Source organism: Schistocerca piceifrons, chromosome 3 (assembly GCF_021461385.2).
Source record: "Schistocerca piceifrons isolate TAMUIC-IGC-003096 chromosome 3, iqSchPice1.1, whole genome shotgun sequence".
In the NCBI taxonomy this organism is placed as follows: Eukaryota; Metazoa; Arthropoda; class Insecta; order Orthoptera; family Acrididae; genus Schistocerca; species Schistocerca piceifrons.
In genome coordinates this window covers 161,081,998-161,226,176 of record NC_060140.1, presented here as the reverse complement: position 1 = coordinate 161,226,176, position 144,179 = coordinate 161,081,998, and positions in this window count along the sequence as shown.

Genomic DNA, 144,179 nt, shown 5'->3' with positions numbered 1-144,179 from the left:
ACTAGCGATGATATAACCAAATACATAATGATTTCAGCGTCAGCTCCACTGCACTCCCTGTAAAGGAATCTTAATACTAACTAAATTTAGTGGAAGGGGTTCAAGGCTTTCCTATTTCCAGTTAGCTGGTAAAATAACGTCGAAAAAGCAGTTAAGTTTACCATTGGAAATTTTATTCTACTCACAAAACATTGTTTATAAATTGCACTAATGATAAAGGGAATAGTTTTAATACAGGATGATAAAAACCAACTGCGTTCAAAATAAATGATAACGAATATTCCCTGAATGGGTTTCCAAGTTCTATAATGGATCGAAGGATGACCCATGCCATATCACATCTATAATCTAGCTTTAAAATAAGTTTCACAAAAGAGAAAACTATCAAAATGGTCTACAGTGACCCTCAATTATCTTTAATTACTCATCTAACTTGTCGTATATTACAGTGGCTGATGTGGCTTTTCAATAATTATATAACAGAAAAATCATCGCGTTTCTGATTTTAACTTACGTAGCAAATGTGAATACCATGAGCTTCAATTGACGATCGACACTAGTATTACGTAAAAAGGGGATGAAGCAGATGAGACTTCTGCAGTTCTGAGTGAAGCCTTATGCACTCAAAAATGCGGCATCGCGTGCATTCATTTACCTTGTCGGTGTTCGTCAGAGGGTGGCGGCTGACGCAGCTCCATAATGCTCGCCGTCTCGGAAGCAGCTCTCGCCTAACTTCTCCTTACTACAGTTTACCGAAGTTGGTTTAAAAAAACACTATCTGGCTGTGTTTTCATCTGACCAGTCAGGGCCTCAATGTTAACCTTAAGCTCCTCCTTCAAAAATTCTGTCTATTCAGTGAGAAACGTTATACTTTTCGTGGTGGGGCAATGTTTTTAATGTTTGCAACGTAACAGAGACACGTAAACGGCCTACGCTAAAACTTGCGGCTGGTGTGGCCCTTTTAGTGTTATCGTAAGATCTATACTGTTCTTCTGGAGGGCTCTATCTTTGGGTTGGGGGTGGTCCTGGCGGTAACTTTTCGTTGTGGGGCAATGTTTTTAACGTTTGCAATGTAATAGACACGCGAAAAAGTCTCACGCTAAAACTTGCGGCTGGTGTGGCCCTTTTAGTGTTATCGTAAGATCGATACTGTTCTTCTGGAGGGCTCTAGATTTTAACATGGGCTGGGGGGTGGTCCCGGTGGTTAGCTGGCGACGTGGATGTCCGTCCCTTATCGTAGGGCCTTCTAGCTTAACACGGTTCTGATCTCGGCTTCTGTTCTCGTTTCTCCCCTCGGAACTGCGTTTGTCTCACGGTGGGGAGGTATGACACGCATTTAGGCTTTCTTGTGTTAGTCTGTTGTATTGCATTTGCTCACTCGTTACTCATATTACTTTGGTTAATTCAATGTCACGATTTATTCGAAGCTATGTGAGATACTACTGGATTTGCTTATCGTGTCAGGGTTTTCATGGAAGGTGTTGGATTAGCCTGACACCTTAAACCTTAGAGTTTTCACTTATGGAGAATTCTGGACGTTATTCCATTGCGTTGGCCTCTGACTCTCAGCCTCCGTCATTCTCATCTCAGTGCTATGTAAAGCTAGAATTAGGGAAGGATTTATTCCGTATCCGTTTTGCAGCAGTTGTCATGCTATTTGCCTTAAGTGGTTGCAGTAAGCAAAAAAACTGTTAATCAGGGTGCGAGATACAGAATTTAGCGCCACACTTTCCGAACACGTTTCCATTGGTTTTGCGCCTGTACTACATCACTCAGTTACGATGTTCTGCATTTTGCGTTAGAGAGCGATTTATTATGGTACTACACGTAGCAATGCAACATAGGAAGTTGAGGTAGCAGCTTAAATATAAATAAAATATTGTTTAAAGAACTTACTACTCTGAACTTTAACTATGTAAGGAGACACTGACACCACCGTTAGAGCTGCGATTGTTGGAGTTCAGGAGACTACGGCAGCTGTGGTTCAGTGTAAGAAACAATTGGGAGAAAAAGAAAAATGTGAAGAAATAACAGTTGTTTGAAAATTAAAAGAAAACTTTTTGTTGACTCATGTGAAACATCGTCTTCTGTCATTAATCTGCATAGTGATTTTCTTGTAGAACATAATTTAAATATTGACAGATATTAAACAGAAAGATACTGCTAAGGAATATATATAATGTCTCACGCTGTCTTGACTGTGTAACCTTATGTGAACGTAATGACCGTACTGCCATTCCTCTTACTCAGTGGTTCCCAACAGGTGGTACGCGGACCCCCAGGGGTCAACGAGCTATGCCAGAGGGGTCCGCAAGATGCTGCCAGAATAAATAATATATTAAATATATTTTGTATGATAACAGAATCTTTTCCGCTCAATATTTTTTCACTAATGAATATGTAAAAGTTTTTTCTAAGTACCAAACATAGAAAACGTATAAAAAGACTCTTAATTTGACTTTTTTAGCTACTTCATACTGTGACATGACAAGGTACCAATCATGCTCGATGAAGGGTCCTCGAGAAAATTTTGTTGGGAACCCCTGTTCTAGCTGGTGCAGTCTATGCTGCCTTCTCCGTGTTATCCTCAACTCTACAACCACCCTGATGTACAACTGCTAGCTTGTCAGCACGATACACCCCCTGCTGCCAAGCATCTACCTAGCTCCGTCACCTCCAAAGTGCTTCCCACGTCTCGAACTCGCTCCGCTGTTCTCCACAAAACAATCCTCGGTCGCTCTGGCCGCAGACTTGGCGGACATCGGCGGTGCTGGCTGCCTCCCCTTAGCAGTCTTCGGCGCTCTCTCGCCCACAGCGAGACAACTGACTCCCAACTATTGCTCCACCTGCTGAATGGGACAGGATCTCCACAGTGCCGCGATTATCACGGCACGTCACGTTCACAGTCGTCGAATTCAAAGATTACTGAATCGGCTTAATGTTGTGACCTTTACTCTTTGAGAGCGTCTTTCAGAGTTATTGTTTCTCATTCTTTTGATACTCCTTCACATTCGATGTGATCCACTTTGTGTTTCTTTATACCTCGGAAACAATACTTTTCTCCATTTATTCTTGCTTATTTCTCAGACTTACCCGTCCTGCAAGCCTTATACCTTTACTATTGGCGTGCAGTGGTACATGAAGTAACTCCGCTGCTAATTTAGAATGCTTTTTAACTTCCGCATTAATCATATCCGTTGGATTGCTTACCTTCGACCATACGCTTTGGTACTCTAATAAACTAGCTTAGCTGTTTAACACTTTCCACCAATTCTTATTTAGTTCAGCTTTCCCATTGCCACCATTGCCTGCACCCCTATATATATTTTGCTTCTCAAAGTAAGCCTATTGAATTTGTAATAGACATTATACGTAAACTTTCTTTGTAAATCAGCATGTTACTTATCAACTTCCCTTTTTGAAACTGTGGACTTGTACTACGTCGCCACTTTCAGACCAATTCCGTATCCTTTTTGATCTGTAACATCTTGTCTAGCATTGGAAGGTCCTTGTTCTTAACCACGTCGACCTTGATGGATCTAACGGCATTGTATATTGAATTCCCCGATACTTCGGGTAATTATTCTGCTAAATTAGAATGCTGTAATTGCCCCAATAATGATTTCCAGAGTGTTGTTTACCTTGGAACATTCGCCCTGGTACTTTGAAAAACTAATTTTGCTGCTTACTTTTTTTGACTAATGCTTATTTAGCTCAGCCTTCCCATTGCGACCATCATCTTCATCACTATACCTATTTTGTTCCTCTGAGTAAACCTACTACTTTAGTAATACACACTATATCTAAACTTCCTTCCAAATCATTGTCAATATAAATGAAATATTTCAATTACACCGCTTTGGCGAATTTCATTGATATTGACAAGGACGTGACCAACTGATGTCCCCTGCTAAAAATGGGTCAACAGAGATCCTATAAAATCAAGCTGTTACTCAGTAATTTCCCTTTTTAAAACTGCGTGCTTTTACTTCGTACCCACTTTTCCCCACTTTCAGTTCTATTGTCTCCCTTCTTTTTGTAACCTCTAATACCTTCTCCAGTTTTGCAGTGTTCTTGGTACTACCCAAGTCGCCATAGACGAATCTACGTTCTTAGTATGTTACTGATGGTTCTATTCTTGTGTTTCACCACAGTCATATTCACTGTCATCCTCAGACTGCTTATTGTTTTATCCTCGACGTCTCTAACGACGTGGAAATCCTCACTCTTAAGATTAGGATTCTCTTGCTCTGTTGGCACATACAATGTTTCCCTTTGCTTCGTCACGAAACCCATGTAACATAGTTTTGGAAAGTTAAGCGCATTTCATGTATGTAGTATCGTAGCTTAACATTTAGCTCTACCAACAAACAATCAGTGTACATAGACACAAATACGTGTCGGGACTCTGTTTATAGCTAGCCACGGCTGCCACAAGTTGTTAACAGTGTAGCATTTCTTCACTCACAATTTCAGTAAACTACATTTATTTAAATTGCACTTGTGCCAAATAGCCTTTTTCTTGCCTGTCCTGATTCCTATAGCGACGGATCCTTCGACCACCGTCCACCTATTTATTATTAGCAGCAATGACGTAACATTTGGCTTGTCCTAATATAACGTGTACGGACTCAAATCTTAACAATATGTATACCGCCACTGCTCTGCTCAGCAGCACTGAAATTCTCATTGTAGCTACCTTTCGACACTTCACATTTTTTTCAACGTCGTCCTTCTGGAAGAACATTGATATTAGTGCCTGCTGGCGGAGCTTCAACACGGTTCACCAGTCCACCACTTAAACCTAACTAACAAAAGGACATCACACACATCCATGCCCGAGGCAGGATTCGAACCTGCGACCGTAGCAGCAGCGCGGTTCCGGACTGAAGCGCCAAGAACCGCTCGGCCACAGCGGCCAGCCTGCTGACATAGCAACTCTGACCATCCACCTCCACTCCCTAACCAATTTTGTGTGCGTTTGTACTAATTCACTAGTATACCATAAGTTTTCTGATTGAATATGTGTACCGTTTGGTGCGAATTTTATTATTTAAGAAGACTTTGCTGGTCTGTTACTAGTAAATGTCTTTGCTCCAGTGTTTTGAAGGACCAGCCATTATGAATTAAATTTAACTATCACTTAAATAGTGCTATATTAAATTTTAATTACGACAATAGTTGTTACAAAGGTTTCTTGAAAATTACTGCAACCAGTAGCCTTTTGTTTTGTTCTTCAACTTTTTTATTATTCAATTATCGGTTCCGAACTGCCCAGCGATTCATCATCAGTTGGTATATATTTATTAATTGTCTGGAGCAGTGTGCGACTCATGTAGAATAATGAGTATTCGTTAGTTGGATGTTGGTGTACATAATGTTCTAGAAAACATAATGAATGTGTACGCAACATCCAACCAATGCATACTAATAATTCTACACGACTTCTACATTGCTGCAGACAATTAATAAATATGTACAATCTGATGATGAATCGCCAGGCGTTTCGAAACCGGTAATGGAAATAATAAAAGATTAAAGAACAAAACATAAGGCTATTGGTTGCAGAAATTTTCAATAAACCTTTATTCGTCACAGCCTCATCAATGATCGATATAAATTTTATTAGTTTTTTATGACTCTTTGGTACGCATGCTGCTTAAATTTGTGCTACATTTAATTCAAGTGAGCATTTGGTTTTCTTAAGACTCTGTATTAAATGTTGTTGTCAATGCTTGCTCAAAATTGTCGAGCCAATTTCTCTTTATCTTAAGTCACAATTATAAATACTGATGGTGTTGATGCCTGCTGCTTATATCATCAATCTGTTTGTATTAAAACTGCTGAGTGTTGCCTTCATAAAATCGCAAGCGTGTATTATGCTATGTATCAATTTCCATAAATTCTGCCATCAGTCACAATTTGTTAAAACCTCATCAATAAATTCTGGTGGTAGGTGCTGTTCTTATCTGAGGATTTCTTAATCTTGTGTCATAGTCTGTTGTGTGTGAAATCTTTTTTTCCTGTTTAAATATAGTAATTTGTTTATGTTTTCGTGAACTTATTCTGTCCCTGTACCTTACCACTCCACACCAGTTCCCTACCACTTTCTGTTACTTTCCTCTATGGATCTTATCAAAACTTTACCATTTTACGACTCTCCAACAGAGAAACGAGTATTTATTGACTGCAGTGAGAATACTTATGAGTTTAAATCACACAAATTTTCTTATTGGCGTAATTGTGAGTAAGTTTTATACATATGAATCATGATGTATAGCGATCTGAGATACATACAAGTAACTCTGTGGAATTTCCATCCTACTTACGGTTTTAAATTGAAAATGCTTCCAGTAGAGAGGTTAATATCAGCATGCACGTGCCCATTATATTCGTATTATCGGTGTAACAATGACTACCATCGATCTGAAATAACGCACTTGATCGCATGACATGTTGGAGTCGATATTTCACGCTCCGCAGTGTAGAGGAACGTGGAATTCCGTGCTGTGACGTCAGCAACTTCTTGTTCACTTGCGTTTCCACGTCCCGTGAGAGGTCGTTCACTGGAAATCTCAGAGTTCCATCTTGATCCTACTGCTCTGTGCAATCATGGTGTTACTCACTTGCTTGCAACGTATTTGCATCTTCTGATTGTTCGGTCTTCCTGATCCCCCCCCTCCCAAAACAGTTTACTGGTTACTTTGAAGTGCTTCTAATGATGTCGGATTAAAACAAGAAGGCAATGAGATCTTCCAACGTTTCCTTAAGTCATGGCAGTCAAGTGGTGAACATCTGGCGGGAGGTTACAGAGAATCAATGCTACGAGTCGGGCCGACATAGGGACGTGGCAGAATGGAGCTATCTTGTTTCGGCATATCCATGATCACCATAAAGGGAGTTTTCAGATCTGAGGCTGAAACAGAACCGACCACCCTGCCCACAATACGAATAATGAGACTAGAATGATCTCTAACCGAAGGGGACCGCAGAACAGTGTAACAGGTCAACGTCAAAATCAGGAAATGCTAGAGTCATTGGATGCAGGTCGTTCTCCAACAGTCTGCGATCAGACATTACGAAGGCAACAACATGTGACAGACTTATGAAGTTGAGTACTACGAAAACGGCCGTTGCTCACATTGACGTGTGAAGTTCCACGTCTTCCTTCTGTCAAACAACACACGATACTAGGCTGAAGGTCACTCGAGGCACATAGTGTAGTATCAGACTCGAGGCGCATAGTGTGGTGAGAAGAGTCGCTATATAACTCTTTTAAAATGATGCAGGGTGTGTAATGCGCAGACGGCTCGACGAGACTTTCAATCTGCCGTGCGTAGCCGGTGTAGTTAACTCTAGAAGCAGTTTAGTTACGTGTTTAGGTTGGTATCCGGGCAATGCCTTGGGTTCACCCGTTCAACAAATAATCGAGAAGTGTGGCGCAGGCACTGGACTCGATTTTGCAAGACCTCGATTTATTATGCATCCGGATATCAAGACTGAGGATTTCCGAGATTTCCAAAAATCATTGAGGAAAATTTCAGAATTGTTCCTTTCAATAACGCACGTCCGATTTAGTTCGCCATTGTTGTTGTGGTCTTCAGTCCGAAGACTGGTTTGATGCAGCTTTCCATGCTACTCTATATTGTGCCAGCCTCTTCTTCACCGAGTAACTACTGCTGTTTACATCTTTCCGAATATGCTTACTGGATTCATCTCTTGGTCTCCCTCCAGAATTTTGACCCCCTATGCTCCCATCCAGTACTAAATTGGTGACCCCTTAATGTCTCAGAACATGTCCAACCAACCGATCTCTACTTCTAGTCAGTTTGTGGCACAAATCTGTTTTCTCCCCAATTATGTGTAGTACCTCCTCATTAGTTAAGTGACTGACCCATCTAATCTTCCAATCTGTCTCCTTTATTTCCCATCAATTCAAGCTTTCTCTCCGCCACTAATAAACACGATGTCGACGAGATCTTAAACTCTCGTCATCCCTCGCTTTCGTTCATTCAGTTTAAAGTAAATATGAACCAGAAAGCTTATTTCAACAAGTGTTGCCTTTTCTTCTACATCTTACTTATGAGTATACTGTGCTCACTCCTATCTTGGCAAATGAGATCAGCCGTGTTCAAAGTGCAGCTCATACACACTACTGGTTAGACGAGCACTCAGACGCCAGTTGACTGTCTGGTTAAATCACCCGATAGGAAACCCTAGGAAAAGGCTCGGCTAGTTAAAAGTGTGACTGAAGCATAGAACTTAATATCTACGTCGTTTGCTATCCATACGACGATATATATCAGAAGAAACTTGTGGGCACTACTCCTTGCCGAAGTGAAGCCATTAAAACGCTAGAGGTGGTGTATCACAGTATTTGCATCCTCAGAGGAATAAATTTTTTCTAGTTTCTTATTTCTCATAATTAATAGATATCAGATTCCCAGAGAGGGAAGGAAGTGCTGACACTAGATATCTGTACAAACAAGTGGTCTGAAGTAGTAGCAAGAGTTCATACTATATGATACCATCACAAACAGTATTTCCCAAGACAGTATCCCTCTTTCTCAACCATGCTAATCACGCAGGGATGAATGAGTTATCATCAGAAAAGTTTGTTAACCAGCTTCTTACGCTGCATACCAGTAATGCGACAAATGAACTATTTTCGGAAACTTTTAATGTAAAAGAGACTTTTAACTATTATGGGCAAGAGCGGATCATGGATGCCCAGCTTCGTAACTAAATTTTATGAAGCTATAACATTAATCATGAATGCTAAACTCCCTTTTCATGTTATCTTATTACAAATCCCGTTTTAACTGCATAATTTATACGCAGTACAGTAATAGATAATAACCGTAAACACTGCGGTAGCCCAGCGTTCAAGTTGACGTTTACAAATGAATATATTTTCTGAATGGAAAAACATTCAATAGGGATCTTACATTCATTAAATCCTAGAGGATTACCGCCGTATTAACGTAAACTAAACTAAAATATTATTCTCATGTTGATAAGAATCCTGACGCTAAATAGAACTTGGTCAACGGAGCATGCATGTTTGTAACAAAACTCAATGCATGTATAATTACTGCTCAGCTGATTGATACAGGTGAAACTGTTGGAATACCACGGATACAATCAATAACATCTAATTCAAGGACGTAATTTCAGCTGACAAGAAGACAATTGTCTATTAAAATTACATTTATGATCGCTATAAGCAAGTACAGAGTCAAACGGTTCAAAGAAAAGGGTTTTATTTACGAAATTCGGAGTTTACGCACGGACAACTATATGTAGCATTTTCAAGGGTGATTAGCAAACATTATTTGTTCAATAAGGACATTCAAACACGAAAAGTTCACTAAAATTACAGTTTTATATCAAATACCGTAAATACTATTATTGAAAGTTGTGTGCATATAAATGTATATTGAAGGATCTACCATATATTCATGATTATTATTTCACATCTTTAGGTTCGATTTTGAAGAAGTTTTCTCTTCACTTACTCAAGAGCTCTTATCCCAACGACTAAACTTCTTGCAAATAATGTCATTATTTATTTAACAAGTATCTAAAATAATAACGTGTTGTGTAAATGAAATAGTTGTCAATCTGTTGCAGTTTCTATGTCTGTGAGCACTTGAGGATGTGCTTGTGAAACATACCAGTGTGAACAGTGCAGATGCATTACATTATCTTCGAGCATGCGAATTCCGCATTTAGAGATTCCGCTGAGCATGCAGCTCCCTTGCTCTTTACCGCCAACAGTTCTGCAGCACTACAGTTTTCTCTGCACAAATAAAATACACCACATACAGCAATACATAGCACGTTCCAACAGTCTTCGAACAGTCGTTACCACTTCGTAACTACTCTGACGGGAAAAAATCGAAACATCAAGAAGAATAGTTCCTGCAAGTTAGCATGAGCAAAGGTCATTCTTGGCAACCGGAGTAAAACTATAAATGGACCCTTTTAGCGTCCTCTCAGTTCAGGTGATACAATTGCTGAAAGATTCAAAGAAAATTTCAGTTCAATTTGAAATACTTACCTGGCTCATACAACTATAGTTCGTGCAGATTTTGATTTGCCCTCGATATGTTGGCGAAAACACATTTTTAAATCCACAGGTACGCATAAATCATCATCGGGAACTGTGCTAAACGCATTATTTCAAAATTATTTCGAGAAGTTAGTTAATGAGTCATCGCGAATCGTAAACGATTGTGAAAACATACTTCACTTCCTTAGAACAAATATTCCTAAGCTAATAACGATCATCAAAACCGTTGCAGGAATTAGTGAACACAGGGCTGTCGTAGCGAGACTGAATACCGTAAGTACCAAATCCACCAAAGATAAATGAGATATATAGTTATCCAAAAACGCTGATTAAAATTCATTTGGTGCCTCCCTCAGAGACAACCTCCACTCCTTTCAAGTTGACTACGTAAGTGTAGACCAGATGTGATTTAAATTCGAAAAAGTTGTATGGAGAGCAATTGACAGATTTACGTCAAATAAACTAACAAACGACGGAGCTCATCACCGTGGTACACAGAGCGGGTCAGAAACAACAACAAAAGTATACCAAGTGCAAATGAACGCAGAAGCTCCAATAATGTCCATCTTTTACAGAAGCTCGCAGTTTAACGCCGTCTACGCGCCACCTTCCTGCATGTATCTGCAAGAAACTACTTCAATCTGGATCATGGACCGCCATACAGAGGACAAGGCAGGAAAACTGCAACTGGCGAGGTACATAAAGTGGGCGTTCTAGCGTTGGCGCATACTGTTTCGTCGCGACGTATCGCCTCAGAATGTGGTATAAGTCAGAGAGGTGTTCTAAGCATATTACATAGGCATAGATTTTACCCGTTTCACGTCTCGTTACATCAAGCACTCTCCGGTGTGGATTTCCAATGGTGCCAGGAATTTTGTCGGTTTGCTCTGCAGCGCCCAAAAGATGATCCAACGTTTTCTCAACGGGTGCCTTTTACTGACGAGGCGAATTTAACCAACCACGGTAATGTGAATTTGTATAATATGCATTACTTGTCAATAGAGCTCCCTCATTGGCTTTAGCATGTACAGCATCAGCAACCGTGGAGTCTTAACGTTCGGTGCGTCATCATTGGAAACGTCATTCTTTCTGGGTACACTAAATGGCATTAACTGTTCACAGTTCCTGCGAAACTTTCCGCCCATTTTCCTGGAAGAGGTACCACTAGCTACGGGTCAGTGCATGACGTTTCAACATGAAAGCTGTACTACTCACTCATCCCGTATGGCTACAGAGCTGTTAAATAAAAGTTCCCCGAGTATTGGACAGGACGACGTGCTGAAGTGAAGTGGCCAGCCCGGGCTCCTGATAGCCTCCTCTTCATTTTTTTCTGTGGGGAGAAATCAAACATAAAGTTAATGCTCGGATACCGTCCACGCCAGATAATATGAAGCGACGTATCATAGAAGCTTGCGATGATATCTCACGTGACACCCTCGCAGCAGTTCAAAATCATTCGAACGGCGACTGCAAATGTGGATTGCAGCAGAGGGGAAGCATTGATGTGTACCATGTACAGTATGTATCTTGCATCTTTGTGTGTATTTGCTTCGTATCGTGATCAATAGCAAATATTTACGAATAAAAAGCAAATACGTACGAAATATTTGTGACCAACAGCGGCCTATTCATTTACACTTGTATTTGTGTTACTTAAAATGTATTAACATCTTGTTGTATTTTAAAGCTGTATGTGGTATCACAGCTGTCAAATAAGTGAATAATATTTCCGCGATATGATGAGTTAATTTTTGTGCAAAATACCGCAGTAGGTATTACCATTGTCGAGTAAAAGGGCGTGTTTGTGATAGGACGGACTGGTGACGTTTACCATATAATCAACACAACGGGAAAAGTCGCATTGGACAATGCCGCTTCGAAGGACAAACACAACAAGACAATACATCTGTGTCTCAAAAACATTTCGCCTATAAATTATGATATACACATACTTGAAACCTTCTTTTTATGCCCATCATGTCACGCTAAAATTTAACATAGGGTTCATTTTAAAAAAAAAACCTAAGACGGATTCATATCTCTTTAATAAAAAATAGCACACACATGCTACCTCGCCCTATATATACAGGGTGTTACAAAAGGGTACGGCCAAACTTTCAGGAAACATTCCTCACATACAAAGAAAGAAAAAATGTTATGTGGACATGTGTTCGGAAACGCTTACTTTCCATGTTGGAGCTCATGTTATTACTTCTCTTCAAATCACATTAATCATGGAATGGAACACACAGCAACAGAACGTACCAGCGGGACTTCAAACACTTTGTTACAGGAAATGTTCAAAATGTCCTCCGTTAGCGGGGATACATGCATTCACCCTCCGTCGCGTGAAATCCCTGATTCGCTGATGCAGCCCTGGAGAATGGCGTATTGTATCACAGCCGTCCACAATAAGAGTACGAAGAGTCTCTACATTTGGTACCGGGGTTCCGTAGACAAGAGCTTTCAAATGCCCCCATAAATGAAAGTCAAGAGGGTCGACGTCAGGAGAGCGTGGACGTCATGAAATTGGTCCGCCTCTACCAATCCATCGGTCACCGTATCTGTTGTTGAGAAGCGTACGAACACTTCGACTGAAATGTGCAGGAGCTCCATCGTGCAGGAACCACATGTTGTGTCGTACTTGTAAAGGCACATGTCCTATCAGCACAGGTAGAGTATTCCGAATGAAATCATGGCGGTGAATCGAGGAAGTACAGTACATACTGACGAAACTAAAATGAGCTCTAGCATGGAATATAAGCGTTTCCGGAAACACGTCCACATAACATCTTTTCTTTATTTGTGTGTGAGGAATGTTTCCTGAAAGTTTGGCCATACCTTTTTGTAACCCCAATATATATATATATATATATATATATATATATATATATATATATATATATATATATATATTTGCGTGTGTGTGTGTGTGTACCCCCAGGCATTCATGTGAAACGTTTTCCAACGTGGTTATGGCCCCATGACTGGAATTAACAGATCTGAACGACAAATGGTAGATGTAGCTAGACGCATGGGACATTCCATGTCGGATATCGTTACAGAATACAATAGTCCGAAAACCGCAGTGTCATGAGTATGGCGAGCATAACAAGTTCTAGGTTTTACCCCTCACCATGGACAACGCAGTGGCTGAAGACCTTCACTTAACAACCGAGAGCAGCAGGGTTTGTATAGAATTTTCAGTGCCAACAGACGGGCAACTCTGAGTGAAATGGCCTCCGAAGTCAATGTGGGACGTACGACGAACGTATGCGTTAGAACAGTGCGGCGAAATGTGGCGTCAATGTACTAAGGCAGCAGACGACCGACGCGAGTGCCTTTGCTAACAGCGCGACATCGCCAACAATGCCTCTCCTGGGCTCGTGACCACCTCGGTTGGACGCTAGACGAATGGAATACCGTGGCCTTGTCAGACGAGTCCCTCCTTCAGTAGGTAAGAGCTAACGATAAGGTTCGAGAAACCAAGGACACAAGTTGTGAACAAGACACTGTACAAGCTGGCGGTGGCTCCATAAAAGTGTGGGCTGTGCTGGCTTAGAACGAACTGGGGTTTTCTGGTCCGATAGAACCGATAACTGAATGTAAATGGTTATGTTCGGTTACTTGGAGACCATCAGCAGCCATTCATGGACGTCATCTCCCCAAACAACAATGAAATTGACGCAAAGCACAATTGTTTGCTGTCGGTTTGAATTACATTCTGGACAATTCGAGCGAATTATTTGGCCTTCCAGATCACCCAACATGAATCCCATCGGAAATTTACGGGATATAATCAAGAAGTGAAAACGCGTACAAAATTCAGCACCTCCGAAACATCCGAAATTAACAGCGGCTATAGAAGAAGCGTGGCTGCATATTTCTGCAGGGGACTTTCAACGACTTGTTGAGTCCACGCCATGTCGAGCTGTTGCATTATGCCGATCAAAAGTAGGTTATTAGGTGTCCCATGAATTTTATCACCCCAGTGTAAATTTGCCTTTTTTCAGCCTGTCCTCTACAAGAATTCTTAGTTTGTATTGTCTCAGGTGTTCAAACATTCCTCGGGTCCTCAAACTGCTCATCCACCAGGACACCTTCCATCAGCCTATTGCTCCTCACGTAGTTTGTGGTAGTGAAATGCAGTTATAACATTTTCGAGCAACTTTTTGGATATTATTTACGTCTAACAGTTTCTGACTTCTGTGGTATTTGGGATTATCAAATCGTTTTTAAAGTTAGAAAGTATGTACCTTAAGCTAGTGGTTCTTTCATGGTAGTATGTCTGCAGAGCAGGAGTGGGCAGATAGCGGCCCGCGGGCCGTATGTGGCCGCGGAGGGGCTCTGTGTGGCCCGCCAAGACATTTACAAAAATCATAGGAAAAACAAAATTTACCTACCCCGCGCGACCTAAAACATCCGCGAGCGTCTGCGCTACTTGGTAGTGCGTACTACCGACAGATGTCTCTACAGTCACGCAGTCAGTGTGGGTGCGGTGGATTACGGGACCACTACCAGCAGCCGCCACGGGCACGGAAAAAAGAAAGCACTGTGCATCCTGCTAATGGCGCAAATTTACGTTCCAAGCGGTATCTGATGGTAGCGCTGTATTTGTCCCGCGCCGAGTGAATAGTACGACGTTCAGAGCAATTTTCTTCATTTTCGTGTGGTTTGCTTGTGTTTAGTCTGTGTAGCAGTACAACGTAATATATATATACTTCAGTGCAATCATGACTCCTAAGGAGAAGCCTAAAGTAGGTGATAAATGCCGTTTGATTAATGAAGACTGGACGAGGAAATATTTCTTTATTGATGCAGGATATAAAGCCGCATTTTTATTATGCCATGACACAGTTGCCGTATTCAAGGAGTACAATCTGAAACGACATCACGAAACAAAACACAGTGACATTAAATGCAAACTTTCAGACGAAGAACGAAAAATAAAAGCAGCATAGTTCGTGAAACGCTTGAAGAAGCAACAAGCGTTATTTACGAAGCAAACACCGCTTCAAAATAGAGCTACAGAAGCAAGTGTCAAGGTCGCCTATAATTTTGCTAAACGAAACTAACCTTTATCGGATGGCAAGTTTATTAAACAATTCATGGTAGTGTGCAAGTGTAGTGTGTCCTGAGGTTAAAACCAAATTGGACAGCGTTTAGTTGTCAAGGAGGTCTATAGCGTTGTGGATTGATTTAATTAGTGACCAACTTGCAGACCAGCTAAAGACTGTGAGCGAAGAAATTGTTTGGTTTCACTGGCAATGGACGAGAGCACAGATATTGAAGACACTGCACAAGTAGTCATCTTTATCCGTGGAATTAAAGAACATTTCGTCATCACCGAGGAATAACTTGTTATAGTATCCATGAAAGATAGAACCACTGGTCAGGACTTGTTAGAATTTGTTGTTAGTTGTGTGGAAACAAGTGGTTATCCTGGAACAAAATGGTAAGCATTACAATAGATGGAGCCAGAGCTTTCTGTGGGACAAATATAATTATGGTGGAACTTTTGAAAAACAAGTTAAAAGTCGAAGACACAGACAATGATGTTTTGGATTTTCATTGTACTTTACATCAGGAAAGCCTCTGCAAGACTGCATTAGAGTTAAAGCATGTGGTAGATCCTGTTGTTGGTGTTGTGAACACAATCAGAGCAAGGACACTCCATCAAAGACACTTCAAATCTCTTCTTGAGGAGGTGGGGGCTGATCATGAAGATGTAATTTACCATAACAGTGGGAGGTGGTTGAGCTTGTGCAAAGTATGAAAAAGAGTCTGGGCATTACACAATGGAATTATTTTATTTCTGAAAACTAAGGAGATATCTCATGATTTTGTTGCAAAAAAAGGATGTGAAGAGTGGACATATGAGATGATGTTTGCAGCTGATATTTTTGAAAAAGTGAATAAGTTGAATGTGACATTGTAGGGAAAGGGGTTGTTTGCTCATGAAATGTGGACACATGTCAAAGCATTTAAAACAAAACTAGGTCCGTTTGCAAGGCAAGTAATGAAAGGCTAATTTTGTCATTTCCCATTACTAGGGAAACAGAAAGTACCCGCAAGTGTTTCAGCTAAGATTAGGGATTATCTGCAAGAGTTTAGAGGCTGAGTTGACTACAAGATTTCACGATTTTAAGAAAATTGAGCCTCAGTTAAATGTTTTATCGTATCCTACCACTGCTGATATTGACACTGCGCCACAGGAACTGCAACTTCAACTAACTGGCTGGTTCAAATGGCTCTGAGCACTATGGGACTTAACTGCTGTTGTCATCAGTCCCCTAGAACTTAGAACTATTTAAACTTAACTAATCTTAGGACATCACACACATCCATGCCCGAGGCAGGATTCGAACGTGCGACCGTAGAGGTCGCACGGTTCCAGACTGTAGCGCTTAGAACCGCTTGGCCACCCCGGCCGGCGAACTGATTGACATGCAGGCAGATCACGCAGTGAAAGAAATGTTTAGTGCTGTTACTTTAGTTGACTTTTATAAATCTTTGTCAGCTGAAAAATTTCCATGTATCAAGAAATTTGCAGGCAAAATGTTCTCCACATTCGGATCGACGTATATCTGTGAACAAAGTTTTCCTTGCTTGAAAATCAACAAGAGCAAAAACCGAAGCTGTTTAACAGATAGTAATTTGTAGGCTGTGCTGAGAATATCAACTTGCAGTCTGACTCCTGATTTCAAATAAATTGTCCAAAAACTCTGATAGGATACATTTGTCCCATTAAACTTGTTTTAAAATTTAATGTACTTGGAGATGATATTAAAGTAGCAAAATTAATGAAATTGTACACAACTATCTTATTTGAGGATGTCAGAAGGAAAGAGGTAGAAGTGACTTTAGTCTTATCAAAATTATAAGAAGTATACTTATACCCCTTTGCTTCTGACTCTTTCATTTATATCTATTGACTTTAATGATACCTTTTACGAAATGTAAAGCTAACTAATCAATGCAATTTAACGCTTTCACTGCTCTGGGCCTATAATGTGGCCCCTGAGTCAAAACAATTGCCCACCCCTGCTGTAGAATATTTATATTGCATCAAAGTTGTGCTATTTTGATGGCGTCAACCAATAGCAGAGTACAGTAAATCGGTGCGTGAATGAGATTCAAAATTCCCTAACCCGAAAGAGAGGTCAGTATATACATGAAAGAAAAAAATACCTCTCATCGTTAAGTTGCCTGATGTCAATGAAACTTCTTTACCACACTGACTTACGTCTATAGTTAGATAGTAGCGTTGCTTACAATGAAGTCTGCAAAACATGTTTGGCAGTAATATAGTCTTGGAACATTTTCCACTCTGTTATGTGAAATTTTGAACTTTGTCGGTAGTTAGTAAGAACACTGTATCAAAATAACATAGTCCAACATCGCGTTAAAAACTGGATAAACTACAACATACGAGTTCAGCGAATTTTTGTTCCACCCCACTTACCATAGTCTCTCTGTCTCTCAGGTATTTCTGACTGCCATTGAAAAGAGAAACGCAAGAAAACCAATTAAAGGTGACTATTTTGAAAATACCGTTTGGTGGTACTTTTACTTGTCAGAACCTGCTATCTTTGATGTTACGAGTATGTCGTTAGCGGCATATATGGACTGAGGAGAGGTAGAGATACTGCAATGAAAGGAGTGATTAAAGCACTGGAAGCTGTGAGGACCGTGTAACCTAATTCATTAGGAAAGCACGTAAGAGTGGATCGCAGAGATACAGGTGTTGTATGTTGTTCACATTATTTGGAATAATGTAGACATTAATTCTAATTGAACTTTTGTCAATTGATCTCATATCACTTTTAATACTAGATATTACCATACCGTGCATTTACCAAATTTTTCATTACCTCTCTGTTCATTGGAAGTAAGCAATGATACCGAAGTGTTTATTTATGGCGTGTTGGGTGATTCATTTTCCAGAAACACCCAGGATTTGTAAATCCTTTCCGTGGCTAATTTTCAGCGCGTAGCTGCTAACGAAGCATAGCTTATACTGTGGCCTATAAACGCTACAAACAGTGGTTTGTCTGTCCTTTATTTGAATTAACTATATAAGTACTATATTACATATAATTAGTACTCGATTTCATAGATATAAAAAGTGCCTATTTTCTATTCGGAGTAACCTTTCAATATTTTTCGTTAAATTCTTGTGCTCCGTTTTTATTATTTATCAGTTTTATTGTTATTGGAGTGTATTTCGAGCACGGCACGTATACCGTAAGTAATTAATGCTTTAAGAGGCAGTAATATTTTTTTTATTAATTTTGGGAACCCAAGGAATCTCTAACACCCCTGCTACAACTTTTGGGACTTCCCAGACAATTCGATCTTTACTTTGCTTCACGCTGAGGGGGAGTTCTTACGGAGTTTGTTACGTGTATAAGTGTTATCTTTCCACAAACATTTTATTCTACATTAGAAACTAATATAAAGCTTGGAAACATCATTGTACCACAGTTCAGAATACTGGTTAAAATTTTATTTGTTCCTGGTTTACTACGTAATTTTCATTTCTCTTGCCAGGTATTCGTTGTCTTAGTGTTATTATTAATTCGTCTACTACAATTATTAGATCGAATTCGTAGGTTACTAGTAGTTCTCGAAGTACCATTATTTGTTTGAGAACAATTACTGAAGTTATATGTATTGTAACTACTATAAGTCAAACTATGCATACTTAGTCCTGAAGGTGTTGTAGACTCCTTATTACACAAAAAAAATGCACTACAGGTTGTTGGTATATATAAACTCTTAATCTTATGTAACAGACGACTTGAAGGAAGTAGATTTGTGGTGTCAGTATACATCATGAATGCAATAGCTCAACTCTCTAAATCCCTTTAATTAGCAGACTGCCGTGGATAGCAGGAACTGAACTCAGGCGAGGGCAGGTTAATCGGTTTAGCAGCTTATTTCTTGGGGCAATGCTGTGGAAACGCTGTGGCGGCTGATGTGAAATATCTCCGTTGTGAGTGTGGGTACCCCAACTCGCTTTCCATTTCTGAAATAGAGTGTTTATGTCGGAAAAGTAACTGTCCGAGACCGTTCACCTACATCTGTATCTATAATCCGCAAACATAATTCTCGATGGAGCTTCGTATAACATCTGATATCTGGCTTTCTCTTCGTGCCCAATTCGCGAGGCTTATGTTGGGACAAAGTAAGTTGTTGAAGGACCCTGTTTGGAACGAACGAAGTAGAATATTCAGCGGCAAACCTTTCTATGATGTACTGAGTCTCTTGTTCCAGGGTCCGTCACTGGAAATTGTTGAGCATCTCGGTAACTCTCTCGCAACGAGGGAACAATCCCATATCGATATGGTTTTTATCTTATTTATTCGTTTTCTTTTTCATTTTACACGTCTGGTTCAGTAGGACAGGACTGAGGAGCAGATCTACAAGGTCATGAAACGTGTCAGTACATGAAATTACAACATAAAAATAATAACATATAAAATGTTTATGAATCCAAAAAAGACTAGTCATAAGTTTCAGTAAACGCAATCAACATACGAATCAGCATAGTTTTTCAAGGAACCCCTCGACAGAATAGAAGGAGCGACCCATGAGGAAAATCTTCAGTTTCGAATTTAAAGCGAGTGGATTAGTGCTAAGATGTTTGAATTCTTGTGATAGTTTACAGAAAATGGACGCAGCAGTATGGAGCACACCTTCATGTAGAAGAGACACAGAAGTGCGATCCAGATGCAGATTGGATTTCTGCCTAGTATTAACTGGGTGAAAGCTGCTTATTCTTGGGAATAAGCTGACTTGTTAACAATAAATACCATAAAGAATAAATATATTGAGGGACTAATGTCAGAAGACCCAGATTAACGAACAGGGGTCGCCAAGAGGTTCACGAACTTACATCACTTATAGCCCAAATTGCGCATTTATGAGCCAAAAATAACATTTGAGAAATGAAGACCTAACCCAAAATAAAATACTAAGCGACATAAGCGAATGAAAATAAGCAAAGTAGACTATTTTTCATGTCAAACGATCACTTACTTCAGATACATTTCGAATAGTAAAAATGGCAGCGTTACGTCTTTGAACAAGATACCGAACAATGGCTTTTCACAACAGTTTACAATCTGAACACCTTGAAATTTGAGCTGTTGAGATTGACTAATCGTTTGCCCATTCTGTGAAATTAAAACGTCGGTTTTTGTTGTATTGTCTGTTAGAAAATATAAAAACTGAGTCTTTCTGCGTTTTAGCGTTAGTTTACTGCCTATAAGCCATGAACGTATGTCATCAAATGCGCTTTTTGAAACAGAGACAATATTGCACACAACATCCTTTACTCCCAAGCTAGCGCCATCAGTAAACAGAAATATTTTAGTACCACCTGTAATACTAGAGGACACATCAGTTATTTAAATAAGGAACAGTTGTCGACCCTGCACTGATCCCTGGGACTTCCGCCATTTGACTGTGCCCCACTCAGATCCCACATCACAGCCATTCTCAACATTGTGAATAATGACCTTTTGCTGTCTGTTGTTAAAGTAAGTGGTGAACCAATGGTGAGCTGCTCCACGAATTCCATAATTATCGAACTTCTGCAGTAGCTTTTTCTGATCAATACAATCGAACGCCTTAGCTAAATAAAAAAAAACGCGTAGCGGCGGAACTTTTTGTTTAATCCGTCCAGTGCCTCACAGAGAAAAGAGAATACCTCATTTTCATTTGTTTAACCACTTCTAAACCCGAACTGTACACTTGATAGCAAATTATGTTATAAAAAATAATCAATTATCATTACATAAACAGCCATTCCAATAACTTTAGCAAATACTGATGGCATAGAAATAGATCGAAAACTGACTACATTATACTTTTCTCCCTTTTTATAAAGCGGCTTTACTACTGAGTATTTTAATCTTTCATAAAATGACCATTCTTAAAGGAAAAAGTACAAAAAATGCTATCTACAGGGGTAACAAGTGCAGCACAATACTTTAATATTGTGCTAGGAACTCCATCATACCCACGAGAGTCCTTGGTGTTCAGTGACTTAATTGCTGACTTAATATCTCCCTAGTCAGCATCACAGAGGATTATTTCAGACACCAATCTCAGAAAGGCATTTTCAAAGAGATTTATATCTTTCCCTCTAGTAATTAAGTTTTTATTTAACTCACCAGTAATGTTTATAAGATGATAGTAAAAGAACTACTTTTACGACTAACTGACTGTATGTCGTCGATCTTGTACTGCTGACCAGACACTTCGTTCACAACAGACCATCTGACCATACTGTTTTAATTTAATTTTGTTTATTACCTATTCTATTTGCGCACCACATACTCTTTCCCTTCCTAATAACATTTTTAAACAGCTTACGATTCTGTTGTAATGGGCTGCTGTAGTTTGGTTGTTCCCACTTCTAACATTAGGATATAATTCCTACTTTGTTCTACATGAAATCCGTATCACACTAGTCAGGTATACAGACTGCCTTTTACTGCTAGTGCCTGTTTAAGGCTTTCTAATGGAAAGCAACTCCAAAAGAGCATGAGAAAAGTTTTAAGGAAAGCATTGTATTTGTCATCTGTGTTATCAGCACTATAAATATTCTGCCACTCTTGTACCTTAACGAGGTTGAAGAAACACTCTATTGCCGATGGATTAGCTATTCTACACAGCTTGTAATTATGTATAGCATTTTTTTGAGTACAAAATCGTTTTAGAGTTAAAATTTTGGCGTCATGGTCTGATAGTTCATTCGCCCTTTTATTAAGAGAATGCATATTTAGTAGTGAAGATTGAATAAAAATATTGTGTATGACTGTACCACTGTTTCCCTGCATCCTAGATGGAAAAAACACAGACTGCTTAAGTTCATATGAATTTAGGAGATCTACCAACATCCTTTTTCTTCCACAATCATATACAAAATTAATAGTGATCCACTACACATAACTTATTTTTCGTACTGTCTATAAAGTGAACCTAGAACCCTCAGTAGGTTGAGCAGAAATGGTCTGAAGTCAGAGTTAGCGAACCTATATATAACAACTATTAGTGGTTTAGTTTCACTAAATTCAACTACCTCTGCACAACATTCAAATACCTGTTTAGTGCAGACTCAAAGGGAATACTGCTTTTTGTTTGCACAGCCACTCCCCACTCAGGATGGAACTTCTTGAATAAACAGCCAGCTAATCTGTACCCTGATAAATGATTATTTAAGTGGTGGTCCGATATGCCAGTTATGTCAGAGTCAACAACAATAAGCAGTTCACTAATTTTATCTCTACAACCTTTCATATTTTAATGAAATAAGCTAATTCCTTCTCTACTTGGGTACTTGACCTTCTCTAAGGCTGAGTCCTGTGTTAGCGCGACTTCCTTTAAGCAGGTTTACCTATCAGCTGATTTCAGTCTAAAAAAGGTGCATTTCTGACACCAACAACTAAGGGGATTTTTCATGAGTGATTTCACTACCACCAACTACATTGTCACGTATAAACTCTGCCAGCGTCGCCTTCACATACCTACTGAGGTGCTAGCCATGCCTTGTGAAACCCGATCTAGTGAGACTCAGCTGGCTCCACTGCAATGCGAGGCATGCCCTCCGCCATCTTTGCCTTCTGAGGACCCATGTTAACATGCCTAAGAGCAGCATTTAGATGAGACCGATCATGACGATAAAACATTTGCACGAAGTGCGTATTAGTGCCACTGGTTGGAGTAGCTATCTTCACCAGGTCACCACCTCCATCATATTCCCCGACCCTGTGAAGACTATTCCCTGCTCCACCCACAATCACTTCCTGATCCTCCTTCGTAAAACTCCTACATAATTCAACTATGCTGTCAGCCACCTGCACCAACCCAACAGTAGGCTTCACAATGCTGGTGACTTGTTACTGATTCCCAAACTCTTGCTACAACTGCTGACCCTCACCTATACCACGCGAACTTCCTTACAGCAAAACATTTTTTCTTTCTGTCAGAATTTGCAACTGACTTAAATTTCCCTACTCCTTAGGACTGCTCCATGTTTACTACATTTACAGCTACAAGACGCTCCTCTCCACTTAATTCTGACAGCTAATACGCAAAATACAACAGTCTCAATATCTCCTCCTCCTAGCTGCCTTCTTACCGACAACCTGTTCCTATTCCACTGCACTCTTTACTCTCCTAAGCGCATCTAGTTCCTCCTTAACATCTTGTAACTGCACTTGAAAGCCATAGATCTTCCGCTCCTGCTCCTCTATCAACTTATTTCTGCTACAAATTCAGCATATCTAAGAGGGGATCTCGCTAGAATGCCCACTGGCTTCCCCACTGCATTCCTCCCCAATGAAAATACTTGGAACAAATGCCATACCCTAACCCACCACCCACAAACCAGTGACAAAGCCCACACTTCCCACTCATGATAATATATTAATAGTTACTGAAAAACCTAAACGTCTGTGATAATGAAATTCAGTTACAACAAAGGAACTATTTAAAGAGTAGTGCTCCCCAAATTCTCTCTCTACTAAGAAAGCAACAACTTTTATTAGTACTACTAAGCCGCAACTAATTCCAATAACACCAAAACTTACAAAATAGATTAGCTAAAACCAAAAACTGAAGCGGTCATTGGAACAGTCAAGGAAATTAAAACCGTTAATGAATATTTTACGGAAATATTTCACTAGAACAATAAGAAATGACATCTTAAAACTGCTGCACGAAATTTACTAAACGGCTTTATTGCAAAAGCAGCTCTAACAAACACAGACGGTGAAAGTTTAAGAAAGTTTATTAAACCGTTATATCGTCAGAAACAGCACGAGACACCGCTGAAAACTACTGAAGTTATTAATTGTAAAACAGGGGGCAAACATCTTTGTCACTGCTTAGCTGTAGAACCGCTGCAGCTACAACCACAAGTCACGAAATGTAAACACACTGCTGAAGCCCGAGACTTGGATGAACGACTTAAGCACACACAGTAATAACAGGCCATTCGAATCAATAACTCAGAAAGAGAAACTGAAGTGAATAAAAACCCAGTAATAAGTTAAGTCTACAGCAAATATTAACAGAAATAAAATTTTTAATAAGTATCGGAGATCCAAAATTTTGTACAATATTAGCGAGCAATTTGAAAGACAGTCCAGCACACCTGACGTCTCACCAAAGATATGTCGACGAACGATCATCTCCTTCTCTTTTAGTAATCCGCCTCAATACAGGTACAAGTCCGATGAAAAATGCTCAAAATTTTGTCGAGCGAGTGTTTTGTAAGGCACTTCTTTCGGAGATAGATTACATTTCCTTAAGACACGGGAGGGATTCAGGCATCAAAAGTCAATCCCGCTCTACCAAGGCCTTCTGAATGAGGGCTGAGAAGGAAACAGACGTTCAGGGCACTCTATCAGCGACGAACAACAGCGTGTCGATGCAGAGTGCAATGGAAACCACGTATTAAAGACATATATTGTCCATCCACAGCTTTTGCAATGGAAAAAACGTCTTGATCTCCCCATTGATAAAATATTCCGTATAAGTGCACCATTCGTATATCTTGGAGGGGATTACCAAAGGGGAGATGACCGTAAGAAAATATGGAATAGCTACCGAAGGATACAAATTTCTGCTAGCTAATAATAAACTGAACGTAGATCTGGAGTAAATAATGTTAAAAAGTACTGGAGGAGTGCGTATACTATATACTTCCGAAATGGATGTGGCTGACGACAGAAAGTGTAAGTTACAGATGTTAGACAACCAGATTATCCAAGCAGCAACTGCCGGAATGTGTTTCGCTGTGTTCACCGGAATGGGGTATACTAATGTGATTTAGTCGAGCGTAGGTAAAGATAAGTGTTAATGAAATGGGCCATTTTAATCTCTCAAAATGCCTCAGCATTCGAAAGTCTGCATTTTATTCATCCAGGTCTTTTTTAACATAATCTGGCCTTTGGCTGAGATATATAAACAGAGTTTCTTACGCAGCGTGACATTTGGAAGACAGCACAATAGATGTTTTACTTCTTAACAACCCACATGTAGCAGGGTTGATTTTCGCCTTCTGATGGTGGACAGCTACCATATTCATATTCTTGTGCGAGTTGTTACGTGAGACGAAGATCTGCTTGGCCAAAAAGATAACACTGATGTCTTCTACATGTGCTTGAACTTCATATTTATGTCTGAGTAATGTGCGGCCCTGGTTGCTGGAATGGGTGCATCGCGGTCATGGGTCAATGGCTAGCCGCACAGCATGCTTATCTCAGATCCCGGTGGAAAGTGACGTAAGATATGTGGGACTGATAGAGCCTTATTCTGATTCTGGCGTGCAAGATGCATCCCATTATAGTCTGAACGAAGTTGGGCCCGAAGGCGTGAGTCAGTAGCCCCTGCCTAAGGAAGGAATACACGATGCGTTTGTAGGCATTTTAATGCATGAAAACGCGAACAGCATGGAACTGGTAGCACGCCACGTCATTGACACAACATGTCTATATAATCAAGATTTTCTCGCATAGATCTACCACACTAGTAGTTTGTTACAGGGGTGACCGTCCGCATTCGTGCTTGGGAGCCCGCATATAAAACTGAAGTCAGAATAAAGCTACGTGATGGGTCAATAATGTTGTGACATTGTCGATTCGGCTTGCTTACCTTTAAGGTCAGTGATTACGTAGGTGGATATCTTCGGTAGTAGAATACCATTTCAAACTACGCTAGAGACCTGCCGAAGTAGTGGTGTCAGCAAGTGCCAAAACCTCTCATAAAGGCCCGGACCGATACTGTTCACTCCAGGAGCCTTATTTAATTGGAGACCAGTATAATATTTGCGTTAGTTCTTCGCTATCATGATGTTGAGAAAGTTTGGTCTTTGAGTCCTTCATCTTCTGGATATGTTCAGTGGTTCGAGCGAGCAATGTAGGTACTTGGATGGCTGGGGCAACTGCGCTGGCGTAGAGTTCTTAATTACGCTGGGTTATTAAATTTTTAGTGGACTTTTGTGCATTATGATCTTGGACCTGTGGATCCATGAAGGCGGGGAGAGCTGTTTTTATTTTCCATGTGGATATGGTTTTATTTAACTCTGACGCTGTATACCAGAACATAATTGCACCTACTTTTGTAGCTGTGCTAATAATTTGGTGAGACTTAGCCATGTATTACATGGTACGAGATAGGATCAATTAGATGGTAGAATTATCACATGATATTATGATTGTTGTAAAACAATGATCTTCAGTTCATCGTTGCTTCTGACCTTTTGTCCAAGTATAATGCTTTAAGAACTGAGTGGTTTTCGTCTTAGCACAACCACAACTGACTCACTTCTCAATTTCGCTTCTGTGCCTAGGACGGAGAGAAACGAATTTGTCCCCAAATGCTACTTTCTCGGCGGGGCTGCTTGTGTTTTGTAGCTATAAGCTGCCGGATGTGTAAATAAGTTGATGCTTGTGGCATTACAAAGTGACAGGCAATGTGGAGCGACAAATTAAAACATGTGATCAAAAGTATCCAGGCACCACAAAAAGCATTAGTTTTTCATATTAGGTGCATTGTGCTGCCACGTACTGCCAGGTACTCCATATCAGTGACCTCAGTAGTCATTACAAATTGTGAGAGAGCTCAATGGGGCGTTCCGTGGAACTCACGGACGTCGAACGTGGTCAGGTGACTGGGTATCACATCTTTCATACGTCTGTATGCGAGATTTCCACACTCCTAAACATCCCTAGGTCCACTGTTTACGATGTGATAGTGAAGTGGAAATGTGAAGGGTGCGTACAGCACAAAAGCGTTCAGGCTGATCTCGTATGTTGACTGACAAAGACCGCCGACAGTTGAAGAGGACCGTGACGTGTAATAGGCAGACATGTATCCAAACCATCACACAAGAATTCCAAACTGCATCAGGATCCACTGCAAGTACTATACAAGTTAGGCGGGAGGTGAGAAAACTTTGATTTCATGGTCGAGCCGTTGCTCATAAGCCACACATCACGCCGGTAAATACCATACGACGCCTCGCTCGGCCTACGGAGCGTAAACATTGGACTGTTGAAAAGTGAGAAAACGTTGGATGGAGTGACGAGTCACGGTTTACAATGTGACAAACTGATTCCAAGGGATGGGTACGGCGACTGCCCGGTGAACGACATCTGCCAGCGTGTGTAGTGCCAAAGTAAAATTCGGAGGCGGTGGTTTTATGGTGTGGTCGTGCTTTCCACGGATGGGTCTTCCAACGCTTGTGGTTTTGCATGGGACAACCACAGCACTGGCCTACACTGATGTTTAAAGTACCTTCTTGCTCCAAACTGTTGAAGAGCGATTCGGGGATGGCGATTGCGTCTTTCAACACAATCGAGCATCGGTCTATACTGCATGGCCTGTGGCAGAGCGGCTACACAACAGTAACATCCCTCTAATGGACTTGCCTGCACAGAATCCTGACTTGACTCCTATAGAACACCTTTGGGATGTTTTGGAAAGCTGACTTCGCGCCAGGCCTCACCGACCGACGTCGATACCTCTCCTCAGTGCAGCATTCCGTCAAGTATGGGCTGCCATTTCCCAATAAACATTCCAGCACCTGAGTGAACGAATGTCGAACAGAGTGGAAGCTGTAATCAAGGCTAACGGTGGGCCAATACCATATTGAATTATAGCATTACCGATGAAGGGCGCCACGAACTTGTAAGTCATTTTCGTACAGATTTCCGGATACTTTTCTTCACATAGTGTGAATGTGTGTATGCTGTAGTTCACAGTGTGCTATACCCGCCACCATTTGCATCTGAGCGTATGTTCTATCAAGATTGCTAACCCCTGTAACTGTGACGCAAATAAAAGCTGAGTTTAAGAGTTTCCATTGGCACCACACATCCACCAACAGCACTTCGGCCATAATTCCTTCCAGTTCGGCACAAAAGCTAAAATTAGGACTCGTCCAGTTAAAATCACTCACTACAATCGTATGCGCACCGAAATTTGTAACAAGCTGCGTTTGATGCACCTTAAGGAATATTTTTCTCTCGCCTCTAGCTCCTGACCATGACGGGACATAAAATAATATTTGTTCAAAGAGTAGGCATTTGTTGCCTCTACCATATGGGAGACAAGTTGGAAGTGCGCAGGATATTCCTTGCCTTGACATGAGTCCAATCCGGTGGCGTTTGCAGCGTCAGGAGAGCATACTTCCTGTAAACATGTGACATCGACTTCTGTTTCCCGTAAATGGTTCCACAACTGAAGGGCTTTTGGCAAGAACATGGTACCCAGAAGGAAATCAAGATCCATGATAACTCAGCTTTCTTCGTCGTGAAATGTACCTTACATATTGTAAGCTGGAAAATTGAGAGTAACGACAGTTAAATATAGAGAAGCATTTTATTAAATTAGAATAATGTCTTTAACATTTTCTAACTATTTTGTGTGGCTTATCATGTTTTCCATGCGAAAATTCATCTGAAATGTCGGTTACCATGTTTTTTAATATTAATAATTATGTTATTTCAGTGTAAAGGCTCATTTATATATATTATTTAATTCTGGAGAAAAATGTATTCTGTCACACTGAGTAACACATAACTGTCTTACCTTCTTAATATGAAAAGTTGTTTGTAATAATGTGGACCCATTTGATCATTATTGCATAAACATCAACTGAGGATAAAATTATCTCTACAAACGGAGACACGTATAAAAGTAATCTTAATAACAGGGATATTACTGTAAGTTTAACGTCACGTAATTCTTAAGGAATGAGTGTTAAGTAATATCTGTAGAAAATATTACACCATAACACAAAATTAATGAATTTCACAATATCTTAATAATGGTGTAAAAGATAAACTTAATATTTAAGTGTGTATGTATTTTTCTCTTCTAAGAAATTATTGATATGACAAGAACCTTAATTAATACTAATAAACAAATTCAGTCTCTAAATATTTCATAAATTTGGGTTCTGTAACATATCCTGGCATTTTTTTCACACCCATTTACTTTGAGAAATAAGACAGATATAGTGAACATTGATACTGCAATATATATGAATTGACTCTATTTATGTTTCTTTAGTTATTATTGAAGGACAGTTCTCTTCACCTAACTCTCCTTCTGGTCTGTGACCTATCTTCATTTTATTGTAATATTGTTATAAGGAGATGTTTGGAATCTTATCTTCCAGGGATAAAATGTCTGTCATTTTTAACGGATCTAAATTTTCTTTGATCATTGTACGACTTTTTCTAGTGTTCCACCTTGACCCCTTGGACATAGATTTATAGTTTCATCCATCACATTATATTGGTACTTTATGTTAAACTTCACTGGATCATCCATGAAAAGGCAACTGCATATTTCAATTGAGTAGGTTCCTTTTGTTCAGCCTTTCTCCAGATCTACGAAATACATCTGCATCATTCTTGTTACTATCAACTTCTTTCCTTGAGAAGATTATTCTATAATTTCTGCCCAGTGTTGTGAAATGTACGGAAGCTGTGCATTTCTTCTTACATAGTATTCTACATGGCAAAAATCTTGGTCTGAAGGAAGCATTGTATTTCCTGAAATGGGGAAATTTAGCTACTTGATACATGATAATAAAGCTACTATAAACAGATTCTTCTTGTAGACATCACAGTTATCACTTATCCAAACAATTTTCTTTCCTCTCACATTAACTTTCACGACATGCTTCTTTAAAAGCAGTTCGTTCATCCCAAATACAGAAGTAACCTAGCCCAGACTAGCAATCATGTGCCCAAAAATTTTAGCACCACGATTTCCTGGAATAAAACACCATACCAGTACTCAGTTTATGAGGAGGTAGTGCTTGATGAAGGTCGGGTGTGAACGTATAAGTATATTCTTCAGCTTTGGCTATATCTAGATTTTCTTTAATTTTTGTAAATCGAGCTTGTGCCCTCCTACAGTGCGATTCTTGCTAAACTTCTAACTCATTCGGTTCCTTAGTGTCACTTTTTAATTTGCAGTCTTTAATTATCCGGGAAAGTGTGTCACCTGTTTTTCACATGTCTCCCTTTGGTTGCTTCAAATATGTATTCAGTGTTCTGAAGATTTTTCTGTACTGGTCGTACGAAAATGGCTCTACTCCATTTTCTTTTGCAGACATGAGTGACATAATCATCATAAATACTTCTAATTGATTGTTCAACCCCAATATAAACCATGGGGTTATCTATCCAGGTGAAATGACTTCCGTATTTCGGAATCTTGTTAATATTACATACTTTCTCTGATCGTCACTAAAAGCATTATTCCTAGTTTTAAAAGGGCCTGTCTGGTTCAAAGGAGGGGTGTCCCGACCTAGAGCTGGTTTCTTAACAATAATGTCAACCCTTCCCCTTGATGTTTGAAGTCCCTGTAAGTTTACAAATGCTACTTTACAAAATATCACTTCCACAGAATCCTTCAAAACCGTATGTACCACACTAATAAATAATCTACTTCTGTCGCCCTTCTCAGTATATCTACGTTTAACTGGAACGCCTTTGAATCACCCACACGAATTCTGAAGATCACGGTTTTTCATGCCACAGTATTCTGAAAATAATTTTCCCCCTTTAAGTTCTTCTGTAATCTTGAAAAAACACTGTTTCTTGCGCTCAGACTCATGACCAATTTCTCGTTTTCCTCCAATTATTCCTTTGTTAACCGTTGTATGCTCAAGGCCACTACACTCTTATACTTCTTTCCCTTCCTATGGTTAATTTCAAATTTTTTTACAGGAATATTTTCATTACCACCCTCTGTGTTCTGTTACTGCATCTCAAATGGTTCTGTAATGATTAGTGTACTTTTAAGATTCATCTGTGTTTTCCTTCATTTTCCAATGAACTGTGATTGGCGCACTACCTTCGGAATTGTAGCCCTCCTCAAGTGTTCATTTCACAAGTGCAAAACATGGTAAGTCAAAGAAATACGCTTAGAAGATTACAGAAAGTAATTCAACGGTTTATAATGCATAAGAGGTAGTTTAATAGTGTTTTAAATTACACTTTTTAATATTAGAATTCACCAAAGCACGTGTCTAGTTTTCTAAGATCAAAACATGTTAACCACCATATCCTAAATGTGTACTGAGCCAAGTACTTACATTGCTGGTATTATGGTTCAAATGGCTCTGACCACTATAGGGCATCAAAGCTGAGGTCATCAGTCCCCTAGAACGTTGAACTACTTAAACCTAACAAACCTATGGACATCACACACATCCATGCCCAAGGTAGGATTCGAACCTGTGACCGTAGTGGTCGCGCGGTTCCAGACTGTAGCGCCTAGAACTGCTCGGCCACTCCCGCTAGCTGGTATTATGATCTTCTTCGCTTTCTTCATCACTAAACGGATTATACTGAGATCCAGATTCCTCAAAAAATATAACACTATCATTTAGAACTTTAAACTTCAATTGCATTCTCGGTTCCCTTTGCTTATTAGAGAAACAGCTCCCACTCGAGCCTGCCATTGCGTCTTTCCAAGCTTTTGCTCCCAGCCCTTCAAATCAAGCATCTTGGTCGCAGAATATATGCTGTTTATATCTGTTGTATCTAAGGGATATGTATGTGCACTCATGATTGTCACCTAAAGAGACATGTGTTCATACCAGAGGATTTTTGGACCATAGCGCAAGTCCGAGAGTGGAGTTTTATTTTTCGGGTATGGTTCACGTAGTGTGCTTGTTCACAGCTGCATTCGCTTTTGTACCATTTTTAACTGACATCGAAAGATCTCAAGTCAACGTTTTATTTTATTTCCTAATTCTCGTTTCTTTCGTGTCCTATTCTTTGGAAGAAAACTCTTGTCATGATGTCTGTGCTCGTGGAGATCGCTACTGTCTCTGCTGTGTTTCCGGTTGAGAGAAAGATGTACGATTATACAGATTGTCCGATGATTTCATGTATTGATGCGAGAGGACCATTTATAGTTTCAGTACTTATTGTGGATTCCTGTTCGTGAGTCTATGAGAACCATGTCTACGTCGCGAAAGTCAGTATCTTCCGTCCTTTGCCGAAAACTCGCCGGCTGTGATTGAGGTTGCAAATGGAATGAAGGTTTTTGTATCAGTGGCGCGTTCACCTGTACACTAAGTGGTTCGACAGTGGGTGTGACTGATAGTTTTAAACATCCTTCACGGTTGCAAATGGAAAGAAGGATCCTGTATCAGTGGCGCTTTCAGCTGTACACAAAGTGGTTCGACAGTGAGTGAGACTGTTAGTTTTAAACATCCTTCTCAGTTGCAAATGGAACTAAGGATCCTGTATCAGTGACGCTTTCGGCTGTGCACTAAGTGGTTCGACAGTGAGTGTGACTGTTAGTTTTGAACATCCTTCACTTCACTTGCCCCTCCTTGATATTCGTCTTTGGGCTATTGATCTAGTATGTTGCTAGACAGGGTCACTAGGCTGACTGAATTATTAGTCACAGCAGCACAAGCTGTTTCCGTTACCATGTTGCGATTGCCCTTCACGCTCCGATTTGATGGCAGTTGCTGCAGCCTACGAACACAAGTTGGGTGTAAGTGACCAACTTGCCCATATACAGCGAAGGATTCCGTTGACTTTCATTTGTGACCACGGCATGAAATCCTTTCATATTAACTATAGAGACCTAGAGGAAAATGTTACGTTGCTTGTAAATCACCGAAAATTGCATTACACCCAGTTCATGCAAAGGAAGTCATATTTCTAGGTTATGCGCTAATTGACTGGAAGTATTACATCTCTAATGATATGCTGCGTACCAAATTAGGTAAAAAAATTTAGTTCTTTATACTCTACTGCTATGGTACATTGTACGAGGCTGTACTAATCTAGAGTTAGTGAAAGACGACACATGTGTCTCTTAATTAGAGCGGAGCACTCGAACAGCATAAAAAGCACTGAAGTGGGTGTTCATCGTCTATCTCATTTGTTTGATGTCGAGAACCATGCAAAAAAATTTCAGTACCAACAGAATGTTCCATTTCCAATGGAATTTTATCCATAGTAACGCTTCGTAATCGCAATCCAGCTGCTGATATTGATGTCTTGATAATGTTGCCCGGGAGAGTCACAAAATCTGCCTCTCTTGTAGTTTTGCCCATGAGTCTTTTATATCATAGTTCCGAGTTTAACAAAAACTGCACTATTATTTAAGCAAAACCGAAACCGATGAATATATCCTGCTGGTAAATCTATCCTCACAATATGCGAATCGTGACTCTCGATTGTTCGTGGTTTGATGCAACCATGTAGGAAGGTACATCTGACAGTATTCTTCCTTAATGCTTCCATGTTTACTGTTTACTCAATATGCGTTTACTTACAGTTGCTGCCTTCGAACGACGTAGTCTCAGTACTCTTCTGCGATTTGTCTGTCTCACCCCACCGCCGCTTGGCCGCCTGGACGTGAGCTCGTGACCTTCTCGCACAACGTCCGCCGGAGGCAGGCTCCGGCATCCATGTGTGTTAGCCGCAGAAGACTCTGACTGCCTCTCGAATATGTCAGCGAAACAATGTTCATATTTTGCGCATATACACCTGCCCTCTGTGTCATTTGTCTTGTCTGGAGCAGTAGAAAACATTATCTGGCGTCATTGTGGAAGATACTTTTAATTTTGTCACTCAGTTCTGATGCGATATCAAGGTAACACATACTATTTTCAAAGAATTTTGTTTACCGATGAAGCTACCTTCACATATTATGGACAGGAGAATGTACGAAGAACAGATTCTCGGGCCACTGAGGTCCAGCTCTGTCCATGCTGAACGTCAGTCGCAGTGCAGTGTGAACGCTCCGTGGGGTAATAAGACTACGTGATTGGTTATGTTTGAACCGCATAAATCTTGACGGATGAATGATACACACAGTTACTTACCGAAGTGCACTGATGGAGGAAGCACAATTGAGAGCGTATGCGGTACCAGCATGACGAGTTCCCGAATCGCAACTGACTTGAGGACAGGAAAGCGTTGCAGCAATATGCCCTAGTACCTGTAGAGAAAGTGAGGGCAAACGGCTTACCCTAGGCGTTCGCCTCGTTAGCTGCGCGGTCAGCGCGACTGATTGGCTACCGAAGGGGCCTGGGTGCGATTCCGGTTGGGTCGAAACCTGTCACCGCTCAGAGACTGACTGCTGTTTTGTCCGTGCCTTCGTTCATCGTAACTGATATTCCACTGTTGAGCTGGCTCAGTGGGTAGTTCCAGACAGCCAATGATTTAAAAATCAAGATAGTGTTGGCTTACACGCCCGCCTGATTTGAAGCTAGTGAAATTTTTCCGTTGGGTAAACTTAATACCTTAATAAGTTTAGACGACGCAGGAAGATTGAACCATCCCAGTGTTGCAGCGTGTTGCATTGACGTCGCAAGGGTTTCTTTGGTCTGTCAAGACGTTGTTGCAGGACTGCAAATGAGAGTTTCCAACATTCATCAACATAAAGGAATTTTTTCATGACATTCCCTTTTTGTAGTTTGCCTTTTGCAGCTTTTACTGTTGTTGTTTTTCAATGTAATTGTTCATCTTCTTATTAGACTTACTATGTAACAATTTTTAACCTCGATTGCCTGTTTCCAAATCTGTTCAATTTTCTACATGGAATTAAGATTGAATAAAAAATACACTCTTATGGTTCTATTGACTGTCGCTTATTTCAAACTAGTTTTCATCTTATTAGGCCAACTTCAATAACCAATTGACTAGCGTCCAAAAGGGACTGTGGTCCTTAGGTATCCAAGCATTAGATGCACAAATACAATCACTAGCATAGATTGATCTCCATCAAATTTGTTTTTTAAAGTTGAAAATATACATTACACATTGTACAACGTTAACCACAATAAATAATGAAACTGCGCAATATTACTGATTAAATCATTACAATGCTAAATTTTCTGATGTCTTGACATTGGCTTAAAAATTATTAAAGTAAGTGCTCTTCATTTATGTTGTACAACAAACGTGCCCTTTATTACAGTATTACGCACAACCATTAAAATACAGAATCTTACAGCATTACAGGTTATATGGTGAATGGTGCAAGAAAGATATTTTACTCTTTAAATAACATTTTAATGTAGTCAGCAATATGAAAAACGGTACATGGTTACAATTAACAATATTAAACTGTTACAAGTTATATGGCTGAAATTTGTTGGGTGAGCAAGGTAAGGGACAGGAAATTCCATTGTGTTTTAATTTTGTGTAGCAGTATGTGTCATTGTGCCAGCTTGTGCGAATGTGGCTGATCGGTTCCATCTTCCGAATCTTAAAAATGGCGATTGCTCAGCTGTAGATGATCATTTAGAACCAGTTATTGATTTTGAGCTAACTGCCTGCTTAACTGAAGTGCTTCTGACAGGCTTAGTTTAGTTTCTCTGTTGGTTACATGTTGTACATTTGTGTTGACTTGGTCTTATGTTATATCCAGATGCGTTCTTGTTGAGTCGGCCAAGTTGTTATGGCCCTAATTAATATACAGTTCGTTGCAGTCATTGGACGTGATTTTGTGCGCACGCTTGTTACTTAATACGTCTGTTGCATAGGATATGAGCTGTAGCACCTCTTAAGTTCTGTAATTGCGTGATTTAAGGTTTTTGAATAATTTGTCGGATAGTTTCTCTAAATGTACACAATAGACATCGTTTGATGCAATCCATGTAATTGTATCTAATTGCCTATTACAAAAAAAAAAAAAAATACTTTGATTCCGAATCATATTTGTTGTACAAGTTACTAGTGTTTAGTTATACGTTTTTCAACCAACTTTGCGACCTCACAATATATGGCATCTTAACCATGTAATTAGTTCTACTGTAACATTAGTATTTGAATTGTTATGTATTTACACTGTGCATTGCCTAAAGTTTAGTTTAAAATGATTACAAACCCATTAATTACACAACATAAATGAATAGTGCTTAGTTTAGAGTTTCTCAACCAATGTAAAGAACTGGCAAAATTTATCATTAGACCATCTTACTTTCAATATTGCAATCTCTAATTTTTTATTGTGTTCTACAATTTCTATTGTTTAAAGTGTAATTTCGACGTTAAGGACCAAGCACGACGCTTAATACTCTATTCAACTGATAATATCCTTACCAATATTGTTTGGTTACTTAAAAACTATTATGCCTTACAGATGCTAGACTATTATTCCGTGAAGAAGTCTTAATAAGCTGAAAACAGTTTCAAATAAACAAAAATCAGAAAGACAAAACTGCGTACTTGTTATTCGACTTTAAATATCGAATTGTTTCACCAAGAAGTAACGGAAGAATCCGTAAGTAAGATTTCTACATGAACCTTGGTTTCTAACAGGAACAAGGGCTCTACTTTTACCGCAGTTTAATTCTGATTAAGGCCTCCTCAGATACCACGAATTTTCCTGCCATTGGTCAGTCACTGCAGCCACAAGTAGCCAACAGTGATCAGTGACAGTTTTCATTTAAAGATTTTTCACTATTCATCTTTGGTAAGGAGGCTATATAGTTGGATCAAAATGCAGTACCACACCAACTTGATGCGACAGTTCTCTGTAACAACACGAATATCACTTTAAGATAGCAATCGTTTTCATGTACAAAATGAAAAGTTATAACTTCTAAATATTTTAATATCTCGTAAAATAGTAGTCGTTTTCCTAGAGTGAAACGCCGCTGAACTTATACTGGAAGCAATTGTTACTACTAGAAGAAGAAATTACTGTTACTTCGTGTCATACCGATATCTCAGTAATTAATGTAGTCTGACAAGATAGTTCAAGCAATTTAGCGGGTACATTTTGTAAATTTCATTTAGGTGGAAACAGAATTACATCAGAAACGTTTCCTGACGTGAACAATTTTACTGAAACATACTCTACATGTAATAACTGTAAACATATTTTGATAACTAAAATCGACGCTACACACAAAAGTATTTTATTATGAAAGCTGTATTCCCCATGGTATGTAAACATAAAGGGGAATTTTAACTGAAGGCATATATTTAACAAAGTAACGATGACTGTTAAAAGTCGGAAAGTTCCTGTTACATGCAGCTGATTTAGATTTCTAACGTCAAATAAGTCAGAATAATAGGTAGTGTATAGCGCCCGATTGGAAGTTACAAGAAAATCGACTTGACTACAGCGCTGAGCACTGAACAAACTGGGTGACGAATATACCGTGTACTGTATCGTCGGGAGGAAACAAAAGAAAAGCGTCCAACAGGCAACACCGACAGGTCTGCTTCCTAGCAACGAATAGCTATCAGTCGCGCTGCTAGAGAATCGCAACAGAAAGATGTGCTCTGCAATGAATTTGTTCGCGAAGGTTCCTCTCTGCGCTGGTGCGGTGCGTTTGGCTTTGGGCAGTACCTGGCAGACTCCAGGAATCGCAGTGGCTAATTTCCTCCCCTACACCCGCTTCCACACTGGATTTACCTCAAGTGTTTGCTCTGGAGTGCTGAATGTGAAGTCAAGGATGGAAGAATCGAAGAACACCGTGAAGTCAATGTGGGGAAATAAGCAGTCGACTATGAGCAAAGATGAGTTTCGTAAGCGCCTGAATGTACTCACCAGCAGCACACCAAAGACTGCAGAGGGGAATAAAATTCCTAACAACGTAGCATTTTGGGGACGCAAGCCATCAACAATGAGCAAAGAGGAATTCCGTAAATGTCTGAGAGTGCTCATTGACAAACCGACAGGCAGTTCGACTAAGACTGCTGATGGCGGCGCGAATAAAGGTAATGTTTGGGAATCTGAGTTCGGTGTTTTGCCCAAGACTCTGAAGAAGAGCGATTTCCGTAAGCGTCTGCACTTGTGGCGAGAAGGTCAAGCGCCGCCCACAGAAAGAGGTAGCAAGATCACAGAGAGAAAGCCGAAAGCAAAGAAAGCAACTCAACAGGCAACTACCTCTGACACGTCTCTCAGTAATAAAGAAGAGGTAAAGGCACCAAACACTCACAAAGTTGAACAGCAGCGTGAAGATAGCAGCTTAAATGATCTTTCGGAGACGCCTTAGGGGCTTCTCCCGATAAAGAAGGAAACACCATCTCAAGGTATGACATACATTTTGTATCTTGCTTGTTTATAGAATCAGTAGCCATGGCTAATTTTTAAAGTTTATAATTTGTTTCATCTAAACGTAATATTTGTAGTAAATGTTTAGAAGCAGAGCCATTAGAGTTATTGTTAGATTGGGTTATGTTCGCTATCGGCCGTGTTAGTGTAGGGGCAGTGACATGCAAATATCAATCGTTGGTCCCCGTTAACTTTGTATTCGCTGCGCGTAAGTGACCTGAATGGAATTAATGGGCTAGTGGTATCAATATAAGTTTCACCAATGAAAGATCTGTGGACTGAAAAGTTTTCCAAACTGTGGTATAAATTGGTGTGACGAATGTGATACCTGTAATGCTTAAAACATGAATGAACGACGTTACATTCTTTGTTTACTAAACGTGGTTGTTGATCGAGCTATCCTCTTATTGACTGTGGCTCAAATAAGATCATCAGTTATTCGTCTTCAGCGATTTAGATTTCTCAGTCTCAACCACGAAAAAGCAAATTTCATAACAGATACGTATTCGAGTATATCCGGCCTTTCTAGCGCATTCTTCATCTTGTAAAATGACATTTTTTGGTGGTGCTTTAGAACTGTATCGCATGTGTTACCACGTGTCAAGGTTACCGTTTGTAGACGTTTGTACAATGTCACTGAATGAAGCAGCCGTGACAACCCATTTTTGTCAGTGCTGTCAACCTTTCTAGGTCGTATGGGGGAACACGGCGTTGTTAATAATGTACCTCTTAACTGTTTGATTCCATAGGACGACTAACAGCATATCTGCTGCAAAAGAGTGATGTGGTTAAACTGCATTTTTCTGATACTAACTTCTAGATCTCAGTCATTATTGATTTAGTGCAATGACAAGCAAGGGTAATCTGTAGCTAGTTTTAGAATCTATAGTTTCCTTAAATTAAATCCGACATTAACACTCGATAAACGTAGTGTGTTTCCTATGATACTTTTACACGGAACGACCCATAATATAAAATTCTGGAAGCACTATTTACATAATAATGTTTTCTACTATTTTGCAATGAGAATACTGTCCAGTAGCTTAAATTATATAATTATCCTCAAGGCTATAACTAACTAATTAATCAAGGATCATCATTTCCGTTGATTGCTTCATTCTCAATTGCAAGATGTTGGTATTGTGGCTTAACTAATAGCTGATGTTGTATGCACAGGTGCTCCAGAAAAGACAACATCTGACAACGGAGCATCTTCTGCAGCCGAGATGACGTCAAGGCTGAGACCGTCGGCTGTGGAAGTCTAACTGTTCGTGCGTCCTCTCAAATCTTGCAGCCGCTGGGAAGACTCAGTCCGTCTCATCGCCATGGAGAGACAGAGAACTGTATAATACGGTATGGAGTGACTCTGTGCTGTCATCCTGGACAGCCTGTTGTTACAAATTTCAGTTGCAAACTTGTGCTCCGGTTTATTGCCGTGGACAGGTAGCTTCCAAACCTGTTCGAAGAGCTAATAAGACATATTTCAGTTTGTGAACATTTTAAAGAAGTGTGTAGATTGGACATTGTGCTACAAATTTCTGTTTTAAACTAATGCTCCGGTTTCACACTGTGGACAGGCATATCTCAGACCTGTTCCAAGAGCCAGGAGGACTCAGTCGCTCTCATCGTTATGAAGAGGCAGCGAACTGCATAATCCGATAAAAGTGAATCTGTATCAACAGTCTGGAATCCATTTTGCTCCAAACTTCAGTTGTAAACTTGTGCTCCGGTTTATTGCCGTGGACAGGTTGCTTCCAAACCTGTTCGAAGAGCTAGTAAGACATTTTTCAGTTTGTGAACATTTTAAAGAAGTGTGTAGATTGGACATTGTGCTACAAATTTCAGTTTTAAACTAATGCTCCGGTTTCACACCGTGGACAGGCATATCTCAGACCTGTTCCAAGAGCCAGGAGGACTCAGTCGCTCTCATCGTTATGAAGAGGCAGCGAACTGCATAATCCGATAAAAGTGAATCTGTAACATCAGTCTGAAATCCATTTTGCTCCAAACTTCAGTTGTAAACTTGTGCTCCGGTTTATTGCCGTGGACAGGTAGCTTCCAAACCTGTTCGAAGAGCTAATAAGACATTTTTCAGTTTGTGAACATTTTAAAGAAGTGTGTAGATTGGACATTGTGCTACAAATCTCAGTTTTAAACTAATGCTCCGGTTTCACACCGTGGACAGGCATATCTCAGACCTGTTGCAAGAGCCAGGAGGACTCAGTCGCTCTCTTCGTTATGAAGAGGCAGCGAACTGCATAATCCGATAAAAGTGAATCTGTATCAACAGTCTGGAATCCATTTTGCTCCAAACTTCAGTTGCAAACTTGTGCTCCGGTTTATTGCCGTGGACAGGTAGCTTCCAAACCTGTTCGAAGAGCTAATAAGACATTTTTCAGTTTGTGAACATTTTAAAGAAGTGTGTAGATTGGACATTGTGCTACAAATTTCAGTTTTAAACTAATGCTCCGGTTTCACACCGTGGACAGGCATATCTCAGACCTGTACCAAGAGCCAGGAGGACTCAGTCGCTCTCATCGTTATGAAGAGGCAGCGACCTGCATAATCCGATAAAAGTGAATCTGTATCAACAGTCTGGATTCCATTTTGCTCCAAACTTCAGTTGTAAACTTGTGCTCCGGTTTATTGCCGTGGACAGGTTGCTTCCAAACCTGTTCGAAGAGCTAATAAGTCATTTTTCAGTTTGTGAACATTTTAAAGAAGTGTGTAGATTGGACATTGTGCTACAAATTTCTGTTTTGAGCTAATGCTCCGGTTTCACACCGTGGACAGGCATATCTCAGACCTGTTGCAAGAGCCAGGAGGACTCAGTCGCTCTCATCGTTATGAAGAGGCAGCGAACTGCATAATCCGATATAAGTGAATCTGTATCATCAGTCTGGAATCCATTTTGCTCCAAACTTCAGTTGTAAACTTATGCTCCGGTTTATTGCCGTGGACAGGTTGCTTCCAAACATGTTCGAAGAGCTAATAAGACATTTTTCAGTTTGTGAACATTTTAAAGAAGTGTGTAGATTGGACATTGTGCTACAAATTTCTGTTTTAAACTAATGCTCCGGTTTCACACTGTGGACAGGCATATCTCAGACCTGTTCCAAGAGCCAGGAGGACTCAGTCGCTCTCATCGTTATGAAGAGGCAGCGAACTGCATAATCCGATAAAAGTGAATCTGTATCAACAGTCTGGAATCCATTTTGCTCCAAACTTCAGTTGTAAACTTGTGCTCCGGTTTATTGCCGTGGACAGGTTGCTTCCAAACCTGTTCGAAGAGCTAGTAAGACATTTTTCAGTTTGTGAACATTTTAAAGAAGTGTGTAGATTGGACATTGTGCTACAAATTTCAGTTTTAAACTAATGCTCCGGTTTCACACCGTGGACAGGCATATCTCAGACCTGTTCCAAGAGCCAGGAGGACTCAGTCGCTCTCATCGTTATGAAGAGGCAGCGAACTGCATAATCCGATAAAAGTGAATCTGTAACATCAGTCTGAAATCCATTTTGCTCCAAACTTCAGTTGTAAACTTGTGCTCCGGTTTATTGCCGTGGACAGGTAGCTTCCAAACCTGTTCGAAGAGCTAATAAGACATTTTTCAGTTTGTGAACATTTTAAAGAAGTGTGTAGATTGGACACTGTGCTACAAATCTCTGTTTTAAACTAATGCTCCGGTTTCACACCGTGGACAGGCATATCTCAGACCTGTTGCAAGAGCCAGGAGGACTCAGTGGCTCTCATCGTTATGAAGAGGCAGCGAACTGCATAATCCGATAAAAGTGAATCTGTATCAACAGTCTGGAATCCATTTTGCTCCAAACTTCAGTTGCAAACTTGTGCTCCGGTTTATTGCCGTGGACAGGTAGCTTCCAAACCTGTTCGAAGAGCTAATAAGACATTTTTTATTTTGTGAACCATTTAAAGTTGTGTGTAGATTGGACATTGAGCTACAAGTTACAGTTTTAAACTAATGCTCCGGGTTCATACCGTGGACAGGAATCTCTCCGACCTGTTCCAAGAGCCAGGAGGACTCAGTCGCTCTCATCGTTATGTAGAAGCGGCGAACTGCATACTCCGATATAAAGTGAATGTGTATCAACAGTCTGGATACTTTTTTGCTCCAAACTTCAGTTCATACTTGTGCTCCGGTTTATTGCCGTGGACAGGTAGCTTACAAACCTGTTCGAAGAGCTAATAAGACATTTCTTTATTTTGTCAGCTTTTAAAAGAAGTGTGTAGATTGGACATTGTGCTACAAATTACAGTTTTAAACTAATGCTCCGGTTTCATACGGTGGACAGGAATCTCTCCGACCTGTTCCAAGAGCCAGGAGGACTCAGTCGCTCTCATCGTATGAAGAGGCAACGAACTGCATACTCCGATAAAAGTGAATCTGTGTCAACAGTCTGGAACCCATTTTGCTCCAAACTTCAGTTGTAAACTTGTGCTCCGGTTTATTGCCGTGGACAGGTAGCTTCCAAACCTGTTCGAAGAGCTAATAAGACATTTTTTATTTTGTGAACCTTTTAAAGATGTGTGTAGATTGGACATTGTGCTACAAATTACAGTTTTCAACTAATGCTCCGGTTTCATACCGTGGACAGGAATCTCTCCGACCTGTTCCAAGAGCTGGAAGGACTTTGTCGTTCTCATCTTTATGAAGAGATGATGAACTGCATAGTCTGATATAAAGTGAATGTGTATCAACAGTCTGGATACTTTTTTGCTCCAAACTTCAGTTCAAACTTGTGCTTTGGTTTATTGCCATGGACAGGTAGCTTACAAACCTGTTCGAAGAGCTAATAAGTCATTTTTCAGTTTGTAAACATTTTAAAAATGTGTATAGATTGGACATTGTGCTACAAATTACTGTTTTGAACTAATGCTCCGGTATCATACCTTGCTTTCATGTTTTACATTTCTTGGTGTTTACTTAACGTCAAATATGAAGAATGATATATATTGGGAAACCACGCAGGACAAAATGCCACCATTGGAAGCACCTGTTGTTTGTAAATTTCCATAAATTCTTGTTTTATCCCTCATGTGACTTTCATTACATGTTTTTAAAGACAAGTCACTTAATTATTGTATTATTTGTTTGGAATTTGTCCTTGTGCAATAAAAATTAAAATTTTAAAACTATAAAATTTGTCTCATGTTGGTATTCACTTATTTTTATCTCGTTATTATATTGCAGTTTGTGTTATAACTTTAGCTTTCGGAAATAACTTTTAACTTCAACTTACTGAAATAGATGGAGGAAAGGGTTCTGGCCTCAGTTCCTAGGAAAAGTGATTGCGTACTGAAATTTCATTCGTAATCCTTTGACTGGCTGTCTTTTGACCATAACTTTCGTGGATCTGTCACATGACCAATAAGAGCTGCATACAACTAGGATGAAGTGAAACTGAAATACGTTCATATATCTCTTCGCACAGTCAATGTGAGAGAAATGCGTAACTACCTTCTATACAAATATTCTCCACTTTTGACATTAAAAAATCGGTGCAATCGTATTGCAATGTGGATGATAATGGATTTCGAAGACAGTAGTATGTAAACAATTACTTTCAGTCACACCTTTTAGTTCTTACCGTAGTGTACAACGATTCTGCATCTCAGAAAACGTTTTTTCAGCATTCCGGCTTGACTGTAACGTGGCTGGCTGCATTTGGTTCGAGCAATTGTTCTGTTACATACAGTCAGATTTGTTTGATGATGTAATTATGACTAAACGAAAGGGTTCCGCGAATATTTCTTAGTGTTTGTAATATCAATAACATTACTAGGGGTTCTGTTAATTTCCATTCTAAGGCACAGATTATGTAAACTACATGGGTCTTCATACAAGCCTTAGCGTTTTAAATACAGAGTGTTTACGAATCAGTACTAATAATGAATAGTTCTTGTGAAGCGTAGGCATTATGAGAACACCAGAACAGCTGAGATTCTGGACAGAATTTAATTGATATTGGTAAGAACAAATCCAAATATAATTATATTACATAACAATTTCTCTGTTCTATTTAAATAAAGAGACTGCATAAGAACAACGCTGTTAACTCGGTGATGTAACTTTCCTTGGGTTTTTTGCTAGATGTGTCATAGATAATTTTGAGTTAAGAAGCAGGTAACGTTCTAACTATATTATGGACAAACTAACTATGTCAGAAAAATTATATAAAAATTTTCAGCATTTTGAGGTAAAGTTATGGAAACTAAAAAAAAAGTCAGGTAAAAACAGAGATGTACTCGCATGTAAGAAACTTGTTTTTGAAGTATTATTTTCAGAATATGACGTAAAAAGAAATAGTTAAATCATTGTCTGAATGATTGTTAATGCCCTGTTACGATGTATACTTGCATATGGTTATACATTATTCAGAACAGTGGTGTTCCGAAGCAAGAAATATTGATTAAATAGGAATTTTTTCGGAACGAAATCTAATTTGTAATCAATAATACTGTTAATGAGTTGCAACTTCTCAGCGTTGCACGGAACATCTCCCTGGCAGCTGTTAGCCATTTATAAAGGAGTCTCATTTGTCAGACAAGTATACAGAACACTTAAAAACCTGATATTTAAAGTGAAATTGGTCACCTGCAACAACAATGAAGAAACACATTGAAGGCCAAAGCCATTTAAGGACACTACTCATATCAGTATTCTGAAAATCCAAGAGGGCCTAGAATTGTCCCAACTACGATATAGCATATTTAGTGGTGTATATAGTCCACGTATATAACGTCATTCAGTAGGTACAAATACTCGTTGTAATTAACTACTCGTTAGAATCTCTGAGACTGGAGACTTACCTTCACATATTCGGAAAAAATATCAACCACAGTACAGCAGAAGAGGATAAATGCGAGAACTAATGCACTGTCAGTTTAATAGATCATGTATCCAAGTTCCTAACAAAAATAATTCGCCGAAGATTGGACAAGAAAACTGAGGAAGTGTTGGATGACAATAAGTTCGGCTTCTGGAAACATAAAAAGCACCAGAGAGGCGGTTATGACGTTGTAGTTGGTAATAGAAACAAGCCTTAAGGAAAATCAGAGTTAAACATAAATAGAGAAGTAGAAAATGTAAAATTTTTGCGAGATATGAGGATATCTGACAGGAATAGGAGTACCCTCCTGCGAAAGAGCGGTAATATAACAGTACACACGACCCAAAAGGGAACAATAAGAATGGATCACCGAGAGCGAGGTGCTTGCATTAGAAAGTGTGTAAGACACGGATGTAGTGTTTTTGTCTTGCTGTTCAATCTATACACCGATGAAGCAATAACGTAAGTAAAAGGAATTATCAACAGGGCGATTAAGAGTTTAGGAAGAAGAGATTCTAGTAATGAGCTCCTCTTATGATTTCTCCATGCTTAATGAAAGTGAGGAAGAAGTGCTGTACCTGTTAAATTGAATGAAAAACTGAATTAAGATTGAGGGAAAACCGAAACATTATGATCGCGTAGAAGAGTATGTGAGGAAATTCTGCTACCTTGGAAGCGAAGTAAGACCTGCCGGACGCAGCAGGGAGCACTCAAAGGCAAACGAACCTGCACGGGGCGCTTTCCTGGTCATAAGATTTTCTACTGGTATCCAACCTTAGCCTTAATTTTAGGAAGAAGCTATTGCGAATCTGCGTTTAGAGCATGCATGGGAACCATGGCAGAGGGAGAGTGGGAGAGAAAATAATCGAGGTTTCTGAGTTGTATTGATGTAGAAGGATGCTGAAAACTAGATTGTTGGATACGATAAGAAACGATGAGGACCTTGCTTAACCGGCGAAGAGAACAAGTGTTAAACATTGACAAGGAGAAGGAAAAAGGCGATACAACACGTATTAAGACATGAAGGAAAGAACATCCATGATACAGTAGGGTGATCACTACAAGGTAGAAACTTGTTGAAATACGCCCAAAAAATAACTGAGGATTCAGAGTGCAAGTGCTTTTCAGGAATGAAGAGGTGTGCACAAGATAAAACAACATGGTGGGGTGAAGCAAACCAGTCAGGCGAGAGCTGACGAAAAGATGGAGACCTGTATAAATAAAGGAAATACGTACCGTGGACCATTACAGATCGTTTTCCTTACTAGGAGTGTTCTGAGGAGACAGCTTGTAATGCAGTATGTAAATAATTAAATAATAAATATATAATTGTATTTAAATATGATTATTTATATTATTTTAATTTATGTTGAACTGAATTGAGATAGATGGAAATATATAAAAAGTCAGTGAATAAACCATGATAAGGTGGAATCGGACATATACCGTGAGTATTTCGTCGCCGTAAGAAGGTGGCTCGTGGGCCACGATATTTCTGAGCCAAAGTGAGATAAATACAGAAAGTAGAGTTTACATATTATGTTGAAATTTGAGGATCATGGATTAAACAAATAATGAAATCACAATTAATCATCAGTATAATTACTGAAGTGCACTATGCTACTTACATTGAGGCTACAATATTAATCACTAGTGATATGTTGATTGTCCGCTAGTCGGTATCTCCTCCGTGCAAAGTGGAAATTTCCTTATATAATTACTAGTATGCGCCAGTATGCACCCTGCAGTACGCAGTGACTTTTTATAAAACTAAAGACCTTAAATTAGAGCGGCCAGTCTAATGCGCGAGGCTCTACCTCGACTCCATTCCCGAGAAGATAACTGAAGAAGTGATTAACAAAAGACTAGATATCCTTTCAGTGTCTCACCAGCGATCACATGCGACCTCGCACTTACATTGGCTTTCATGCTTTATTAAGCAGGGTTCTCTGATTAAAAAAATAGATTTACATGCTATGGTTAAAAATGTGCCTTTAAAAGCAGAAGGTGCAGCAGGGTAGCGCTTTGGTAGCCCAGTCGGTAGATTACTTGCCAGCGACATCAAAGGTCTCAAGTTCGAGTCCGGTCAGGCACACGTTTTCAGTCTGCCACAAAATTTCGTGAGCACAGATGTTTCCATATTTGAGCTGGTGGGGTTTGTAAACATGTCCTTCATTATCCTAGTGCACTGTATACGCACAACAGATAAAATTTTGATTAGCAATCCTACCGATACTTGAAGTTTGAGTTGCCACAGTACCACGTATTTGCCTATCATTGCGTTCCGATTTAATAGCAGCGCAAATTAACTGACGACGGAAGAAGGAATGCTGGAGACAGCTTTAAGTGAACCAGGTTTTAACGTTTCTTTCACGGAAGGCCATACATTTTATGTCTTCAGTGGAGCTTAATGCCAACTGATTACGTTTGAGCTGGGTTCGGAATTATATTATGGCGTAAAATGATGATTTACATTGAAGATAGGTCGTATTTAACACACCAGAGATTCTTTAGTATCAGTGTCCAAATAAACGAATTCATGACTGGACCTTTTCAGTGGATGAAGTTACATTAAGTTGAATGCGGACTTACAGCCCTCTCCAGCGAATAATGAATACCCTTTCTAACATTCTGCATGGTGTATGTTGTTCTATGTCGTGTATCCCTACCACTTTCGCGCAACGACGCTCTGAGCGTGTTTTTTAAGGAATTGACTAGTTTGAACATGGGACCTGTTGCTGGTTAGGAGACGCCAGACCACACATGACATGTAGAGTTCAGAAGAGTTCAGTGAGACTAGCGATGATATAACCAAATACTTAATGATTTCAGCGTCAGCTCCACTGCACTCCCTGTAAAGGAATCTTAATACTAACTAAATTTAGTGGAAGGGGTTCAAGGCTTTCCTATTTCTAGTTAGCTGGTAAAATAACGTCGAAAAAGCAGTTAAGTTCACCATTGGAAATTTTATTCTACTCACAAAACATTGTTTATAAATTGCACTAATGATAAAGGGAATAGTTTTAATACAGGATGATAAAAACCAACTGCGTTCAAAATAAATGATAACGAATATTCCCTGAATGGGTTTCCAAGTTCCATAATGCATCGAAGGATGACCCATGCCATATCACATCTATAATCTAGCTTTAAATTAAGTTTCACAAAAGAGAAAACTATCAAAATGGTCTACAGTGACCCTCAATTATCTTTAATTACTCATCTAACTTGTCGTATATTACAGTGGCTGATGTGGCTTTTCAATAATTATATAACAGAAAAATCATCGCGTTTCTGATTTTAACTTACGTAGCAAATGTGAATACCATGAGCTTTAATTGACGATCGACACTAGTATTACGTAAAAAGGGGATGAAGCAGATGAGACTTCTGCAGTTCTGAGTGAAGCCTTATGCACTCAAAAATGCGGCATCGCGTGCATTCATTTACCTTGTCGGTGTTCGTCAGAGGGTGGCGGCTGGCGCAGCTCCATAATGCTCGCCGTCTCGGAAGCAGCTCTCGCCTAACTTCTCCTTACTACAGTTTACCGAAGTTGGTTTAAAAAAAACACTATCTGGCTGTGTTTACATCTGACCAGTCAGGGCCTCAATGTTAACCTTAAGCTCCTCCTTCAAAAATTCTGTCTATTCAGTGAGAAACGTTATACTTTTCGTGGTGGGGCAATGTTTTTAATGTTTGCAACGTAACAGAGACACGTAAAAGGCCTACGCTAAAACTTGCGGCTGGTGTGGCCCTTTTAGTGTAATCGTAAGATCTATACTGTTCTTCTGGAGGGCTCTATCTTTGGGTTGGGGGTGGTCCTGGCGGTAACTTTTCGTTGTGGGGCAATGTTCTTAACGTTTGCAATGTAATAGACACGCGAAAAAGTCTCACGCTAAAACTTGCGGCTGGTGTGGCCCTTTTAGTGTTATCATAAGATCGATACTGTTCTTCTGGAGGGCTCTAGATTTTAACATGGGCTGGGTGGTGGTCCCGGTGGTTAGCTGGCGACGTGGATGTCCGTCCCTTATCGTAGGGCCTTCTAGCTTAACACGGTTCTGATCTCGGCTTCTGTTCTCGTTTCTCCCCTCGGAACTGCGTTTGTCTCACGGTGGGAAGGTATGACATGCATTTAGGCTTTCTTGTGTTAGTCTGTTGTATTGCATTTGCTCACTCGTTACTCATATTACTTTGGTTAATTCAATGTCACGATTTATTCGAAGCTGTGTGACATACTACTGGATTTGCTTATCGTGTCAGGGTTTTCATGGAAGGTGTTGGATTAGCCTGACACCTTAAAACTTAGAGTTTTCACTTATGGAGAATTCTGGACGTTATTCCATTGCGTTGGCCTCTGACTTTCAGCCTCCGTCATTCTCATCTCAGTGCTATGTAAAGCTAGAATTAGGGAAGGATGTATTCCGTATCCGTTTTGCAGCACTTGTCATGCTATTTGCCTTAAGCGGTTGCAGTAAGCAAAAAAACTGTTAATCAGGGTGCGAGATACAGAATTTAGCGCCACACTTTCCGAACACGTTTCCATTGGTTTTGCGCCTGTACTACATCACTCAGTTACGATGTTCTGCATTTTGCGTTAGAGAGCGATTTATTATGGTACTACACGTAGCAATGCAACATAGGAAGTTGAGGTAGCAGCTTAATTATAAATAAAATATTGTTTAAAGAACTTACTACTCTGAACTTTAACTATGTAAGGAGACATTGACACCACCGTTAGAGCTGCGATTGTTGGAGTTCAGGAGACTACGGCAGCTGTGGTTCAGTGTAAGAAACAATTGGGAGAAAAAGAAAAATGTGAAGAAATAACAGTTGTTTGAAAATTAAAAGAAAACTTTTTGTTGACTCATGTGAAACATCGTCTTCTGTCATTAATCTGCATAGTGATTTTCTTGTAGAACATAATTTAAATATTGACAGATATTAAACAGAAAGATACTGCTAAGGAATATATATAATGTCTCACGCTGTCTTGACTGTGTAACCTTATGTGAACGTAATGACCGTACTGCCATTCCTCTTACTCAGTGGTTCCCAACAGGTGGTACGCGGACCCCCAGGGGTCAACGAGCTATGCCAGAGGGGTCCGCAAGATGCTGTTAGAATAAATAATATATTAAATATATTTTGTATGATAACAGAATCTTTTCCGCTCAATATTTTTTCACTAATGAATATGTAAATGTTTTTTCTAAGTACCAAACATAGAAAACGTATAAAAAGACTCTTAATTTGACTTTTTTAGCTACTTCATACTGTGACATGACAAGGTACCAATCATGCTCGATGAAGGGTCCTCGAGAAAATTTTGTTGGGAACCCCTGTTCTAGCTGGTGCAGTCTATGCTGCCTTCTCCGTGTTATCCTCAACTCTACAACCACCCTGATGTACAACTGCTAGCTTGTCAGCACGATACACCCCCTGCTGCCAAGCATCTACCTAGCTCCGTCGCCTCCAAAGTGCTTCCCACGTCTCGAACTCGCTCCGCTGTTCTCCACAAAACAATCCTCGGTCGCTCTGGCCGCAGACTTGGCGGACACCGGCGGTGCTGGCTGCCTCCCCTTAGCAGTCTTCGGCGCTCTCTCGCCCACAGCGAGACAACTGACTCCCAACTTTTGCTCCACCTGCTGAATGGGACAGGATCTCCACAGTGCCGCGATTATCACGGCACGTCACGTTCACAGTCGTCGAATTCAAAGATTACTGAATCGGCTTAATGTTGTGACCTTTACTCTTTGAGAGCGTCTTTCAGAGTTATTGTTTCTCATTCTGTTGATACTCCTTCACATTCGATGTGATCCACTTTGTGTTTCTTTATACCTCGGAAACAATACTTTTCTCCATTTATTCTTGCTTATTTCTCAGACTTACCCATCCTGCAAGCCTTATACCTTTACTATTGGCGTGCAGTGGTACATGAAGTAACTCCGCTGCTAATTTAGAATGCTTTTTAACTTCCGCATTAATCATATCCGTTGGATTGCTTACCTTCGACCATACGCTTTGGTACTCTAATAAACTAGCTTAGCTGTTTAACACTTTCCACCAATTCTTATTTAGTTCAGCTTTCCCATTGCCACCATTGCCTGCACCCCTATATATATTTTGCTTCTCAAAGTAAGCCTATTGAATTTGTAATAGACATTATACGTAAACTTTCTTTGTAAATCAGCATGTTACTTATCAACTTCCCTTTTTGAAACTGTGGACTTGTACTACGTCGCCACTTTCAGACCAATTTCGTATCCTTTTTGACCTGTAACATCTTGTCCAGCATTGGAAGGTCCTTGTTCTTAACCACGTCGACCTTGATGGCTCTAACGGCATTGTATATTGAATTCCCCGATACTTCGGGTAATTATTCTGCTAAATTAGAATGCTGTAATTGCCCCAATAATGATTTCCAGAGTGTTGTTTACCTTGGAACATTTGCCCTGGTACTTTGAAAAACTAATTTTGCTGCTTACTTTTTTTGACTAATGCTTATTTAGCTCAGCCTTCCAATTCCCACCATCATCTTCATCACTATACCTATTTTGTTCCTCTGAGTAAACCTACAACTTTAGTAATACACACTATATCTAAACTTCCTTCCAAATCATTGTCAATATAAATGAAATATTTCAATTACACCGCTGTTGGCGAATTTCATTGATATTGACAAGGACGTGACCAACTGATGTCCCCTGCTAAAAATGGGTCAACAGAGATCCTATAAAATCAAGCTGTTACTCAGTAATTTCCCTTTTTAAAACTGCGTGCTTTTACTTCGTACCCACTTTTCCCCACTTTCAGTTCTATTGTCTCCCTTCTTTTTGTAACCTCTAATACCTTCTCCAGTTCTGCAGTGTTCTTGGTACTACCCAAGTCGCCATAGACGAATCTACGTTCTTAGTATGTTACTGATGGTTCTATTCTTGTGTTTCACCACAGTCATATTCACTGTCATCCTCAGACTGCTTATTGTTTTATCCTCGACGTCTCTAACGACGTGGAAATCCTCACTCTTAAGACTAGGAATCTCTTGCTCTGTTGGCACATACAATGTTTCCCTTTGCTTGGTCACGAAACCCATGTAACATAGTTTTGGAAAGTTAAGCGCATTTCATGTATGCAGTATTGTAGCTTAACATTTAGCTCTACCGACAAACAATCAGTGTACATAGACACAAACACGTGTCGTGACTCTGCTTATAGCTAGCCACGGCTGCCACAAGTTGTTAACAGTGTAGCATTTCTTCACTCACAATTTCAGTAAACTACATTTATTTAAATTGCACTTGTGCCAAATAGCCTTTTTCTTGCCTGTCCTGATTCCTATAGCGACGGATCCTTCGACCACCGTCCACCTATTTATTATTAGCAGCAATGACGTAACATTTGGCTTGTCCTAACATAACGTGTACGGACTCAAATCTTAACAATATGTATACCGCCACTGCTCTGCTCAGCAGCACTGAAATTCTCATTGTAGCTACCTTTCGACACTTCACATTTTTTTCAACGTCGTCCTTCTGGAAGAACATTAATATTAGTGCCTGCTGGCGGAGCTTCAACACGGTTCACCAGTCCACCACTTAAACCTAACTAACAAAAGGACATCACAAACATCCATGCCCGAGGCAGGATTCGAACCTGCGACCGTAGCAGCAGCGCGGTTCCGGACTGAAGCGCCAAGAACCGCTCGGCCACAGCGGCCAGCCTGCTGACATAGCAACTCTGACCATCCACCTCCACTCCCTAACCAATCTTGTGAGCGTTTGTACTAATTCACTAGTATACCATAAGTTTTCTGATTGAATATGTGTACCGTTTGGTGCGAATTTTATTATTTAAGAAGACTTTGCTGGTCTGTTACTAGTAAATGTCTTTGCTCCAGTGTTTTGATGGACCAGCCATTATGAATTAAATTTAACTATCACTTAAATAGTGCTATATTAAATTTTAATTACGACAATAGTTGTTACAAAGGTTTCTTGAAAATTACTGCAACCAGTAGCCTTTTGTTTTGTTCTTCAACTTTTTTATTATTCAATTATCGGTTCCGAACTGCCCAGCGATTCATCCTCAGTTGGTATATATTTATTAATTGTCTGGAGCAGTGTGCGACTCATGTAGAATAATGAGTATTCGTTAGTTGGATGTTGGTGTACATAATGTTCTAGAAAACATAATGAATGTGTACGCAACATCCAACCAATGCATACTAATAATTCTACACGACTTCTACATTGCTGCAGACAATTAATAAATATGTACAATCTGATGATGAATCGCCAGGCGTTTCGAAACCGGTAATGGAAATAATAAAAGATTAAAGAACAAAACATAAGGCTATTGGTTGCAGAAATTTTCAATAAACCTTTATTCGTCACAGCCTCATCAATGATCGATATAAATTTTATTAGTTTTTTATGACTCTTTGGTACGCATGCTGCTTAAATTTGTGCTACATTTAATTCAAGTGAGCATTTGGTTTTCTTAAGACTCTGTATTAAATGTTGTTGTCAATGCTTGCTCAAAATTGTCGAGCCAATTTCTCTTTATCTTAAGTCACAATTATAAATACTGATGGTGTTGATGCCTGCTGCTTATATCATCAATCTGTTTGTATTAAAACTGCTGAGTGTTGCCTTCATAAAATCGCAAGCGTGTATTATGCTATGTATCAATTTCCATAAATTCTGCCATCAGTCACAATTTGTTAAAACCTCATCAATAAATTCTGGTGGTAAGTGCTGTTCTTATCTGAGGATTTCTTAATCTTGTGTCATAGTCTGTTGTGTGTGAAATCTTTTTTTCCTGTTTAAATATAGTAATTTGTTTATGTTTTCGTGAACTTATTCTGTCCCTGTACCTTACCACTCCACACCAGTTCCCTACCACTTTCTGTTACTTTCCTCTATGGATCTTATCAAAACTTTACCATTTTACGACTCTCCAACAGAGAAACGAGTATTTATTGACTGCAGTGAGAATACTTATGAGTTTAAATCACACAAATTTTCTTATTGGCGTAATTGTGAGTAAGTTTTATACATATGAATCATGATGTATAGCGATCTGAGATACATACAAGTAACTCTGTGGAATTTCCATCCTACTTACGGTTTTAAATTGAAAATGCTTCCAGTAGAGAGGTTAATATCAGCATGCACGTGCCCATTATATTCGTATTATCGGTGTAACAATGACTACCATCGATCTGAAATAACGCACTTGATCGCATGACATGTTGGAGTCGATATTTCACGCTCCGCAGTGTAGAGGAACGTGGAATTCCGTGCTGTGACGTCAGCAACTTCTTGTTCACTTGCGTTTCCACGTCCCGTGAGAGGTCGTTCACTGGAAATCTCAGAGTTCCATCTTGATCCTACTGCTCTGTGCAATCATGGTGTTACTCACTTGCTTGCAACGTATTTGCGTCTTCTGATTGTTCGGTCTTCCTGATCCCCCCCCTCCCAAAACAGTTTACTGGTTACTTTGAAGTGCTTCTAATGATGTCGGATTAAAACAAGAAGGCAATGAGATCTTCCAACGTTTCCTTAAGTCATGGCAGTCAAGTGGTGAACATCTGGCGGGAGGTTACAGAGAATCAATGCTACGAGTCGGGCCGACATAGGGACGTGGCAGAATGGAGCTATCTTGTTTCGGCATATCCATGATCACCATAAAGGGAGTTTTCAGATCTGAGGCTGAAACAGAACCGACCACCCTGCCCACAATACGAATAATGAGACTAGAATGATCTCTAACCGAAGGGGACCGCAGAACAGTGTAACAGGTCAACGTCAAAATCAGGAAATGCTAGAGTCATTGGATGCAGGTCGTTCTCCAACAGTCTGCGATCAGACATTACGAAGGCAACAACATGTGACAGACTTATGAAGTTGAGTACTACGAAAACGGCCGTTGCTCACATTGACGTGTGAAGTTCCACGTCTTCCTTCTGTCAAACAACACACGATACTAGGCTGAAGGTCACTCGAGGCACATAGTGTAGTATCTGACTCGAGGCGCATAGTGTGGTGAGAAGAGTCGCTATATAACTCTTTTAAAATGATGCAGGGTGTGTAATGCGCAGACGGCTCGACGAGACTTTTAATCTGCCGTGCGTAGCCGGTGTAGTTAATTCTAGAAGCAGTTTAGTTACGTGTTTAGGTTGGTATCCGGGCAATGCCTTGGGTTCACCCGTTCAATAAATAATCGAGAGGAGTGGCGCAGGCACTGGACTCGATTTTGCAAGACCTCGATTTATTATGCATCCGGATATCAAGACTGAGGATTTCCGAGATTTCCAAAAATCATTGAGGAAAATTTCAGAATTGTTCCTTTCAATAACGCACGTCCGATTTAGTTCGCCATTGTTGTTGTGGTCTTCAGTCCGAAGACTGGTTTGATGCAGCTTTCCATGCTACTCTATATTGTGCCAGCCTCTTCTTCACCGAGTAACTACTGCTGTTTACATCTTTCCGAATATGCTTACTGGATTCATCTCTTGGTCTCCCTCCAGAATTTTGACCCCCTATGCTCCCATCCAGTACTAAATTGGTGACCCCTTAATGTCTCAGAACATGTCCAACCAACCGATCTCTACTTCTAGTCAGTTTGTGGCACAAATCTGTTTTCTCCCCAATTATGTGTAGTACCTCCTCATTAGTTAAGTGACTGACCCATCTAATCTTCCAATCTGTCTCCTTTATTTCCCATCAATTCAAGCTTTCTCTCCGCCACTAATAAACACGATGTCGACGAGATCTTAAACTCTCGTCATCCCTCGCTTTCGTTCATTCAGTTTAAAGTAAATATGAACCAGAAAGCTTATTTCAACAAGTGTTGCCTTTTCTTCTACATCTTACTTATGAGTATACTGTGCTCACTCCTATCTTGGCAAATGAGATCAGCCGTGTTCAAAGTGCAGCTCATACACACTACTGGTTAGACGAGCACTCAGACGCCAGTTGACTGTCTGGTTAAATCACCCGATAGGAAACCCTAGGAAAAGGCTCGGCTAGTTAAAAGTGTGACTGAAGCATAGAACTTAATATCTACGTCGTTTGCTATCCATACGACGATATATATCAGAAGAAACTTGTGGGCACTACTCCTTGCCGAAGTGAAGCCATTAAAACGCTAGAGGTGGTGTATCACAGTATTTGCATCCTCAGAGGAATAAATTTTTTCTAGTTTCTTATTTCTCTTAATTAATAGATATCAGATTCCCAGAGAGGGAAGGTAGTGCTGACACTAGATATCTGTACAAACAAGTGGTCTGGAGTAGTAGCAAGAGTTCATACTATATGATACCATCACAAACAGTATTTCCCAAGACAGTATCCCTCTTTCTCAACCATGCTAATCATGCAGGGATGAATGAGTTATCATCAGAAAAGTTTGTTAACAAGCTTCTTACGCTGCATACCAATAATGCGACAAATGAACTATTTTCGGAAACTTTTAATGTAAAAGAGACTTTTAACTATTATGGGCAAGAGCGGATCATGGATGCCCAGCTTCGTAACTAAATTTTAAGAAGCTATAACATTAATCATGAATGCTAAACTCCCTTTTCATGTTATCTTTTTACAAATCCCGTTTTAACTGCATAATTTATACGCAGTACAGTAATAGATAATAACCGTAAACACTGCGGTAGCCCAGCGTTCAAGTTGACGTTTACAAATGAATATATTTTCTGAATGGAAAAACATTCGATAGGGATCTTACATTCATTAAATCCTAGAGGATTACCGCCGCATTAACGTAAACTAAACTAAAATATTATTCTCATGTTGATAAGAATCCTGACGCTAAATAGAACTTGGTCAACGGAGCATGCATGTTTGTAACAAAACTCAATGCATGTATAATTACTGCTCAGCTGATTGATACAGGTGAAACTGTTGGAATACCACAGATACAATCAATAACATCTAATTCAAGGACGTATTTTCAGCTGACAAGAAGACAATTGTCTATTAAAATTACATTTATGATCGCTATAAGCAAGTACAGAGTCAAACGGTTCAAAGAAAAGGGTTTTATTTACGAAATTCGGAGTTTACGCACGGACAACTATATGTAGCATTTTCAAGGGTGATTAGCAAACATTATTTGTTCAATAAGGACATTCAAACACGAAAAGTTCACTAAAATTACAGTTTTATATCAAATACCGTAAATACTATTATTGAAAGTTGTGTGCATAGAAATGTATATTGAAGGATCTACCATATATTCATGATTATTATTTCACATCTTTAGGTTCGATTTTGAAGAAGTTTTCTCTTCAGTTACTCAAGGGCTCTTATCCCAACGACTAAACTTCTTGCAAATAATGTCATTATTTATTTAACAAGTATCTAAAATAATAACGTGTTGTGTAAATGAAATAGTTGTCAATCTGTTGCAGTTTCTATGTCTGTGAGCACTTGAGGATGTGCTTGTGAAACATACCAGAGTGAACAGTGCAGATGCATTACATTATCTTCGAGCATGCGAATTCCGCATTTAGAGATTCCGCTGAGCATGCAGCTCCCTTGCTCTTTACCGCCAACAGTTCTGCAGCACTACAGTTTTCTCTGCACAAATAAAATACACCACATACAGCAATACATAGCACGTTCCAACAGTCTTCGAACAGTCGTTACCACTTCGTAAGTACTCTGACGGGAAAAAATCGAAACATCAAGAAGAATAGTTCCTGCAAGTTAGTATGAGCAAAGGTCATTCTTGGCAACCGGAGTAAAACTATTAATGGACCCTTTTAGCGTCCTCTCAGTTCAGGTGATACAATTGCTGAAAGGTTCAAAGAAAACTTCAGTTCAATTTGAAACACTTACCTGGCTCATACAATTATAGTTCGTGCTGACTTTGATTTGCCCTCGATATGATGGCGAAAACACATTTTTAAATCCACAGGTACGCATAAATCATCATCGGGAACTGTGCTAAACGCATTATTTCAAAATTATTTCGAGTAGTTAGTTAATGAGTCATCGCGAATCGTAAACGATTGTGAAAACATACTTCACTTCCTCAGAACAAATATTCCTAAGCTAATAACGATCATCAAAACCGTTGCAGGAATTAGTGAACACAGGGCTGTCGTAGCGCGACTGAATACCGTAAGTACCAAATCCACCAAAGATAAATGAGATATATAGTTATCTAAAAACGCTGATTAAAATTCATTTGGTGCCTCCCTCAGAGACAACCTCCACTCCTTTCAAGTTGACTACGTAAGTGTAGACCAGGTGTGATTTAAATTCGAAAAAGTTGTATGGAGAGCAATTGACAGATTTACGTCAAATAAACTAACAAACGACGGAGCTCATCACCGTGGTACACAGAGCGGGTCAGAAACAACAACAAAAGTATACCAAGTGCAAATGAACGCAGAAGCTCCAATAATGTCCATCTTTTACAGAAGCTCGCAGTTTAACGCCGTCTACGCGCCACCTTCCTGCATGTATCTGCAAGAAACTACTTCAATCTGGATCATGGACCGCCATACAGAGGACAAGGCAGGAAAACTGCAACTGGCGAGGTACATAAAGTGGGCGTTCTAGCGTTGGCGCATACTGTTTCGTCGCGACGTATCGCCTCAGAATGTGGTATAAGTCAGAGAGGTGTTCTAAGCATATTACATAGGCATAGATTTTACCCGTTTCACGTCTCGTTACATCAAGCACTCTCCGGTGTGGATTTCCAATGGTGCCAGGAATTTTGTCGGTTTGCTCTGCAGCGCCCAAAAGATGATCCAACGTTTTCTCAACGGGTGCCTTTTACTGACGAGGCGAATTTAACCAACCACGGTAATGTGAATTTGTATAATATGCATTACTTGTCAATAGAGCTCCCTCATTGGCTTTAGCATGTACAGCATCAGCAACCGTGGAGTCTTAACGTTCGGTGCGTCATCATTGGAAACGTCATTCTATCTGGGTACACTAAATGGCATTAACTATTCACAGTTCCTGCGAAACTTTCCGCCCATTTTCCTGGAAGAGGTACCACTAGCTACGGGTCAGTGCATGACGTTTCAACATGAAAGCTGTACTACTCACTCATCCCGTATGGCTACAGAGCTGTTAAATAAAAGTTCCCCGAGTATTGGACAGGACGACGTGCTGAAGTGAAGTGGCCAGCCCGGGCTCCTGATAGCCTCCTCTTCATTTTTTTCTGTGGGGAGAAATCAAACATAAAGTTTATGCTCGGATACCGTCCACGCCAGATAATATGAAGCGACGTATCATAGAAGCTTGCGATGATATCTCACGTGACACCCTCGCAGCAGTTCAAAATCATTCGAACGGCGACTGCAAATGTGGATTGCAGCAGAGGGGAAGCATTGATTTGTACCATGTACTGTATGTATCTTGCATCTTTGTGTGTATTTGCTTCGTATCGTGATCAATAGCAAATATTTACGAATAAAAAGCAAATACGTACGAAATATTTGTGACCAACAGCGGCCTATTCATTTACACTTGTATTTGTGTTACTTAAAATGTATTAACATCTTGTTGTATTTTAAAGCTGTATGTGGTATCACAGCTGTCAAATAAGTGAATAATATTTCCGCGATATGATGAGTTAATTTTTGTGCAAAATACCGCAGTAGGTATTACCATTGTCGAGTAAATGGGCGTGTTTGTGATAGGACGGACTGGTGACGTTTACCATATAATCAACACAACGGGAAAAGTCGCATTGCACAATGCCGCTTCGAAGGACAAACACAACAAGACAATACATCTGTGTCTCAAAAACATTTCGCCTATAAATTATGATATACACATACTTGAAACCTTCTTTTTATGCCCATCATGTCACGCTAAAATTTAACATAGGGTTCATTTAAAAAAAAAAACCTAAGACGGATTCATATCTCTTTAATAAAAAATAGCACACACATGCTACCTCGCCCTATATATACAGGGTGTTACAAAAGGGTACGGCCAAACTTTCAGGAAACATTCCTCACATACAAAGAAAGAAAAAATGTTATGTGGACATGTGTTCGGAAACGCTTACTTTCCATGTTGGAGCTCATTTTATTACTTCTCTTCAAATCACATTAATCATGGAATGGAACACACAGCAATAGAACGTACCAGCGGGACTTCAAACACTTTGTTACAGGAAATGTTCAAAATGTCCTCCGTTATCGAGGATACATGCATCCACTCTCCGTCGCGTGAAATCCCTGATTCGCTGATGCAGCCCTGGAGAATGGCGTATTGTATCACAGCCGTCCACAATAAGAGTACGAAAAGTCTCTACATTTGGTACCGGGGTTCCGTAGACAAGAGCTTTCAAATGCCCCCATAAATGAAAGTCAAGAGGGTTGACGTCAGGAGAGCGTGGACGTCATGAAATTGGTCCGCCTCTACCAATCCATTGGTCACCGTATCTGTTGTTGAGAAGCGTACGAACACTTCGACTGAAATGTGCAGGAGCTCCATCGTGCAGGAACCACACGTTGTGTCGTACTTGTAAAGGCACATGTCCTAGCAGCACAGGTAGAGTATTCCGAATGAAATCATGGCGGTGAATCGAGGAAGTACAGTACATACTGACGAAACTAAAATGAGCTCTAGCATGGAATATAAGCGTTTCCGGAAACACGTCCACATAACATCTTTTCTTTATTTGTGTGTGAGGAATGTTTCCTGAAAGTTTGGCCATACCTTTTTGTAACACCCAATCTATATATATATATATATATATATATATATATATATATATATATATATATATATATATATATATATTTGTGTGTGTGTGTGTGTGTGTGTGTGTGTGTACCCCCAGGCATTCATGTGAAACGTTTTCCAACGTGGTTATGGCCCCATGACTGGAATTAACAGATCTGAACGACAAATGGTAGATGTAGCTAGACGCATGGGACATTCCATGTCGGATATCGTTACAGAATACAATAGTCCGAAAACCGCAGTGTCATGAGTATGGCGAGCATAACAAGTTCTAGGTTTTACCCCTCACCATGGACAACGCAGTGGCTGAAGACCTTCACTTAACAACCGAGAGCAGCAGGGTTTGTATAGAATTTTCAGTGCCAACAGACGGGCAACTCTGAGTGAAATGGCCTCCGAAGTCAATGTGGGACGTACGACGAACGTATGCGTTAGAACAGTGCGGCGAAATGTGGCGTCAATGTACTAAGGCAGCAGACGACCGACGCGAGTGCCTTTGCTAACAGCGCGACATCGCCAACAATGCCTCTCCTGGGCTCGTGACCACCTCGGTTGGACGCTAGACGAATGGAATACCGTGGCCTTGTCAGACGAGTCCCTCCTTCAGTAGGTAAGAGCTAACGATAAGGTTCGAGAAACCAAGGACACAAGTTGTGAACAAGACACTGTACAAGCTGGCGGTGGCTCCATAAAAGTGTGGGCTGTGCTGGCTTAGAACGAACTGGGGTTTTCTGGTCCGATAGAACCGATAACTGAATGTAAATGGTTATGTTCGGTTACTTGGAGACCATCAGCAGCCATTCATGGACGTCATCTCCCCAAACAACAATGAAATTGACGCAAAGCACAATTGTTTGCTGTCGGTTTGAATTACATTCTGGACAATTCGAGCGAATTATTTGGCCTTCCAGATCACCCAACATGAATCCCATCGGAAATTTACGGGATATAATCAAGAAGTGAAATCGCGTACAAAATTCAGCACCTCCGAAACATCCGAAATTAACAGCGGCTATAGAAGAAGCGTGGCTGCATATTTCTGCAGGGGACTTTCAACGACTTGTTGAGTCCACGCCATGTCGAGCTGTTGCATTATGCCGATCAAAAGTAGGTTATTAGGTGTCCCATGAATTTTATCACCCCAGTGTAAATTTGCCTTTTTTCAGCCTGTCCTCTACAAGAATTCTTAGTTTGTATTGTCTCAGGTGTTCAAACATTCCTCGGGTCCTCAAACTGCTCATCCACCAGGACACCTTCCATCAGCCTATTGCTCCTCACGTAGTTTGTGGTAGTGAAATGCAGTTATAACATTTTCGAGCAACTTTTTGGATATTATTTACGTCTAACAGTTTCTGACTTCTGTGGTATTTGGGATTATCAAATCGTTTTTAAAGTTAGAAAGTATGTACCTTAAGCTAGTGGTTCTTTCATGGTAGTATGTCTGCAGAGCAGGAGTGGGCAGATAGCGGCCCGCGGGCCGTATGTGGCCGCGGAGGGGCTCTGTGTGGCCCGCCAAGACATTTACAAAAATCATAGGAAAAACAAAATTTACCTACCCCGCGCGACCTAAAACATCCGCGAGCGTCTGCGCTACTTGGTAGTGCGTACTACCGACAGATGTCTCTACAGTCACGCAGTCAGTGTGGGTGCGGTGGATTACGGGACCACTACCAGCAGCCGCCACGGGCACGGAAAAAAGAAAGCACTGTGCATCCTGCTAATGGCGCAAATTTACGTTCCAAGCGGTATCTGATGGTAGCGCTGTATTTGTCCCGCGCCGAGTGAATAGTACGACGTTCAGAGCAATTTTCTTCATTTTCGTGTGGTTTGCTTGTGTTTAGTCTGTGTAGCAGTACAACGTAATATATATATACCTCAGTGCAATCATGACTCCTAAGGAGAAGCCTAAAGTAGGTGATAAATGCCGTTTGATTAATGAAGACTGGACGAGGAAATATTTCTTTATTGATGCAGGATATAAAGCCGCATTTTTATTATGCCATGACACAGTTGCCGTATTCAAGGAGTACAATCTGAAACGACATCACGAAACAAAACACAGTGACATTAAATGCAAACTTTCAGACGAAGAACGAAAAATAAAAGCAGCATAGTTCGTGAAACGCTTGAAGAAGCAACAAGCGTTATTTACGAAGCAAACACCGCTTCAAAATAGACCTACAGAAGCAAGTGTCAAGGTCGCCTATAATTTTGCTAAACGAAACTAACCTTTATCGAATGGCAAGTTTATTAAACAATTCATGGTAGTGTGCAAGTGTAGTGTGTCCTGAGGTTAAAACCAAATTGGACAGCGTTTAGTTGTCAAGGAGGTCTATAGCGTTGTGGATTGATTTAATTAGTGACCAACTTGCAGACCAGCTAAAGACTGTGAGCGAAGAAATTGTTTGGTTTCACTGGCAATGGACGAGAGCACAGATATTGAAGACACTGCACAAGTAGTCATCTTTATCCGTGGAATTAAAGAACATTTCGTCATCACCGAGGGATAACTTGTTATAGTATCCATGAAAGATAGAACCACTGGTCAGGACTTGTTAGAATTTGTTGTTAGTTGTGTGGAAACAAGTGGTTATCCTGGAACAAAATGGTAAGCATTACAATAGATGGAGCCAGAGCTTTCTGTGGGACAAATATAATTATGGTGGAACTTTTGAAAAACAAGTTAAAAGTCGAAGACACAGACAATGATGTTTTGGATTTTCATTGTACTTTACATCAGGAAAGCCTCTGCAAGACTGCATTAGAGTTAAAGCATGTGGTAGATCCTGTTGTTGGTGTTGTGAACACAATCAGAGCAAGGACACTCCATCAAAGACACTTCAAATCTCTTCTTGAGGAGGTGGGGGCAGATCATGAAGATGTAATTTACCATAACAGTGGGAGGTGGTTGAGCTTGTGCAAAGTATGAAAAAGAGTCTGGGCATTACACAATGGAATTATTTTATTTCTGAAAACTAAGGAGATATCTCATGATTTTGTTGCAAAAAAAGGATGTGAAGAGTGGACATATGAGATGATGTTTGCAGCTGATATTTTTGAAAAAGTGAATAAGTTGAATGTGACATTGTAGGGAAAGGGGTTGTTTGCTCATGAAATGTGGACACATGTCAAAGCATTTAAAACAAAACTAGGTCCGTTTGCAAGGCAAGTAAAGAAAGGCTAATTTTGTCATTTCCCATTACTAGGGAAACAGAAAGTACCCGCAAGTGTTTCAGCTAAGATTAGGGATTATCTGCAAGAGTTTAGAGGCTGAGTTGACTACAAGATTTCACGATTTTAAGAAAATTGAGCCTCAGTTAAATGTTTTATCGTATCCTACCACTGCTGATATTGACACTGCGCCACAGGAACTGCAACTTCAACTAACTGGCTGGTTCAAATGGCTCTGAGCACTATGGGACTTAACTGCTGTTGTCATCAGTCCCCTAGAACTTAGAACTATTTAAACTTAACTAATCTTAGGACATCACACACATCCATGCCCGAGGCAGGATTCGAACGTGCGACCGTAGAGGTCGCACGGTTCCAGACTGTAGCGCTTAGAACCGCTTGGCCACCCCGGCCGGCGAACTGATTGACATGCAGGCAGATCACGCAGTGAAAGAAATGTTTAGTGCTGTTACTTTAGTTGACTTTTATAAATCTTTGTCAGCTGAAAAATTTCCATGTATCAAGAAATTTGCAGGCAAAATGTTCTCCACATTCGGATCGACGTATATCTGTGAACAAAGTTTTCCTTGCTTGAAAATCAACAAGAGCAAAAACCGAAGCTGTTTAACAGATAGTAATTTGTAGGCTGTGCTGAGAATATCAACTTGCAGTCTGACTCCTGATTTCAAATAAATTGTCCAAAAACTCTGATAGGATACATTTGTCCCATTAAACTTGTTTTAAAATTTAATGTACTTGGAGATGATATTAAAGTAGCAAAATTAATGAAATTGTACACAACTATCTTATTTGAGGATGTCAGAAGGAAAGAGGTAGAAGTGACTTTAGTCTTATCAAAATTATAAGAAGTATACTTATACCCCTTTGCTTCTGACTCTTTCATTTATATCTATTGACTTTAATGATACCTTTTACGAAATGTAAAGCTAACTAATCAATGCAATTTAACGCTTTCACTGCTCTGGGCCTATAATGTGGCCCCTGAGTCAAAACAATTGCCCACCCCTGCTGTAGAATATTTATATTGCATCAAAGTTGTGCTATTTTGATGGCGTCAACCAATAGCAGAGTACAGTAAATCGGTGCGTGAATGAGATTCAAAATTCCCTAACCCGAAAGAGAGGTCAGTATATACATGAAAGAAAAAAATACCTCTCATCGTTAAGTTGCCTGATGTCAATGAAACTTCTTTACCACACTGACTTACGTCTATAGTTAGATAGTAGCGTTGCTTACAATGAAGTCTGCAAAACATGTTTGGCAGTAATATAGTCTTGGAACATTTTCCACTCTGTTATGTGAAATTTTGAACTTTGTCGGTAGTTAGTAAGAACACTGTATCAAAATAACATAGTCCAACATCGCGTTAAAAACTGGATAAACTACAACATACGAGTTCAGCGAGTTTTTGTTCCACCCCACTTACCATAGTCTCTCTGTCTCTCAGGTATTTCTGACTGCCATTGAAAAGAGAAACGCAAGAAAACCAATTAAAGGTGACTATTTTGAAAATACCGTTTGGTGGTACTTTTACTTGTCAGAACCTGCTATCTTTGATGTTACGAGTATGTCGTTAGCGGCATATATGGACTGAGGAGAGGTAGAGATACTGCAATGAAAGGAGTGATTAAAGCACTGGAAGCTGTGAGGACCGTGTAACCTAATTCATTAGGAAAGCACGTAAGAGTGGATCGCAGAGATACAGGTGTTGTATGTTGTTCACATTATTTGGAATAATGTAGACATTAATTCTAATTGAACTTTTGTCAATTGATCTCATATCACTTTTAATACTAGATATTACCATACCGTGCATTTACCAAATTTTTCATTACCTCTCTGTTCATTGGAAGTAAGCAATGATACCGAAGTGTTTATTTATGGCGTGTTGGGTGATTCATTTTCCAGAAACACCCAGGATTTGTAAATCCTTTCCGTGGCTAATTTTCAGCGCGTAGCTGCTAACGAAGCATAGCTTATACTGTGGCCTATAAACGCTACAAACAGTGGTTTGTCTGTCCTTTATTTGAATTAACTATATAAGTACTATATTACATATAATTAGTACTCGATTTCATAGATATAAAAAGTGCCTATTTTCTATTCGGAGTAACCTTTCAATATTTTTCGTTAAATTCTTGTGCTCCGTTTTTATTATTTATCAGTTTTATTGTTATTGGAGTGTATTTCGAGCACGGCACGTATACCGTAAGTAATTAATGCTTTAAGAGGCAGTAATATTTTTTTTATTAATTTTGGGAACCCAAGGAATCTCTAACACCCCTGCTACAACTTTTGGGACTTCCCAGACAATTCGATCTTTACTTTGCTTCACGCTGAGGGGGAGTTCTTACGGAGTTTGTTACGTGTATAAGTGTTATCTTTCCACAAACATTTTATTCTACATTAGAAACTAATATAAAGCTTGGAAACATCATTGTACCACAGTTCAGAATACTGGTTAAAATTTTATTTGTTCCTGGTTTACTACGTAATTTTCATTTCTCTTGCCAGGTATTCGTTGTCTTAGTGTTATTATTAATTCGTCTACTACAATTATTAGATCGAATTCGTAGGTTACTAGTAGTTCTCGAAGTACCATTATTTGTTTGAGAACAATTACTGAAGTTATATGTATTGTAACTACTATAAGTCAAACTATGCATACTTAGTCCTGAAGGTGTTGTAGACTCCTTATTACACAAAAAAAATGCGCTACAGGTTGTTGGTATATATAAACTCTTAATCTTATGTAACAGACGACTTGAAGGAAGTAGATTTGTGGTGTCAGTATACATCATGAATGCAATAGCTCAACTCTCTAAATCCCTTTAATTAGCAGACTGCCGTGGATAGCAGGAACTGAACTCAGGCGAGGGCAGGTTAATCGGTTTAGCAGCTTATTTCTTGGGGCAATGCTGTGGAAACGCTGTGGCGGCTGATGTGAAATATCTCCGTTGTGAGTGTGGGTACCCCAACTCGCTTTCCATTTCTGAAATAGAGTGTTTATGTCGGAAAAGTAACTGTCCGAGACCGTTCACCTACATCTGTATCTATAATCCGCAAACATAATTCTCGATGGAGCTTCGTATAACATCTGATATCTGGCTTTCTCTTCGTGCCCAATTCGCGAGGCTTATGTTGGGACAAAGTAAGTTGTTGAAGGACCCTGTTTGGAACGAACGAAGTAGAATATTCAGCGGCAAACCTTTCTATGATGTACTGAGTCTCTTGTTCCAGGGTCCGTCACTGGAAATTGTTGAGCATCTCGGTAACTCTCTCGCAACGAGGGAACAATCCCATATCGATATGGTTTTTATCTTATTTATTCGTTTTCTTTTTCATTTTACACGTCTGGTTCAGTAGGACAGGACTGAGGAGCAGATCTACAAGGTCATGAAACGTGTCAGTACATGAAATTACAACATAAAAATAATAACATATAAAATGTTTATGAATCCAAAAAAGACTAGTCATAAGTGTCAGTAAACGCAATCAACATACGAATCAGCATAATTTTTCAAGGAACCCCTCGACAGAATAGAAGGAGCGACCCATGAGGAAAATCTTCAGTTTCGAATTTAAAGCGAGTGGATTAGTGCTAAGATGTTTGAATTCTTGTGATAGTTTACTGAAAATGGACGCAGCAGTATGGAGCACACCTTCATGTAGAAGAGACACAGAAGTGCGATCCAGATGCAGATTGGATTTCTGCCTAGTATTAACTGGGTGAAAGCTGCTTATTCTTGGGAATAAGCTGACTTGTTAACAATAAATACCGTAAAGAATAAATATATTGAGGGACTAATGTCAGAAGACCCAGATTAACGAACAGGGGTCGCCAAGAGGTTCACGAACTTACATCACTTATAGCCCAAATTGCGCATTTATGAGCCAAAAATAACATTTGAGAAATGAAGACCTAACCCAAAATAAAATACTAAGCGACATAAGCGAATGAAAATAAGCAAAGTAGACTATTTTTCATGTCAAACGATCACTTACTTCAGATACATTTCGAATAGTAAAAATGGCAGCGTTACGTCTTTGAACAAGATACCGAACAATGGCTTTTCACAACAGTTTACAATCTGAACACCTTGAAATTTGAGCTGTTGAGATTGACTAATCGTTTGCCCATTCTGTGAAATTAAAACGTCGGTTTTTGTTGTATTGTCTGTTAGAAAATATAAAAACTGAGTCTTTCTGCGTTTTAGCGTTAGTTTACTGCCTATAAGCCATGAACGTATGTCATCAAATGCGCTTTTTGAAACAGAGACAATATTGCACACAACATCCTTTACTCCCAAGCTAGCGCCATCAGTAAACAGAAATATTTTAGTACCACCTGTAATACTAGAGGACACATCAGTTATATAAATAAGGAACAGTTGTCGACCCTGCACTGATCCCTGGGACTTCCGCCATTTGACTGTGCCCCACTCAGATCCCACATCACAGCCATTCTCAACATTGTGAATAATGACCTTTTGCTGTCTGTTGTTAAAGTAAGTGGTGAACCAATGGTGAGCTGCTCCACGAATTCCATAATTATCGAACTTCTGCAGTAGCTTTTTCTGATCAATACAATCGAACGCCTTAGCTAAATAAAAAAAAACGCGTAGCGGCGGAACTTTTTGTTTAATCCGTCCAGTGCCTCACAGAGAAAAGAGAATACCTCATTTTCATTTGTTTAACCACTTCTAAACCCGAACTGTACACTTGATAGCAAATTATGTTATAAAAAATAATCAATTATCATTACAGAAACAGCCATTCCAATAACTTTAGCAAATACTGATGGCATGGAAATAGGTCGAAAACTGACTACATTATACTTTTCTCCCTTTTTATAAAGCGGCTTTACTACTGAGTATTTTAATCTTTCATAAAATGACCATTCTTAAAGGAAAAAGTACAAAAAATGCTATCTACAGGGGTAACAAGTGCAGCACAATACTTTAATATTCTGCTAGGAACTCCATCATACCCACGAGAGTCCTTGGTGTTCAGTGACTTAATTGCTGACTTAATATCTCCCTAGTCAGCATCACAGAGGATTATTTCAGACACCAATCTCAGAAAGGCATTTTCAAAGAGATTTATATCTTTCCCTCTAGTAATTAAGTTTTTATTTAACTCACCAGTAATGTTTATAAGATGATAGTAAAAGAACTACTTTTACGACTAACTGACTGTATGTCGTCGATCTTGTACTGCTGACCAGACACTTCGTTCACAACAGACCATCTGACCATGCTGTTTTAATTTAATTTTGTTTATTACCTATTCTATTTGCGCACCACATACTCTTTCCCTTCCTAATAACATTTTTAAACAGCTTACGATTCTGTTGTAATGGGCTGCTGTAGTTTGGTTGTGCCCACTTCTAACATTAGGATATAATTCCTACTTTGTTCTACATGAAATCCGTATCATACTAGTCAGGTATACAGACTGCCTTTTACTGCTAGTGCCTGTTTAAGGCTTTCTAATGGAAAGCAACTCCAAAAGAGCATGAGAAAAGTTTTAAGGAAAGCATTGTATTTGTCATCTGTGTTATCGGCACTATAAATATTCTGCCACTCTTGTACCTTAACGAGGTTGAAGAAACACTCTATTGCCGATGGATTAGCTATTCTACACAGCTTGTAATTATGTATAGCATTTTTTTGAGTACAAAATCGTTTTAGAGTTAAAATTTTGGCGTCATGGTCTGATAGTTCATTCGCCCTTTTATTAAGAGAATGCATATTTAGTAGTGAAGATTGAATAAAAATATTGTGTATGACTGTACCACTGTTTCCCTGCATCCTAGATGGAAAAAACACAGACTGCTTAAGTTCATATGAATTTAGGAGATCTACCAACATCCTTTTTCTTCCACAATCATATACAAAATTAATAGTGATTCACTACACATAACTTATTTTTCGTACTGTCTATAAAGTGAACCTAGAACCCTCAGTAGGCTGAGCAGAAATGGTCTGAAGTCAGAGTTAGCGAACCTATATATAACAACTATTAGTGGTTTAGTTTCACTAAATTCAACTACCTCTGCACAACATTCAAATACCTGTTTAGTGCAGACTCAAAGGGAATACTGCTTTTTGTTTGCACAGCCACTCCCCACTCAGGATGGAACTTCTTGAATAAACAGCCAGCTAATCTGTACCCTGATAAATGATTATTTAAGTGGTGGTCCGATATGCCAGTTATGTCAGAGTCAACAACAATAAGCAGTTCACTAATTTTATCTCTACAACCTTTCATATTTTAATGAAATAAGCTAATTCCTTCTCTACTTGGGTACTTGACCTTCTCTAAGGCTGAGTCCTGTGTTAGCGCGACTTCCTTTAAGCAGGTTTACCTATCAGCTGATTTCAGTCTAAAAAAGGTGCATTTCTGACACCAACAACTAAGGGGATTTTTCATGAGTGATTTCACTACCACCAACTACATTGTCACGTATAAACTCTGCCAGCGTCGCCTTCACATACCTACTGAGGTGCTAGCCATGCCTTGTGAAACCCGATCTAGTGAGACTCAGCTGGCTCCACTGCAATGCGAGACATGCCCTCCGCCATCTTTGCCTTCTGAGGACCCATGTTAACATGCCTAAGAGCAGCATTTAGATGAGACCGATCATGACGATAAAACATTTGCACGAAGTGCGTATTAGTGCCACTGGTTGGAGTAGGTATCTTTACCAGGTCACCACCTACATCATATTCCCCGACCCTGTGAAGACTATTCCCTGCTCCACCCACAATCACTTCCTGATCCTCCTTCGTAAAACTCCTACATAATTCAACTATGCTGTCAGCCACCTGCACCAACCCAACAGTAGGCTTCACAATGCTGGTGACTTGTTACTGATTCCCAAACTCTTGCTACAACTGCTGACCCACACCTATACCACCCGAACTTCCTTACAGCAAAACATTTTTTCTTTCTGTCAGAATTTGCAACTGACTTAAATTTCCTAACTCCTTAGGACTGCTCCATGTTTACTACATTTACAGCTACAAGACGCTCCTCTCCACTTAATTCTGACAGCTAATACGCAAAATACAACAGTCTCAATATCTCCTCCTCCTAGCTGCCTTCTTACCGACAACCTGTTCCTATTCCGCAGCACTCTTTACTCTCCTAAGCGCATCTAGTTCCTCCTTAACATCTTGTAACTGCACTTGAAAGCCATAGATCTTCCGCTCCTGCTCCTCTATCAACTTATTTCTGCTACAAATTCAGCATATCTAAGAGGGGATCTCGCTAGAATGCCCACTGGCTTCCCCACTGCATTCCTCCCCAATGAAAATACTTGGAACAAATGCCATACCCTAACCCACTACCCACAAACCAGTGACAAAGCCCACACTTCCCTCTCATGATAAAATATTAATAGTTACTGAAAAACCTAAACGTCTATGATAATGAAATTCAGTTACAACAAAGGAACTATTTAAAGAGTAGTGCTCCCCAAATTCTCTCTCTACTAAGAAAGCAACAACTTTTATTGGTACTACTAAGCCGCAACTAATTCCAATAACACCAAAACTTACAAAATAGATTAGCTAAAACCAAAAACTGAAGCGGTCATTGGAACAGTCAACGAAATTAAAACCGTAAATGATTATGTTACGGAAATATTTCACTAGAACAATAAGAAATGACATCTTAAAACTGCTGCACGAAATTTACTAAACGGCTTTAATGCACAAGCAGCTCTAACAAACACAGATGGTGAAAGTTTAAGAAAGTTTATTAAACCGTTATATCGTCAGAAACAGCACGAGACACCGCTGAAAACTACTGAAGTTAGTAATTGTAAAACAGGGGGCAAACACCTTTGTCACTGCTTAGCTGTAGAACCGCTACAGCTGCAACCACAGGCCACGAGCTCTAAACACACTGTTGAAGCCCGAGACTTGGATGAACGACTTAAGCACACTCACAAATAACAGGCCATTCGAATCAATAACTCAGAAAGAGAAACTAAGGTGAATAGAAAACCCAGTAATAAGTTAAGTTTAGAGCAAATATTAACAGAAATAAATCTGAAAATAAGTATCGGAGATCCAAAACTTAGTACAATATTAGCAAGCAATTTGAAAGACAGTCCAGCACACCTGACGTCACACCAAAGATATGTCTACGAACGATCATCTCCTTCTCCTTTAGTAATCCGCCACAATACAGGTACAAGTCCGACGAAATACACTCAAAATTTTTCGAGCGAGTGTTTGGTATGGCACTTCTTTCGGAGATAGATTACATTTCCTTAAGACACAAGAGGGATTCAGGCATCAAATGTCATTCGCGCTCTCCCAAGGCCTTCTGAATGACGGCTGAGAAGGTAACAGACTTGCAGGGCACTCTATCAGCGACGAACAACGGCGTGTCGATGCAGAGTGCAATGGAAACCACGTATTAAAGACATATAATATGCATCCACACCACTTGCAATGGAAAAAATGTCTTGATCTCCCCATTGATAAAATATTCCGTATAAGTGCACCATTCGGATATCTTGGAGGGGTTTACCAAAGGGGAGATGACCGTAAGAAAAATATGGATTAGCTACCGAAGGAGACAAATTTCTGGTAGCTAATAATAAACTGAACGTAGATCTGGAGTAAAAAATATTGGAGGAGTGCGTATACTATATGCTTCCGAAATGGATGTGGCTGATGACAGAGAGGGTAAGTTACAGATGCTAGACAACCAGATTATCCAAGCAGCAACTGCCGGAATGTGTTTCGCTATGTTCACCTGAATGGGGTATACTAATGTGATTTAGTCGAGCGTAGGTAAAGCTAGGTGTTAATGAAATGGGCCATTTTAATCTCTCAAAATGCCTCTGCATTCGAAAGTCTGCATTTTATTCATCCAGGTCTTATTTAACATAATCTGGCCTTTGGCTGAGATATATAAACAGAGTTTCTTACGCAGCGTGACATTTGGAAGCCAGCACAATAGATGTTTGACTTCTTTACAAACCACTTGTAGCAGGGTTGATTTCCGCCTTCTGAAGGTGGACAGCTACCATATTCATATTCCTGTGTGAGTTGTTACGTGAGACGAAGATGTGCTTGGCCAAAAATGTTAACGCTGACGTCTTCTGCGAGTGCTTGAACTTCATAATTATGTCTGAGTAATGTGCGGCCCTGGTTGCTGGAATGGGTGCATCGCGGTCATGGGTCAATGGCTAACCGCACAGTATGCTTATCTCAGACCCCGGTGGAAAGTGGCGTAAGATATGTCGGACTGATAGAGCCTTATTCCGATTCTGGCATGCAAGATGCATCCCATTATAGTCTGAACGAAGTTTGGCCCAAAGGCGTGAGTCAGTAGCCACTGTCTAAGGTAGGAATAGCTTGCCACGTCATTGACACAACATGTCTATATAGTCAAGATTTTCTCGCGTAGATCTACCACACTAGTAGATTGTTACAGGGGTGACCGTCCGCATTCGTGCTTGAGTGCCCGCATATAAAACTGAAGTCAGAATAAAGCTACGTGATGGGTCAATAATGTTGTGACATTGTCGATTCGGCTTGCTTGCCTTTAAGCTCAGTGATTACCTAGGTGGAAGTCTTCGGTAATAGTATACCATTTCAAAGTACGTTAGAGACCTGCCGGAGTAGTGGTGACAGCAAGTGCCAAAACCTCTCATAAAGGCTCGGATCGATAGTGTTCACTCCAGGCGCCTTATTTAATTGGGTGCCGGTATAAGATTTGCGTTAGTTCTTCGCTATCATGATGATGAGAAAGTTTGGCCTTTGTGTCGTTCATCTTCTGCATATGTTCAGCGGTTCGAGCAAGCCATGGATGGCTGGGGCAACTGCGCTGGCGTAGGGTTCTTAACATTGCTGGGTTATTTTGATTTTAGTGGCGTTTTTTGCATTATGATCTTGGACCTGCGGATCCATGAAGGAGGGGAGAGCTGTTTTTATTTTCCATGTGGATATGGTTTTATTTAACTCTGACGCTGTATACCAGAGCATAATTGCGCCTCCTTTTGTAGCTGTGCTAGTAATTTGGTGAGACTTAGCCATGTATTACATGGTACGAAATAGGACCAATTAGATGGTAGAATTTTCACATTATATTATGATTGTTGTAAAACAATGATCTTCAGTTGATCGTAGCTTCTGACCTTTTGTCCAAATATAATGCTTTAAAAACTTAGTGGTTTTCGTCTTAGCACAACCACAACTGACTCACTTCTCAATTTCGCTTCTGTGCCCAGAGCAGAGAGAAACGAATCTGTCCCCAAATGCTACTTTCTCGGCGAGGCTGCTTGTGTTTTGTAGCCATAAGCTGCCGGATGTGTAAATAAGTTGATGCTTGTGGCACTACAAAGTGACAGGCAATGTGCAGCGACAAATTAAAACATGTGATCAAAAGTATCCAGGCACCACAAAAAGCATTAATTTTTCATTAGGTGCATTGCGCTGCCAGGTACTGCCGGGTACTCCATATCAGTGACCTCAGTAGTCAATACAAATAGTGAGAGAGCTGAATGGGGCGTTCCGCGGATCTCACGGACGTCGAACGTGGTCAGGTGACTGGGTATCACTTCTTTCGTACGTCTGTATGCGAGATTTCCACACTCCTAAACATCCCTAGGTCCATTTTTTACGATGTGAGAGTGAAGTGCAAATGTGAAGGGATGCGTACAGCACAAAAGCGTTCAGGCCGATCTCGTCTGTTGACTAACACAGACCGCCGACAGTTGAAGAGGACCGTGATGTGTAATAGGCAGACATCTATCCAAACCATCACACAAGAATTCCAAACTGCATCAGGATCCACTGCAAGTACTATACAGGTTAGGCGGGAGGTGAGGAAACTTTGATTTCTTGGTCGAGCGGTTGATCATAAGCCACACATCACGCCGGTAAATACCAAACGACGCCTCGCTTGGCGTGCGGAGCGTAAACATTGGACTGTTGAACAGTGAGAAAACGTTGGATGGAGTGGTGAGTCACGGTTTACAATGTGACAATCCGATTCCAGGGGATGGATATAGCGACTGCCCGGTGAACGTCATCTGCCAGCGTGTGTAGTGTCAAAGTAAAATTCGGAGGCGGTGGTTTAATGGTGTGGTCGTGTTTTCCATGGATGGGGCTTCCAACGCTTGTTGTTTTGCATGGCACAATCCCAGCACAGGCCTACACTGATGTTTCCGTCATGTATGGGCTGCAATTTCCCAATAAACATTCCAGCACCTGACTGAACGAATGCCGAACAGAGTGGAAGCTGTCATCAAGGCTAACGGTGGGCCAACACCATATTGAATTATAGCATTACCGATGAAGGGCGCCACGAACTTGTAAGTCATTTTCATCCCGATTTCCGGATACTTTTCATCACATAGTGTGTATGTGTGAATGCTGTAGTTCACAGTCTGCTATACCCGCCCCCATTTGCATCTGAGCATATGTTCTATCAAGATTCCTAACCCCTGTAACTGTGACGCAAATAAAGGCTGAGTTTAAGAGTTTCCATTGGCACCACACATCGACCAACAGTACTTTGGCCGTAGTTCCTTCCAGTTCGGCACAAAAGTAAAAATTAGGACTTGTCCAGTTAAAATCGCTCACTATAATCGTATGCGCTCCGAAAGTTGTAACAAGCTGCGTTTGATGCACCTTAAGGAATTTTTTTCTCTCGCCTCAAGCTCCTGACCATGATGGGACATAAAATAATATTTGTTCAAAGAGTAGGCATTTGTTGCCTCTACCATATGGGAGACAAGTTGCAAGTGTGCAGGATAATCCTTTCCTTGACATGAGTCCAATCCGGTGGCGTTTGCAGCGTCAGGAGATAATACTACCTGTATATATGTGACATCGACTTCTGTTTCCCGTAAATGGTTCCACAACTGAAGGGCTTTGGGCAAGAACATGGTATCCCAAAGGAAACCAAGATCCATGATAACTCAGCTTTCCTCGTCCTGAAATGTACATTACATATTGTAAGCTGGAAAATTGAGAGTAATGACAGTTAAATACAGAGAAGCAGTTTATTAAATTAGAATAATGTCTTTAATATTTTCTAACTATTTTGTGTGGCTTATCATGTTTTTCATGCGAAAATTCATCTGAAATGTCGGTTACCATGTTTTTTAATATTAATAATTATGTTATTTCAGTGTAAAGGCTCATTTATATATATTATTTAATTCAGGAGAAAAATGTATTCTGTCACACTGAGGAACACATAACTGTCTTATCTTCTTAACATGAAAAGTTGTTTGTAATAATGTGGACCCATTTGATCATTATTGTGTAAACATCAACTGAGGATAAAATTATCTCTACAAACGGAGATACGTATAAAAGTAATCTTAATAACAGGGAAATTACTGTAAGTTTAATGTCACATAATTCTTAAGGAATGAGTGTTAAGTAATATCTGTTGAAAATATTACACCATAACACAAAATTTATGAATTTCACAATGTCTTAATAATGGTGTAAAGGATATACTTAATATTTAAGTGTGTATGTATTTTTCTCTTCTAAGAGATTATTGATATGACATGAACCTTAATTAATACTAATTAACATATTCAGTCTATAGCTATTTCATAAATTTTTGGTTCTGTAACACATCCTGGCATTTTTTTCACACCCGTTTACTTTGAGAAATAAGACCGATACAGTGAACATTGATACTGCAATATATATGAATTGAGCCTATTTATGTTTCTTTAGTTATTATTGAAGGACAGTTCTCTTCACTGAAGTCTTCTTCTGGTCTGTGACCTATCTTCATTTTATTGTAATATTGTTATAAGAAGATGTTCTTGTGTAATCGTAACAATACACTGTTTCTTGCGCTCAGAGTCATGACCTATTTCTCGTTTCCCCCAATTATTCCTTTGTTAGCCGTTGTGTGCTCAAGGCCACTCCACTCTTATGCTTCTTTCCCTTCCTATTGTTAATTAAAAATTTTTTTACAGGCATATTTTCATTACCACCCTCTGTGTTCTGTTACTGCATCTCAAATGATTCTATCATGATTTGTGTACTTTTAAGATTCATCTGTGTTTTCCCTCTTTTTCCAGGGAACTGTGATTAGCGTACTACCTTCGGAACTGTAGCCCTCTTCAAGTGTTCATTTCACAAGTGCAAAACATGGTAAGTCAAATAAATACGCTTAGAAGATTAAATAAAGTAATTCAACGGTTTATAATGCATAAGAGATAGTTTAATAGTATTTTTAATTACACTTTTTAATCTTAGAATTCACCAAAGCACGTGACTAGTTTTCTAAGATCAAAACATGTTAACCACAACAACCTAAATGTATACTGAGCCAAGTACTTACATTGCTGGTATTATGTTTCAAATGGCTATGAGCACTATAGGACTTAACTGCTGAGGTCATCAGTGCCCTAGAACTTGGAACTACTCAAACCGAACTAACCTAAAGACATCACACACATCCATACCCAAGGCAGGATTCGAACCTGCGGCCGTAGCGGTCGCGCGATTCCTGACTGTAGCGCCTAGAACCGCTCGGTCACTCCGGATGGCTGGTATTATGATCTTCTTCGCTTTCTTCATCACTAGACGGATTATACTGAGATCCATAATCCTAAAAAATTATTACACTATCATTACGATCTTTAAAATTCAATTGCATTTTCGGTTTCCTTTGCCTATTAGAGAAACAGATCCCACTCGAGCCAGCCATTGCGTCTTTCCACGGTTTTGCTCCCAGCCCTTCAATTCAAGCATCTAGGTCGCAGAATATATGCTGTTTACATGTACTGTATCTAATGGATATGTCCGTGCATTCATGATTGTCACCTAAAGAGACATGTGTTCATACCAGAGGATTTTTGGGTCATAGCGCCAGTCCGAGAGTGGAGTTTTATTTTTCGGTTATGGTTCACGTAGTGTACTTGTTCACAGCTGCATTCGCTTTTGTACCATTTTTAACTGACATCGGAGGATCTCAAGTCAACGTTTTATTTTATTTCCTGATTCTCGTTTCTTTCGTGTCCTATTCTTTGGAAGCAAACTCTTGTCGTGATGTCAGTGCTCGTGGAGACCGCTACTGTCTCTGCTGTGTTTCCGGTTGAGAGAAAGATGTACGATTATACAGATTGTCCGATGATTTGTAGTATTGATGCGAGAGGACCATTTAGAGTTTCAGTACTTATTGGGGATTCCTGTTCGTGAGTCTATGAGAACCATGTCTACATCGCGAAAGTCAGTATCTTCCGTCTTTTGCCGAAAACTCGCCGGCTGTGATTGAGGTTGCAAATGGAATGAAGGATCCTGTATCAGTGGCGCTTTCAGCTTTACACTAAGTCGTTCGGCAGTGAGTGAGACTGTTAGTTTTAAACATCCTTCACGGTTGCAAATGGAACGAAGGATCGAGTATCAGTGACGCTTTCGGCTGTACACTAAGTGGTTCGACAGTGCGTATGACTGGTAGTTTTGAACATCCTTCACTTCACTTGCCCCTCCTTGATATTCGTCTTTGGGCTATTGATCTAGTATGTTGCTAGACAGGTTCACTAGGCTGACTGAATTATTAGTCACAGCAGTTCTCCGTTTCCGTTATCATGTTGTGATTGCGCTTCACGCTCCGATCTGATGGTAGTTGCTGGAGCCTACGAACACAAGTTGGGCGTAAGTGACCAACTTGCCCATATACAGCAAAGGTTTCCGTAGACTCTCAATTGTGGCCACGGCATGAAATCCTTTCATATTAACTATAGAGACCTAGAGGAAAATGTTACGTTGTTTGTAAATCAGCGAAAATTGCATTACACCCAGATTATGCAAAGGAAGTCATATTTCTACGCTATGCGAAAATTGACTGGAAGTATTACATCTCCTATGGTATGCTGCGTGCCAAATTAGGTAAAAAGTTTTAGTGCTTTATACTCTACTGCTATGGTACATTCTACGAGGCTGTGCTAGTATAGGGTTAATGAAAGACGACACATATTTCTCTTAATTAGAGCGGAGTACTCGAACAGCATAAAAAGCAGTGAAGTTGGTGTTCGTCGCCTATTTCATTTGTTTCACATCGAGAACCATGACAAAAAATGTCAGTACCAACAGAATGTGTTGGTCCGGCATTTCAAATGGAATTTTATCCACAATAACGCTTCGTAATCGCAGTCCAGCTGCTGATATTGATATCTTGATAATTTTGCCTGGGAGAGTCACAAAATCTGCCTCACCTATAGTTTTGTCCATAAATCTTCTATATCATAGTTCCGAAATTAACAAAAACTGCACTGTTAATTAAGCCAAACTGAAATCGATAAATATATCCTGCTGGTATATCTATCCTCACAATAAGCCTATAATGATTCTCGATTCTACGTGGTTTGATGGAACCATGTGGGAAGCTATTTCGGACTATATTCTTCCGTAATTCTTACTATATGCTCAATAAGCTTTTACTTAAAGTTACTTCCGTCGAGCGACGTAGTCTCAGTACTCTTCTGCGATTAGTCTGTCTCACCCTACCGCCGCTGGGCCACCTGGACGTGAACACTTTATCTTCTCGCACAACGACCGCCGTAGGCAGATTCTGGCATCCAGGTGGGTTAGCCGCAGAAAACTGCGACTGCCTCTCGAATATGTCAGCCAAGTGTTGTTCACATTTTTGCGAGTAAACACCTTCCATGTGTGTCACTTGTTTTATCTATAGCAGTAGAGTACATTATCTGTCGTCATTGTGGACGATGAATTTAATTCTCTCACTCAGTTCTGATGCGATATCATAGTAACAGATTCTCTTTAGAAAGAATTTTCTTCACCCGTGAAGCTACGCTTACTTATAATGGAGACCGGAATGCACGAAGAACAGATTCTCGGGGGACTGAGATCCACCTCTGTCGAAGCTAAGCGTCAGACGCGGTGGGGTGTAAAAGCTCTGCGGGGTAATACGACTACGCCATTGGACCTGTTTCAAATGCTTAAATCTTGACGGATGAAAGATACACGCAGTTGCTTACTGAAGTGCTGCCGGCACTGATGGAGAAAGCACAATTGAGAACATATTCGGTACCAGCAAGACGAGTTTCCGGATCACGACCGGCTTGAGGTCAGGAAAGCGTTGAAGCAGTATGCCCTAGTACCTGTAGACAAAGTAAGGGGAAACGGCGTACCCTAGGCGTTCGCCTCGTTAGCCCCACGGTCAGCGTGACGGATTGGCAACGGAAGGGGCCTGGGTTCGATTCCATTTGGGTCGGAACCTTTCACCGCTCAGGGACTGGCTGTTGTTTTGTCCGTACGTTCGTTCATCGTAACTGATATTCCACTGTTGAGCTGGCTCAGTGGGCAGTTCCAGACAGCCAATGATTTAAAAATCAAAAAAGTGTTGGCTTACACGTCCGCCTGATTTGAAGCTAGTGGACTTTTTCCTTTGGATAAACTCAATACCTCAATAAGTTTATACGACGCAGGAAGATTGAACCATCCCACTGTTGCAACATGGTACAATGACGTCGGAAGGGTTTCTTTAGTCTGTCAAGACGTTGTTGCAGGACTGAAAATGAGCGTTTCTAACATTCAACAACATAAAGGAATTTTTTCATGACATTCCCTTTTTGTAGTTTGCCTTTTGCAGCTTTTACTTATGAAATGAACTTACTATTTAACAATACTTAACCTCGATTCCCTGGTTTCAAAATCTGTTCAATTTTGTACATGGAATAAAGGTTGAATAAAAAATACACTGTTATTGTTCTTCAGATTGTCGATTATTTCAAACTAGTTTTCTACTTATTAGGCCAACTTCAATAACCAATTGACTAGCGTCTAAAAGGGATTCTGGTCCTTAGGTATCCAAGCATTAAATGCACAAGTACAATCACTTGCATTGATTGACTTTCATCAAACTTATTTCTTAATGTTACCCACAATAAATAATGAATCTGCGCAATATTACTGATTAAGTGACTACATTGCTAAATTTCGTTATGTCTTGACATTAGCTGAAAAAATATTAAACTAAGCGCTCTTCATTTACGTTGTGCAACAAACGTGCTTTTTATTACAGTATTACACACAACATGAAAATACACAATCTTACAGCATTACACGTTATACGGTATATGCTGCAAGAAAGATATTTTACACTTTAAATAACCTTTTAACGCAGTCAGCAATGTGAAGAACGGTACATGGTTAAAACAAACAATATTAAACTGTTAAAAGTTATATGATTGAAATTTGTTGGGTGAGCAAGGTAAGGGACAGGAAGTTGCATAGTGTTTTAATTTTGGGTACCAGTGTGTCATTGTGCCAGCTTGTGCGTATGTGGCTGGCTGGTTCCGTCTTGCGAAGCTTAAAAATGGCGATTGCTCAGCTCTAGTTTATTATTTAGAACCAGCTATTTATTTTGAGCTAACTGCCTGTTTAACTTAAGTGCTTCTGACCGGCTTAGCTTTCTTCTCTGTTGGCTACATGTAGTACTTTTGTGTTGACTTGGTATCTGTGTACCGCTTTCAGAAAATGTCTAGCAAATATGGAGTCTGTCTTATATTATACGACTGTTGCATATGATATGAGCTATAGCGCCTATTACATAAAATGAAGGTCTGTAATTGCGGGATTTAACGGTTTTGAAAAATTTGTCAGATAGTTTTTCTAAATGTGGTAGAGTACACAATAGACATCGTTTGTTGCAATCATTGTAATGGTATCTAATGCTGTCTGGATATTCTTTTTCGTCATCAGTATGGATGTAAGACGAAGTAGAATGCAATAGAGGGCCACATGTCTGTGTGATTCATATTGCCAATTACCAAAAAAAAAAAACCTAACTTTCATTTTAAATCATATTGGTTGTACAACTCAGGTACTAGCGTTCAGTTATATATTTCTCAACCAACTTTGCAACCTCACAATATATGGCATCTTAACCATGTAACCAGTTATACTGTAAGATTAGAATTTTAATTATTATGTATTTACACTATCCATTGCCTAAAGTTTAGTTTAAACGTTTAAAAACTCATTACTTGCACAACATAAATGAAGAGTGCTTAGTTTACAGTTTCGCAACCAATGTAAAGAACTGACAAAATTTAGATTTTGCATTAAACCATTTAATCTTAAATATTGCAATATTTAATTTTTTATTGTGTTCTACTGTTTCTATTATTTAACGTGAAATTTCGACGTTAAGTACCAAGTATGATACTTAATACACAATTCAAGTGATAGTATCTTTACCTATATTGTTTTGTTACTTAAAACTATTATGCCTTTCAGACGCTCTAGACAATTATTCTGTGAAGATGTCTTAATAAGCTGAAAACAGTTTGAAATAAACAAAAATCAGAAGGACAAAGCAGCGTACTTGTTTTTCTACCTTAAATATCGAATTGTTTCACCAAGAAGTAAGGGAACAATCCGTAAGTAAGGTTTCTACATGGACCTTGCTTTCGACCAGGAACAAGGGCTCAAGTTTTATCGCAGTTTAGTGCTCGTTAGGCCTCCTCAGATACCACGAATTTTCCTTCCATTGGTGAGTCACTGCAGCCACAAGTAGCCAACTGTGATCAGTGACAGTTTTCATTTAAAGATTTATCACTATTCATCTTTGGTAAGGATGCAATATAGCTGGATCAAAATGCAGTCCCATACCAACTTGATGAGACAGTTCTCTGTAACAACACGAATATCACTATAAGATAGCAACCGGTTTCATGTACAAAACGAAGAGTTATAACTTCTTAATATTTTAATATCTTGTAAAATAGCACTCCTGTTCTTCGAGTGAAACGCCCCTGAACTGATACTAAAGTAGAAGTTACTGTAACTTCGTTTCATACCGATATCTCAGTAATTAATGTAGACTGACAAGAAAGTTCACGTAATTTAGCGGGTACGCTTTATACATTTCATTTAGGTGGAAACAGAATTACATCAGAAACGCTTCCTGACGTAAACAATTTTGCTGAAACACACTCCACATGTAATAAATGAAAACATATTTTGACGACGCTACACACAATAGTGTTTTATTATGAAAGCTGTATTCCCCATGGTATGTAAACATAAAGGGGAATTTTAACTGTAGGCATATATTTAACAAAGTAACGATGACTGTTGAAAGTCATAAAGTTCCTGTTACATGGAGCTGATTTCGATTTCTAAAATCAAATAAGTGTGAATAATAGGTAGTGTATACCGTCCGATTGGAACTTATAAGAAAATCGATTTGACTACAACGCTGAGCACTGAACAAACTGGGTGACGAATATACCGTGTACTGTATCGTCGGGAGGAAACAAAAGAAAAGCGTCCAACACCCAACACAGACAGGTCTGCTTCCTAGCAACGAATAGCTATCAGTCACGCTGCTAGAGAATCGCAACAGAAAGATGTGCTCTGCAATGAATTTGTTCGCGAAGGTTCCTCTCTGCGCTGGTGCGGTGCGTTTGGCTGTGGGCAGTTCCTGGCAGACCCGAGGAAACGCCGTGGCTAATTTCTTCCCGTACTCCCGCTTCCACACTGGATCTACCTCAAGTGTTTGCCCTGTAGTGCTGAATGTGAAGTCACGGATGGAAGAATCGAAGAACACCGTAAAGTCAATGTGGGGAAATAAGCAGTCGACTATGAGCAAAGATGAGTTTCGTAAACGCCTGAATTTACTCACCAGCAGCACACCAAAGACTGCAGAGGGGAATAAAATTCCTAACAACGTAGCATTTTGGGGACGCAAGCCATCAACAATGAGCAAAGAGGAATTCCGTAAATGTCTGAGAGTGCTCATTGACAAACCGACAGGCAGTTCAACTAAGACGGCAGAGGGCGGCGCGAGTAGAGGTAATGTTTGGGAATCTGAGTTCGGTGTTTTGCCCAAGACTATGAAGAAGAGCGATTTCCGTAAGCGTCTGCACTTGTGGCGAGAAGGTCAAGCGCCGCCCACAGAAAGAGGTAGCAAGATCACAGAGAGGAAGCCGAAAGCAAAGAAAGCAACTCAAGAGGCAACTACCTCTGACACGTCTCTCAGTAATAAAGAAGAGGTAAAGGCACCAAACACCCACAAAAGCGAACAGCAGCGTGAAGCTAGCATCTTAAATGATCTTCGGAGACGCTTTAGGGGCTTCTCCCGATAAAGAAGGAAACACCATCTCACGGTATGACATACATTTTGTATCTTGCTTGTTGTTAGAATCGGTAGCCGTTGCTAATTTTTAAAGTTTATAATTTGTATCATCTAGACGTAATATTTGTAGTAAATGTTTAGAAGCTGAGACATTAGAGTCATTGTTAGATTGGATTATGTTCGCTATTGGCCGAGCTAGCGTAGGGGCAGTGACATGCAAATGTTGTTCGTTGTTCCCCGTTAACATTGTTTGTATTCGCTGCACGTAAGCTACCTGAGTCGAATTAATAGGCTTATGGTGTCTACATAAGTTTCACCAATGAAATATCTGTGGACTGAAAAGTTTTCCAAACTTTGGTGTAAATTGTTGTGACGAATGTGATACCTGTAATGCTTAAAACATGAATGGACAACGTTACATTCTGTGATTAATAAACTTAGTGTTGATCGAGCTATCCATTTCTTGAATGTGGCTCAAATAAGACCTTCAGTTATTCCTCTGCAGCGTTGTAGATTTCTCAGTCCCAAACCACGAAAAAGCAGCTAACATAACAGATACGTATTCGAGTATATCCGGCTTTTATAGTGCATTATACATCTTGTAAAATGACTTTTTTTTTGTGGTGCTTTAGAACTGTATCGCATGTGTTATCACGTGTCAAGGTGAGAGTTTGTAGACTTTTGTACTATGTCACTGAATGAAGCAGCCGTGACAACCCATTATTGTCAGTAAGGGCAACCTTTCTTCGTCGTAAGGGGAACACGGCGTTGTTAATAATGTACATCTTAACCGTTTGATTCCATAGGACGACTAAATGCATATCTGCTGCAAAACAGTGATGTGGATCAACTGCATTTTTATGATACTAACATCTATAGCTCATAAATTTTTGATTTAGTGTAGTGACAAGCAAAGGTAGTTTGTACCTAGTTTTCGAAGCTATAATATCCTTAAATAAAATCGGAAATTAACATTGCATAAACGTAATGTGCCTCTCATGATACTTTTATATGTAACGACACAACGTATATAATTTTGAGAGCACTATTTATATGATATTGTTTTCAACAACTTTACAACGAGAAAACAGTTCAGTAGCGTAAACTATGTATTTATTATAAAGCTATAACTAACTAATCAACGACCAACATCTCCGACTGATTCCAGCATTCTCTATAACAAGTTGCTACTGTGGAGTAACTAATGGCTGTTTTTGTTTGCACAGGTGCTCCAGAATCGACAACAACTGAGGACGGAGCATCGACAGCAACCGAGATGAGGTCATGGCTCACCCCGCTGGCTGTAGGCGACTTAACAGATAGAACGTTCTCTCAACTCTTCCTGCCGCTACGAAGACTCAATCGCTCTCATCGTTATGGAGAGACAGAGGACTGCACAACCCGGCATAAAGTGATTCTGTGTTATCACCCTAGTTATTCTCTTATTACAAACTTCAGTTCTAAACTTGTGCTCCGGTGTATTGCCGTGGACAGGTACCGGACAAGCCTGTTCGAAGAGCTAATGACACTTTTTCAGTTTGTGAAACTTTTAAAAGAAGTGTGTAGATTGGACATTTTGCTAGAAATTACAGTTTTAATCTAATGCTCCGGTTTTACACCGTGGACAGGAAACTCTCAGACCTGTTCCAAGAGCTGCGAAGACTCAGTCGCTCTGATCGTAATGAAGAGGGAACGAACTGCATACTCCGATATAAAGTGAATCTGTATCAACAGCCTAGATCCTTTTTTGGTGCAAACTTCAGTTCTAAACTTGTGCTCCGGTTTATTGCCGTGGACAGGTACCTTACAAACCTGTTCGAAGAGCTAATGAGACTTTCTCAGTTTGGTAATCTTTTAAAGAAGCGTGTAGAGTGGACATTTTGCTACAAATTACTGTTTTAATCTAATGCTTTGGTTTTACACCGTGGACAGGAATCTCTCAGACCTGTTCCAAGGGCTGCGAGGACTCAGTCGCTCTCTTCTTAATGAAGAGATAACGAACTGCATACTCCGATATAAAGTGAATCTGTATCAACAGTCTGGATCATTTTTTGGTGCAAACTTCAGTTCTAATCTTGTGCTACGGTTTATTGCCGTGGACGGGTACCTTACAAGCCTGTTCTAGGAGCTAATGACACTTTTTCAGTTTGTGAAACTTTTAAAAGAAGTGTGTAGATTGGACATTTTTCTACAAATTACAGTTGTAATCTAATGCTCCGGTTTTACACCGTGGACAGGAAACTCTCAGACCTGTTCCAAGAGCTGCGAAGACTCAGTCGCTCTGATCGTTATGAAGAGACAACGAACGGCATACTCCAACATAAAGTGAATCTGTATCAACAGTCTGGATCCTTTTGTGGTGCAAACTTCAGTTCTAAATTTGTGCTCCGGTTTATTGCCGTGGACAGGTATCTTAAAAACCTGTTCGAAGAGCTAATGAGACTTTCTCAGTTTGTGAATCTTTTAAAGAAGTGTGAACTTTGGACATTTTGCTACAAATTACAGTTTTAATCTAATGCTCCGGTTTTACACCGTGGACAGGAAATTCTCAGACCTGTTCCAAGAGTTGCGAAGACTCAGACGCTCTCAACTTTATGAAGAGATAACGAACTGCATACTCAGATATAAAGTGAATCTGTATCAACAGTCTGGATCATTTTTGGTGCAAACTTCAGTTCTAAACTTGTGCTCCGGTTTATTGCCGTGGACAGGTACCTTACAAGCCTCTTCGAAGAGCTAATGACACTTTCTCAGTTTGTGAAACTTTTAAAAGAAGTGTGTAGATTGGACATTTTGCTACAAATTACAGTTTTAATCTAATGCTCTGGCTTTACACCGTGGACAGGAAACTCTCAGACCTGTTCCAAGAGCTGCGAAGACTCAGTCGCTCTGGTCGTAATGAAGAGACAACGAACTGCATACTCCGATATAAAGTGAATCTGTATCAACAGTCTGGTTCATTTTTTGGTGCTAACTTCAGTTCTAAACTTGTGCTCCGGTTTATTGCCGTGGACAGGTACCTTACAAACCTCTTCGAAGAGCTAATGAGATTTTTACAGTTTGGGAATCTTTTAAAGAAGTGTGTAGAGTGGACATTTTGCTTCAAATTACAGTTTTAATCTAATGCTCCGGTTTTACACCGTGGACAGGAATCTCTCAAACCTGTTCCAAGAGCTGCGAAGACTCAGTCGCTCTCATCTTTATGAAGAGATAACGAACTGCATACTCCGATATAAAGTGAATCTGTATCATCAGTCTGCATCCTTGTTTGCTGCAAACTTCAGTTCTAAATTTGTGCTCCTGTTTATTGCCGTGGACAGGTATCTTAAAAACCTGTTCGGAGAGCTAATGAGACTTTCTCAGTTTGTGAATCTTTTAAAGAAGTGTGAACTTTGTACATTTTGCTAGAAATTACAGTTTTAATCTATTGCTCCGGTTTTACACCGTGGACAGGAAATTCTCAGACCTGTTCCAAGAGTTGCGAAGACTCAGTCGCTCTCATCTTTATGAAGAGATAACGAACTGCATACTCAGATATAAAGTGAATCTGTATCAACAGTCTGGATCATATTTGGTGCTAACTTCAGTTCTAAACTTGTGCTCCGGTTTATTGCCGTGGACAGGTACCTTACAAGCCTGTTCGAAGAGCTAATGACACTTTCTCAGTTCGTGAAACTTTTAAAAGAAGTGTGTAGATTGGACATTTTGCTAGAAATTACAGTTTTAATCTAATGCTCCGGTTTTACACCGTGGACAGGAAATTCTCAGACCTGTTCCAAGAGTTGCGAAGACTCAGTCGCTCTCATCTTTATGAAGAGATAACGAACTGCATACTCAGATATAAAGTGAATCTATATCAAGAGTCTGGATCATTTTTGGTGCAAACTTCAGTTCTAAACTTGTGCTCCGGTTTATTGCCGTGGACAGGTACCTTACAAGCCTGTTCGAAGAGGTAATGACACTTTCTCAGTTTGTGAAACTTTTAAAAGAAGTGTGTAGACTGGACATTTTGCTAGAAATTACAGTTTTAATCTAATGCTCCGGTTTTACACCGTGGACAGGAAACTCTCAGACCTGTTCCAAGAGCTGCGAAGACTCAGTCGCTCTGGTCGTAATGAGGAGACAACGAACTGCATACTCCGATATAAAGTGAATCTGTATCAACAGTCTGGATCATTTTTTGGTGCTAACTTCAGTTCTAAACTTGTGCTCCGGTTTATTGCCGTGGACAGGTACCTTACAAACCTGTTCGAAGAGCAAATGAGACTTTTTCAGTTTGGGAATCTTTTAAAGAAGTGTGTAGAGTGGACATTTTGCTACAAATTACAGTTTTAATCTAATGCTCCGGTATTACACCGTGGACAGGAATCTCTCAAACCTGTTCCAAGAGCTGCGAAGACTCAGTCGCTCTCATCTTTATGAAGAGATAACGAACTGCATACTCCGATATAAAGTGAATCTGTATCATCAGTCTGCATCCTTGTTTGCTGCAAACTTCAGTTCTCAATTTGTGCTCCGGTTTATTGCCGTGGACAGGTATCTTAAAACCCTGTTCGAAGAGCTAATGAGACTTTCTCAGTTTGTGACTCTTTTAATGAAGTGTGAACTTTGGACATTTTGCTACAAATTACAGTTTTAATCTAATGCTCCGGTTTTACACCGTGGACAGGAAATTCTCAGACCTGTTCCAAGAGTTGCGAAGACTCAGAGCTCTCATCTTTATGAAGAGTTAACGAACTGCATACTCAGATATAAAGTGAATCTGTATCAACAGTCTGGACCATTTTTGGTGCAAACTTCAGTTCTAAACTTGTGCTCCGGTTTATTGCCGTGGACAGGTACCTTACAAGCCTGTTCGAAGAGCTAATGACACTTTCTCAGTTTGTGAAACTTTTAAAAGAAGTGTGTAGACTGGACATTTTGCTAGAAATTACAGTTTTAATCTAATGCTCCGGTTTTACACCGTGGACAGGAAACTCTCAGACCTGTTCCAAGAGCTGCGAAGACTCAGTCGCTCTGGTCGTAATAAAGAGACAACGAACTGCATACTCCGATATAAAGTGAATCTGTATCAACAGTCTGGACCATTTTTGGTGCAAACTTCAGTTCTAAACTTGTGCTCCGGTTTATTGCCGTGGACAGGTACCTTACAAACCTGTTCGAAGAGCAAATGAGACTTTTTCAGTTTGGGAATCTTTTAAAGAAGTGTGTAGAGTGGACATTTTGCTACAAATTACAGTTTTAATCTAATGCTCCGGTATTACACCGTGGACAGGAATCTCTCAAACCTGTTCCAAGAGCTGCGAAGACTCAGTCGCCCTCATCTTTATGAAGAGATAACGAACTGCATACTCCGATATAAAGTGAATCTTTATCATCAGTCTGCATCCTTGTTTGCTGCAAACTTCAGTTCTAAATTTGTGCTCCGGTTTATTGCCGTGGACAGGTATCTTAAAAACCTGTTCGAAGAGCTAATGAGACTTTCTCAGTTTGTGAATCTTTTAAAGAAGTGTGAACTTTGGACATTTTGCTACAAATTACAGTTTTAATCTAATGCTCCGGTTTTACACCGTGGACAGGAAATTCTCAGACCTGTTCCAAGAGTTGCGAAGACTCAGTCGCTCTCATCTTTATGAAGAGATAACGAACTGCATACTCAGATATAAAGTGAATCTGTATCAACAGTCTGGATCATTTTTGGTGCAAACTTCAGTTCTAAACTTGTGCTCCGGTTTATTGCCGTGGACAGGTACCTTACAAGCCTGTTCGAAGAGCTAATGACACTTTTTCAGTTTGTGAAACTTCTAAAAGAAGTGTGTAGATGGGACATTTTGATATAAATTATAGTTTTAATCTAATGCTCTTGTTTTACACCGTTGACAGGAAACACTCAGACCTGTTCCAAGAGCTGCGGAGACTCAGTAGCTCTCATCGTTATGAATAGGCAGCGAACTGCATTCTCCGATATAAAGTGTTTCAGTAGCAACAGTCTGGATATTTTATTTTTTGCTCTAAACCTCCGTTCTAAACGAGTGACCTGGTTTATTACCGTGGACAGGAATTTCTCAAACCTCTTCCTAGAGCTTCTAGAATTTTGCTTATTTGGTTCAGTTCTTCTGTTTGCTTATTTCTTTTACGTTTCTTGGTGTTTACCCAACGTCACATATGAACAAAGAGAAATTTTGTAAAACCACCCATGACAAAATGCCACCATTGCAAGCACCCGTTCTTTGTACATTTCCATAAGATTTTGAGTTATCCCTCATGTGACTTTCATTATATGTTTTTAAAGACAAGTCACGTAATTATTATTTGTTTGGAATTTGTCGTTGTGCAATAAAATTGAAATTGTTAAATCTGAAAAATTCATGTAATATTTTTTTTCATTCATTTTTATATCGGTATTATATTGCAATTTGTCTTATAACTTAAGCTTTAGGAAATAACATTTAACTTCAACTTACTGACATAGATGGAGAAATAGGTTCTGTCCTCAGTTCTCGTGAAAATTGATTGCGTACTGAAATTACATTGTTAATCCTTTGACTTTCTGCCTTTCGACCATAACTTTAGTGGATCTATCTAAAGACCAATACAAACTGCTTACAACTAGGATGAAGAGAAGCTGAAATACGTTCATATATCTCTTCACACAATCAATATGAGAGAAATGAATAACTACCTGTTACACAAATATTCTCCACTTTTGACATTAAAAAACCGTGCAATCATATTGCAAATTGGATGAGAAGTGATTTCGAAAATTGTAGTATGTAAGCACTTACTTTCAGTCACACCACTTAGTTTTTACCGTAGTGCACAACGAATCTGCAGCTCAGAAAACGCGTTTTCAACTTTCCGTCTTGACTGTAACATGGCTGTCTGCATTCGGTTGGAGCAATTGTTCTGTTACATATAGTCAGATTTGTTTCATGATGTAATTATGACTAAACGAAAGGCTTCCGCGAATATTTCTTAGTGGTTGTAACATCAATAATATTACTAGGAGCTCCGTTAATTTTCATTCTAAGGCACAGATTATGTATACTACATTGGTCTGCATACATGCCTTAGCGTTCTAATACAATCAGAGTGTTTACAAATCGGTACAAATAGTCAATAGTTCATGTGAAGCCTAGGCATTATGAGAACACCAGAACAGCTGAGATTCTGGATAGAATATTTTTGATATTGGTAAGAACTACTCCAAATATCATAGTATTACATAAAAATTTCTCTTTCTCCTTAAATAAGGAGACTGCATAAGAACAACGCTGTTAACTCGGTAATATAACTTTCCTTGCTTTTTTTGATAGGTGTGTCGTAGTTAATTTTGAGTTAAGAAGCAGGTATCATTCTAACTATATTATGGACAAACTAACAACGTCAGAAAAATTATATAAAAATTTTCAACATATTGTGGAAAAGTTTTAGAAACTAAAAAAAAATCAGGTAAAAACACAGATGTACTCGCATGTAAGAAACTTGATTTAGAAAGTATTATTTTCTGAATATGACGTAAAAAATAAATAGTTAAATCATTGTATGAATGATTGTTAATGCCCTGTTATGATGTATAATTGCATATGGTTATACGAGGGCTATCCACAAAGTACATTACGTTTTGGAATTAAAAATAAATAGAATATTGGAATTTTTTATTATATAGAGATGAGAGCCACACTTAAATACTACTTTTCTACATAGTTGCCACTTAAATTAAGGCACTTTTCGTGGCGATGGACGAGCTTCGAAATTCCTTCGTCGTAAAATTCGGCCGCCTGCGCCTTCAACCACGTGGTTACCTCTTCTTGAAGCTGCTCGTCGTCACCAAAACGCTGCATAGCCAACCACCTCTCCATTGCTGGGAATAAGTGGAAGTCGCTCGGTACCAGGTCGGGACTGTACGGCGGATGAGGAAACAACTCCCACTTAAAAGATTCGAAAACTTCACGAGTGGCATTTGCCGTGTGGGCCCAGGCGTTGTCGTGAATCAGTAAGATCTTTGAGCCTAACTTTCCCTGCGCTTCTTTTGTATTGCTCTTCTGAGGCTGTGCAGAGTTTGGCATTACCTTGAGAGTTTATTGTAGTGCCTCTTTCCAGGAAATCCACAAAAATCAAACCTTTTCTCTCCCAAAAGAGGTAACCACGTAGTTGAAGGCGCAGGCGGCCGAATTTTACGACGAAGGAATTTCCATGCTCGTCCATCGCTACGATAAGTCCCTTAATTTAAATGGCAACTATGTAGAAAAGTAGTATTTACTTGTGGCTTTCATACGTATATAATAAAAAAAATTCCAATACTTTATTTATTTTTAATTCCAAAACGTAATGTAATTTGTGGATAGCCCTCGCATTTCAGAACGGTGGCGTTCCGAAGCAAGAAGTAGTGGTTAAAGAGGAACTTTTTCGGAACGAAATCAAATTTGTAATCAATAATACTGTTAATGAGTTACAATTTCTCAGCGTTGCGCGTAACATCGTCTCCCTGCCAGCTGTTAGCCATTTATAAAGGAGTGCCATTTGTCAGACAAGCATACAGAACACTTAAAAACCTGATATTTAAAGAGAAATTGGTCACCTGCAACAACAATGAAGAAACACATTGAAAGCCAAAGCCATTTGAGGACACTACTCATATCAGTATTCTGAAAATCCAAAAGGGCTTACTATTGTCACAACTACGATATAGCATATTTAGTGGTGTATATAGTACATGTATATAACGTCATTCAGCTGGTACAAATACTCGTTGTAATTAACTCCTCGTTAGAATCTCTGAGGCTGGAGACATACCATCACATATTCGGAAAAATATCAACCACAGTACAGCAGAAGAAGATAAATGCGAGAACTGATGCACAGTCAGTTTAATAGATCATGTATCCAAGTTCCTAACAAAAATAAAACGCCGAAGAATGGACAGGAAAACTGAGGAACTGTTGGATGACAGTTTGTTCGGCTTCTGGAAAGATAAAAGCACAAGAGAGGCGTTTATGACATGGTAGTTGGTAATAGAAACAAGTCTTTTAAGGAAAATCAGAGTAAAACATATAAAGAGAATTTGAAAATGTACAATTTTAGAGAAACGTTCGTATATCTGACAGGAATAGGAGTAACCTCAGGCGAAAGAGCGGTAATATAACAGTACACACGAGCCAAAAGGGAACAATAAGAGTGGATCATCGAGAGCGAGGTGCTTCATTATAAAGTGGGTAAGACACGGATGTAGTGTTTTTGTCTTACTGTTCACTCTATACATCGATGAAGCAATAACAGAAATAAAAGGAGGTTTCAAGAGGGCGATTAAGAGTTTAGGATGAAGGGATTCTAGTAACGAGCTACACTTGTGATATTGCTATGCTTTATGAAAGTGAGGAAGAAGTGCTTTACCTGTATAATTGAATGAAAAACAGAATTAAGATTGAGGGAAAACCGAAATAAGTCAAAGTTATGAGGATTATCAGAACTGATAGTATCGTTAAACTTAACATTGATTTTCGCGGAGATGAGCATGTGAGGAAATTATTCTACCTTGGAAGCAAAGTAAGAATTGCCGGACGCAGCAGGGAGCGCACAGACGAACCTGCACGGGTCGCTTTTCTGGTCTTAAGATTTTCTACTAGTGTCCAGCATTAGCCTTAATTTGAGGATACAGCTATTGGGAATCTGAGTTTTGAGCATACATGGGAATCATGGGCGGTAGGAAGACTGGGAGGGAAGATAATCGAGGCGTCTGAGTTGTATTGATATAGAAGGATGTTGAAAATTAGATTGACCGATACGATAAGAAACGAAGGGGACCTCTATAGAACCAGCGAAGAGAATAAGTGCAAAACATTGACAATCAGATGGAAAAAGACGATAGGATACATATTAAGATATGAAGGAAGAATCATCCATGATACAGTAGGGTAATCGCTACAAGGCCGAAACTTGTTGAAATACATCCAACAAATAATTGAAGATATACGGTTGCAAGTGCTATTCAGGAATGAAAAGGTTGGCACAGGATAAAACATCATGGTGGGCTGCAGCAAACCAGTCAGGCGAGTGCTGACGAAAAGATGGAGACCTGTATAAATAAAGGAAAGACGTAACGTAGACCATTACAGATCGTTTTCCTCACTATGAGAGATCTGAGGAGGCAACTTGTAATGCAGTAGTAGGTGCAGCAGGGTCGAGCTTTGGTAGCCCAGTCGGTAGATTACTTGCCAGCGAAATCAAAGGTCTTAAGTTCGAGACCGGTCTGGCACACATTTTCAATCTGCTAATAGATTTCATAAGCACAGATGCTCGCGTATTTAAGCCAGTATTACTGCAACAGGAGGCAATTCACTAAATCACTTTCAGTCGAGTGCTAGAAGTTGGCCCACATATACCGAAACCAGTAGCGTATTTCGGTAATGATCACTCAGGAGCTGTTGGGGTTTGTAAACATGTCCTCCATTATCCTAATGTACTGTATACGCATAAGAGATAAAATTTCAATTAGCTATCATACCAATGCTTTAGTGTGAGTACCCGGAGTAAAACGTATTTGCCTCACATTGCGTTCCGATTTAATAGCAGCGCAAATTACCTGACGACGGAAGAAGGAACGCTGAAGAGACAGCTTTAAGTGAAGCAGGTTTTAATGTTTCTTTCGCGGAAGGCCATACATTTTATGGCTTCAGTGGAGCTTAATGCCCACTGATTACCTTTGAGCTGGGTTCTGAATTATATTATGGCATAAAATGATGATTTACGTTGAAGATATGTCGTATTTAACACACCAGAGATTCTTTAGTAACAGTGTCACGATAAACGATTTCGTGACTGGACCTTTTCAGTGGATGAAGTTACATTACGTTGAATGCGGTCTTACAGCCCTCTTCAGAGAATAATGGATACCCTTAAGGGTTTTCACTTACGGAGAATTCAGGACGTTATTCCATTGCGTTGGCCTCTGACTCTCAGCCTCCGTTATTCTCATCACAGTGCAAAGTAAAGCTAGAATTGAGGAAGGATGGATGCCGCATACGTTTTGCAGCAGTTGTCACTCTATTTGACTTAAGCGATTGCAGTAAGCAAAAAAACTGTAAATCAGGGTGCGAGATACAGAATTTAGCGCCACACTTTCCGAACACGTTTCCATTGGTGTTGAGCCTGTACTACATCACTCAGTTACGATGTTCTGTGTTTTGCGCTAGAGAGCGTTTTATTTTGGTAGTACATGTAGAAACTCAATAGAAAGTTGAGGTAGCGGCTTAAATTAAATAAAATATTGTTTAGAGAACTTACTACTCTTAACTTTAACTATGTAAGGAGACATTGACACCACCGTTAGAGCTGCGATAGTTCAAGTTCAGGAGACTACGGCAGCTGTGGTTCAGTGGAAGAGACAATGGGGAGAAAAGAAGAAAATGTGAAGGAATAACAGTTGTTTGAAAATCAAAGGAACTGTCTGTTGACTCATGTTAAAGATCGTCTTCTGTCATTAATCTACATAGTGATTTTCTTGTACAACATAATTTAAATATTGACGGATATTAAATTGAAAGATACTGCTAAGGATTGTATATAATTCCTCACGCTGTCTTCACTGTGTAGCCTTATGTGAATGTAATGACCGTATTGCCATTCTTTTAACTCAGTGGTTTCCAACTGGTGGTACGCGGTCCCCCTGGGGTCCGTGAGCTATGCCAGAGGGGTCCACAAGATGCTGTTAGAATAAAAAATATATTAAATATACTACGGTATATTGATAATTTTCACTTATGGACCGTCTGACAGCAACTGAATAAAACACAATTTTAGTGCCATACGCGTTTCGCCTTTATTTTCTGCAAGGCATCATCAGTGGCAGGTTGCGTAGACAGTTTCTTACATATTACGCTCCTGTTGCATTTTTGGTGTTATTCTTCTTCCTATGAGCGCCAGTTTGCTGTTTTTTCCGCATTCCACAGCACTATGCACTGAACGCTTGTTTTAATGCATTAAAATGCATGGCATTAAAACAAGCGTTGTTTTAATGCATTAAAATGCATGGCATTAAAACAAGCGTTCAGTGGTGGTGTTCCAGACTGCTGTACACAGTGGTACCTCTGATAGCCAGTAGTTCGTCCTCTTACATTGATGCATGCATTTTTCGTCGTGGCATACTATCCACAAGTTTATCGAGACACTGTTGGTCCAGATAGTCCCACTCCTCAACGGCGTAGATCCCTAAGAGTGGTCGATGAGTCACGTCATCCTTAAACAGCCCTTTTCAATCCATCACAGGCATGAGCGATAGGGTTTATGCCTGGAGAACATGGTGGCCACTCTAGTCGAGCGATGTAGTTGTCCCGAAGGAAGTCATTCACAAGATGTGCACGATGAGGGTGCGACTTTCGTCCACGAGGACGAATGTCTCGCCATTATGCTGCCGATATGGTTGCGCTATCGGTCGGAGGATGACATTCACGTACCATACATCTGTTACGGCGCCTTCCTGTCAGCGGCGTACGTCGGCCCCACATAATGCCACCTCAAAACAGCAGGGAATCTCCACCTTGCTTCTCTCGCTAGATAGTGTGTGTAAGGCGTTCAGCCCGATCGGGTTTTCTTCAAACACTTCTCCGACGACTGTCTTTTTGAAGGCATATGCATCACTCATCGGTGAAGAGAACGTGATACCAATTCTGGCATGTTGTTGTGCTCATTTGTACCGCGCTTCATGGTGTCGTGGTTGCAAAGATTGACCTCGCTATCGGGAATGAAGCAGCACGACAGGTCGTGTGGTTTCCGACATGCTCGTGCCCGGTATCCGAGCCATCACAATATGTCCTCAGCCAAGCACAGGTCGATGGCGCGCCTTCCCCATTCTACACACGGACAGCACACTCACTGATAACTACTTGCACCGTGCGTGTGTCTGACTAGCAGTATTTCCTCGCCAGCTGACATTGCTACAGCCTTAACGTGTTCATATCGCTAGTAGGTCATAATTCTCTGGATGATCAGCGTAATTTCGTACACTACGGACGTAGTTTATTTTTAGGTAAGCGTGCCGTATTAAACTAAATTAATGTAGCCTTAGGTAAAATAGAGGAATGCTGTCTGAACAGATAAGTGTCAACTGAGGAATCAGACGCGCAGAATAGGAAGTGGAAACGCTTTGGCTAAGCCCATATACTTCAACCACAAGAATCTTGTAGGGCCCAGGAACAACACAGACTGTGCAGTCTATGGTGACTTCTCCGTGTTGTCCTCAACTCTACAACCACCCTGATGTACAACTGCTAGCTTCTCAGCACGATACACCCCCTGCTGCCAAGCTTCTACCTAGCTCCGTCGCCTCCACAGTGCTTCCCACGTCTCGAACTCGCTCCGCTGTTCTCCACAAAACAATTCTCGGTCGCTCTGGCCGCAGACTTGGCGGACACCGGCGGTGCTGGCTGCCTCCCCTTCGCTGTCTTCGGCGCTCTCTCGCCCACAGCGAGACAACTGACTCCCAACTTTTGCTCCACCTGCTGAATGGGACAGGATTTCCACAGTGCCGCGATTATCACGGCACGTCAGGTTCACAGTCGTCGAATTTAAAGATTACTGAATCGGCTTAATGTTGTGACCTTTACTCTTTGAGAGCGTCTTTTAGAGTTATTGTTTCTCATTCTGTTGATACTCCTTCACATTCGATGTGATCCACTTTGCGTTTCTTTATACCTCAGAAACAATACTTTTCTCCATTTATTCTTGCTTATTTCTCAGACTTACCCATCCTGCAAGCCTTACATCTTTACTATTGGCGTGCAGTGGTACAGGAAGTAACTCCGCCGCTAATTTAGAATGCTTTTTAACTTCCGCAATAATCATATCCGTTGGATTGCTTACCTTCGACCATACGCTTTGCTACTCTAATAAACTAGCTTAGCTGTTTAACACTTTCCACCAATTCTTATTTAGTTCAGCTTTCCCATTGCCACCATTGCCTGCACCCCTATATATATTTTGCTTCTCAAAGTAAGCCTATTGAATTTGTAATGGACGTTATACGTAAACTTTCTTTGTAAATCAGCATGTTACTTATCAACTTCCCTTTTTGAAACTGTGGGCTTGTACTACGTCGCCACATTCAGACCAATTCCGTATTCTTTTTGATGTTTTACATCTTGTCCAGCATTGGAAAGTCCTTGTTCTTAACCACGTCGACCTTGATGGATCTAACGGCATTGTATATTGAATTCCACGATACCTCGGGTAATTATTCTGCTAAATTAGAATGCTGTAATTGCCCCAATAATGATTTCCAGAGTGTTGTTTACCTTGGAACATTCACCCTGGTACTTTGAAAAACTAATTTTGCTGCTTACTTTTTTTGACTAATGCTTATTTAGCTCAGCCTTCCAATTCCCACCATCATCTTCATCACTATACCTATTTTGTTCCTCTGAGTAAACCTGCTACTTTGGTAATACACACTATATCTAAACATCCTTCCAAATCATTGTCAATATAAATGAAATATTTCAATTACACCGCTGTTGGCGAATTTCATTGATATTGACAAGGACGTGACCAACTGATGTCCCCTGCTAAAAATGGGTCAACAGAGATCCTATAAAATCAAGCTGTTACTCAGTAATTTCCCTTTTTAAAACTGCGTGCTTTTACTTCGTACCCACTTTTCCCCACTTTCAGTTCAATTGTCTCCCTTCTTTTTGTAACCTCTAATACCTTCTCCAGTTTTGCAGTGTTATTGGTAGTACCTAAGTCGCCATAGACGAATCTACGTTCTTAGTATGTTACTGATGGTTCTATTCTTGTGTTTCACCACAGTCATATTCACTGTCATCCTCAGACTGCTTATTGTTTTATCCTCGACGTCTCTAACGACGTGGAAATCCTCACTCTTAAGATTAGGAATCTCTTGGTCTGTTGGCACATACAACGTTTCCCTTTGCTTGGTCACGAAACCCATGTAACATAGTTTTGGAAAGTTAAACGCATTTCATGTATGTAGTATCGTAGCTTAACATTTAGCTCTACCGACAAACAATCAGTGTACATAGACACAAACACGTGTCGGGACTCTGCTTATAGCTAGCCACGGCTGCCACAAGTTGTTAACAGTGTAGCATTTCTTCACTCACAAGTTCAGTAAATTACATTTATTTAAATTGCACTTGTGCCAATTGGTCTTTTTCTTGCCTGTCCTGATTCCTATAGCGACGGATCCTTCGACCACCGTCCACCTATTTATTATTAGCAGCAGGGACGTAACATTTGGCTTGTCCTATCATAACGTGTACGGACTCAAATCTTAACAATATGTATACCGCCACTGCTCTGCTCAGCAGCACTGAAATTCCAATTGTAGCTACCTTCCGACACTTCACATTTTATTCAACGTCGTCCTTCTGGAAGAACATTGATATTAGTGCCTGCTGGCGGAGCTTCAACACGGTTCACCAGTCCACCACTTAAACCTAACTAACAAAAGGACATCACACACATCCATGCCCGAGGCAGGATTCGAACCTGCGACCGTAGCAGCAGCAGCGGTTCCGGACTGAAACGCCTAGAACCGCTGGGCCACAGCAGCCAGCCTGCTGACATAGCAACTCTAACCATCCACCTCCACTCCCTAACCAATTTTGTGTGCGTTTGTACTAATTCACTAGTATACCATAAGTTTTCTGATTGAATATGTGTACCGTTTGGTGCGAATTTTATTATTTAAGAAGACTTTGCTGGTCCGTTACTAGTAAATGTCTTTGCTCCAGTGTTTTGATGGACCAGCCACTATTAATTACATTTAACTATCACTTAAATTGTGCTATATTAAATTTTATTTACGTCAGTAGTTCTTACAAAGCTTTCTTGAAAATTACTGCAACCAGTAGCCTTTTGTTTTGTTCTTCAACTTTTTTATTATTCCATTATCGGTTTCGAACTGCCCAGCGATTCATCATCAGTTTGTATATATTTATTAATTGTCTGCAGCAGTGTGGGAGTCATGTAGAATAATGAGTATTCGTTAGTTGGATGTTGGTGTACACAATGTTCTAGAAAACAAAATGAATGTGTACGCAACATCCAACCAATGCATACTAATAATTCTACACGACTTCTACATTGCTGCAGACAATTAATAAATATGTACCATCTGATGATGAATCGCCAGACGTTTCGAAACCGGTAATGAAAATAATAAAAGATTAAAGAACAAAACATAAGGCTATTTGTTGCAGAAATTTTCAATAAACCTTTATTCGTCACAGCCTCATCCATAATCGATATAAATTTTAATAGTTTTTTATGACTCTTTGGTACGCATGCTGCTTAAATTTGTGCTACATTTAAGCAGTGAGCATTTGGTTTTCTTAAGACTCTGTATTAAATTTTGTTGTCAATGCTTGCTCAAAATTGTCGAGCCAATTTCTCTTTATCTTAAGTCACAATTATAAATACTGATGGTGTTGATGCTTGCTGCTTATATCTGTTTGTATTAAAACTGCTGAGTGTTGCCATCATAAAATCGCAAGCGTGAATTATGCTATGTATCAAGTTCCGTAAATTCTGCCATCAGTCACAATTTCATAAAATCTCATCAATAAATTCTGGTGGTAGGTGCTGTTCTTATCTGAGGATTTCTTAATCTTGTCTCATAGTCTGTTGTTTGTGAAATCTTTTTTCCTGTTTAAATATAGTAATTTGTTTATGTTTTCGTGAACTTATTCTGTCCCTGTACCTTACCACTCCACACCAGTTCCCTACCACTTTCTGTTACTTTCGTCTATGGATCTTATCAAAACTTTACCATTGTACGACTCTCCAACAGAGAAACGAGTATTTCTCGAGTGCAATGAGAAAACTTATGAGTTTTAATCACACAAATTTTCTTATTGACGTAATTGTGAGTAAATTTTATACATATGAATCATGATGTATAGCGATCTGAGATACATACCAGTAACTGTGGAATTTCCATCCTATTTATGGTTTTAAATTGAAAATGCTTCCGGTAGAGCGGTTAATATCAGCATGCACGTGCCCATAATATTCGTATTACCGGTGTAACAATGACTACCAACGATCTGAAATAACGCACTTGATCGCATTCAGTTTAAGGTCGAGACCAGTATCGTAACTTCATTCCAATGGAAGCTCCTCACCATCACTGAAAAACATATTTACGAGCAAGAAAGAAATATGAGCCAGTCCATAAGCCCAGACACAGGTATACACATTGTCATCTCTCAGTATAATGTCATTATCTGATATTTAATGTACAAGTTGTGCCAAAAATATTCGCCATTGATAGATCATCTTCGTGCCGTAGCACTGAAACGTTTCAATTTCATGCACACAAGTTATAACACAAAAAATACTTGCTATTGGAGGCCTTTACTTATCGAAATGTAGTTTCCTGGCATTTTATCGTAATAAATCTCATGTAAAACAACGCGTTTTCGAGAGATCCTCAATTTGCAGGTGCTTTGACACAATTTATGTTCATACTGCGTACGACATGAGAAAGAAAACTCACCAAATACGATGTGTAATGCCATACAGTATGGCAGGTCCTATGTTCATCTTGTGACGTAAAATAATGCTGCGTCTCGTTGGCAAATTTACTATCCACGAGACAAAGATATGACATGATGGAGTCGATATTTCACGCTCCGCAGTGTAGAGGAACGTGGAATTCCGTGCTGTGACGTCAGCAACTTCTTGTTTACTTGCATTTCCACGTCCCGTAAGAGGTCGTTCATTGGAAATCTCAGAGTTCCATCTTAAACCTACTGCTCTGTGCAATCATGGTGTTACTCACTTGCTTGCAACGTATTTGCATCTTCTGATTGTTCGGTCTTACGGATCCCTCCCCCCCCCCCCCAAAACAGTTTACTGGTTACTTTCATGTGCTTCAAATAATGTAGGACTAAAACAAGAAGGCAATGAGATGTTCCAACGTTTCCTTAAGTCATGGCAGTCAAGTGGTGAAGATCTGGCGGGAGGATACAGAGTATCAATGCTATGAGTCGGGTCGACATAGGGTCGTGGCAGAATGGAGCTATCTTGTTTCGACATATCCATGATCACCATAAAGGGAGTTGTCAGATCTGAGGCTGAAACAGAACCGACCACCCTGCCCACAATAAGAATAATGAGACTAGAATGATCCCTAACCGAAGGGGACCGCAGAACAGTGTCACCGGTCAAGGTCAATATCAGGAAATGCTAGAGTCATTGGATGCAGGTCTTTCTCCAACTGTCTGCGATCAGACATTACGAAGGCAACTACATGCGACAGACTTATGAAGTTGAGTACTGCGAAAAAGGCCGTTGCTCACATTGACGCGTGAAGTTCCACGTCTTATTTCGGTCAAACAACACACGATACTAGGCTGAAGGTCACTCGAGGCACATAGTGTAGTATCTGACTCGAGGTGCATAGTGTGGTGAGAAGAGTCGCTATATAACTCTTTTAAAATTATGCAAGGTGTAATACACAGACGGCTCGGCGAGGCTTTTAACCTGCCGTGCATTGATGGTGTAGTTTACTCTAGAAGAAGTTTAGTTATGTGCTTAGGTTGGTTTCCGTGCAATCCCTTGGGTTCACTCGTTCAGTAAATAATAGAGAGGAGTGGCTCAGGCACTGGACTCGATTTTGCAAGACCTCGATTTATTATGCATCCGGATATCTAGACTAAGGAGTTCGTAGTTTTCCAAAAATCATTGACGCAAATTTCAGAATTGCTAAATTCAATAACGCACGGCCGATTTAGTTCGCCATTGTTGTTGTGGTCTTCAGTCCGAAGACTGGTTTGATGCAGCTTTCCATGCTACTCTATATTGTGCGAGCCTCTTCTTCTCCGAGTAACTACTGCAGTTTACATCTTTCCGAATATTCTTACTGGATTCATCTCTTGGTCTCCTTCCATAATTTTGACCCCCTATGCTCCCCTCAAGTACTATATTGGTGACCCCTTAATGTCTCAGAACATGTCCTACCAACCGATGTCTACTTCTATTCAGTTTGTGGCCCAAATCTGATTTCTCCCCAATTATGTGTAGTATCTCCTCATTAGTTAAGTGACTGACCCATCTAATCTTCCAATCTGTCTTCTTTATTTCCCATCAATTCGAGCTTTCTCTCCGCCACTAATAAACACGATGGCGACGAGATCTTAATCTCTCATCATCCCTCGCTTTCGTTCATTCAGTTTAAAGTAAATATGAACCAGAAAGCTTATTTCAACAAGTGTTGCCTTTTCTTCTACATTTTACTTATGAGTATACTGTGCTCACTCCTATCATGGCAAATGAGATCAGCCGTGTTCAAAGTGCAGCTCATACACATGACTGGTTAGACGAGCACTTAGACGCCAGTTGACAGTCTGGTTAAATCATCCGATAGAAAACCCTAGGAATAGGCTCGGCTAGTTAAAAGTTTGACTGAAGCATAGAACTTAATCTCTCAGTCGTTTGCTATCCATACGACGATATATAAAAGAAGAAACTTGTGGACACTACTCCTTGCCGAATTGAGGCCATTAAAACGTTAGAATTGGTGTATCACAGTATTTGCATCCTCAGAGGGATAAATTTTTTCCACTTTCTTATTTCTCTTAATTAATAGCTATCAGATTCCCAGAGAGGGAAGGAACTGCTGACACTAGGTTTCTGTACAAACAAGTGATCTGGAGTAGTAGCAAGAGTTCGTACTATATAATACCATCACAAACAGTTTTTCCCAAGACAGTATCCCTCTTTCTCAGCACATGCTAATCATGCAGGGATGAATGAGTTATCATCAGAAAAGTTAGTTAACCAGCTTCTGACGCTGCATACCAATAATGCGCCAAATGAACTATTTGCATAAGCTTTTAACGTAAAAGAGACTTTTAAACATAATGGGCAGAAGCGGATCATGGATGCCCAGCTTCGTAACTAAATTTTAAGAAGGTATAACATTAATCATGAATGCTAAACTCCCTTTTCATGTTATCTTATTACAAATCCCGGTTTAACTGCATCATTTATACGAAGTACAGTAATAGATAATAACCGTAATCACTGCGGTAGCCCATTATTTCTGCCAAGCGTTCAAGTTGACTTTTTCAAATGAATATATTTTCTGAATGGAAAAACATTCATTAAATCCAAGAGGATTACCGCCGCATGAACTTGAACTAAAGTAGAATATTATCCTCATGTTGATAAGAATCCTAAATAGAACTTGGTCAACGGAGCATGCATGTTTGTAACAAAACTCAGTGCATGTATAATTACTGCCCAGCTGATTGACACAGGTAAAACTGTTGTAATACCACGGATACAATCAATAACATCTAATTCAAGCACGTATTTTCAGCTGACAAGAAGACAATTGTCTATTAAGATTACATTTATGATCGCCATAAAGAAGTCACAGAGTCAAACGTTTCAAAGAACAGGGTTTTATTTACGAAATTCGGAGTTTACGCACGGACAACTATATGTAGCCTTTTCAAGGGTGAACAGCAAACATTATTTATTCCTTAAGCACATACAAACACGAAAAGTTCACTAAAATTACAGTTTTAAATTAAATACCGTAAATACTATTATTGAAAGTTATGTGCGTAGAAATGTATATTGAAGGATGTACCATAAATTCATGATTATTATTTCACATCTTTAGGTTCGATTTTGAACAAGTTGTAAGTAGGCTGTTTATGTTTTCTTATTGGCAACGTTACGTAGCGCTTTGTATGAAAATCACTGGCTGTGCAGTGTGCAGTCTGTGGCTAGTTTGCATTGTTGTCTGCCATTGTTGTGTTGGGCAGCTGGATGCGAACAGCACGTAGCGTTGCGCAGTTGGAGGTGAGCCGCCAGCGGTGGTGGATGTGGGAAGAGCAATGGCAGAGTTTTGAAATTTGTAAGACTTGATGTCATGAACTGCTACGTATATTATGATTTTTCAACACCATTAAGGTAAATACATTGTTTGTTCTCTATTAAAATCTTCCATTTGCTAACTATGCCTATCACTAGTTAGCGCCTTCCGTAGTTTGAATCTTTTGTTTAGCTGGCAGTAGTGGCGCTCGCTGTATTGCAGTAGTTCGAGTAACGAAGATTTTTGTGAGGTAAGTGATTTGTGAAAGGTATAGGTTAATGTTAGTCAGGGCCATTTTTTGTAGGGATTTTTGAAAGGCAGATTGCGATGCGCTAAAAATATTGTGTGTCGGTTTAAGCACAGTCATGTATAATTGTTGAAAAGGGACGTTTCGTATGTTGACCCTTAGCCGAGGATAGCTCACTGGAATCTTCTGATTTTTTCTTGTAGTTTGTGTAATTAGTGTAGCTTTTGTTTATTGGTAGCGCGTAATTATAGAGAGAATATCCTTTGTACTTGTAGATTTTCATTGTCGTACACAGTTGTGGCATGCATGTAGATTTGCACCAAGTATTTCGCAGCTGCGGTTGCAATTAACTAGATATTATTTTCAGTGCTATGTTAATGTATTTTGTTGTTTTGCTCTTCAAATTGTGCCTTTCTGTGTTGTCGTGTGAAATACTGTTACAATAATAGCCTGTGAAAAACGTAATACTAGGCTTCAAAGTAAACTGAGAAATGACAGTGAAGACGAAAGTAGTGTGTTAACGCCGCAGAGTAATGAATTAACAAATGTTCAAAGTAGTAATTTGGTAACTGTGCATAGGGAAATGGAGTGGGCTGCAAATAATGGTGTAGGCAGTGAAACAATTAGTGAACAGGGAAGCATAATCGATCGATCGATCGGCAACAGCTCGCCTCAGGAATTCGAAATGACATAACACAATATTGCAAATACTGTAGACTCAGGTTTTAAGTCATCACCGTTTTCTCAATTGAGTCAAGACACATTTTCTGCTTGTCATAACGTGAATGTTGCCGGTCAAAACGCACTGCCAAAAAGCACAGAGAAACACATTCCAGACATTAATACATTATTATTGCAATTAATGCAACAAATGGAACAAAATCAGAGACAAACACAGCAAAAGCTTCAAAAGATAGACACAATGGAACAAAATCAGAGACAAACACAGCAACAGTTAGACGCAATGGAACAAAATCTTCACACCACGCTTGAACAAACACGTGAACATTTAACTACTGAGGAACACAACATTGAATCGAAATGTCAAAAAGCCTGTAATGATGAAAAAACACAAATTTGTGAGCATTTTCAACCTATTTTTTCGCGGCATGAAAATGCATTACAGAATCACGAAGAAGCCATAAAAGAACTGCTAATTATTGTTCATGAAAATCATGAGACCTTGCAAGCTAAAATTGACTGTTGCATTTACCGATTCGGTTACGCAACTTGCAAAAACTCAGGAAAACTTAAAGGACACAGTAGATACGATTTCAACACAAATGGACACTCTTAAACTTGGTTCAGAAAAACACACAGAGGAAATAATTTCACTATCGGATAAAGTAGCCGAACTTTCAGATCAGGTCTCTAACTTATCTACAAAGGTAGATGATGATCTGAATGACACAAGACCTGTAGCCTTCACGGACACTGAAGAGTATGAACAAATAAGAAAATTCAAACAAAATCAAAATCAAATCAATACACAGTACAAAAGAGAAATCCGGGAAGTACAAGATGAGTTGGCACAAGCAATACAAGAATTACATATTTCAGAGGACACTCGCGCTCCAGTACGGAAAAGTTACAAAATAACAACACCGGGCATTTCGGAAATTATGAAAGAAATTGGCAAGGTGCACTGAATTTTGAGATGGAACCGCCGACACCACATAACAATGACCGATATGCTACTCGTCGACACGATGATTTTGACTATAGGCTGTTTATTACTACACGTAAATTTAAAACATTTAAGAATTCTGGCAATGACATTCATGCACAAGCGTGGCTCCATCAATTCTCTCACTGTTTTCCTCCCAACTGGTCATTGCAGCACAGATTAGAATTTATGTTTGGCTACTTAGAGAATGAACCAGCTGTAAGAATGCGGTCGGTCATTCACGATTGTCACAGTGAAGGAGAATTTTATAATGCCTTCTTCTCAGCATATTGGTCTCAAGCTACACAAGACCAAGTAAAACATAGCATCATAATGATGAAACTTTTCGAACAATCTGAATTCTCCAGTATTGTGAAATATTTTGAAGACATATTGCACAAGAATCAGTACCTGTCAAACCCATACAGCCACTCAGAACTCATCCGCATATGCTTAATCAAATTACCTGAACATTTACGACATGTTATTTTGGCAGGACCTTGCAAAGATGACATTGAAGCTTTTCAGGGACTGATACAAGAATTAGAAATTGACACTGACAATCGTGGAACTCGAAAACATGAAAACAACAATTACAGGTCACATCCGTCACATTTCCATGATGACAGAAATAATAAATGGACACGACAAGGCTATTCTCACAACACAAATCGCGACCAAAACAGACATCACCTTTATGAGAACCGCTGGCAGAATAATAGTTACATAGAAGGATCGCATTTCCATAGTAATGAATATGACAGAGATAACCATAGAAACAGACAATATGGTAACCAGAACTATTATTATCAAGGGAGACAGAATAATTTCAGACGCAACAGTTCAGCGCGCAGTTACGATTCAGGGAGAAATTCTCCACCACGTGACCGACAAGAAAGAAACTGTGGAATCTACCGACATGGCGACAGACGATATAATCATAACGACAGACCTGAATTTTATCAGAACTGGCGGAATTCAAACAGAGCAGGGCACTCTCAACAAGGTGAATTTGTAGAAGATACATTTCCTAATCCCAATAACGGCGCGCGCCAACAAAGAAACAAACAATGACTCGCACCGCAGGCAGCCACGTGCGCCTGCTGGCTCAGAGAAAAATAACACACGCTAACCTTGAGAAAAATTCCAGTATTCTTTACCGACGTATACCGCATGATAATTGCGTTCAAGTTGAAACTCTGAGTACTATGAAGAGTAAAAATTGCATCACATTTCACATGTAAAATCGCTTATTGAGAGATAATCTGCTTTTTAACTTAGTCTTTGCTATAAAACTTTTCACTCCACATTTGTAGTATGCATTGTCAGACTTAGAAACTGTTACCATGCAACAATGTTTGAAGTTAAATATCCAGTCAAGAACCGAGAGAAATTATTTAAACAGATATTACGAATGCATTGTTATTGTGAACGGACGACACAGTGTTATTGTGTGTGTACATTCTTGCTGGTTAGTTGCACAATTACATAACGACTATAAGGCTCAAATACTTACAACATTTACCAGTACTGCTAACGAGATTTTAATGCAACACTTTTGTTTACTTGATAATACATTCTGGATTTAAAGTACTTTCTGTGAGATACCAGATGACACAGTGGTTAGTTTATGTGACAGCTACAAGATTTTATCATGATGCTACTAATGAGTGACAATTTACAACGTTGCTTTTTCATTGTTTCTGTTTTATATCTGCACAGTTTTTTTTGTATTATTCTGGAAAGTAAAACATGTTTTAGTAGTAACATTTGTGGTGTAGCTACAATGAGACAGCCTTTTCCATAGCACAACAATACGTTACATTATAGTACTTTCTTGATCAGGGTAAGGTATGTAATAACTACGATATCTATACGCAAAGAATTTCACTTCCGTTTATCATGAGGTAAGTACATTGACTTCTGCAGAACTTAGCTTTTGGAGGACGATAACTACGACACTTCCACAAAGATTATCTTACAACAAGACACACAGTTTAGCGCTACAGTACACGTATTTCAGTGATTAATTTTGTTCTTAAAACATTTATTTTTAAAGATTTTTGAATTACAAAGAAAGTTTTCCGTGATACATTTCATTCCATTGTGTAATCTGTAACACCCGAGGGTATAATTACATTAATCCTCAGGGGGGTATACGCTTACTTTGTGTACCATGTGTTTGGCAAGCACAAGGAGCCCTAGCTAATATGGTATTTGTTTATACAACTTTACACATCGGTAACATATTTCTCTAACACACAAATTACACAGCTATCTGATCATTTAACTGAGAGATAAACATTTTTTACTACATCAGTGACACATGTTTACGCGGTTACACAGTTGGAAAACTTCACACTTATGAAATTGTATTTTGTCTGTACTTTGTGAACTCTTCATATTTTTTAGGAACCATTGTGATACTATGAGAGCCTTGACTGATGTATTTGGTATGGGATCGTGATTTTTAAAGTACGTTTGAGGTAGATGTCACTATTGAAATGAGCAGAGAATTATTTTTAGGTTTTGAAATTATCGCAGAAAGCTACAACGATATTGAGACTTGACTGAGGTGCTATGATGCTACTTTTACGATGACTATGTGTATTATGGTATTGAGTAATGTTTATGATCAATAAGCTGATGATATATGAGGAATTTGATTATGCTATGTATTTATTATGATGAAATATTGAGGAAGTGTCGACGAATATGTATATGTGTAATAAGGTAAGGAATAATTAGTAGTGGTTAGGGACTCTGGTTTGTGAAAAACGATGTTGGAAACCAAGAATCGTACTTTAAGAGTTATGAAATGTGTGTAAATGCGTGAATGTACCACAATGCCAACGAAAATTTTTTGGACACTGTTATATTTATAGGATTTTGTTTCTACACTATTCTACTGTAATTTCTCGACTTGTGAAATTTTATTTGTATATGAGACTGTCACTGCAGTGCAAACTGGTGTCGTAAATATTTCGGTAAGAAAGTTAAGTGACCACCTGCACGTAATGCATCATGGGCACGCAGCTGTGCGACAATCTCCTGGAAAAAAGCTATTTGTGTGTGCCTTTCACAGGCATAGATGAAAAAAAAAATATAGGGGCCATTATCCTCGCTATTGACATTCCTTTGTAGAAAGCATTGCAAATACAACACGCTCAAACTTGAAAACATATGATTATATTGTGGAGCCATCACTTTATGATATTTACTAAAATTCCTAATGAAATGATGAGCAACATTTCATGGCTATTGTCTTGCTAGTTGAGAGAAACGCCATATGGCTTGCTTTATGTATTTATTTACTCAATTTGTTAAATATCTAGTGTCTAGCTGCACTGCAGCATTGGTTAAAATAAAATTTAATAGATGTACTAATATTATTATTTTATGCCTACAGATCCTGTCAATAAGAAATTTATGATCTACTTCCAAGAAAACGAGGGCCCATAATTAGACATTTCCCTTCACAGGAATAGCATAAATTATTTGCTTACGATTTGGTAACTTATCTGCTAGTGTAAGTTCTCGTGATGCATCACTCTGTGTTAAGATATGACATAGGTATTAAAAATGGCCATTTTTACTGTAATAATTTTTCTGTTTGAGCTGCTTCTGTTTGCCGGGCATAGTCCTACTGAATTTTACATTGTATTAAGCTAGTTTTACTACTGATTTATTTTTCTTGTTTGCTGCGCATTGCCTTATATTAGTTATAATATTGCATTTGCTTCGCTAATTTATGCTGTTTGCTTTGCCAATTTGAATTTCTGTCATTGTTGTTTGTGTTAATTTGTTATGTGCTGCTGCATTGCCTCATCACTTGGTTTATATATCTGAGCTCAGTAGATTTGAGCTAGCTTCAGAGGGGGTAGACTATATAAGGAACTAACTATGATGAATTGGAAGAAAAGCATTGAGAAGCTATAAGAAAATGGTTTGGCAAAAAAAAGTAGTGTACAGTGGAGAAAAACTTTTGAAAGACGATGTGAACAGAATACAGAAAGCGGGCTTAGTTAGGACTTTTGGGAATAATGATGGACGAAGGGAGATCTCCATGCAAAATACTGCAGTAAAACAAACCCTGTGCTTTCCTTATGTGTCATCCCTCTATGTGTTTGTGTACCATTATGTATTTGTGTTTTTACTGACTTTATGTGTTTAGCTGATGAGAGCTACGTCGTAGAATATTTCTAATACTATGTTATTTACTTTGTAAAGATGTTTAGACATTATTTATTCTGTTTTGTTGCTCATATGTGAAGGTGATGTTTCAAAAGTTATTCTGATCTTTATGTATGTACTTATGTCATTATTTTTGTAACACTGATGTATATGTTTATTTCTATTCTTTTGTAAGGCCTGTGTTACTACAAATGTTATCTGTATTGTTATATTCTTTAATGATGTATTTTGTACCTTTGGTATTGTATTCTTATGTTATAAAATTGTAATTGATACCAGTACATCAAATTAAGTAACTTGTAAGTTACATTTCACTGCACACGTTTCTGTTGGACATAGTATATGGGCAATATGTGAGAACTAGGGACTGTTAGTGTTTGCACATGTGTTGATAATTCAGCAAGGGACTGGATAACAGCATTGCTGGTTCTAAAGACATTTGAAAAAAAATTTTTGTGAGTGCACTAGTGGTGGTTTATGGACTTGCTATATTGTCCGCAAGACTCTTCGATGGTGATTGCGCACCTCCACAGTCGCAACAGATGGTTGCTGGCCGTTTCTACAAGGACTACAGTGGGTCTGCACGTCTGATGGCCCACCAATACCATTTTCTCTACAAGGACTATTGTGGGTATGCACCTTTGATGGCCCACCAATACCGTAAGAACTACAGTGGGTCTACTCTGTGATGATCTACCGACCGGTATTCTTCAAAACTTCGAATGACTCTGCTGTGGGTTTGCTCTGTTGTGGCCCATTACCTGTCTGCATGTCAAGAGTCAGAACTGTCTTTCCGTTGGAAGGACAACACCACTACTTCAAGACTGCATGGAAATCCACTACTTCCGTGTGGATGTTCTTTTACTGCTCAGACTTCGAGAAAAACACTGCTATTTTATTGTGATGAACGATTAGGACTGTATTTATGGACTGTGAGAAAATTTTAGCTTTTGACCAACATTGTATCAATGAGTGTGTGCATCTGATTTCTTCGTTATTGTAATTATGAAAAATTTTATCAAATAATTATTGGCCACTGCCCAAAACAGTTCCTAAAATTTTTTGTGGGGAGCATGGGGGCTATGTAAGTAGGCTGTTTATGTTTTCTTATTGGCAACGTTACGTAGCGCTCTGTATAAATATCACTGGCTGTGCTGTGTGAAGTCTGTGGCTAGGTTGCATTGTTGTCTGCCATTGTAGTGTTGGGCAGCTGGATGCGAACAGCGCGTAGCGTTGTGCAGTTGGAGGTGAGAGGCCAGCAGTGGTGGATGTGGGGAGACCAATGGCGGAGTTTTGAAGTTTGTAAGAATGGATGTCATGAACTGCTATGTATATTGTGATTTTTCAACACTGTTAAGGTAAATACATTGTTTGTTCTCTATTAAAATCTTTCATTTGCTAACTATGCCTATCACTAGTTAGTGCCTCCCGTAGTTTGAATCTTTTATTTATCTGGCAGTAGTGGCGCTCGCTGCATTGCAGTAGTCCGAGTAACGAAGATTTTTGTGAGGTAAGTGATTTGTGAAAGGTATAGGTTAATGTTAGTCAGCGCCATTTTTTTTGTAGGGATAATTGTTTAAAGAGGACGTTTCATAAAGTTTTCTCTTCAGTTACTCAAGCGCTCTTATCTCAACGACTAAACTTCGTGCAAATACTGTCATTATATATTCAACAAGTATCGAAAATAATAACGTGTTGTGTAAATGAAATAGTTGTAAATCTGTTGCTATTTCTATGTCTGTGAGCACTTGACGATATGCTTGTGTAACATACCAGTGTGAACAGTGCAGATCCATTACATTATCTTCGAGCATGCGAATTCCGCATTTAGAGATTACGCTAAGCATGGAGCACCCTCTCTCTTTACCGCCAACAGTTCGGCAGCACTACAGTTTTCTCTGCACAAATACAATAGACCACATACAGCAATACACAGCACGTTCCAACAGTCTTCGAACAGTTGTAACCACTTAGTAACTACTCTGACGGGAAAAAATCGAAACATGAAGAAGAATAGTTCCTGCAAATGAGTATCAGCAGAGGTCATACTTGGCAACCGAAGTAAAATTATAAATGGACCCTTTTACCGTCCTCTCAGTTCAGGTCATACAATTGCTGAAAGATTCAAAGAAAATTTCAGTTCAATTTGAAACACTTACCTGGCTCATACAACTATAGTTAGTGCTGACTTTGATTTACCCTCGATAATTTGGCGAAAACACATTTTTAAATCCACAGCTACGCGTAAATTATCATCGGGAACTGTGCTAAGCGCATTATTTGAAAATTCTTTCGAGAAGTTAGTTAATGAGTAATCGCGAATCGTAAACGGTTGTGGAAACATACTTCACTTCCTAACTACAAATAATCCTAAGCTAATAACAATCATCAAAACCGATGCAGGAATTAGTGAACACAGGGCTGTCGTAGCGAGACTGAATACCGTAAGTACCAAATCCACCAAAGGTAAATGAGATATATAGTTATCCAAAAACGCAGATTAAAATTCAGTTGGTGCCTCCCTCAGAGACAACCTCCACTCCTCTCAAATTGACTACGTAAGTCTAGACCAGATGTGATTTAAATTCGAAAAAATTGTATGGAGAGCAATTGACAGATTTGCGTCAAATAAACTAACAAAAGACGGAGCTCATCACCATGGTACACAGAGCGGGTCAGAAACAACAACAAAAGTATACCAAGTGCAAATGAACGCAGAAGCTCCAATAATGTCGATCTTTTACAGAAGCTCGCAGTTTGACGCCGTCTACGCGCCACCTTCCTGCTTGTATCTGCAAGAAACTACTTCACTCTGGATCATGGACCGCCATACAGAGGACAAGGCAGACAAACTGTAACTGGCGAGGTACATAAAGTGGGCGTTCTAGCGTTGGCGCATACTGTTTCGTCGCGACGTATCGCCTCAGAATGTGGTATTAGTCAGAGAAGTGTTCTAAACATATTACACAGGCGTAGATTTTACCCGTTTCACGTCTCGTTTCTTCAAGCACTCTCCGGTGTGGATTTCTAATGGTGCCAGGAATTTAGTCTGTTTACTCTGCAGCGCCCAAAAGATGATCCAACGTTTTCTCAACTGGTGCTTTTTACTGACGAAGTGAATTTAACCAACCACGGTAATGTGAATTTGTATAATATGCATTACTGGTCAATAGAGCTCCCTCATTGGCTTCAACAGGTACAGCATCAGCAACCGTGGAGTGTTAACGTCCGGTGCGGCATCGTTGGAAATATCGTTCTTTCCGGGTACACTAAATGGCATTAACTACTCACAGTTCCTGCGAAACTTTCCGCCCATTTTCCTGGAAGAGGTACCACTAGCTACGGGTCAGTGCATGACGTTTCAACATGATAGCTGTCCACCTCACTCATCCCGTGTGGCTACAGAGCTGTTTAATAAAAGTTCCCGACGTGCTGAAGTGAAGTGGCCAGCCCGGGCTCCTGATAGCCTCCTCTTCATTTTCTTCTGTGGGGAGAAATCAAACATAAAGTGTATGCCCAGATACCGTCCACGCCAGATAATATGAAGCAACGTATCATAGAAGCGTGTGATGATATCTCACGTGACACCCTCGCAGCAGTTCAAAATCATTCGAACGGCGACTGCAAATGTGGATTGCAGCAGAGGGGAAGCATTGTTTTGTACCATGTACAGTATGTATTTTCCATCTTTGTGTGTATTTGCTTCGTATTGTGATCAATAGCAAATATTTACGAATAAAAAGCAAATACGTACAAAATAATTGTGACCAATAAGGGCCTACTCATTTACACTTGTATTTGTGTTACTTAAAATGTATTAACATCTTGTTGTATCTTAATTCTGTATGTGGTATCACAGCTGTCAAATAAGTGAATAATATTTCCGCGATATGATGAGTTGATTTTTGTGCAAAATATCGCAGTTTGTATTACTATTGTCGAGTAATTGGGCGTGTTTGTGATAGGACGGACTCGTGACGTTTACCATATAATCAACACAACAGGAAAGGTCGCATTGGACAATGCCGCTTCGAAGGACAAACACAACAAGAAAATATATCTGTGTCTCAAAAACATTTCGCCTATAAATTATGATATACACATACTTGAAACCTTCTTTTTTATGCACATCATGTCACGCTAAAATTTAACATAGGGATCCTTTAAAAAAGCCCAAAGACGGCTTTATATCTCTTTAATGAAAAATAGCACAAACATGCTACCTCGCCCTATATAGACAGGGTGTTACAAAAAGGTACGGCCAAACTTTCAGGAAACATTCCTCACATACAAAAAAAGAAAATATGTTATGTGGACATGTGCCCGGAAACGCTTACTTTCCATGTTAGAGCTCATTTTATTACTTCTGATGAAGCCCTGGATAATGGCGTATTGTATCACAGCCGTCCACAATACGAGCACGAAGAGTCTCTACATTTGGTACCGGGGTTCCGTAGACAAGAGCTTTCTAATACCCCCATAAATGAAAGTCAAGAGGGTTGACGTCAGGGGAGCGTGGAGGCCATGGAATTGGGCCGCCTCTACCAATCCATCGGTCACCGAATCTGTTGTTGAGAAGCGTACGAACGCTTCGACTGAAATGTGCAGGAGCTCCATCGTGCATGAACCACATGTTGTGTCGCACTTGTAAAGGCACATATTCTAGCAGCACAGATAGAGTATCCCGTATGAAATCAATGCAGTGAATCGAGGAAGTACAGAACATACTGACGAAACTAAAATGAACTCTAACATGGAAATTAAGCGTTTCCGGAAACACGTCCACATAACATCTTTTCCTTATTTGTGTGTGAATTATGTTTCCTGAAAGTTTGGCCGTACCTTTTTGTAACACCCTATATATATATATATATATATATATATATATATATATATATATATATATATATATATATATGTGTGTGTGTGTGTGTGTGTGTGTGTGTGTGTGTGTGTGTGTGTGTGTATGTACCCAGGCATTCATGTGAAACGCTTTCCAACGTGGTTATGGCCCCATGGCTGGAATTAACAGATCTGAACGACAAATGGTAGTTGTAGCTAGACGCATGGGACAATCCATGTCGGAAATCGTTACAGAATACAATATTCTGAAAACCGCAGTGTTATAAGTATGGCGAGCACAACAAGTTCCACGTATTACCTCTCACCATGGACAACGCAGTGGCTGAAGACCTTCACTTAACAACCGAGAGCAGCGGGGTTTGTATAGAATTTATAGGATTTTCAGTGCCAACAGACGGGCAACTCTCAGTGAAATGGCCTCAGAAGTTAATGTGGGACGTACGACGGACGTATGCATTAGAACAGTGCTGCGAAATGTGGCGTTAATGTACTAAGGCAGCAGACGACCGACGCGAGTGCCTTTGCTAAGAGCGCGACATCGCCAACAGTGCCTCTCCTGGGCTCCTGACCACCCTTTGTTGGACGCTAGACGACTGGAATACCGTGGCCTTGTCAGACGAGTCCCTCCTTCAGTTGGTAAGAGCTAACGCTAGCGCTCGAGTAAGAAAGGACCCAAGTTGTCAACAAGACACTGTGCAAGCTGGTGGTGGCTCCATAAAAGTGTGGCCTGTGCTGGCTTAGAACGAACTGGGGTTTTCTGGTCCGATAGAACCGATAACTGAAAGGAAATGGTTATGGTCGGTTACTTGGAGACCATCTGCAGCCATTCATGGACGTCATGTTCCCAAACAACAATGGAATTGATGCAAAGCACAATTGTTTGCTGTCGGTTTGAATTACATTCTGGACAATTCGAGCGAATTGCTTGGGCATCCAGATCGCCCAACATGAATCCCATCGAAACTTTACGGGATATAATCAAGAAGTGAAATCGTGTACAAAATTCTGCACCTCTGAAACATCCGAAATTAACAGCGGCTACAAATGAAGCGTGGCTGAATATTTCTGCAGCGGACTTTCAACGACTTGTTGAGTTTACGCCAACTCGAGCTGTTGCATTATGCCGATCAAAAGTAGATTATCAGGTGTTCCATGAATTTTGTCACCCCAGTGTAAATTTGCCTTTTTTCAGTCTGTCCTCTAGGAGAATTTATAGTTTGTATTGTCTCAGGTGTTCAAACATTCCTCGGGTCCTCAAACTTCTCATCCACCAGGACACCTTCCATCAGCCTATTGCTCCTCACGTAGTTTGTGGTAGTGAAATGCAATTATAAAATTTTCAAGCAACTTTTTGGATATTATTTACGTCTAACAGTTTCTGACTTCTGTGGTATTTGGGATTATCAAATCGTTTTTAAAGTTTGAAGGTATGTACCTTAAGCTAGTGGTTCTTTCATGGAAGTATGTCTGCAGAGCTGGGGTGGGCAGATGGCGGCCCGCGGGCCGCATGTAGCCGCGGAGGGGAATTGTGTGGCCCGCCAAGACATTTACAAAATTCATAGGAAAAACAAAATTTACCTTCCTCGCGCGACCTAAAACATCCGCGAGCGTCTGCGCTACTTGGTAGTGCGTACTACCGACAGATGTCTCTACAGTCACGTAGTCAGTGTGGGTGCGGTGGATTACGGGACCACTACCATCAGCCGCCACGGGCACGGAAAAAAGCACTGTGCATCCTGCTATTGGCGCAAATTTACGTTCCAAGCGGTGGCTGATAGGAGCGCTGTATTTGTCCCGCGCCGAGTGAATAGTACGACGTTCAGAGCAATTTTCTCCTTTTTCGTGTGGTTTGCTTGTGTTTAGTCTGTGTAGCAGTACAACGTAATGTATATATACTTCAGTGCAATCATGACTCCTAAGAAGAAGCCTAAAGTCGGTGATAAATGCCGTTTGTTTAATGAAGACTGGACGAGGAAATATTTATTTATTGATGCAGGATAGAAAGCCGCATTTTTATTATGCCATGATACAGTTGCCGTATTAAGGAGTACAACCTGAAACGACATCACGAAACAAAACACAGTGACATTAAATGCAAACTTTCAGACGAAGAACGAAAAATAAGAGCAGCATAGTTCGTGAAACGCTTGAAGAAGCAACAAGCGTTATTTACGAAGCAAACACCGCTTCAAAATAGTGCTACAGAAGCAAGTTTCAAGGTCGTCTATAATCTTGCTAAACGATACTAACCTTTTTCGGATGGCGAGTTTATTAAACAGTTCATGGTAGTGTGCAAGTGCAGTGTGTCCTGAGGTTAAAACCGTATTGGAGAGCGTTCAGTTGTCAAGGAGGTCTATAGCGTTGTGGATTGATTTAATTAGTGACTAACTTGCAGACCAGCTAAAGACTGTGAGCGAAGAAATTGTTTGGTTTCACTGGCAATGGACGAAAGCACAGAAATTGAAGACACTGCACAAGTAGTCATCTTTATCCGTGGAATTAAAGAACATTTCGTCATCACCGATGAATAACTTGTTATAGTATCCGTGAAAGATAGAACCACTGGTCAGGACTTGTTAGAATTTGTTGTTAGTGGTGTGGAAACAAGTAGTTATCCTGGAACATAATGGTAAGCATTACAATAGTTGGGGCCAGAGCTTTCTGTGGAACAAATATAATTATGGTGGCACTTTTAAAAAACAAGTTAAAAGCCGAAGACACAAACCATGATATTTTGGATTTTCATTGTATAAAGCTGACTTCGCGCCAGTCCTCACCGACCGACGTCGATACCGCTCCTCAGTGCAGCATTCCGTCAAGTATGGGCTGCAATTTCCCCAATAAACATTCCAGCAACTGAGTGAACGAATGCCGAACAGAGTGGAGGCTGTCATCAAGGGTAACGGTGGGCCAATACTATATTGAATTATAGCGTTACCGACGAAGGGCGCCACGAACTTGTAAGTCATTTTCATACAGATTTCCGGACACTTTTCATCACGTAATGTGTATGTGTGTATGCTGTAGTTCACAGTCAGCTATACCCGCCACCATTTGCATCTGAGCGTATGTTCTATCAAGATTGCTAACCCCTGTAACTGTGACGCAAATAAAGGCTGATTTTATGAGTTTCCATTGGCACCACACATCCACCAACAGTACTTTGGCCGTAATTCCTTCCAGTTCGGCACAAAAGTTAAAATTAGGACTCGTCCAGTTAAAATCGCTCACTATAATCGTGTGCGGTCCGAAATTTGTAACAAGCTGCGTTTGATGCACCTTAAGGAATTTTTTTCTCTCGCCTCAAGCTCCTGACCGTGATGGGACATAAAATAATATTTGTTCAAAGAGTAGGCATTTGCTGCCTCTACCATATGGGAGACATGTTGCAAGTGCGCAGGATATTCCTTGCCTTGACATGAGTCCAATCCGGTGGCGTTTGCAGCGTCAGGAGAGCATAATTCCTGTAAATATGTGACATCGACTTCTGTTTCCCGTAAATGGTTCCACAACTGAAGGGCTTTGGGCAAGAACATGGTACCCCAAAGGATATCAAGATCCATGATAACTCAGCTTTCTTCGTCCTGATATGTACATTACATATTATAAGCTGGAAAATTGAGAGTAATGACAGTTAAATATAGAGAAGCATTTTATTAAATTAGAATAATGTCTTTAATATTTTCTAACTATTTTGTGTGGCTTATCATGTTTTCCATGCGAAATTTCATCTGAAATGTCGGTTACCATGTTTTTTAATATTAATAATTATGGTATTACAGTGTAAAGGCTCATTTACATATATTATTTAATTCTGGAGAAAAAATGTAATCTGTCACACTGAGTAACACACAACTGTCTTATCTTCTTAATATGAAAAGTTGTTTGTAATAATGTGGACCCATTTGATCATTATTGCGTGAACATCAACTGAGGATAAAATTATCTCTACAAACAGAGACACGTATAAAAGTAATCTTAATAACAGGGAAATTGCTGTAAGTTTAACGTCACGTAATTCTTAAGGAATGAGTGTTAAGTAATATCTGTTGAAAATATTACACCATAACCCAAAACTTTTGAATTTCACAATATCTTAATAATGGTGTAAAGGATATACTTAATATTTAAGTGTGTATGTATTTTTCTCTTCTAAGAGATTATTGGTATGACATAAACCTTAATTAATACTAATAAACATATTCAGTCTATAACTATTTCATAAATTTGGGTTCTGTAACATATCCTGGCATTTTTTTCACACCCGTTTACTTTGAGAAATAGGACAGATAAAGTGAACATTGATACTGCAATATATATGAATTGACCCTATTTATGTTTCTTTAGTTATTATTGAAGGACAGTTCTCTTCACCTAAGTCTCCTTCTGGTCTGTGACCTATCTTCATTTTATTGTAATATTGTTATAAGAAGATGCTTGGAACCTTATCTTCCAGGGATAAAACGTCTGTCATAATCGGATCTAGATTTTCTTTCATCATTGTACGACCTTTTCTAGTGTTCCAGCTTGACCTCTTGGACAAAGATTTATAGTTTCATCCATCACATTATATTGGTACTTAATGTTAAACTTCACTGGATCATCCATGAGAAGGCAACTGCATCTTTTAACTGAGTAGGTTCCTTTTGTTCAGCCTTTCTCCAGATCTACGAAATCCATCTGCACCATTCTTGTTACTATCAACTTCTTTCCATGAGAAGTTTATTCTATAATTTCTCCCCAGTGTTGTGGAGCATTTCTTCTTACATAGCATTCTACATGGCAAAAATCTTGGTCTGAAGGAAGCATTGTATTTCCTGAAATGGGGAAATTAAGCTAAATATGATATATTATAAGAAAGCCTGATATATGGTAATGATGTTCTACTTGATACATGATAATGAAGCTACTATAGACAGATTTTTCTTTTAGACATCACAGTTATCACTTATCCAAACAATTTTCTTTCCTCTCACATTAACTTTCACGATATGCTTCTTTAAAAGCAGTTCGTTCATCCCAAATACAGAAGTAACCTAGTCCACACTTGCAATCATGTGCACAAAAATTTTAGCACCACGATTTCCTGGAATAAAACACCATACCAGTACTCAGTTTATGAGGAGGTAGTGCTTGATGAAGGTAGAGTGTGAACGAATAAGTATCTTCTTCAGCTTTGGCTATATCTAGATTTTTTTTATTTTTGTAAATCGAGCTTGTGCTCTCCTACAGTGCGATTTTTGCTAATCTTCTAACTCATTGGGTTCCTTAGTTTCACTTTTTAATTTGCAGTCTTTAATTATCCGGGACAGTGTGTCACCTGTTCTTCACATGTCTCCCCTTGGTTGCTTCAAATATGTATTCAGTGTTCTGAAGATTTTTCTGTACTTGTCGTACGAAAATGGCTCTACTGCATTTTCTTTTGCAGACATGATTGATATAATCATCACAAATACTTCTAATTGATTGTTCAACTCCAATATAAACCATGGGGTTATCTATCCAGGTGAAATGACTTCCGTATTTCGGAATCTTGTTAATATTACATACTTTCTCTGATCGTCACTAAAAGCATAATTCCTAGTTCCAAAAGGGCCTGTCTGGTTCAAAGCAGGGGTGTCCCGACCTAGAGCTGGTTTCTTAACAATAGTGTCAACCCTTCCCCTTGATGTTTGAAGTCCCTGTAAGTTTACAAATGCTACTTTACAAAATACCACTTCCACAGAATCCTTCAAAACCGTATGTACCACACTAATAAATATTCTACTTCTGTCGCCCTTCTTAGTATACCTACGTTTAACTGGAACGGCTTTGAATCACCCACACGAATTCTGAAGATCGTGGTTTTTAATGCCACAGTGTTCTGAAAATAATTTTCCCCCTTTAAGTTCTTCCGTAATCTTGACAAAAGGCTGTTTCTTGCGCTCAGACTCATGACCTATTTCTTGTTTCCTCCCCAATTATTCCTTTGTTAACCGTTGTGTGCTCAAGGCCACTACACTCTTATGCTTCTTTCCCTTCCTATGGTTAATTTCAAATTTTTATACAGGAATATTCTCATTACCACTCTCTGTGTTCTGTTACTGCATCTCAAATGGTTCTGTAATGATTTGTGTACTTTTAAGATTCATCTGTGTTTTCCTTCTTTTTCCAATGAACTGTAATTGGCGTACTACCTTCGGAATTGTAGCCCTCCTCAAGTGTTCATTTCACAAGTGAAGTGCAAAACATGGTAAGTTAAAAAAATACGCTTAGCAGATTACAGAATGTAATTCAACGGTTCATAATGCATAAGAGGTAGTTTAATAGTGTTTTAAATTACACTTTTTAATCTTAGAAATCACCAAAGCACGTGTCTAGTTTTCTAAGAGCATAACATGTTAACCACCATAACCTTAATGTGTACTGAGCCAAGTACTTATATTGCTGGTATTATGGTTCAAATGGCTCTGACCACTATAAGACTTCAAAGCTGAGGTCATCAGTCCCCTGGAACGTAGAAGTACTTAAACCTAACAAACCTAAGGACATCACACACATCAATGCCCAAGGCAGGATTCGAACCTGCGACCGTAGCGATCACGCGGTTCCAGACTGTAGCGCCTAGAACCGCTCGGCCACTCCAGCTGGCTGGTATTATGATCTTCTTCGCTTTCTTCATCACTAGACGGATTATACTGAGATCCAGATTCCTCAAAAAATATAACACTATCATTTAGATCCTTAAACTTCAATTGCATTCTCGGTTCCCTTTGCTTATTAGAGAAACAGCTCCCACTCGAGCCTGCCATTGCGTCTTTCCACGCTTTTGCTCCCAGCCCTTCAAATCAAGCATCTTGGTCGCAGAATATATGCTGTTTATATTTACTGTATCTAATGGATATGTCCGTGCACTCATGATTGTCACCTAAAGAGACATGTGTTCATACCAGAGGATTTTTGGGTCATAGCGCAAGTCCGAGAGTGGAGTTTTATTTTTCGGGTATGGTTCACGTAGTGTACTTGTTCACAGCTGCATTCGCTTTTGTACCATTTTTAACTGACATCGGAGGATCTCTAGTCAACGTTTTATTTTATTACCTAATTCTCGTTTCTTTCGTGTCCTATTCTTTGGAAGCAAACTCTTGCAGTGATGTCAGTGCTCGTGGAGACCGCTACTGTCACTGCTGTGTTTCCGGTTTAGAGAAAGATGTACGATTATACAGATTGTCCGATGATTTCATGTATTGATGCGAGAGGACCATTTAGAGTTTCAGTACTTATTGGGGATTCCTGTTCGTGAGTCTATGAGAACCATGTCTACGTCGCGAAAGTCAGTATCTTCCGTCTCTTGCCGAAAACTCGCCGGCTGTGATTGAGGTTGCAAATGGAATGAAGGTTTTTGTATCAGTGGCGCGTTCACCTGTACACTAAGTGGTTCGACAGTGGGCGTGACTGATAGTTTTAAACATCCTTCACGGTTGCAAATGGAAAGAAGGATCCTGTATCAGTGGCGCTTTCAGCTGTACACAAAGTGGTTCGACAGTGAGTGAGACTGTTAGTTTTAAACATCCTTCACAGTTGCAAATGGAACTAAGGATCCTGTATCAGTGACGCTTTCGGCTGTACACTAAGTGGTTCGACAGTGCGTATGACTGTCAGTTTTGAATATCCTTCACTTCACTTGCCCCTCCTTGATATTCGTCTTTGGGCTATTGATCTAGTATCTTGCTAGACAGGTTCACTAGGCTGACTGAATTATTAGTCACACCAGCACAAGTTGTTTCCGTTATCATGTTGCGATTGCCCTTCACGCTCCGATTTGATGGTAGTTGCTGGAGCCTACGAACACAAGTTGGGTGTAAGTCACCAACTTGCCCATATACAGCGAAGGTTTCCGTTGACTTTCAATTGTGACCACGGCATGAAATCCTTTCATACTAACTATAGAGACCTAGAGGAAAATGTTACGTTGCTTGTAAAACACCGAAAATTGCATTACACCCAGTTTATGCAAAGGAAGTAATATTTCTAGGTTATGCGCTAATTGACTGGAAGTATTACATCTCTAATGATATGCTGCGTACCAAATTAGGTAAAAAAATTTAGTTCTTTATACTCTACTGCTATGGTACATTGCACGAGGCTGTACTAATCTAGAGTTAATGAAAGACGACACATATGTCTCTTAATTAGAGCGGAGCTCCCGAGCAGCATAAAAAGCACTGAAGTGGGTGTTCATCGTCTATTTCATTTGTTTGATGTCGAGAACCATGCAAAAAAATGTCAGTATCAACAGAATGTTCCATTTCCAATGGAATTTTATCCATAGTAACGCTTCGTAATCGCAATCCAGCTGCTGATATTGACGTCTTGATAATGTTGCCTGGGAGAGTCACAAAATCTGCCTCTCTTGTAGTTTTGCCCATGAGTCTTTTACATCATAGTTCCGAGTTTAACAAAAACTGCACTATTAATTAAGCAAAACCGAAACCGATGAATATATCATGCTGGTAAATCTATCCTCACAATATGCGAATCGTGACTCTCGATTGTTACTGGTTTGATGCAACCATGTAGGAAGCTACATCTGACAGTATTCTTCCTTAATGCTTCCATGTTTACTGTGTACTCAATATGCGTTTACTTACAGTTGCTTCCTTCGAACGACGTAGTCTCAGTACCCTTATGCGATTTGTCTGTCTCACCCCATCGCCGCTGGGCCACCTGGACGTAAGCTCGTGACCTTCTCGCAAAACGTCCGCCGGAGGTAGACTCCGGCATCCATGTGTGTTAGCCGCAGAAGACTCTGACTGCCTCTCGAATATGTCAGTCAAACATTGTTCATATTTTGCGCATATACACCTGCCCTCTGTGTCATTTGTCTTGTCTGGAGCAGTAGAAAACATTATCTGGCGTCATTGTGGAAGATGTTTTTAATTTTGTCACTCAGTTCTGATGCGATATCAAGGTAACACGTTCTATTTTCAAAGAATTTACCGATGAAGCTACCTTCACATATTATGGACAGGAGAATGTACGAAGAACAGATTCTCGGGCCACTGAGGTCCACCTCTGTCCAAGCTGAACGTCAGTCGCAGTGCAGTGTGAACGCTTCGTGGGGTAATAAGACTACGTGATTGGCTATGTTTCAACCGCATAAATCTAGACGGATGAATGATACACACAGTTACTTACCGAAGTGCACTGATGGAGGAAGCACAATCGAGAGCGTATGCGGTACCAGCAAGACGAGTTCCCGGATCGCAACTACTTGAGGTCAGGAAAGCGTTGCAGCAATATGCCCTAGTACCTGTAGAGAAAGTGAGGGCAAACGGCTTACCCTAGGCGTTCGCCTCGTTAGCTGCGCGGTCAGCGCGACTGATTGGCTACCGAAGGGGCCTGAGTTCGATTCCGGTTGGGTCGGAACCTGTCACCGCTCAGAGACTGACTGCTGTGTTGTCCGTGCCTTCGTTCATCGTAACTGATATTCCACTGTTGAGCTGGCTCAGTGGGTAGTTCCAGATAGCCAATGATTTAAAAATCAAAAAAGTGTTGGCTTACACGCCGCCTGATTTGAAGCTAGTGAACTTTTTCCGTTGGGTAAACTTAATACCTTAATAAGTTTAGACGACGCAGGAAGATTGAACCATCCCAGAGTTGCAGCATGTTGCAATGACGTCGCAAGGGTTTCTTTGGTCTGTCAAGACGTTGTTGCAGGACTGCAAATGAGAGTTTCCAACATTCATCAACATAAAGGAATTTTTTCATGACATTCCCTTTTTGTAGTTTGCCTTTTGCAGGTTTTACTGTTGTTGTTTTTCAATGTAATTGTTCTTCTTCTTATTAGACTTATGAAATGAACTTACTATTTAACAATATTTTACCTGGATTCCCTGTTTCCAAATCTGTTCAATTTTCTACATGGAATTAAGATTGAATAAAAAATACACTCTTATTGTTCTATTGACTGTCGCTTATTTCAAACTAGTTTTCATCTTATTAGGCCAACTTCAATAACCAATTGACTAGCGTCCAAAAGGGACTGTGGTCCTTAGGTATCCAAGCATTAGATGCACAAATACAATCACTTGCATAGATTGATCTCCATCACACTTGTTTCTTAATGTTGAAAATATACATTACACATTGTACAACGTTAACCACAATAAATAATGAATCTGCGCTATATTACTGATTAAATTATTACAATGCTAAATTTTCTGATGTCTTGACATTGGCTTAAAAATTATTAAAGTAAGTGCTCTTCATTTATGTTGTGCAACAAACGTGCCCTTTATTACAGTATTACGCACAACAATTAAAATACAGAATCTTACAGCATTACAGGTTATATGGTGTATGGTGCAAGAAAGATATTTTACTCTTTAAATAACATTTTAATGTAGTCAGCAACATGAAAAACGGTACATGGTTACAATTAACAATATTAAACTGTCACAAGTTATATGGCTGAAATTTGTTGGGTGAGCAAGGTAAGGGACAGGAAATTCCATTGTGTTTTAATTTTGTGTAGCAGTATGTGTCATTGTGCCAGCTTGTGCGTATGTGGCTGATCGGTTCCATCTTCCGAATCTTAAAATTGGCGATTGCTCAGCTGTAGTTGATCATTTAGAACCAGCTATTGATTTTGAGCTAACTGCCTGCTTAACTGAAGTGCTTCTGACAGGCTTAGTTTAGTTTCTCTGTTGGCTACATGTTGTACATTTGTGTTGACTTGGTCTTATGTTACATCCAGCTGCGTTCTTGTTCAGTTGGCCAAGTTGTTACGGCCCTAATTAATATACAGTTCGTTGCAGTCATTGGACGTGATTTTGTGCGCACGCTTGTTACTTAATACGTCTGTTGCATAGGATATAAGCTGTAGCACCTCTTAAGTTCTGTAATTGCGGGATTTAAGGTTTTTGAATAATTTGTCGGATAGTTTCTCTAAATGTACACAATAGACATCGTTTGATGCAATCCATGTAATTTTATTTAATTGCCCATTACAAAAAAAGTACTTTGATTCTGAATCATATTTTTTGTACAAGTTACTAGTGTTTAGTTATACGTTTTTCAACCAACTTTGCGACCTCACAATATATGGCATCTTATCCATGTAACTAGTTATGCTGTAACATTAGTATTTACACTGTGCATTGCCTAAAGTTTAGTTTAAAATGATTAAAAACCCATTAATTACACAACATAAATGAATAGTGCTTAGTTTACAGTTTCTCAACAAATTTAAAGAACTGGCAAAATTTATCATTAGACCATTTTACCTTCAATATTGCAATCTCTAATTTTTAATTGTGTTCTACAATTTCTATTGTTTAAAGTGTAATTTCGACGTTAAGGACCAAGCATGATGCTTAATACACTATTCAACTGATAGTATCTTTACCAATATTGTTTGGTTACTTAAAAACTATTATGCCTTTCAGATGCTACACTATTATTCCGTGAAGAAGTCTAAATAAGCTGAAAACAGTTTCAAATAAACAAAAATCAGAAGAACAAAACAGCGTACTTGTTATTCGACTTTAAATATCGAATTGTTTCACCAAGAGGTAACGGAAGAATCCGTAAGTAAGATTTCTACATGAACGTTGGTTTCTAGCAGGAACAAGGGCTCTACTTTTACCGCAGTTTAATTCTGATTAAGGGCTCCTCAGATACCACGAATTTTCCTTCCATTGGTGAGTCACTGCAGCCACAAGTAGCCAACTGTGATCAGTGACAATTTTCATTTAAAGATTTTTCACTATTCATCTTTGGTAAGGAGGCTATATAGTTGGATCAAAATGCAGTACCACACCAACTTGATGCGACAGTTCTCTGTAACAACACGAATATCACTATAAGATAGCAATCGTTTTCATGTACAAAACGAAAAGTTATAACTTCTAAATATTTTAATATCTCGTAAAATAGTAGTCGTTTTCTTAGAGTGAAACGCCGCTGAACTTATACTGGAAGCAATAGTTACAACTAGAAGTAGAAATTACTGTTACTTCGTTTCATACCGATATCTCAGTAATTAATGTAGTCTGACAAGATAGTTCAAGCAATTTAGCGGGTACATTTTGTACATTTCATTTAGGTGGAAACAGAATTGCATCAGAAACGCTTCCTGACGTGAAAAATTTTACTGAAACATACTCTACATGTAATAACTGTAAACATATTTTGATAACTAAAATCGACGCTACACACAAAAGTGTTTTATTATGAAAGCTATATTCCCCATAGTATGTTAACATAAAGGGGAATTTTAACTGAAGGCATACATTTAACAAAGTAACGATGACTGTTAAAAGTCGAAAAGTTCCTGTTACATGCAGCTGATTTAGATTTCTAACGTCAAATAAGTCAGAATAATAATTAGTGTATAGCGCCCGATTGGAAGTTACAAGAAAATCGACTTGATTACAGCGCTGAGCAGTGAACAAACTGGGTGACGAATATACCGTGTACTGTATCGTCGGGAGGAAACAAAAGAAAAGCGTCCAACAGCCAACACCGACAGGTCTGCTTCCTAGCAACGAATAGCTATCGTCGCGCTGCTAGAGAATCGCAACAGAAAGATGTGCTCTGCAATGAATTTGTTCGCGAAGGTTCCTCTCTGCGCTGGTGCGGTGCGTTTGGCTTTGGGCAATACCTGGCAGACTCCAGGAATCGCAGTGGCTAATTTCCTCCCCTACACCCGCTTCCACACTGGATTTACCTCAAGTGTTTGCCCTGGAGTGCTGAATGTGAAGTCACGGATGGAAGAATCGAAGAACACCGTGACGTCAATGTGGGGAAATAAGCAGTCGACTATGAGCAAAGATGAGTTTCGTAAGCGCCTGAATGTACTCACCAGCAGCACACCAAAGACTGCAGAGGGGAATAAAATTCCTAACAACGTAGCATTTTGGGGACGCAAGCCATCAACAATGAGCAAAGAGGAATTCCGTAAATGTCTGAGAGTGCTCATTGACAAACCGACAGGCAGTTCGACTAAGACTGCAGATGGCGGCGCAAATAAAGGTAATGTTTGGGAATCTGAGTTCGGTGTTTTGCCCAAGACTATGAAGAAGAGCGATTTCCGTAAGCGTCTGCACTTGTGGCGAGAAGGTCAAGCGCCGCCCACAGAAAGAGGTAGCAAGATCACAGAGAGAAAGCCGAAAGCAAAGAAAGCAACTCAACAGGCAACTACCTCTGACACGTCTCTCAGTAATAAAGAAGAGGTAAAGGCATCAAACACTCACAAAGGTGAACAGCAGCGTGAGACGCCTTAGGGGCTTCTCCCGATAAAGAAGGTATGACATACATTTTGTATCTTGCTTGTTGTTACAACCAGTAGCCGCGGCTAATTTTTAAAGTTTATAATTTGTTTCATCTAGACGTAATATTTGTAGTAAATGTTTAGAAGCAGAGCCATTAGAGTTATTGTTGGATTGGATTATGTTCGCTATTGGCCGTGTTAGTTTAGGGGCAGTGACATGCAAATATCATTCGTTGTTCCCCGTTAACTTTGTATTCGCTGCACGTAAGCGACCTGAGTGGAATTAATGGGCTAGTGGTATCAACATAAATTTCACCAATGGAAGATCTGTGGACTGAAAAGTTTTCCGAAATGTGGTATAAATTGGTGTGACGAATGTGATACCTGTAATGCTTAAAACATGAATGAACGACGTTACTTTCTGTGTTTACTAAACTTGGTGTTGATCGAGCTATCCTCTTATTGACTGTGGCTCAAATAAGATCATCAGTTATTCCTCTTCAGCAATTTAGATTTCGCAGTCTCAACCACGAAAACGCAAATTTCATAACAGATACGTATTCGAGTATATCCAGCCTTTGTAGCACATCCTTCATCTTGTAAAATAACTTTTTTGGTGGTGGTTTAGAACTGTATCGCATGTGTTACCACATGTCAAGATTACCGTTTGTAGACGTCTGTACAATGTCACTGAATGAAGCAGCCGTGACAACACATTTTTGTCAGTGCTGTCAACCTTTCTAGGTCATAAGGGGAACACGGCGTTGTTAATATTGTACCTCTTAACTGTTTGATTCCGTAGGACGACTAACAGCATATCTGCTGCAAAATAGTGATGTGGTTCAACTGCATTTTTCTGATACTAACTTCTAGATCTCAATCATTATTGATTTAGTGCAATGACAAGCAAGGGTACTCTGTAGCTAGATTTAGAAGCTATAGTTTCCTTAAATTAAATTTGACATTAACACTCGATATACGTAGTGTGTTTCCTATGTTACTTTTATACGGAACGACCCAATATATAAAATTCTGAAAGCACTATTTACATAATAATGTTATCTACTATTTTGCAATGAGAATACTGTCCAGTAGCTGAAATTATATAATTATCCTTAAGGCTATAACAAACTAATTAATCAAGGACAATCATTTCAGCCTGATTGCTTCATTCTCTATTGCAAGATGTTGGTATTGTGGCATAACTAATAGCTGATGTTGTATGCACAGGTGCTCCAGAAAAGACGACATCTGACGACAGAGCATCTTCAGCAGCCGAGATGACTTCAAGTCTGAGACCGTCGGCTGTGGGCGTCTAACTGTTCGTGCGTCCTCTCAACTCTTCCAGTCGCTGGGAAGACTCATTCCCTCTCATCGTCATGGAGAGACAGAGAACTGTATAATACGGTATGAAGTGACTCTGTGCTGTCATCCTGGACAGCCTGTTGTTCCAAATTTCAGTTGCAAACTTGTGCTCCGGTTTATTGCCGTGGACAGGTAGCTTACAAACCTGTTCGAAGAGCTAATAAGACATTTTTCAGTTTGTGAACATTTTAAAGAAGTGTGTAGATTGGACATTGTGCTACAAATTTCAGTTTTAAACTAATGCTCCGGTTTCACACCGTGGACAGGCATATCTCAGACCTGTTCCAAGAGCCAGGAGGACTCAGTCGCTCTCATCGTTATGAAGAGGCAGCGAACTGCATACTCCGATATAAAGTGAATCTGTATCAACAGTCTGGAATCTATTTTGCTCCAAACTTCAGTTGTAAACTTGTGCTCCGGTTTATTGCCGTGGACAGGTAGCTTCCAAACCTGTTCGGAGAGCTAATAAGACGTTTTTAAGTTTGTGAACATTTTAAAGAAGTGTGTAGATTGGACATTGTGCTACAAATTTCAGTTTTAAACTAATGCTCCGGTTTCACACCGTGGACAGGCATATCTCAGACCTGTTCCCAGAGCCAGGAGGACTCAGTCGCTCTCATCGTTATGAACAGGCAGCGAACTGCATAATCCGATAAAAGTGAATCTGTATCAACAGTCTGGAATCTATTTTGCTCCAAACTTCAGTTGTAAACTAGTGCTCCGGTTTATTGCCGTGGACAGGTAGCTTCCAAACCTGTTCGAAGAGCTAATAAGACATTTTTTATTTTGTGAACCATTTAAAGTTGTGTGTAGATTGGACATTGTGCTACAAATTACAGTTTTAAACTAATGCTCTGGTTTCACACCGTGGACAGGCATATCTCAGACCTGTTCCAAGAGCCAGGAGGACTCAGTCGCTCTCATCGTTATGGAGAAGCAGCGAACTGCATGCTCCGATATAATGTGAATGTGTATCAACAGTCTGGATACTTTTTTGCTCCAAACTTCATTTCAAACTTGTGCTCCGGTTTATTGCCATGGACAGGTAGCTTACAAACCTGTTCGAAGAGCTAATAAGACATTTCTTTATTTTGTGAGCTTTTAAAAGAAGTGTGTAGATTGGACATTGTGCTACAAATTATAGTTTTAAACTAATGCTCCGGTTTCATACCGTGGACAGGAATCTCTCCGACCTGTTCCAAGAGCCAGGAGGACTCAGTCGCTCTCATCGTTATTAAGAGGCAGCGAACTGCATACTCCGATAAAAAGTGAATGTGTATCAACAGTCTGGATACTTTTTTGCTCCAAACTTCAGTTCAAACTTGTGCTCCGGTTTATTGCCGTGGACAGGTAGCTTACAAACCTGTTCGAAGAGCTAATAAGACTTTTCTTTATGTTGTCAACTTTTAAAATAAGTGTGTAGATTGGACATTGTGCTACAAATTACAGTTTTAAACTAATGCTCCGCTTTCATACCGTGGAAAGGAATCTCTCCGACCGGTTCCAAGAGCTGGAAGGACTCTGTCGTTCTCATCTTTATGAAGAGATAATGAACTGCATACTCCGATATAAAGTGAATGTGTATCAACAGTCTGGATACTTTTTTGCTCCAAACTTCAGTTCAAACTTGTGCTCCGGTTTATTGCCGTGGACAGGTAGCTTTCAAACCTGTTCGAAGAGCTAATAAGACATTTTTTAGTTTGTGAACATTTTAAAGATGTGTGTAGATTGGACATTGTGCTACAAATTTCTGTTTTGAACTAATGCTCCGGTATCATACCGTGGACAGTTATCTCTCAAACCTGTTCCAAGGGCTGGGACGATTCAGTCGCTCTCATCTTTATGAGGAGATAACGAACTGCATACTCCGATATAAAGTTAATCTGTAGCAACAGTCTGGATTTTTTTTTTTTTTTTTTTTTTTTTGCTCCACACTTCAGTCTAAAACGAGTGCCCCAGTTTATTACCGTGGACACAAATTTCGTTCTGTTTGATTACAACTTTTTCATTTCTTGGTGTTTACTTAACGTCAAAAATGAAGAAAGAGTAATATTGGAAAACCACGCAGGACAAAATGCCACCATTGGAAGCACCTGTTGTTTGTAAATTTCCATAACATCTTGTTGCATCCCTCATGTGACTTTCATTACATGTCTTTAAAGACAAGTCACTTAATTATTGTATTATTTGTTTGGAATTTGTCCCCGTGCAATAAAAATTAAATTTTTAAAACTTGTTTCGTATTGGTATTCACTTATTTTTATCTCGTTATTATATTGCAGTTTGTGTTATAACTTTAGCTTTCGGAAATAACTTTTAACTTCAACTTACTGAAATAGATGGTGAAACGGGTTCTGGCCTCAGTTGCTGGGAAAAGTGATTGCGTACTGAAATTTCATTGTTAATCCTTTGACTGGCTGTCTTTTGACCATAGCTGTCGTGGATCTATCACATGACCAATACGAACTGCATACAACTAGGATGAAGTGAAACTGAAATACGTTCATAAACCTCTTCACATAATCAATGTAAGAAAAATGCATAACTACTTTTTATACAAATATTCTCCACTTTTGACATTAAAAAATCGGTGCAATCGTATTGCAATTTGGATGATATTGGATTTAGAAAACAGTAGTATGTAAACAATTACTTTCAGTCACACCTTTTAGTTCTTACCGTAGTGTACAACGAATCTGCATCTCAGAAAACGTTTTTTCAGCTTTCCGGCTTGACTGTAACGTGGCTGGCTGCATTCGGTTTGAGCAATTGTTCTGTTACATACAGTCAACTTTGTTTGATGATGTAATTATGACTAAACGAAAGGGTTCCGCGAATATTTCTTAGTGTTTGTAATATCAATAATATTACAAGGAGTTCTGTTAATTTCCATCCTGGCTCAGATTATGTATACTACATTGGTCTTCATACATGCCTTAGCGTTTTAAATACAGAGTGTTTACGAATCAGTACTAATAATGAACAGCTCTTGTGAAGCGTAGGCATTATGAGAACACCAGAACAGCTGTGATTCTGGAAAGAATATTTTTGATATTGGTAAGAACTACTCCAAATATTATTATACTACATAACAATTTCTCTGTTCTCTTTAAATAAAGAGACTGCATAAGAACAACGCTGTTAACTCGGTAATGCAACTTTCCTTGCTTTTTTTGCTGGAAGTGTCATAGTTAATTTTGACTTAAGAAGCAGGTAAGATTCTAACTATATTATGGACAAACTAACTATGTCAGAAAAATTATATAAAAATTTTCAGCATTTTGTGGAACAGTTTTGGAAACTAAAAAAAAAGAAATCAGGTAAAAACACAGATGTACTCGCATGTTAGAGACTTGTTTTTGAAAGTATTATTTTCAGAATATGACGTAAAAAGAAATAGTTAAATCATTGTATGAATGATTGTTAATGCCCTGTTATGATGTATACTTGCATATGGTTATACATTTTTCAGAACAGTGGCGTTCCGAAGCAAGAAATATTGATTAAATAGGAATTTTTTCGGAACGAAATCAAATTTGTAATCAATAATACTGTTAATGAGTTACAGTTTCTCAGCGTTGCACGGAACAACATCTCCCTGGCAGCTGTTAGCCATTTATAATGGAGTCTCATTTGTCAGACAAGTATACAGAACATTGAAAAACCTGATATTTAAAGTGAAATTGGTCACCTGCAACAACAATGAAGAAACACATTGAAGGCCAAAGCCATTTCAGGACACTACTCATATCAGTATTCTGAAAATCCAAGAGGGCCTAGAATTGTCCCAACTACGATAAAGCATGTTTAGTGGTGTATATAGTCCACGTATATAACGTCATTCAGTTGGTACAAATACTCATTGTAATTAATTACTCGTTAGAATCTCTGAGACTGGAGACATACCTTCACATATTCGGAAAAATATCAACCACAGTACAGCATAAGAAGCTAAATGCCAGAACTGATGCACAGTCAGTTTAATAGATCATGTATCCCAGTTCCTAACAAAAATAATACGCCGAAGAATGGACAAGAAAACTAAGGAACTGTTGGATGACAGTAAATTCGGCTTCTGGATAGATAAAAAGCACCAGAGAGGCGGTTATGACGTTATAGGTGTTAAAAAAAACGAGACTTAAGGAAAATCAGAGTAAAACATAAGAAGAGAATGTGAAAATGTAAATTTTTTGCGAGATGTTCGGATATCTGACAAGAATAGGTGTCACCTACTGCGAAATAGCGGTAATACAACAGTACACACGACCCAAAAGGGAACAATAAGAATGGATCACCGAGAGCGAGGTGCTTGCATTAAAAAGTGTGTAAGACACGGATGTAGTTTCAATCCATACATCGATGAAGCAATAACGGAAATAAAATTAAACATCAAGAGGGCGATTTAGAGTTTAGGATGAAGGTTTTCTAGTAATGGGCTACTCTTATGATATTGCTATGCTTTATGAAAGTGCGGAAGAAGTGCTGTACCTGTGTAATTAAATGAAAAGCAGAATTAGGATTGAGGGAAAACCGAAATAAGTGAAAGTTATGACGATTATGAGAACTGAGATTAGCGTTAAACTTAACATTGATGATCGCGGAGAAGGGTATGTGAGGAAATTTCTGCTACCTTGGAAGCGAAGAAAGACTTGCCGGGCGCTGCAGGGAGCACACAAAGACAAAAGAACCTGCACGGGGCGCTTTCCTGGTCATAAGATTTTCCACTATTATCCAAAATTAGCCTTAATTTGAGGTTGAAGCTATTGAGAATCTGCGTTTTGAGCATACATGGCAACCTTGGGCGGTAGGAAGACTGGAGGGAAGATAATCTAGGTGTCTGATTTTTTTTGGGTTTATTGGAGGAAGAGACCAAACATCGCGGTCACCGGTCTCATCGGATTGGGGAAGGACGGGTTAGGAAGTCGGCCGTGCCCTTTCAGAGGACCCATCCCGGCATTTGCCTGGAGCGATTTAGGGATATCACGGAAAACCGAAATCAGGATGTCTGGACACGGGATTGAACCGTCGTCCTCCTGAATGCGAGTGCAGTGTGCTAGCCACTGCGCCACCTCGCTCGGTCGTGGTGTCTGAGTCGTATTGATATAGAAGGATGTTGAAAATTAGATTGACCGATAGGATAAGAAATAAAGAGGACCTCTATAGAACCAGCGAAGAGAACAAGTGCGAAACATTTACAATGAGATGGAAAAAGACGATAGGATACGTATTAAGACATGAAGGAAGAATCATCCATGATACAGTAGGGTAGTCGCTATAAGGCCGAAACTTGTTGTAATACATCCAACAAATAGTTGAAGATATAGGGTTGCAAGTGCTATTCAGGAATGAAGAGGATGGCACAAGATAAAACATCATGGTGGGCTGCAGTAAACCAGTCAGGCGAGTGCTGACGAAAAGATGGAGACCTGTATAAATAAAGGAAAGACGTAACGTAGACCATTACAGATCGTTTTCTCACTATGAGAGATCTGAGGAGCCAACTTGTAATGCAGTAGTAGGTGCAGCAGGGTCGAGCTTTGGTAGCCCAGTCGGTAGATTACTTGCCAGCGAAATCAAAGGTCTTAAGTTCGAGTCCGGTCAGGCACACATTTTCAATCTGCTACGAAATTTCATAAGCACCGATGCTTGCATATTTAAGCCAGTATTACTCCAACAGGAAGCAATTCACTGAATCACTTTCAGTCGAGTGCTAGAAGTTGGCCCACATACACCGAAACCAGTAGCGCATTTCGATAATGATTACTCAGGAGCTGTTTGGGTTTGTAAACATGTCCTCCATTACCCTAATGTACTGTATACGCATAAGAGATAATATTTCAATTAGCTATCATACCAATGCTTTAGTGTGAGTAGCCGAAGTAATACGTATTTGCCTCACATTGCGCTCCGATTTAATAGCTGCGCAAATTAACTGACGACGGAAGAAGGAATGCTGGAGACAGCTTTAAGTGAAGCAGGATTCAACGTTTCTTTCATGGAAGGCCATACATTTTATGGTTTCAGTGTAGCTTAATGCCAACAGATTACCTTTGAGCTGGTTTCTGAATTATACTGTGGAATAAAATGATGATTTACATTGAAGATAGGTCGTATTTAATACACTAGAGATTCTTTAGTACCCGTGTCCCGATAAACGAATTCATGACCGGACCTATTCAGTGGATGAAGTTACATTACGTTGAATGTGGTCTTACAGCCCTCTTCAGAGAATAATGAATACCCTTAAGGGTTTTCATTTACGGAGAATTCTGGACGTTATTCCATTGCGTTGGCCTCTGACTGTCAGCCTCTGTCATTCTCATCACAGTGCAAAGTAAAGCTAGAATTGAGGAAGGATGTATGCCGTATACGTTTCGCAGCAGTTATCACGCTATTTGCCTTGAGCGATTGCTATACGCAAAGAAAACCGTAAAGTAGGGTGCGAGGTACAGAATTTAGCGCCACACTTTCCGAACACGTTTCCATTTGTTTTGAGCCTGTACTACGTCACTCAGTTACGATGTTCTGCGTTTTGCGTTAGAGAGCGTTTTATTTTGCTACTACACGTAGAAATTCAACATAGAAAGTTGAGGTAGCAGCTTAAATATAAATAAAATATTGTTTAAAGAACTTACTGCTCTTAACTTTAACTATGTAGGGAGACAATGACACCACCGTTAGAGCTGCGATAGTTGGAGTTCAGGAGACTACGGCAGCTGTGGTTCAGTGTAAGAAATAATGGGGAGAAAAGGAGAAAATGTGAAGAAATAACAGTTGTTTGAAAATCAAAGGATCTTTCTGTTGACTCATGTGAAACATCGTCTTCTGTCTTTAATCTGCATAGTGATTTTCTTGTACAACATAAATTAAACATTGACAGATATTAAATTGAAAGATACTGCTAAGGATTGTATATAATTTCTCACGCTGTCTTGACTGTGTAGCCTTATGTGAATGTAATGACCGTATTGCCATTCTTTTAACTCAGTGGTTCCCAACAAATGGTACGCGGATCCCCTGGGGTCCGCGAGCTATGCCAGAGGGGTCCACCAGATGCTAATAGAATAAAAAATATATTAAATATATTTTGTATAATTACAGATCTTTTGTATTGTCCGCTCAATATTTTTTCAATAATGAATATGTCAATGTATTTTCTTAGTGCCAAAAATGAAAACGTATAGAAAGGCTCTTAATTTGGGTTTTTTAGGTACTTGGTACTGTGATATGACAAGGTACCAATCATGCTCGATGAGGGGGTCCTCGAGAAAATTTTGTTGGGAACCCCTTTTCTAACTCGTAATAGGTCATCGAGTGGTTCAGTTAATGAATTCATATTACTGAGCATAAACGTACTGCAATACATGTGGGACACCGACTCTTATGCGCCACTTAAGGCAACATTATATAACTTACGTTGTTATTTCGAAGTAATGGGAAGCCGTATAAAACATTTGCTTGAACATTATTTTGGTGCAAATGATGAAACAAAGATTTCTTATAAAAAACATCACATGATAAGAAACGGTTATATGAGACTCATAATACGATCTGTTGAGAAAGTGTCTGGTAGTATTGACCATACAACAAAATATAGATTATTAAATAAAGAATATGTTCATGTGCTTCACAAACAGTCAGTTTGTATATCAAAAGGAACAAGATATTGAAAAAAAACTTTCTATTTCAATTACGGTCGATTAAACATGAGACAAAGCGGTAAAATTTCGCACTGAGGTTTTCTGTAACACGTTTCTGGATGCTTCTTGATGAAGTTATCATAGAAATCTTTTCGGGCCAATTTCTTTTCTCTGTTAAATCTGTGTGAGAGTTTTAAATATATAGAGGAATGGCACCTTCTAAGCCCATGTACTTCAACCACAAGAATCCTGTAGGGACCAGGAACAAAAGAGACAGTAACACCCCTGTGTGGTGCAGTCTGTGCTGCCTTCTCTGTGTTGGCCTCAACCCTACAGCTACCCTGACGTACCACTGCTAGCTTGTCAGCACGATACACCCCCTGCCGCCAAGCATCTACCTAGCTCCGTCGCCTCCAAAGAGCTTTCCACGCCTCGAACTCGCTCCGCTGTTTACCACAAAACAGTTCTCGGTCGCTCTGGCCGCAGACTTGGCGGACACCGGCGGTGCTGGCTGCCTCCCCTTAGCTGTCTTCGTCGCTCTCTCGCCGACAGCGAGACAAATGACTCCCAACTTTTGCTCCACCTGCTGAATGGGACAGGATCTCCACAGTGCCGCGATTATCACGGCACGTCATGTTCACAGTAATCGAATTTAGCAGATTACTGAATCGGCTTATTGTTGTGGCCTTTACTCTTTCAGAAAGTCTTTTAGAGACATTGTTTGTCATTTTGTTGATACTCCTTCACATTCAATGTGATCCACTTTGAGTTTCTTTATACCTCGGAAACAATACTTTTCTGCATTTATTCTTGCTTATTTCTCAGTCTTACCGATCCTGCGAGCCTTATATCTTTACTATTGGCGTGCAGTGATACATCGAGTAACTCCACTGCTAATTTAGAATACTTTAACTTCCGCAACAATCATTTCCGGTGGACTGCTTAATTTCGACCATACGCTGTTACTCTAAGAACCTAACTTAGCTGTTTAACACATTTCAACAATTCTTATTTAGTTCAGCTTTCCCATTGCCACCATTGCCTACACCCCTATACATATTTTGTTTCTCAAAGTAAGCCTATTGAATTTGTAATAGACATTATACGTAAACTTTCTTTGTAAATGAGCATGTTACTTATCAACATCCGTTTTTGAAACTATGGACTTGTACTACGTCGCCACTTTCAGACCAATTCCGCATTCTTTTTGATGTGTAACATCTTCTCCAGCATTGGAAAGTCCTTGGTCTGAACCACGTCGACCTTGATGGTGCAAATGGCTCTGAGCACTATGGGACTCAACTGCTGAGGTCATTAGTCCCCTAGAACTTAGAACTAGTTAAACCTAACTAACCTAAGGACATCACAAACATCCATGCCCGAGGCAGGATTCGAACCTGCGACCGTAGCGGTCTTGCGGTTCCAGACTGCAGCGCCTTTAACCGCACGGCCACTTCGGCCGGCTCGACCTTGATGGATCTAATGGCACCGTATATTCAATTCCCCGATATCTCGGATAATGATTCTGCTAAATTAGAATGTTGTAATTTCATCAATAATTATTTCAGACGGTTGTTTACCTTCGAACATACGCCCTGGTACTTTGAGAAACTAATTTTCCTACTTACTGCTTTTGACTAATTCTTATTTAGCTCAGCTTCCCCATTGCCACCATCATCCTCATCTCTACACTTTTTTTGTTCCTCTGAGTAAACCTACTACTTTGCTAATACACATTATATCTAAACTTCCTTCCAAATCATAGCGAAAATACTTGAAATATTTCTGTTACATATCTGTTGGCGAATTTCATTGATATTGACAAGGACGGGACCAGCTGTTACTCAATAATTTCCCTTTTTAAAACTGCGTACTTTTAGACCTACTTCGTACCCACTTTCCCCCACTTTCAGATCAATTGTCTCCCTTCTTTTTGTAACCTCTAATACCTTCTCCTGTTTCGCAGTGTTCTTGGTGTTAAGCAAGTCGCCATAGACGAATCTACGTACACTGTATGGTACTGATGGTGATTTTTTGTGTTTTACCACAATTATATTCATTATCATCCTCAGACTGCTTAGTCTTCTGTTCCTCAACGTTACTTACGGCGTGGAAATCCTAACTCTTAAGATTTTCAATTTGTTGGTCTCTTGACAGATACAAATCTTCCATTTGCTTGGTCACCAAACCCACGTAATACAGTCTTAGAAAGTTAAAGGCATTTCATGTATGTAGTACCGTAGCTTATCGATACTGCCGGAACCGGTACCTTGCAGATTCCCGCGGACGCTGCGACCGGTGCTTCGAATATTGTCACCAATGAAGAGCCTCCAGATCGCTGACCTATGAAGACCGCCAGGGCAGAACGATAAGCGGCGGGCGTCTGGGCACAGTACTTTCGTGCCGCTTGTTGGTGCCAAGTTGTTAACATTTAGCTCTACCGGCAAACATTCAGTGTACATAGACGCAAGCACGTGTCGGGACTCTGCTAATAGCTAGCCACGGCTGCCACAAGTTGTCAACAGTGTAGCATTTCTTCACTGACAAGTTCAGTAAATTACTTTTATTTAAATTGCACTTGTGCCATTTAGCCTTTTGCTTGCCTGTCCTGATTCCTATTGCGACGGATCCTTCGGCCACCGTCTACCTATTTACACTCCTGGAAATGGAAAAAAGAACACATTGACACCGGTGTGTCGGACCCACCATACTTGCTCCGGACACTGCGAGAGGGCTGTACAAGCAATGATCACACGCACGGCACAGCGGACACGCCGAGAACCGCGGTGTTGGCCGTCGAATGGCGCTAGCTGCGCAGCATTTGTGCACCGCCGCCGTCAGTGTCAGCCAGTTTGCCGTGGCATACGGAGCTCCATCGCAGTCTTTAACACTGGTAGCATGCCGCGACAGCGTGGACGGGAACCGTATGTGCAGTTGACGGACTTTGAGCGAGGGCGTATAGTGGGCATGCGGGAGGCCAGGTGGACGTACCGCCGAATTGTTCAACACGTGGGGCGTGAGGTCTCCACAGTACATCGATGTTGTCGCCAGTGGTCGGCGGAAGGTGCACGTGCCCGTCGACCTGGGACCGGACCGCAGCGACGCACGGATGCACGCCAAGACCGTAGGATCCTACGCAGTGCCGTAGGGGACCGCACCGCCACTTCCCAGCAAATTAGGGACACTGTTGCTCCTGGGGTATCGGCGGGGACCATTCGCAACCGTCTCCATGAAGCTGGGCTACGGTCCCGCACACCGTTAGGCCGTCTTCCGCTCACGCCCCAACATCGTGCAGCCCGCCTCCAGTTGTGTCGCGACAGGCGTGAATGGAGGGACGAATGGAGACGTGTCGTCTTCAGCGATGACAGTCGCTTCTGCCTTGGTGCCAATGATGGTCGTATGCGTGTTTGGCGCCGTGCAGGTGAGCGCCACAATCAGGACTGCATACGACCGAGGCACACAGGGCCAACACCCAGCATCATGGTGTGGGGAGCGATCTCCTACACTGGCCGTACACCACTGGTGATCGTCGAGGGGACACTGAATAGTGCACGGTACATCCAAACCGTCATCGAACCCATCGTTCTACCATGCCTAGACCGGCAAGGGAACTTGCTGTTCCAACAGGACAATGCACGTCCGCATGTATCCCGTGCCACCCAACGTGCTCTAGAAGGTGTAAGTCAACTACCCTGGCCAGCAAGATCTCCGGATCTGTCCCCCATTGAGCATGTTTGGGACTGGATGAAGCGTCGTCTCACGCGGTCTGCACGTCCAGCACGAACGCTGGTCCAACTGAGGCGCCAGGTGGAAATGGCATGGCAAGCCGTTCCACAGGACTACATCCAGCATCTCTACGATCGTCTCCATGGGAGAATAGCAGCCTGCATTGCTGCGAAAGGTGGATATACACTGTACTCATGCCGAAATTGTGCTTGCTCTGTTGCCTGTGTCTATGTGCCTGTGGTTCTGTCAGTGTGATCATGTGATGTATCTGACCCCAGGAATGTGTCAATAAAGTTTCCCCTTCCTGGGACAATGAATTCACGGTGTTCTTATTTCAATTTCCAGGAGTGTATCATTAGCAGTAAGGACGTAACATATGGCTTGTCCTGACATAACATTTACGGACTCGCAGCTTAACAATATGTATCCCGCCACTGCTCTGCTCAGCAGCACTGAAATTCTAATTATAGATATCTTTAGACACTTCACTCTTTTTTCAACGTCGTTCTTCAGGAAGGACATTGATATTAGTGCCTACTGACGGAGCTTCAAAATGGTTCATCAGTCCTCTATGCTTAGACCTACTTAAACAAAACTAACATAAGGACATCACACTCATCCATGCCCGAGGCAGGATTCGAAACTGCGATCGTAGCAGCCGCGCGGTTCCGGACAGAAGCGCCTAGAACCACACGGCCACAGCGGCCCTCCTCCTGGCGGAGCAACTCTGACCATCCACCTTCCCCCCCCAACAAACCGTCCGCAGTCCCTAACTTGTTCGTAATGCTTGTATGGAATGCAACCCATACTACTCACTTCATTTATTGATGGCAGTTAATATCTGTCTTTCTAATGTTCACGTCCTCTTTGTTGCACTTTATCATACAAAAATGTCACTTATGAGAAGCTGTTCGTACACGACTTTATGGTACGGAAACACACACCAGCAACACTGCTATCGGTAGTGTACATCGATTCAGATGTCCGCAGCTCGTGGTATTGCGGTAGCGTTCTCGCTTCCTGTACACTGGGTCCCGGGTTCGATTCCCGGCGGCGTTAGGGATTTTCTCTGCCTCGTGATGACTGGGTGTTGAGTGTTCTTCCTCATCATTTCATCATCATTGACGCACGCAAGTCGCCGAAGTAGCGTCAACTAAAAAGAACTTGCAATACTGCGGCCGAACTTCCCCGCAAGGGGCCTCCCGGCCAACAATTCCATACGATCATTTCATTTCATTTTCATCGATTGAGATACTCTACATGCAAATGTCTCTGCTTCCATCATTGCAGATTTATAGCAAAACATCTCTAAACCTTAGCAGTTCATGTTGCGTGTAGTAATCGCTGTTTCCCCATAATATTGCAATTCTATTAATCGAAACGCATCTATTATTATAGCTCTTGATGCAATTGCATTTCTCACTTTATTACCAAGTTAACTTTTTTGTAGAACAAATCTATGATACTATTCGTATTTATTAAATGGTAACTTACTCCCCACTAACCACAAAGGATTTAATGGAGTGTGCAGCTGATACGTGTCAGACTCTTGATGAAAAATATTATAGCCACTTACTCGTTTCTAACGAAATACGCATCGGGAATGAAAAAAAGAAAAGGAGCGCTGAGCTGTGATAAATAACAGAGGGAACATCCGGAAGTTTAATTCCCTTCACGAGGTTTTCATGACGTCACTTTGCGAACTATATTCATCAGCTGTAAGGTGGAGAGGGATGTGTGTGTCATCTGCTCTTGACAGCCAGCTGCTAATGACGGTGAGAGAGACAGATGACGTCATTAATCACCGCACTCAACCACCATGGGTAGCTCTGAAAGCTATATTCAGAACTGTCGTGCAGTTTATTCTTGCGTTTAGATGTAACTTTTGGGATTCTCCATTAAACTGACTGCAAGAAAGGTGCAGAGTAAACACAGAGACATCCAGCTAACTCTTTAATCAGTTGATACAGTTAACAACATATTATACACACAACCACATCTCTTAAGTTTAAATTCCTGGAAGAGAAGTAACGGTGTCACCATAAGAATCAGTTGTATAATTTTTGAAGAGCTCTTTCCAGATTTCCAGTGCAATATTATTAATATAAGGAATGTAATTTAAAGATAAGGGAGTTTAAATAAATCCTGTATTTCATCATCGTGGTTAAATTTAATTTTATTTTCAAAGAAAACCAGTAACCTGTTAGCTTTGGAGAACACATAGTGTCAAGACAATGAACTACACGTGTTATTCAGCTGTGAAGGTCACCGTTCACCAACTAAGCTCATAGAGACCTCATTTCATATAAAACTTTTCAGTC